We start from the raw sequence: 144,179 nt of genomic DNA on the forward strand, positions 1-144,179 counted from the left end.
GAAAGCCCGAGGAAAGCATTTCAAGAAGTCAGGGAGTAGTTCATCTAGCTCTGGTGGTTTCCGACAGAGCCAAAGCTATACTGGGGTGTATTGCAGAACTTGCGGAGGGAGACATCCGACAGAGCAATGTCAAGGAGTGTCTGGTAGTTGCAACATTTGTAGACAGCAGGGAAATTTTGCAAGAGTATGTCCACAGAGAGGTTCCCAAAGATCCTAGGGAGCAGAATCATTTGGATCAGTGGCTCAGACTGATAGAGGATCATCATCTGTTCATTCCTTTCAGCCACCACCGACGACTCCACAGTCACAGCCGAGGCCAGGAGGAAGGCAGACTGTGGGCCAGTCTCCGAGACAGCAAGCCAGAGTATTTGCTTTGATAGAGGAGCAAGCCTAGGAAGCACCAGATGATGTTGGTGCAGGTAACTGTTTATTATGTGGTTATCCTGCTTATGTATTGATAGATACGGTGCTTCTCATACATTTATATCTGAACGATTTGCATTGAGTCATGCATTTCCTGTTGAGTCGTTATCTGCTGTAGTGTCTGTCTCTTCTCCTTTGGGGACATGTTTGATATCAGTGAATTCTGTTAAACATTGTAAGCTACAGTATGACGGCTATGAGATTGAGTTATATTGTATCGTACTTGGGTTGTCTGATTTTGATTGTATTATCGGTATTGATATGCTGACCAAGTACAGAGCTACTGTTAATTGTTTCCATAAGATTGTGAGATTCAGACCTGAGATGGCTGACTAATGAAAATTTTACGGTAAGGGTTCTAGATATAGAATTCCTTTGATATCTGCTATGTCTATGACTCGATTATTACAGAAAAGAGCAGAGGGTTTCCTTGTGTATTCAGTTGATTTACTGAAATCGAGCCCATCATTGGCTGATTTGCCAGTGGTTTGTGAGTTTGCTGATGTCTTCCTAGATGAGATTCCGGGTTTGCCTCCGATTCGAGAGATGAATTTCACCATTGAATTGGTACCATGTACAGTTCCGATTTCTAGAGCTCCGTACAAAATGGCACCAATCGAATTGAAAGACTTGAAAGAGCAGTTGGAGGTTTTACTGGCCAAGGGTTACATCAGACCGAGTTTTTCACCTTGGGGTGCTCCAGTATTGTTCGTGAGAAAGAAAGACGGTTCAATGAGACTCTGCATTGATTACCGACAACTGAACAAGGCTACGGTAAAGAACAAATACCCTTTGCCTCGTATTGATGATTTATTTGATCAGTTGTGGAGTTTTTCTATTTATTCCAAGATCGATCTGAGATCTGGATATTATCTGCTGAGAGTCAGAGATTCTGATATCTCGAAGACAGCGTTCAGAACCAGGTATGGACATTATGAGTTTATTGTCATGCCGTTCGGTTTGACAAATGATCCAGCTGTATTTATGGGTCTGATGAACCGTATATTCCAGAGATATCTTGATGATTTTGTTATTATATTCATTGATGACATTTTGATATATTCGAAAAATATGATTGATCATGCTGAGCATTTTAGGATTGTGTTGTGAACTCTGAGAGCTGAAAAACTGTATGCTAAACTGTCGAAATGTGAATTCTGGTTGAGACAGGTTGTATTTCTGGGTCATATTATATCCGAAGATGGTATTTCTATTGATCCTAGCAAGGTTGAGGCTGTGATCAGTTGGCTGAGACCGACATCTGTGCCAGAGATACGCAGTTTTATGGGTTTGGCAGGGTATTACAGGCGATTTATTAAAGATTTCTCGAGTATTGCTAAACCTATTACTCAGCTGACTCAGAAAAATGCACCGTTTATTTGATATGAAGACTGTAAGTCCAGTTTTCTTGAGTTAAAGAAGAGACTGACCAGTGCTCCGATCTTGACTATTCCATCAGGTAGTGGTGACTTTGTTGTTTATTGTGATGCGTCTCACAGAGGATTGGGTTGTATTTTGATGCACCGAGGACATGTGATCACTTATGCCTCAAGATAGTTAAAGCCACACGAGACTTGCTACCCAATTCATCATCTTAAATTGGTGGCCATTGTATTTGCACTGAAGATATGGCGACATTACCTATATGCTGAGAAGTTTGAGATTTATTCTGATCATAAAAGCTTGAAATATCTGTTTTCACAGTCAGAGTTGAATATGAGGCAGCGAAGATGGCTTGATTTACGGAAAGATTTTGATTGTGAAATCAAATACTATCCGGAAAAGTCCAATGCTGCAGCTGATGCACTGAGTCGAAAGGTATGTTCCTTATCCTTATCGACGATTGGTGTTTCGAATTTGATAGAAGATTGCTATTTGTCTGGATTAGTATTTGAGGCAGATTGTAAACCATTGAGATTATATGCTGTCCAAGTCGAACCAGAGCTGATTTTGAGACTTAAAGCGGCTCAGAAAGTTGATCATAGTGTGCAGAATTCGATATCGATGGTCAGAGCAGGGCATCGATCAGAATATGAGGTACGTGACAGTGTATTATATGTGAATAATCGTCTTGTTGTGCCAGATGTTTCAAAGTTGAAACGACAGATATTATCAGAAGCGCATAGCAGTCGATTCAGTATTCATCCTGGTGGCAGAAAAATGTATAATGATTTGAAAAGATAGTTTTGGTGGAAACAGATGAAACTGATATTGCTGAATTTGTATCCAAGTGTCTGAATTGCCAACATGTGAAAGCAGAAAGAAAGAAACCAGGAGGACTGTTACAAAGCTTATCTATTCCTGAATGGAAATGGGATCACATTTCCATGGATTTTGTAACGAAGCTACCGAGATCCTCCCGAGGTTGTGATGCGATTTGGGTCGTGATTGACAGATTGACCAAATCCGCATGTTTTATTCCGTACAAGATGACGTACAGACATGACCAGATGGCAGAGATCTATGTCAGAGAGGTGGTCAGATTGCACGGAGTGCCAAAGTCGATTGTTTCAAACCGTGATCCTCGGTTTACTTTGCACTTCTGGCAGAGTTAGCAGCAGGCTCTAGATACGAAGTTACATCTGAGTACCGCATATCATCCACAGACTGACGGAGAGTTAGAGCGGACTATCCAGACCCTGGAGGATATGCTTAGAGCTATAGTGCTTGATTTTAGCACTAATTGGCAGGATACATTGCCACTTTGTGAGTTTTCGTACAACAACAGCTATCAGATGAGTATTGAGATGGCACCGTTTGAAGCGTTGTACGGTAAGAAATGCAGATCCCCGCTTTATTGGGACGATGTCTCTGAGATTCTTGAGATTGGATCTGATATGATTAGAGATATGACTGAAAAAGTGAAGCTGATTCAGAAAAGGATGAAGGCAGCTCAAGACAGACAGGCCAAATATGTCAATATTCGACGTAGACCGTTGGTATTTGAGGCAGGAGAGCGAGTATTCTTGAAGATTTCTCCTTTCAGAGGCGTGGTCAGATTTTGCAAGAAAGGGAAGTTGTCTCCACGTTATATTGGGCCGTATGAGATTCTCGAGAAGATAGGAGATCGTGCCTATCGACTCGCATTACCGCCTTCTTTATCTAGAATACATGATGTTTTTCATGTATCGTTATTGAGGAAATATCTGTCTGATGCTTCACATATTATTCAGCCAGACGAGGCCGAACTGGATGAGACTCTGAGTTACTTTGAAAAGCCGATCCAGATTCTAGATCTTAAAGAAAAGCAGCCCAGAATGAAGACTATTGCGCTTTTGAAAGTTCAGTGGAGTCGTCATGGCATTGAAGAAGCTACCTGGGAGACAGAGTCAGACATGAGACAAAGATTCCCAGAATCATTTCATTGATGTGAGTATTCTTATTTAGCTTCAATTCCACATTCCTTATTGTATCTGATCTGGTATCTGATTTGATTGCCGGTGATTTCGGGGACGAAATAATATCTTAGGGGGGAGAAATGTAATGCCCGAGATTTTGATTATCGTAACCTGAAATGATTTGTTGATAATTGATGTGATTATAGACGGAACGGATCAGACCAGGAAATCCGGAAAGAGGATTGGAATTATGTGCGAGGATGAGCCCTCGCGCATATGCGCGACCCCGTCGGGCACATATGCGCGACCCCGTCGGGCACATATGCGTGAGATAGGTAGAGGACCTCGCGCATATGCGCGACATTGACCAGCGCATATGCGCGAGGGTGGCAGAGAGTTGTAAAGAACCTCGCGCATATGCGCCGAGTGAGGGCGCACATATGCGCGAGTTGCTGTGATGCTACGCGCCGAGACATATTGTCTCGCGCATATGCGCCGAGGTAGGTCGCGCATATGCGCGAGATGTGCAGCACCTAGAGTTAGCCACTTGGTCATGGCATGCAGGATATATATATTACCAAAGTACAATTCCCTCATTTAATTGCTGCAGAAGAAAGAACGAAGCTCCCGAGAGAAATTCAAGTTCTTGACCATAGAATTTGGTTTGCGGGAAATCTGTCCGTCCGATTTTCAATCCGACTTCGATATTGTGATTCTCGCGACGAGAGTTTCAACCGGACATAAGTGTTACTACGTTTTGTTATGTTTTGAAATTATGATATTGAAGGAATCGGATATGATTCATATATGGTGTTTCTGACATGTTAGACATCGTATAATCGAAACAGGACTGAAGAATGGATACCGTATAGAATTGTTATGATTTTCAGAGTTGATTTGATTGAGATTGATATCAGATTTTGTACAGTGATTGATCATGAGTTGTGAGAATTGATATCTGTTGATTTGTATTGCTGGGTATATTGAGATTGTGCAGCTATGCTGTTGAAACAGAATTTGATTGAATTCTGATTATATCCAGTATTGATTTGAGTGGTGTATTGATATTGTATTCCACGTTATTGTCATTGCCAGATTGAGTATTGATAGATTTGGATTCGAGACATCGACTTCGTCAGAACAACAGAAAGAAAGGTATAAATCAATGTTGTTCTGGGATTGCACAACTCGAGTTTGATTTAACTTGAGTTTCCCAAAATCACATACTGAATTGTCATTGCCTCGATATGTTGCAATGTTTGAGATTGATATTCTTATTCTATTGATTTATGGCAAAGCATGAGTTAGAGTCTTGGACAGATGTGCCTAGTCTTTGGCAGAACCGCCAAGTCACTGGACTTTTGGGTATATATCGATGTGCTTAGAAGTAGATCGACTTCTATTGCAGATATTCGATATAGATAGCAAAAGTCTGGGAATAAGAACGTACCACTATCTGGCTGGGGAGAGTAGGTGGGAGAATGTTGCGTTCTTACTCAACCGGGATCCCTAGATTAGAGATGAGTCGAGTCTGAAATGACGAGTCCAGAGTTTTATTTACAGCTTTATATCGATACATGTCTTTCTGATTTGATACATGTTATTGATATCTGTTTCATGCTTTTATATCTGTTTATATGATTGCATGTATACATTGTTTATACTGGGATGTATTTCTCACCGGAGTTATCCGGCTGTTGTCTTGTTTGTATGTGTGCATGACAACATGTGGGACATGATCAGGGTCAAGAAGAGGATAAGAGAGGATAAGTTAGCGTGGAGATCCGGACCAGAAGTAGAATAGGATCAGCACTTGATATTTAGTGATTGAATCCTAGCTTGATAGGAATGTATTTAGTACAAGATCTGTACTTTTACTTTTGATATGTATATCAGATTGATTACAGTACGTTTCCGCATTTGTAATTTAAAAAAAAAAATTAGACCCTGTTTATTTAATTGATCTAATTATTCCCAAAAAATGATTAAGAAATGAATTAGCGTCCGGGTCCCCACATATAATCAGCAGGGATCAATTAGCATCATATCGCGACGGATTGGGGGCCTCAGTCCATCAAGGAAGTGTCATAATTTCTCAGCCGCATCATTCGCAATCAAGGGCACAAAATGACAGCCCCTATCAAACTTCTGAACAAACTCAGCAACAGATAAAACCCCTGACGGAGACTCATAAACTCTCTCTTAAACATAGAATGGACATCAGATGTGAAATACTTGTCGTAGAATACACTCTTGAATTCCTCACGAGTTAATGTCGCTAGATTCACTCCTCGTTCCGCTCCCTCCCACCATAAAGAAGCGTCGCCCTTCAGCAGATAGATGGTACAATGAACTCGGTCAGCGTCCGCCATATTCATATAACGAAAAATAACCCCCAAAGATCGAATTCATCCCTCAGCAACAAATGGATCAGTAGTGCCACGAAAATCCTCAGGGTTCATCCTCATAAATTGCACATAGATAGCTTCCGGTTGTCCCACGGACCAATTCCCATGTGTTGCTCTAGTAGAGGAGCCATACCCGCTAGTACACGGGCACTAGCATCCTGATTAGGTGGAGGCTATGGAATCTCCTCCTCTTGTCTACTCCCATTATCCCTACGTAGAACTCGTCTAGGAGGCATCTGTGTACAATACGTCCCAACCACATGACCAACATGCAATTAATATTTTAAAATAACATGCATCTATCCTCTATATCATGCATCATGAAAGCATTAAAGAATTTTAGCATATAAAATATAAAGCAGTAAAAACTTACATATTTGAGGCATGACTTCTAGAGCTTCTCAGAGTGACAGTACACAACCCTTTGGAGATCTTTCGCTATGATACCAACTCAAACTACCCTTACTTTTTACATTACAATTCTACTAATTTTTTTTTCCATTAATTCAAAAATCACCATTTATAAATAACTTAAAATTTCCATAAATAAAAATAATTTAACAATTTAAATCTCAAGTGCATAAAATCGTCAATTACCGATTTTAAACTTTTAAAATCTCTAATAAAATCCTTAACAAAATCTTTTAAACTTTGCCTATCAATTTAGTGCGGAAATAAATGTCCCTCGAGAATGTACTGCCGTACTCAATCCACTCAAGCGTCAGCGCCTCCCTCAATATCATCACCTGCAGCATTCAAACCTAGTGGGTCTAATGACTCAGCACGTTCTAAACATGAGTAGCAAATATAACATATACAAGCACATGCATTAAAATCATACTTTTGTTTAAAATAACTTTAAAGCATAAATAAATAAATAATGTATCGTAAAATCATAAAATCGTAAAGCTTTGCATCGTTTATCATTTTGGGTGAAGTTTGATCCTTGAAAGTGACTAGTCTTTTATCCTCTGGTCGACCGATCAGTCTTAGCTCACCATAGCGCATGGGGACGGGCACTAGGCACTGTCATAGAAATACGATCGTCGGGCTCCCTCTGGGGCCTTGTCTCGTAAACGGGCTCCCTCTGAGCCTTTTACCTCACGACAGTTTCATAAAATTATCAGTTCACCGTTCCTTGTTAAAACGGATCCCCCACATATCCTATATCATTTTTTCACAATCAATTAACACCCCTCAAAACATTTTTTGTAACGTCCCAAAAATTTGAAGGTCCATGTGAACCACATGCATGCAAGTTATTAAATTTCTTATGTATTTTATTTAAATGATTTTGGACGCATGAATGATATTTTGAGTGACTAAATGAGTAATTATGTAATTTTGCCAGATTCCATAATTTAAATATTTTCAGGTAAATATCGGTGGTTAGCTGGGACGGAGGACTGGAGAAAATTAAGGTGCAAAAGATTTAAAAGATAAAATTTTATTTTTAGTTGAGAAAATAATTATTTTAAATAATTTAAGAATTATGGAATTTTTAAGGTCAAATTTAAATTAATTGATGGGACCAAGGAATTTTATGTATTTTATAAGGGGATTTTTGGAAATATATATTTTAATCTTTTAATTTAAGCCTATTGATTTTATTAATTTTAATGAGCCTAATTTATTAGTTAAAAAAATTAGTGTTGATTAAGCTCATTAATTAAAAATTTAAAAAGCCTTTTTGTTTTTTCTATTTATTTAAAACTAAACCCACACACACCCACCTAAACACCTACACACATAAACATACCGAAACACACACTACGTTACGTAAAAAGTGAATTGAAGAGAGGAGCAGCGGCCGAATCCTTTTCCTTGGCCAAGGGAGTTTTGACATTTTTTTTCTCTATCGTTCTTCGACTTCCTTCCTTGTTCTTCCTTCTATCAACGATCACTCGAATCTCATGCATTCCAAGGTGGGTTTTTGGTGGGGTTTTGACAAGAGAAAATGGTAGGAACAAAATAGAAATCGTCCTCTGTTCTTCGCCGACTATCACCCTTACGATATTTGTATTTTGAGCATTTTAAACACGAAAGCACGCCTTAATATTTATTTTTATAATCTATCACACCATATTATATGTTTGATGTATGTTTGCATGAAAAATATGAAACACTACCTTGTATTTTCGTTTTTATGTCTTATTATGCAAAAAACTAGAGTTTTCTTTTTTTAAAACTCTTCATAATGATGCACAAAGGGGCTTCCATGGTAGGAGTACTTGAAGAGATGTTTTTCCACATGTTTAAGGGTTCCTAGGTGTACGTCTAAAGGTTGGAAAAATTAGGGTAAGAGGATGAACAAAAATTGGGTTTCTATGGGCTAGGGTTTGCGTTTTTCGTCCTGGGCAAGGGATTCTACTAGCTGCTGTTTGGGAGGTGTTCAGGGTTCCTAAGGGAGGCTAGTAATGGACCTAGATGGGCGGTGCAAGGGCTGGACATGGGGCACATAGGTTGCACGTCGTTTTTGGGGCGTATAGTGCATGAAGGGGGGTGGCTTAGGGCTGGAGGTTCTAGGAATTGTAGGCTCGTTCCAGTAGGATTTATATGGTGTGGTCTAGGTCCTTGGATTGTTGGTTAGGGTCTGGATGTTATGGTTATGGCCTAGGCTTGAAGGAAACCATGGTAGGTTAGATTAGGCTTTTCCAAAAATGAGTAGAATTTTCCAGCAAGGTTTTAGGCTTGTTCAATGGTTATGATAGGCTTGATTTTTGCCAAATATGGGTTATTTAGGTGTTATTAAGCTTTGATTCAATTTTAGTTAAGTTTCGAGTTCATACGAGTCAAAACCGAGTTGTACGTCTTAGTTTAAATATGAATCGAGGAACCTATCGAAAAGCTAAGTTTTAAGCCTAAGGAATATTTATGAGAGTGTTTTAACGTTATATGTTAAGTTTGGAATGATTTGGGATGTCGTTTAGAGGTCTAAGGATAAATACAAAAAATTATGCTTATAGGGGTAAAACGATCATTTTATACCTAGATATTAGTAAACGACATGGCAATGTCCTGAATACTGTTTTATATGTTAATGTGATTATTTTAAATGTTTATGAAATTTTATGATGAAACGTTAACGTTAAAAGATATGTTGCATGCTTGGTTTAAAAGAAAAATGATATTTATATGCATGGATTTTATAAAGTGATGAGAAGATGAAATATTGAAGGATGTGAAGTAACTGTGACTAATACGAATACGATGATATGTTAATACGTAAGGCCAAGGCTCGGTTGACGGGTGAGAGTGTCGCTGATGTCCCCGCCGCCTAGTACTGTGTTTACATGTAGATGGATCCATCGCCCCAATACGAATACAAATACAAAAGTCACAATTAACAAACTGAATTCAACAAAAATGAATACGTATATGAATATGATGAAAACGAATATGTTATGATGAATATGAATTAAATTTACGATAATATGAAAATGCTTATGAAAAATGTTTATGTTTAAGATTATGCATCATTATGAAAATGTTTTACGTACAAGTATTTTCACTGTTGCATGTGTTCTGTATATGTAATACTTGTTATCAAGAATATGGTTTTCTGAGTCTTTAGACTCACTAGGTGTGATTGATGCATGTGATTATGATAATAATGATAATGGAGTTCTTGATGGTTGATTTTGCTAGACTGAAGGTGCACATAACCCGATGACCAGCGCTAGTTTTCCGCACTAGTTTATGATTTATGATTTTTAAGATTTTGTTTAAGATATTTTTACTACTTTATGATTTTGTGTGGCTTTTGAGAGGTTGTTAATTTTAGCAATTTTGCTAAGTTAGGATTTGAAAATGATTGACGATTTTATGATTTAAACTATTTCCTTTGATTTTCAAGTTTAGTGGTTGCTTTATTTTTAAAAGGGTGCAGATATTTTACATATATATTTAAGTATTTTGGCCGAATCATTGAGTGTTGTAGAAAAAAATTATAGTACTTTTTAAGAAAACGAGTAGTGGACGTTTCATTTTTCCTTTTTCCTTTTTTTTTTCCTTTTTAAAGCATAAAATATCATGACTTTCCAAATTAGCATTTTAACAGTAAAAATTGCACATTTTTATCATAAATCATAAAATATCATATTTTCGTCAAAATAATCATTTTATATCATTTATCATGCGTTATGATCCTTCGGGACGCTGCCAAGCCTTTTCGTACTACCTAGGTGTAAAATGATTGTTTTGCCCCTAGACGTAGATTTTCTCGATTTTGACTTTTACTTAATTTTATTGACTTTAGACCATCTCAAATAATTATTTGAGCTTAAATTTAATTTTTAATATTTTTGTTAGAAGTAAATTCGGGGATTTCGATTTAATTCTTTAATTACTAATTCATGAAGCATTTATTCTCGAATTAATTCAAACTTTAATATTTTATTTCCAAATTTTAAAATAGACTTTTTATACCTAAATGACCCTCGTGTACCATGAACCGACCCCCGTGGACCATGTTTCAAACCCCTTAACCATTAAACTTTAATTTCGAACCCTAAGCTACTTCCTTGAGCCACGGCTCGAGTTCACCAAGCCATCAGCAAACCACCCTTGACCATACCAGTGAAAGGGGATCGATTAAGGTGCCCGAAAGCGCAACGGAAGTTTCAAAAATTTGTTTTTCAACAAGAAAACCGAGCACCCTAAGCCTATAGTGTGTAGCAAATACGAAAAACACAATATGTCATACATTGGGTGTTTAGAAATTTTTACCTATCAATCTCTTGAGATTGATGATGGCTCCAACTAAGGTGTAAACACCTTAAGATTGACGATGGCTCCAACTAAGGTGTAAACACCTTAGCTCTTGAATGGCAAGAAGATCTACAAGCCTCCTCCTTTCTTCAAAATTAGGCCCACCACCAACTAGCTAGAACCCTTCTTATTTTGCACTAGAAAAATAAGAAGATTTTTCAAGGAGAATTATTTTCTATCCTCAACAATTGAAGAAGAAAAATGAGAGAAAAATGAGGGAGAAGACACTCAAAGTTTCGGCCATTTCATGTCTCATGAAGGGGAGGATGAGTTGCCTTGGTGAGTGAAAAAGTAAAAAGTATTATTTGCATGCCATGCAATTTTTTAATGAAAAGTATTCCCCAACTCTTCACCTCCCAAGCATGCTTTTGACTTGGGCTTGTAAGAATTACAAGGCCCATGGACTTTTATTTAAATGTCCCAAACATATTTGAGTCCATTTAAAGTTTACTTGATTTTACTCAAGCTCACTAGTTTAATAATTATTTCTAATTGGGCTCTACAAGGCCCAATGTTATTTAATTAATCTAACACTCGAATTAATTTAATTATTTAAACTCTACTAGGTCCACTAGTGTTTAATTAATTCAACACATGAATTAATTTAATTTAGTCCATAATAATGTTTATGAAAATCACAATTTTCAAATACATTATTTATTTGGCCAACTTTTAATTTTGGAACACTTCCTCAAATTAAAAGTTACATTCTCCTTATAGGAATTCATACTTCTATTTTATTTATGCTTATAAACTCCTTTATAAGCCGTTCAACACATTGAACTATTTTACTTCTCAACGGGATCTAGAAAGCTAGCACTTGTGTGGCCCTCAATGGTTCAATGATACAACTAGCCGTGGGTTCACATCTCCATGTGATTCGGACTAAACATGTCCTTATACGAGCATACCCCAATTGATCCATTCTTAATTATCAACTCTCTGATAACAAGAACGTCAGAACTCAAGTCTGATAGTACCCAACCAATTATGTTAAACGCTTAGCAGAACCGCTTACATGATTCCCTAGGTATCAAATGATAGTGCCTGCAAGAACAATTCAATTATGGTTAGCGTACAGTACGGTCCCTTCAACTCATATATCCCGACCGATTCGACAACCATTAGTATATCGAGAGTTGTCAATGAATCGATACTATGTGTCATGTCGTAGTTGCATCGATGGTGTAATCTATGAAACCCCTTTCATAATTACCACCATACTCTTATCAGAGATTTCATACTACATATACATGAGATCACATAGGATATCCATACCCGAAGGTAAGCGGTGAATCCCCGACTACAATGCATCAACTCCTATATGTTTCGACAAAACACCCAACCTTGCCACCTGATGAACCCATGAGAGTCGGTAAACAAGTCAAAGTGCAATGCAAGCATATAGAATCTCAATGTTGTCAGAGGTCGTAAGGACTAATGGTGTACGACCATAAACTAGGACATTTCCACTCGATAAGTGAGAACCACTTGGAAAGTCCTTTATGGAGGGTTGTTCAATGCACTCTACAAGGAGCACCTATCTGCATGCTTGGACATCACAATATCCCCTACCAATGAAACTTGGTACTCACATCGCAGATACTAGTCTCAAACTTGAGCAGCCTATATCCTTCTTAGCGGCGGCTGAATCGACTAGGAACTGTTTAGAATATACAGTATTACAAATATGAGTTTCATGATACTCATCATATGAGCATCTTATATTCTTTCTACTGTTTGTATATTCAAGGGCTTTATCTATGCAACTAGCATGGGTATACAGATAAATATGTGCAAAAACAATAATTTCAAATATTATTAAAATAAAGATTATTTATACATAGAGTTTAAACATGAACCCTCGGCCAACACTCGGCTCGACGGGCACCTACTCTAACAACCTGAACCTAGCACTTCTAGACCTTTGTCGCACCCTCCTGGACCAGCACACCAGCCTCAGCTTGCAAGACCAGCCACGAGCAAGCCTCCTAAATCGCGGCCTTCCCTTATCAAGCAACCCCCTTTTTCCTCGAGCCATGGCCCAGCCACCCTGGCCCAACCCCTATCTAGACCCCTAACCATCCTACTTAGACCTTACTGGACCAGTACAGCCAGTCCAACCGAGTCGTGACTTCCCCACGTAGCAGCCAACCGTAGGAGTGCATGGGAAGAGCCCTACCTCGCCTGGACTCTTCCCTAGCCACGAAACATGAGTCCTAGCCATGCTAAGACTCTTCCTAACACCTGACCATGTCCAGCACGGTCCCTACCCGAACGCTGGCTGAGCCACACGTGGCTGTCCCTCCTAGCCGAAGCCTGTGATCCCTTAGCACACGTAGGAACCCTAGTTCTTTTCCATCCTTAGCCAACTCGATTCCAGCCTTGTTTCCTCCTTAAATCGTCCTTGTTCTATTTATAAAACATCCTAGGTTGGCAGCGTAATTCGTTAGAAATCGTGTCACGTTATATATACGTAAAAATCTTCAAAACATTGAAAATAATTATCGAAACGACAGGAAATTCGAACATCAATATTTTTCATGCAAAAATACATAAAATATGCATATAATTGTTTGAATGCTGCGTCAAAGGGTTTAAAAAAATGGTTTTTTTCATTTAAAACGCTCGAATATATGATCGTCGGCGAGGGCACAAAAAGGGACGAGCAGGCGACGAAGAACCCTAGCTTTTCCTTCGTGAGTTTTTTACGAAAATTTAAGTGTGTGTTGTGTGTGCTGGTGTCGGCTGGTTTGATTCAAAAGACCTTCCTTTTTATTTCTTTTATAGATTTAATTTGAATGTTAATGGGCTTAGGTTTTGGGCCTTCAAGTATATGAGCAATTGGGCCTACTCAAATTAGTTAAATTAGGCCCAATAACATTTATTTGATTGAAAAATAAAAGTTCATAAAATTTAGTTTTAAAAAATAATGTATTGGATATTTTAAAAATCAATTGTTGTCCAAAACCGGCTTCCCGGATAAAATCGAGTTTGTCTCGTAAAATAATTTGAACTCTAATATTTTTAGAAAAATTTATTTATTTTTAATCATTTTAAGAAGCCCTGAAAATATTTAATGAAAAATATTTGTTTTTATCTTTGTCGTCCCCGGTCTCTTTTCCATAGCATATTATCGAATATTCGGTTAAAATCCTTCAGTTTCATGAAATCATGTCATCTAATGATTTAATCATGCAATCATACCTTTAATAATATAATATGCATCATGCAAGCCTTTAAAATCAATTAAATAAAATTATTATGTAATTTAATTCATTTGCATGCATGTGGTTTACGTACGTAGGTTGGTTTTTGGATGTTACAGATTAAGAAGATAAATTAGTCGATATGCTTAAAAGACATAAAAAATTATATTGGTTGGACACTGAAAGATATCAAGTGTATTAATCCACAAATTTGCACTCACAGAATTCATTTAGAAGAAAATGCTAAGACATCACAACAAACATTGAAACGTCCACTTTAACAATCAATGTCCTTCAGAGACTGCTCGGCTTGAAAGGCTTTAGCAACATCAGTATAGGCAATAGGATCAGTCAGCATCACATTTCTACAGATCGTCGGCCTCAAACCATCCAAGAAATGTCGTTGCTTCTCCACAGCATCAGTTGCAATCAAGGGTACAAAATGATAGCCCCTATCAAACTTTTGAACAAACTCAGCAACAGACGAATTCCCCTGGCGGAGACTCGTGAACTCTCTCTTCAACCTTGAATGAATGTCGGTAGTGAAATATGTATCATAGAATACCCTCTTGAAGCCTTCCCAACTCAAAGTCGCCAGATTCACCCCTCGCTACGCTCCCTCCAACCATAAGGAAGCGTCTTCGTTCAGCAAATAAATGGTACAACAAACTCGGTCAGCGTCCGCCATATCCATATACATGAAAATCACCTCCAACGACCTAATCCATCCCTCAACCATGGATGGATCAGTAGTACCAGAAAAATCTTCGCATCCATCCTCCAAAATCGCTCATAAATAGCCTCGGGTCGGGCCCTCGCAGCATTCCCAACATGCTGCTTCAGTAATTGAGTCATCCCAGCTAGCATACGAGCACTAACATCCTGATTAGGTGGAGGCGGTAGAACCCCCTCCTCCTGTCTATCCTCACTATCTCTGCGAAGAACTCGTCTAGGAAGCATTCCTGTACAAGTCGTCCAAACCACGTAACCAACATGCATTTAATATTTTTAAAAACATACATCTAACCTCCTAATTCATGCACCATAAAAGCATTTAAAATTCAGCATATATCTAAAGCAGGAAAAACTCACAGACTTGAGGCATGACTTCTTGAGCTTCTCGGAGTGGCAGTAACACAACGCTTTAAGGATCCTTGACTTTGACACCAACTTAAACGTCCACTAATTTTAACTTTAAAATGCTAATTTTTTATAACAATTTAATAAAGTACAAAAAAAATTTGATAAATTGCATGCATGTAGTTCACGTGGACCTTCAAATTTTCATGACGTTACACTTGCAGTTACTATCAGTGATACATAAGGAATCATGGAGCGATGTTACTAGACCTCTAACCATGATTCGATGGGCTTAATCTGAAAATGATTTTTGACATTCTCATGATCAAATGTTGGTGCATGGAATGTGGCAAAATATGAGTAAGCCCGAATAAAGAAAATTGTCCTGAATCACAAATAGTTGTGAACTCACGACTAGCTGTATCCCTGAACCATTGAGGGTCACACAAGTAATGGTTTACTTATTCCCATTGAGATAAAAAAAATTCAATGAGTTGAATTTATGAGAAATAAGTTTGATAGGATCAATCGATAAGCTTACATAAATTTTATAAAATCTTATAGAAATTTTGAGAGCATGACTGCTAAAACAGTCAAAGGGAGTGCACCTGCCTTATTTAAACAATGGTGATCTTGTAATTAAAGTGTGCATAATAATAACAAACAAGTTGAAATTGTCACATGATGATATTGGATCGTCGATCGAGATTATGAAGAGATTAATATAATGAGAGCATGAGCTTGTAAGAGTATAAACACATCATGCTAATTTATTAAAGTTCAAATGGAATTTAATAATTAAATTGTATTTTAATTGAATTAAAATATGGCTTATTAAGTTTTTATGAAATATAGTATTGATTTATATAATATGAAAATATTCATTATACCAAAATTTAAAAACTTGAACACAAAGTAAAATAATATTAATGCGTTATTATGGGTGTGCTAATTTCGATAGTCATAGATTTATTGAAATCTATTAATTTAATTAATGTGTTTAATTAAGGAAATAACAATTTGTTAAAATAATAGAAAAGGATATATGTTACTTTGATGTGGGTGATCGAGATTCCCAAGCCAACAAGAAGGGAAAAAGAAATCTCCATCGTTTTTTGCTCTCAAAAACGTTTTGAACCATTTTGTTTTCTTGATCTCAAACATAAAATATCTTTTACACTTTCTAGTGCAAGTTAGAAGAGGAACAAGTAACCCGGACGTGGTCCTAATTCGGAGATTGAAGAAATAATTTTCAAGAAGAATGTTCGTAGGAAATTACAACAAGAGCTACATTCGCTAATACCGGAGTAGTTGGTGCCAAGTGAAATTTCACTAAAAGAATATTACTAAACATCATATATGTTTATTCAATTTAAGTCATACGAATGTCTAAATATTTTGATTGTCAAAATAAAAGTTTAAAACTTCCACTGCAATTTGGATACAAGAAAACCCATAACCCGACAGTGGTATCAGAATCGGGTTCTCTATATCGTATGTTTTAATTTCATGTTGGATATTTTATTTCTAACCACACAAAAAAATTCTTCAGAAAATTGATGCACCATAAAATTTTGATTTTAAATTTAAAAAAAAAATAGACTGCGTCGAACTGTTCCGGACAATATAGTGTGCGCGCAGCGAGCGCGCGCTATGTGTTGAACGTCCTCACAACGCGCGGTGGCTGCGCACAACTATGCACCCAGGGCGCGCACAGGTTGCTCGCATACGATCGGGTAGCGGGCGGACAGGTGCCCGGGAACATCTCGGGCACCGTGCTGGGTTGTAGGCATGAATTGTTTGGACCTAGGGTGCGATTTTCTGATTTTACAAAATTTTGGATAAAATTGATATTTTATGAAAATGTTCAATTTTTCCTTAAAATAAAATTTTGCTAAATTGATAATTTTCTTATAAGATAAATAATTAGAATGTGATTTTAATTATTGAATAAATTGGAAATTGAATAAAAAGTGTTTATTTATTTTATTAAATTCTTTAATAATTGTGATGGTTAGTAATAATATTATTATATGCATGATTTAATCAATTAATTAAATTTGTTTAATTAATTGATGTTAATATGTGATATTAAATGCATGAAGAATGATCAAGATCCTCGACCAATGTGATAGGTGTATGTTAGGATATTTTACTGTTTTAAGTCATTTTGTTAATATTTGATATTATTAAAGTGGGCATGGTTTATGGCCCGTTCTCACCCCATGAGAAGTATCCTTTATGTGTCATGACTATTTAAATGTAATAATTAGAAATAGTGGGAGATCAAGAATGTAAGATGGTGAGCCCGATGTACAAGATGAAGACATGTAAAATATTGGAAGCTCTTATAATAAGTTACATTTGTATCCCTGCATTCACCTAGGTTATGGGCCTAGATCCATGTCTGGCTCACATGTATCTGGTAGTGTTGGTGATCAATTATCCTTATTTATTGTTGAATGTCATATTATGATATATATATATGCGATATATAGTAGTATGCATGTATGTAAATTATTAAATAATATAGTTGCATGAATCCGGCAAATATACAAACTCATGGCACATGATTTTAAATTAAGATGATGAGTCCCTCTTTTTGAATAAAATTCAAAATTTATATCAAACCACAAAAATAAAAATTAATAGAGTTTAATTTATTCATGCCTTCCATCAATCGTGGATGCATGTTGAATGCTACCCTCAGTCAGTGTCTAGATCATATTATTGGGTAAACCTAGCGTCAGAAAGCTGTGACATCCACCGGACATATGATGTGATTTGAGTGGAACTCCTATGACTTCGACTCATATTATTGGGGGAACTCATGGTGACCGTCCACTACAATTCGATATTGATGGGTTGGTTTGACATGTGAAAATAAAAGACGTCATATTATTAAATGTGAGGCGAAACACGAAGAGGTTGCATGGGGATGTAATTGGATTCATTTTTTAGAAATTATAATTGACTGATATTATTCGATATCATAATTGTCTAATTGGGCTCTACGTGCCCACTAATGAAATGCGATTTTTCCTTTTCATCAGAAGGTGGTGAAAATTTCAGAATAGTGAGAAAGAAATTATTAAATAAAAATCCATATTTTATATCTTAAAATAATCAGTAACCATTATTCAGTTTCCATATCAATATACTTTCAATTTCTTCACGTAATCCATTTCTGTTATTAATAAGATAACCGAATCGAATTTTCAAGACTGACTAGAAACGTTGTTTCGGAGAAAATGACATTCACACTAATGTCAGTCTTGCTGAACTGACAATGCTTGCAAGATGATAGGACCATAGTATGCAAGCTAAAGTGTAATATGCTCGCTTCTAGGTCAAATGAACTGCAGAGACAATTTGAGAAAATTTTGAATGTTGCTGACATTTGAATACGCATGCAAGAGTTGCATGGTGCATGAAACTCGTATAATGAGGCACACTACTTTCAAGGAGCTCATAACTACACTTATGGAAGATGGGGCTCTGGCCCATGAGCGTGGTGTACATGTGATTGGACTTTTTGAGAAAATGGTGGGGCTGAAATAAGTGATTCCTAACGAGTTAATTCATGACATTAATTTGTTGTCATTCTCTTCCTCATTTGATAGGTTTAGGTGAACTTCAATTTGAATAATATTGATGTTATCCTTGACGAGCTAGTCAATATGCTTATGACTTATGAAGCCACCATAAATAAAAAAAATAATGTTTCCTCGTGAGCTTCTTGTAAGGGACGAAAAATGGCCCACAAAGTAAGGGATAGAAATGTTCTGCCTCTCACAAGAAAAACAAGCCCAATGAAAGACAAACTCCGAAGGATACTTAAAGGGCCCACAAATCCTGATAAAATAGAACTTTTTTGTTTCATTGCAAGAAGTCTGGATATAAGTAATTATATGGGCCAGAAATGTTTTGGAAATGATAAGTGAATGTCCAAGTAAACATGAAATAACAACAAACATAAGAAAGTTAGATTATCCAAATCCCGCACAAATATGGCACGCTAGACTAGGTCATATTTCACAAAGAAGGATGCACAATCTAGTGGAAGAAGGCATGTTTGACTTGTCAGACATAAATTCTCTACTTACTTGAGAGTCTTGTCTGAAAAGAAAATGACCAAGACTCTCTTTAAGGGAAATGTGGAACGTGTACATTGTCTACTGGATTTGATCCACATATACATTTATTGTTCGCTAAGTGTTAGCACAAAATATGGGCAATCCTACTTCACTACCTTTATTGATGACTATTTGAGGTATGGGCATGTCTATTTGATGAGACACAAATCTGAAACATTTGAAAATTTCAAAGAATTCAGATTAGAAGAGGAAAAATACTACAAAAAAGTATTAAGACACTTCGATCTGATCGAGGTGGAGAATACTTGAGTACTGAATTCTTGGATTATCTTAAAGAGAATGCGATTCTTTCACAGTGGACTCCAATAGCGACACCACAATTGAATAGTCTTTCTGAAAGTCGTAATCGAACTTTGATGGACATGGTTCGATCTATGATGGGATTAACTAAATTGCCCACATATTTTTGGGGCGTTGCGCTTGAAACTGATACAATGTTGTTGAATAATATCCATACAAAAGTAGTGGATAAAACAACATATGAGATATGGATGGAAAAAACTCCCAAATATTTTTACTTAAGAAAATGAGGATTTCCTGCTTACGTAAAGTAGGCAGTGGAGACAAATTTGATAGTCAATCCATTTTGTGCTACTTTGTAGGATAAACAAAAAATTTTGTTGGATATTATTTCTATCATCAAATGAAGCAAAAATGTTTGTTTCAATAAATGCCACCTTCCTAGAGAAGGAGTTTCTATTAGATAGAAAAGGTGTGATGATAGAACTTGAAGAAATTAAAGATACTCCCTCAACTGTAGAAGTTGAACCTAATCCCCAACAACCAGTAGTTGAAGTACACGCACTTAGAAGGTCTGATAGGATTGTTAGACCACTTGCTAGATATACGTTTCTTCATGAACAAGGCCATGCTGAGCCTTATATTGAATGTGATCCAATGAACTTTAAAGAAGAAATATCTGAGACTGATTCTCCAAATGACTTGAAGCCAAGTAGTCTAAGATGGACTCTATGTATTCAAACCAAGTCTGGACATTAATGGATCCACCTAAGGGAATCGTTCCCATAGAATGCAAATGGATCTACAAAAGAAAGATTGGGACGGATGGGAAGGTATTGATCTTCAAAACAAGACTGGTAGCAAAAGGCTATACTCAAAGGCAAGGAATTTACTATAAGGAAACTTTTTTGAAAGTATCTATGTTTAAGTCAACTAGAATACTATTAGCCATAGCAGCATGATATGACTATGAGATATAAAAAATGGTTATAAAGACGGCATTCCTCAATAGAGACATTAAAGAAAATATGTATATGTTCAATATGAGGGATACACATCAGTAGAAAGTGCGTATAAGGTATGCAAACTTCAGAGACCAATATATGGTCTCAAGCAGGCATCCAGAAGTTGGAACCTCATATTCGACAACACTATCAAGGAATTTGGTTTTGCTAAGAATCCTGAGGAACCATGTGCGTATAAGAAAGTTAGTGGGAGTGCAGTGACATTCCTAGTACTTTATGTTGATAATATCCTGTTCATTTGGACTGATGTATTGGGACCAATGTATGATTACTGCAATCAACTAAAGTATGGTTAGCAAGTAAATTCTCCATGAAAGACATGGGTGAAGCATCCTACGTATTGAGAATACAAATGTATAGAGATAGATCAAAGAGGATGCTGGGGCTCACCCAAACGACTTATATCGATACTATTCTAAAGAGATTCTCTATAGAAGATTCCAAGAGAGGATACTTTCCAATATGTCACAGTGTTACTCTATCTAAAGCAGTGTGCCCCAAGACTGATGAAGAGATAGAGATGATGACACGTATTTCATATGTGTCAGCCATTGTTAGTATCATGTATAGTATGATATCAACACGCCTGATGTTGCTTACGCACTGAGTGTTACAAGCAGATATCAGGCGAACCTTGGTCCAATGCATTGGAAGGCTGTGAAAGATATTCTTAAGTACCTAAGGAGGACTAAGAACTTATTTATGGTCTATGGGGGTGGAGAATTAAAATAGGAAAGCTACATTGTTTCTAGCTTCCAAAGTGACGTAGATGATTCAAAATCGATCTCTGGTTTTATATTCATGCTCAATGGTGCGGCTATCTCTTGTAAGAGTTCCAAGCAAAAAACCATTGCGGATTCCACCACTGAAGCTGAATATATTGCTGCCAAAGAGGTATTTTGGATGAGAAATTTCGTTCAAGAGTTGGGCATCATTCCTAATGGATTTGATCCAGTTCCGGTGTGTTGTAACAACACTGGTGCCGTTGCACAAGAAAAGGAACCAAGGTCTCATAAGCGATCCAAACCAATACTGAGGAAATTCCACATAATCCGAGAAATTGTGGCAAGATGAGATATTTCAGTCGAGAGAGTAGTCTCTGCAGATAATGTTGCTGATCCACTTACAAAGCCCTTTCCAGGACCATTGTTTGAAAAGCATCGCGAGACAATGGGATTAAAATTTATGAATATTTGGCTCTGGGGTATGGAGTTTATTGACTCGAGTGTAATAAACAATCTTTATTTCAATATAATTTAAATATTTATGGTTTCATTTTACTTTATCTGTATACTTAAGCAATCAGCATATATAAAGTCCTTGATTATGCTTTAATACAAATGAATCGTAATCGATCTTGAAACTCGTTTGTAAACACTGTATATTATAAATTCGTTTCTAGTCGATTCAGCCGCCTAAAATAAAGATAAAGGCCGCTTGAGCTTGAGACTAGCATCTGTGATGTTGTGTACCGTGTTTCATGGTAAGGGCATAGATATGTCCAATCATGTAGATGGGTAATCATATGATGATTGTACCGAACAAGCCTCCCTCGTACTTTCCAAGTGGTTACCATTCATCGAGAGAAAAAGTCTATGGTTGTAATTGTACATGATTAGTTCTTACGACCCGGGATAACACTGAGGCTCTACATGCTAGGATTGTTCTTTGACTCGTTTTACGGACTCCGCGAGGGTCACAAAGTGGCGAGGTTGGATGCAATTGCGATATATGCAGGAGCCAGTGTATTGTAGTCGGGGATTCACCGCTACGGGTGTGGATATCCTATGTGATTTAACGAAATAATACTACATGAAATCTCTGGCCAGAGTATGAGATGTACATTCGGAAAGAGTTCTCTAGTTGTACATGCGATGATACAATGAATATTTCATTATTATATCACATAGCTATCGAATTTAATATTCAACCCTTGATGAACCAATGGTTGTAGATTCGAACGGGATATATGAGATGAAGAGACCGTACTGTACGTTAATCATAACCAATTGGTTCTTGTAGTCACTATCAGTGATACCTAAGGAAACACAGGGCGATGCTATTAGACGTTCTTACATGATTCAATGGGATTAATCAGAAAATGATTTATTGCATTCTCGTGATCTAATGTTGGTTCATGGAATGAGAAAAATTATGGTAAGCCCGAATAAAGGAAATTTATCCGAATCACAAAACTTGTGAACCAACGGCTAACTGTATCCCTGAACCATTGAGCGTCACACAAGTACTGGTTTACTTGTTCCCGTTGAGATAAAAATTAAATGAGTTGAATTTATAATAAATAAGTTTGATAGGATCAATCTATAAGTTTATAAATAAATTTTATAAAAACTTATATAAATTTTGAGAGCATGAGTGCTAAAACAGTCAAAGGGAGTACATCTGCCTTATTTAGACATTGATAATCTCGAAATTAAAATATGCATCATAATAACACACAAGTTGAAATTGTCACATCGATGATATTGGATCGTCGATCGGGATTATGATGAAATTAACATAATGGGAGCATGAATCATGAGTTTGTAAGAGTATAAGCCCCTCATGCCAATTTATTAAAGTTCAAATAGACGTTAATAATTAAATTGTATTTTAATTGTATTAAAATATAGCCCATTAAGTTTTTATGAAATATGCTATTGATTTATGTAATATGAAAATATTCATTATACCATAATTTTAAAACTTGCACACAAAATAAAATAATATTAATGCATTATTATTGGTGTGCTAATTTCGAGAGTCCTAGATTTATTGAAATCTATAGCTTAATTAATCTGATTAATTAAGGAAATAACAATTTGTTAAAATAATAAACAGATATATATTACTTTGATGTGGGCGATCGAGATTCCCAATCCAAAAAGAAGGGAAAAAGAAATCTCCATCGTGTTTTGCTCTCAAAAGAGTTTTGAATCATTTTATTTATTTTTTTATCTCAAACACAAAATATTTTTTACACTTTCTAGTGCAAGTTAGAAGAGGAACAAATAATCCGGTCGTAGACTTGATTCGAAGATTGAAGAAAGAATTTTTTAAAAAGATTGTTCGTAGGGAATTACAACAAAAGCTACACCCGCTAATACCGAAGTAATTGGTGCCAAGTGAAATTTCACTCTAAATATATTATGAATGTTTATTCAATTTAAACCGTACGAGTGTTCAAATATTTTAATTGTCAAAATAAAATTTTAAAACATCCGCTGCGATTTTGACACGAAATAACCCATAACCCAACATCATTTAAATGTAGCACTTTTGGGTACTATCTCTCAAACCTAATGAAGCAGCTGTGGGTCTTCAAATTTGCCATTTTATCTATGGGTTTCATCTATTTTGTTTCTTTTTTTTTTTTAATGTAATTTTCGCATTTTTAGATATACAAAGAAATCTCATTGAAACGATCGATTTTAACATTTGGATTAATTTTTTCACTTCAACTCCTTGGGTGTAGGATGACATTCAATAATACAAAGCTTATGCCCCACACATATGCATCATTCATCGGGCATGACCCTCTTAAGAAACATATGTTGTGAAATTTTTTAAAGAAAACATAATGGGTGTGCCATCGTGGGGAACCATATATATATATTTCTGGAATCTTGTCAAATAATAATTCGTGTTTTAAAGAATAATTTATTTATTATGTTGAAAAATATGAGTTCTAATATTTGAATGTTGAAAATAAGAAAGTTGAATATTGAAAATAAGAAAGTTGTAAATATTTAAAATTAATGTGTGATGATGTATGTAATGATTTATTTATTTTTGGATTATTTCAAAAGAAATTCTATAAATAGGTCTCTCAATGTATGAAGAAAATCACAATTGAGTAGAGATAAAATTTTATAAAGTGTGTAGTTTAGTAAATTTTGAGAGTTTGAGATTTTTACTTTTTACCGAAAATTTTTACTTTTAACACGTTATCAGCACAATACTCGAAGTTTCGCTCCATATTTTTCCAAGCTCCAAAACATAAGAAAAAAGTAATATATTTAAAATTAAGACTATTTACTTTACTCTTTATTTATTTTTATTGTGTATATATTTAATATATAATATCATGTTATTATATAAAAGAAGTCATGACATCTCATTATAACAACGTGATGTGATTGTATTATTATATTGCTTATATAATTTTATTGTGTTACTATTTATTTATTGTATATATATATTTGAATAATATCATGTTATTATATAAAAGGAGTCTATGATACCTCATTATAATAACGTGATGTGATTATTTCACTGTTTATATATTTTTATTGTGTTATATAATAATTATATATATATTTGTATAATGTCACAATATTATATAAAAGGAGTCCTTGACACCTATTATAATATTGTGATATGATATACATAATTATTTAAACATGATTAACATTATATAAATCATATTATTACCATAAAATTGACATATACCTAAATTTATTTTTTAAGAGTTTGTAACGGTCATAAATGACTAGTTTTTACCCTATAAATATGACTTCACAAACACATTCAATAACTCCAAACTTATTCTTCCTCATCAAAATTCTCGAAGAAGAAGAAGATGACTCTTTCAAGGTTATTTTGTATAATTATTTTGGTTATTATACTCACTAGTCTTGTATTTATCAGAGAATATCCACCTCGCATTTTTTCTTTATTTTTAAGAATGTTTGTATTTGTAATTTATCTGTTATTTTTTGTTGTCATATTAATAGAACTTAATTAATAACATGCATTGTTATTTTTATAGTATCATCATGTCAAACTTGGCAAAGCTCGAATTTGTTGCGCTCGACATTACAAGAAAAAATTATATGCCATGGACTCTCGATGTAGAAATGTATCTTGAGTCATTGGGTTTAAGCGAGACCATTAAAGAAAATGATATATCTTTATCACAAGAAAAAGCAAAAGCTATAATATTTTTGCGTCGACATCTTGATAAATGTTTAAAATGTGAATATCTTATCGAAAAAGATCTCATGGCTCTGTGGAAAGGATTAAAAGAAAGATTTGAACATATAAGGGAAGTTATACTTCCGACCGCCCGTGATAAATGAAATATGTTGAGATTCCAAGATTTTAAGAAATTAAGTGATTAAAATTTGACGATGTATCGATTAATCTCGCAGCTAAAATTTTGTGGATCTGAAGTTACGGAATCGGAAATGCTTGAAAAAATATTTTCCATGTTTCAGGCATCAAATATAACTCTGCAGTAACAATATAAAGTCCGTGGATTTGCGAGATATTCTGAACTTATCATCTGTCTTCTTGTGGCGGAAACAACGAGCTGGTAATGAGAAATCATCAGTCCCGACCCACTGGATCAACAGCATTTCCAGAAGTAAATGTTGTAAGTAAAAATGAATTTAAACCTGAAAACCAAAATCAAATTCAGAAACAAGGTTTTGGTCAAGGTGGAGGTCGAGGTCGTGGTCGTGGTCGTGGTCGTGGACGTGGACGTGGAAGTAGTCGTGGTCGTGGTCGCAGCCGTGGTTTTGAAAATAATTGAGATAGTTATTTTTATAACTCATCTCAAAAGGGAGTCACGAACCACCCACTGAAAAGGCATCATGAGAACGTGAATGGTAATGAAAATCACTCAAAACGATTTGAAAGTTCTTGTTTTAGATGCGGCACTTCAGGACATTGGTCCCGTATTTGTCGAGCTCCCGAGCACCTTTGCAAGCTCTATAAAGAATCGATAAAGGAAAAAGAAAAAGAGACCAACTTCACTGAGCACAATGGCCGTTTGAGTGATTCAATTCATTTTGATGCTGAAAATTTACTGAATGATTTCTCTGGAAATGATCAATATGCTGGTCGAATAGAAATGAAAAAATATTGATGCTGCAGATTTTCTCAACGATTTATCCGAAAATAAACAATATATTGGTGGAATATAAATGTAAAATAATTTATTTTTCATGCACTCATATGATAATGTTTATTGTACAATTATGAAATGTGTTATATTTTTCAATAAATTACATATGTATTGTCAATAATTTTTTCATTGCATATTTTTTTCGAAGTTCAAATATGGAAAATGCTATGAATAAAGATAAACAAGGAACTAATCTCATGGAAGTTTGCATACCTGATAGCGGTACAACGCACACTATTCTCCGAGATAAAAGATATTTCTTGGAACTAAAACCAACAAAAACAATTGTGAATACAATATCAGGTCTTATAGACTTGATAAAAGGTTGTGGTAAAGCGCATTTTTTTTACCTAATGGTACAATTTATTTGATAAATGATGCTTTGTATTCACTACAATCGAAAAAATATTTGTTGAGTTTTAATGATATATATTCTCAAGGGTATGATAATCAGACAATAAATGAAGAAAATGAGAAATATATGTGTCTTACCACATATAAATCAGGAAAGAAATATGTAGTTGAAAAACTACCAATGCTCCCTACTGGATTGCATTATACATATATAAGTTCAATTGAATCAAACATGGTAGTTGATAATTCTTCAATATTGATAAATGGGCATGATCGATTAGGACATCTTGGTTCAACAATGATACGAAGAATTATAGAAAATACACATGGGTCATCTGCTAAAAGACCAGAAGATTTTTCAAAATAATAAGTTTCAATCCAAAGCATGTTCTCTTGGAAAACTTATTATAAATCATCACCAGCTAAAATCTAAAATGGATCACCTATGTTTCTCGAACGTATTCAGGGTGATATTTGTGAGCCAATTCATCCACCATGTGGACCATTTAGATATTTTATTATATTGATCGATGCCTTCAACTAGATGGTCACATGTATGTTTATTATCAATACGAAATGTGGCATTTGCAAGATTACTTGCTCAAGTAACAAAATTGCAGAATCAATTTCCCGATCATACAATTAAGAAAATTAGACTTGATAATGCTGGTGAATTTACTTACTAGACTTTCGATGATTATTTTATATCAATGGGAATCACTGTTGAGCATCCAGTGGCTCATGTACATACATAAAATGGATTAGCTGAATCATTGATTAAACTTCTACAACTGATTGCTAGACCAATGATTATGAAAACAAAACTCCTTGTTTCTATATGGGGTCATACAATTTTACATGCTGCAGCATTAATTCGCATCAGACCAAGTGCATATCATAAATATTCCCCATCGCAGCTTGCATTTGGTAAATAACCAGATATTACTCAACTGAAATTTTTTGGATGTATGGTATATGTGCATATTGCACCACCTCAACGAACAAAAATGGGACCTCAAAGAAAGATCGGAATTTATGTTGGTTATGATAGCCCATTAATAATTCGATATCTTGAACCTCAGACAGGCGACGTGTTTACAACACGTTTTACTGATTGTCATTTTAATGAGGAAATCTTCCCAATGTTAAGAGGAGAAAAGGAAATATCGAAAAGAAAATTACATGGTATACATCATCATTGTTACATCTGGATCTAAGAACAAAACAATGTGAAAAAGATTGTACAACAAATTGTGCACTTGCAAAGAATAAGAAATCAGATACCAGATGCATTTGCAAACACAAAAGGGGTAACTAAGTCATATATACATGATATAAATGCCCCTGCTCGAATTGAAATTCCAAAGAAACAAATTGAAGACACTCATGATATCATTAAACGCTTGAAGCGTGGAAGACCAATCGGTTCCAATGATAAAAATAGAGAAACACGATGATCACAAAATAGAGAATGATATTCCATCAGAAATACATGATGATAAAAATATTCCGTCAGAACCACAAACTGACGAGAATCGTGAAATCTCTATCAATTATATTAATATTGGAAAAATATGGAACCGAAAAGATATAAAAAAATTGATGAGATATTTTCTTACAATGTGGCATTTGAAATCATAAATGACAATGAAGATCATGAACCAAAATCATTTGGTGAATGTAAAAATCGACAGGACTGGATAAAATAGAAACACACCATCCAAGTTGAATTGGATTCGCTAAATAAATGTAAGGTTTTAGGGCTTATAGTCCTTACACCTGAAGGCTGTAAAACCTGTTGGGTACAAATGGGTCTTTTTTCGAAAGTGAAATGAGAAAAGTGAAATAATAAGATTTAAAGCTTGACTTGTTGCACAAGGTTTTTCTCAAAGTCCTGGAATTGATTATGAAGAAACGTATTCTCCTGTTATGGATGGAATTACGTTTCGGTATTTGATTACTTTGGCGGTATCTGAAAATTTAGAAATGCGTCTCATGGATGTTGTCACAGCGTACTTATATGTATCACTTGATAGTAATATATATATATGAAAATCCCTGAAGCAAAAAGTTCAAAACCCAGAAAATGTTATTTTGTTAAATTGCAAAGATCATTATATGAGTTAAATCAATACGGTCGAATGTGGTATAATCGGCTAAGTGAACACATAATGAAAAACGGATATGTAAACAATTCAATATGCCCTTGTGTTTTCATTAAGAAAACAACATCCGGATGCGTAATTATTGCTGTATATGTTGATGATTTAAATATCATTAGAATGAATAAGGAAATTCAAGAAGATGTGTCGTACTTGAAGGAAGAATTTGAAATGAAGGATCTTGAAAAAACAAAGTATTGTCTGGGTTTGCAAATTGAACATAGAGATTATGTAATATTTATTCACTAGTCAAATTATACAGAACATGTCCTTAAACATTTTAATATGGATAAATCAAATCCTTTAAGTACTCCAATGGTTGTTAGATCATTAAACATAGAAAATGATCCATTCCGTCCATGTGAAGATGATGAAGTTATCCTTGGTCCAGAAATACCATATATAAGTGCTATTGGTGCCCTTATGTATCTTGCAAATTGCACAAGACCTGATATATCTTTTGTTGTAAACTTATTGGCAAAATTTAGCTCATATCCAACAAAAAGACACTGGAACGGAATTAAACATATATTCCGTTAACTACGATGATCGACAGACTTGAGACTTTTGTATTCAAAAGATACCAATCAAAGCATAATTGGTTATGCTGATGCTGGGTATTTATCTTATCCACACAAGGCACGTTCCCAAACAGGATATGTATTTACTCGTGGAGGCACTGCAATTTCTTGGCGTTCACAGAAACAAACACTTCTAACAACTTCATCAAATCACGCCGAGATTATTGTACTACATGAAGCAACCCTTGAATGTATGTGGCTAAAATCAATTATCGAACATATCCAAATCTCATGCGGATTATCATTCGAAAGAAGCCCGTGACACTATATGAAGATAATGCTTCATGTGTTGCTCAAATGAAAGAATGATATATAAAAAGCGACAGAACTAAACATATTTCCCCTAAGTTCTTCGAATTCACACAAGAGCTTGAGAAGAATAAATATATAGATATTCATTACATTCAATCAAGTAAAAACTCATCAGATCTCTTCACAACGACACTTCCTACAACAATATTCAGAAAGCATATATATAACATTGAGATGCACAATCTAAGAAATTTGTGAAGAATCGTTCGTGTTAACACGAGGAAGAGTTTATAATGTGACTGCACACTTTTTTTCTTACTATAGTTTTTATCCCAATGAGTTTTTCCTAGTAAGGTTTTTAACGAGTCAGTATAAAACACGTAATAAAGAAAATCATTGTATCATGATCATCATCACAAGGGGGAGTGTTGAAAAATATGAGTTGTAATATTTGAATGTTGAAAATAAGAAAGTTGAAGGTTGAAAATAAGAGTTGTAAATATTTGAAATTAGTGTGTAATGATGTATGTAAAGAAGTATTTATTTTTGAATTATTTTCAAAGAAATTTTATAAATAGGTCTTTCAATGTGTGAAGAAAAGCACATTTGAGTAGGCAGAAAATTTTATAAAGTGTGTAGTTTGGTAAATTTTGAGAGTTTGAAATTTTTACTTTTTACCGTAAATTTTTACTTTTAACATATTATATATATTATATTATATATATTAAGGTATTTTATTTTATGTCCATCTGAGATTTGGAATCAAAGTGAATCTGATACGTGGCGTTGTTTTACCAAATTTTTCCTTAGTGACTTTCGCACACATGGAGGTTATTGGTTTCCAGCCTATATACCATCTTCAACTCATACTGAGCTAAGAAAAGGAAGAATTTAAATCTCAGAATAATAATGAATATAAGATTTTTATTTGGAACTTTTACAAAACATAAAAGGATTTATTAAAAATATACCAAAGAAATTAAACAACATAGGATTTTACTGAGATCCCTTAGAAATATAAATTCATAAAAATCACCCATAAACGCCTTAAACGCCATTTCTCGGCTAAGCAAGCTGAAGGGCTACAACATGAATTTATTTTTCTGGTTAAACTCGAACCTTGTGTTTACCATTTACTGGTTCATCTTTTTACCTTATGTTCTAACCAAAAATCTTATATTACATTAAAATTTTATTTTATAAAATAAAATTATTAAACCAATATACCTTTTTCTTGAATGTTAGCATTAACTCACCAAGATACACACATGTATACAATAAATATTCTGATATTGAGTTGGTGAAACTTTGGTCAAAGGAACATTTAAATCAAAGAAATAATTAATGCAAACACTGTTTGCATATGGATTATATAGGCCAAATTTATTTTAAAAATTTCCAGCTCTCAAGATATATATACATATATATATATATATATATATATAACATTTAGTTTTGTTTTCATAGATAATAAATCGATCACAAACACACACACGTATATATAATGCCATCTTTAATATAAACTAATATTTTCATGGATAGACTTGGATTTGCATATCTTCTACGTGATAGTTATAATAATAATAAAAAACATGCAACCCTTATTTACTGCACAAAATGTGACAATTTTCAAGACTTCCCATGCCGAAATTCTAATGAAAATATTGCCAAACATATATAATTTTACTTTTTCTTGAATTTTCTTTTAGAATCCATGCACAATTCTTGAGCATGTCTTCTTGAACCAACGCAGTCCCTTCTTCAATGAATTCTTGATCTTGCCTTCAACGGAATACAACTTGTATTTGGCAATCCTTTTCTTTCTCTTCAACTCCCCACCACCGTACCATGGCCGGGGATTTGGCCTCACTTTTGGGTTGAAATCTCTGTAAGTTGCAATATGGGCATCCGAACCATGCACATGTTTTTTCCTAGAATAACTACCATCGGCCAACTCGACCATCTTCCCTGCTGCCCCGAATCCATCCATTTCCCCTCAATTTTTGAAATATTGGAGGGATTTGGAAGGAAAATTTTGAGGGGCTTGTAATTTTTTTCTTTTAGATTTGTTTTGTGTTTGGGAAATGGTCAAAATGGTTTTCTTTGTTGATTTGATCATAGTGGAAGATAATGAGACGTTTAGTTGAAAGGTTGCTTACTTTCAAAGGTTATAAAATACTAATTTTAATTTGTTAGGAGAAAAACAAGGGGAATCACATATATTTGCACGTCGTATATCTAGTTATATGGATGCAATTAAATGGCCCATTTGTATATATTTCACAAGGTGTGTCTAAACATGAAATTAAACTTAATGAAATACAAACAGCGGAACATAACATAACTTAAAAGTATATATATAACCCATAAAATTATTGAATTAATATCAAATTTTATATAACCATATCGAATTATTGAATCCAAAATATAGTTCTGAATGACAGGTAAACCTGATAAACAGATAACATGATCTTGCTAGTCCAACCTTGAGCTCTCCTAGGCACCACCTTATCTGTCTAGTCTGTCCAACCTGAAACTTGCTCCCTGAATGAGGTGTCTAAGATAAAAATAAAGGCGTGAGAGATAAATCACATAATATGTAAGACACTAGTATATAAACCTATATGCAAATTGAAACGACTGCTATTTAAAATGGTACTAGAATTTTTTTTTGGTAAACTAATTCTCGAAAATATGTATTTTTCGAGATTTAGTTTACCAAAAAAAAAATAAAATAAAAATTTCTAGTAACATTTTAAGTAGCAGTCGTTGCAATTGGTATCAGAGCAAGGGTCCTGTATAGGGTTGTTGTGAGGCCCGGGGTCGAAGAGGGCCGGGGGTGATCGTCGGTGCCATGAGGTTGCACGGACAATGAGCAGCTCCTGGCAGGCTTCTAGGCGGAGGAAAACTGGATGAACCGATCTTACCCCGGAAGGAGGGGGATTCCGAAACTGTTCAAGTATGAGATTGTGTAGTTGAAGATGGCTTACAAGATTTGATATTTAAAACTCATATTGTAACGCCTCGAAAATTTAAAGGTCCACGCGAACCACATGCATACAATTATTAAATTCTTTGTGTATTTTAATTAAATATTTTAATTGCATAAATTAATTATGTGGTGCATATTTGCATTTTTAAAATATATTTTTCTACATCGTTGCATTAAAATGTATTTTAAAGGTTATTCGAGTTGCGATCGAGGAACGGAGACCGAGGGCTGAAAAATAGAAAATGTTTTTATTTAATAATTGTTTTTAATTATTTAAAATATGAGTGATGCTTTTTCCTATTTTTGAAAATATGGGGTTTTGAGGTGATTTTATACACTGGGGCGTAATTTTATCGGTGTTGGTTTTTCAACAAAAATACGAACTTTTTGGCAACCCGACTATCAAATTCACAAACTTATTTTTACCAAAACTATTTTAATATTTAATTAAATCCTAATTAAGATTAATGGGCCTAAGTTGTTGGCTTGATAGGCCTAAAGCCTTGTTAGTGTTTAATTAGTATATATTATACTTAAAACCCTCCCCAAACCCCACACTTCTTCACGCCTACTTTCTGAATTCCACACCCCACAATCTCACAAATTCTCTCAACACAATTCACGACACACACACACCAAGTTTTAAGAGGAGAAAGTCGAAGCTTCAAGGAAATTTCAGCCTAGTCTCCGCATCGTCGTTCTTCGCATCGCCATCGAATATTCGTGCATTAATAACGCAAAGACACGTCATATTTTCTTTTTACTCATCATCACACCATATTATGTATTTATGTTTGAATTTGCATGAAAACAAGTTGCAACTTTGAAGATTTTCGGATATGCATATTGAGTGATTTTTAAAACATGTATTTTGATCCAAAAACCATGAATTTCATCTACCTAAGGGGCTGCCATGATTAGGATGTGTTAGGGTCATGTTTTACACAAGTTTAAGAGGTCCTAAAACACCACAAAAGGCTGCAAACGTTAACAGAATCAAGCGGGAAACGAATGGATCAATTTTGGAATCAATTTATTGTCATGTGCTGTAGGGTTCGGTTTCATGGGATTAAAGGCAAGGCTTGGGTTCGGTTGGGACCAGGGCATGGCTAGGGTCTGTTAGGTGTCAAGGGAAGAGTCCTAGACACGCTAGGACTCGAAAACCAGGGGCTGGGAGGAGTCTTTGCCAACAAGGACTCCACCCGAGAGAAAGCTAAGGAAGAGCGCAGGGTTCAGCTTGTGCAGGGAAGAAGAGGCTCGTCCAGGGGGCTCTGGGCGGGGCTAGGTCTAGACAGGGGCTGGTGCGGCCTGGTTGGTTGCTGGTCGAGTAGGAACATGATGAAGCATGAATAGCATGTACGCGCGAGGATGCTGCCACTGGTTCAGTGGTTTGCTGCTCACGTCCAAGGGCTTGGGTTGGTCTAGGTATGGTCTAGGTGTGGTCCAGGGAAGGTTAGGGTCAGGTGGGCTCGGTGGTGGCTCGACTGGGAGAGTCCTAGTTGGGTTAGGAGTCCTAGACATACAAGGAAGCACACACACACACACATGCAGAAACATGGGCCGAGTTCCAACAAGTTTTGAGCGGTCCAAGGCTGGGGTTTCGGGCTGGGCTTGGTCAGTTGGGTCCCTAGGTGGGTTGGCTAGGTTTTGGCTCAAGGTGGCTCGGGCGTGGCTTGTCACGCCCCGAGACCGGGGTTAGTTGACACCGGCGTTGTTTTACAACCACACGATTGAAAACAACAAACCTCGTAGTACAGTATAAACCAAAAACAAGTTTATTACTCATAATCAATCAAAAGATTGTCTTTACAACGTAGATTCTTAAAATGATAAAAATAATAAGCGGAGGCTTTTAAAACTTACTAAGTCAAAACTAAAATAAACTTCTTGAATCATCTTATTATCAGCCCCAAAACTGGTCTTATTCATCTTTCTCGATTTTCTTTTCTGATTTATCTGGGGAGAGTAGAGTAAGGGGTGAGTATTTTGGGAAATACTCAGCAAGTGGGGGCCGTTCGAGCACAATATAACAACATGCATAATTTCGAAAATCACATGACTTGCACTTACATAACATCATTCATATCACATGCATAACATTTACCAGCACCGAGATTCATCCACTTTCTATGGTTTACTGGTATCAGTCCCTAATTTTTACTCCTCTAAGGGGGCGAGGCCTTATAGCGGTTATGTCCCCGACCGCGTAAGGGTACGTCATGGTTGGGATTCCCACTCATATACAGTCTAATCCTTATAGTGCCCAAAACCGTATGACAACCAACACAAGAACGGAGTAGAAGAAGAACGTACTCGACCGTATTTTCAAAAAACGAAATAAATATGCATAAACGAAAGTTTAATCTTTAAAACAAGCCCACTTACGTTAGACTAGAAGAAAACGTGAAGAACTCTGAAACTATAGAAGAATCATGCAACCAACCCCTCGAAAACGCAGCAGCACATCTACCGAAAAATCAGCCATCTTGAAAAATTCACTGCGCCTTATTTCACCGTTGGATCGGACTCAAAATTTTACAGTACGTTACAAGTACGTTAAATATATTATGAACGGTGGAGATCGGGTTTAGAAGTTGTTTAGGCCTGTTCATACAGAAAAACCGTAGGTATGCTGAATTCCCGCCTAAAATCTGATCAGTTTTCTTTCAAAGGCTATAAACGAAAACTAACCGTTGGATTTTGCTGGAATTTGGATATGTTATGCGAAACATACCAATTCATATTCTGAACGGTGAAGATCGGATTCTGAATACTCGAGCAAGAGAAACGAATTTCTGAACTTCTAAAGAATTTTGACGACTCGTGCAGAATTTTTGGGAGGAATTTCGAAAATTGAAGAGCAAAATTTCGAAATTTGCTTGCTAGAATGAGGGGTGAATTTTGAATGCGAGTGTCTTCTTATTTATAGGGGTGAGAGAAAAATCTTACCATAATTCGATTGATACTCTTTCCAAAATTTGGAGATGCTCCTTCCATAAATATTGATATGCTTACCTTGTTGAGAAAAGTTGCCTTGTACGTAATATTTCCTTCCAATTTGATTGATGTCAAGCCTTATTTCGAAATTAATACATGATTTGCACTGGAATTTGAATTTCATGTATTTATTGGCTTGGAATCTCCAATACCTTGTATTATTTAGTATTTTCGAATTTATTATAAATCGAAAACCAGGGGCTGGGAGGAGTCTTTGCCAACAAGGACTCCACCCGAGAGAAAGCTAAGGGAGAGCGCAGGGTTCAGCTTGTGCAGGGAAGAAGAGGCTCGTCCAGGGGGCTCTGGGCGGGGCTAGGTCTAGACAGGGGCTGGTGCGGCCTGGTTGGTTGCTGGTCGAGTAGGAACATGATGAAGCATGAATAGCATGTACGCGCGAGGATGCTGCCACTGGTTCAGTGGTTTGCTGCTCACTTTCAAGGGCTTGGGTTGGTCTAGGTATGGTCTGGGTGTGGTCCAGGGAAGGTTAGGGTCAGGTGGGCTCGGTGGTGGCTCGGCTGGGAGAGTCCTAGTTGGGTTAGGAGTCCTAGACATACAAGGAAGCACACACACACACACACATGCAGAAACATGGGCCGAGTTCCAACAAGTTTTGAGCGGTCCAAGGCTGGGGTTTCGGGCTGGGCTTGGTCAGTTGGGTCCCTAGGTGGGTTGGCTAGGTTTTGGCTCAAGGTGGCTCGGGCGTGGCTCGAGTAACCTGGGAGATGGCTCGGTGGGTTCGTTAGTGTGTCAAAAACGAAAATTAAAAGGCTAAAATTGAATCCATGGATCCACGGGTGTGGCTCATGACTTGAAAGGGTAGAACAAATATTAAAAATGCTATGTTTAAAATTTGTAATCAAAATAATGAGTTTTGGATTTATTCGGGATTTAATCGCCGCACGGAACGCTAATTAACGAGTTAATTGAAACGCCTAGTTTTAAGCTTTATAAAATTAGGGAAAATTATATTTAAGCTTAAATAATTATTAAAAGTCTAAGATTTTAATTTGGGTATTTTATATTAAGGTTTTGTTTAATTCGGGATTAAAAAGCTGTAATACGTCTTATGTAAAGATTAAATTAAAAGTCCTCGATTTATGCTAAATATAATTATGGAAAAATTCGTGTAGGCTTAAATAATTATTTGGGACATGTTAGAGTCAATGAAATTAAGAAAATGTCAAAAACGTGAAATTTTACGTCCAGGGGTAAAACTATCATTTTACACCTAGAAATTAGTAAACGTCATCGGCAGTGTCCTAATGGTAGTTTATATGATAATATGATTATGTTCAATGATTTTGGATGTCTATGGATTTTATATGTTAAATCATGATTTTTAAATGTTCATAAATTATTAAGTTTTAAATTGGATATTTAAAAGATGTTGCTTGATTGGTTTCAACATAAAATGATATTATATGCATGTTCTTATTAAGTGATGAAAATACGAAATGTTGAAGGACATGAAGGGATTGTGACTACTACATGTTGGAGATATCGTGAGGGTTATGGTCCCAGTGGGAGCCCGACAATCGTGTTTTATTGGATACGGATACGAATACGAATACGAATATGTTAATACGTTGGCCAGGGCCCAGTTGACTGGTAAGAGTGTCACTGGTCTCCCTGCGCCACCCAGTACTGTGGTTTTCTCTACATGGATCCATCGCCCAATACGATTAAGAATACGAGTCACAATCACGATCTGAATTCAACAAACACGAAAATGAATATGAATACGAATATGAATATGGATACGAATATGAATACTTTTAAGTTTATATGAAAATGTGTATGAAAATGTTTATGCATAAGATTATGAAAACGTTTTTATTTAAAGTTTTATGCATCATGAAAATGTTTATGAAAATGTTATGTTTTAAGTTTATGCATCTTCATGAAAACGATATTTTAAGTACAAGTATTTTTCACTTTTATATGTTAACTGTATTACGTATTACTTGTTATCAAGGATATGATGTGTTGAGTCTTTAGACTCACTAGGTGTGATTGATGCATGTTATTATGATAATAATGTTAATGAAGGTTTTGATGGTTGATCTGACTGGACTAAAGGTGCACATAACCCGAGGACCGACGCTAGTTTTCCGCACTAGTTATGATTTATGATTTTAAGTTATGTCAAAGATATTTTTACGACAATTTATTTATGAGTGGTTTTTGAGAGGTTATAGTATGAGCTATACTTTTCAAATAATGTTTTTGGGTTGATAAAATAGTTAGTTGTTTTACTTTTAAAATGGTTCCAAAATATTTTATGATTCGGCCGAATGCTATGTGAGGTTTGGAAAAAAAATAAAAAATTTCTAGTACTTTTTAAGAAAACGAATAAGCAGACGTTTAACATATCAAGAAGGTGCATCTTATTTTCGGTAGCTTATCACATAAGAACTTCAAAGTTAAGCGTGCTTGACTTGGGGTAATTTTTGGATGGGTGACCCCCTGGGAAGTTTCTCAAGGTGCGTGTGAGTGAGGACATCACGTTGGAAAGACCTGTCTTGATATAGTGAGGATAGTCGTCGAATCTGGGACGTTACAGTTGTGCCACCGCCAGCTTCTGCAGCTCAGTCTTCAAGCCTCATGTCTGTAAGTTTAAATGGTTTAAAGGTTTTAATGCTATCACCTGCATGATTACCTGATACATTTTTTACAGAGATTTACAGTACATGTTTAGCTGCTTTCATGATTTAAGGATTAAATGTTTTGAAAACTAGATTAAATTGCATGATGGGTTACGTATAGAATTTGGACTGTATTCAGATATCATGCCTTCCAGATGCGCTCTTAGCACTGACCGACATGATGATACTACTGGAGGCGATAAAGGCCTCCCACCACCACCACCACCGCCAGGAGATGCAGCTACTCGGGTCCTTGAGGGTATTGCTAGACTTATGGAGCAGGCACAGCAGGCTCCTCGACCCCAGACAGACATATATGAGCAGTTTCGACGGTTCAACCTGAAGGAGTTCAGGGGTACCACTGACCCTTTCGTGGCGGAGGGTTGAATTCGATCTTTGGAGCTACATTTTTACTACTTGGAGATGACGGATGGCGACCGGGTCAGGTGCGCCACATACATGTTGAGAGATGACGCATCCCTTTGGTGGGAGGGAGCTTCTCATGGGGTTGACTTGACTACCCTGACTTGGAATCAGCTCAAGGAGATCTTCTGCAATAAATATTTGCCATCGGATGTCAGGGGTGGCCTGAAGAGGAAGTTCATGAGTCTCCGACAAGGGGACTCGACTGTGGCCGAATTTATCAGGAAGTTCGAAAGGGGCTGTCCACTTTGTGCCCCTTATTGCGAGAGATGCCGGTCAAAAGTTGAGGCATTTCATAGATGATCTGAGTCCCACTTTGCGCCGGGACGTTACGCTGATGAGATCGACGAGATATGACAAGGCCACCGCTTGTGCTTTTCAGGCGGAGAAGGCCCTTGAGGGACATTGATATAGAGATGCAGCGGAAGAGGCATCAGGCCCAATCTAGCTTACAGCCATAGAAGAAGTAGTTCACAGGGCCACCGAGGCATAAATGGAAGTAGAAGCCCCATGGATAGTTTAAGAGGCCCGGACAGCAGCGGCCACCACCGGCACCAGGGGCTCCTAAGCCGGAGGAGGGTCAGCTGTGAAAGCAATGCAACAAGTTACACTACGGCAAATGGGGCACCTTCAGATGCTTCGTATGCAAAGAAGAGGGACACAAGGCGGCAGAACAAGGGTCCCACTACTGGCATGGCGTATATGATGAATGCGGAGAAGGCTGAGGCGGAGCAAAACTCTACACTGATCACCGATAACCTTTAGGATTAAGAATTTTAATTTACCGCTTGATTGCATGAGTTATATGATTGTTATGGGAATTATTTTGAGATTTAGAACCTATAATAAATCAGGTTGAATGTTCTAAATAGTTGGACTTAAGGATCGAATTGAATTGATCAAGGGTTTAAAGGACCATATTGCAACAACCGAAATTTTAAGGGCTGCTTTCGAACTTTTCGAACTTTTGGGATCAAATTCTTAGTTTTTCGAGAATTTTAAGGTAAAATGGGCTAAATTCGAAAAAATTTGGGGACAAAAATGCAATTTTCGAAAAATTGTATGGCCAAAGTGTATACAATTCGAAACTTCAAGTGCCAAATTGTAATTTCCCAAATTTTGAAGCAAAAAAAACATTTCGAGATATTTGTGTGGTGATAGGAGTAAATCAGTAATTATTCGAGAATTTTGGGATAATTGCTGGTAGAAAATTTTTTAAGTTTCAACGCGATCAGATTTGATGGTAAATTTTGCCGCAGGAAGGATATATATTTCAAGTGTAGCCACATATGCATCGCTAGACTCCGTAGCTACATATTCGTTTATATCTGAATCTTTTGTCAAGCGAATAGGAATCATACCAGAGGCTATGGATTTGGGATTCAGAGTTTCGATTCCGTCAGAAGATCACATGTTACTTCACAGGTTGTGAAGATATTGAAGCTTCGGTTACAAAAAACTGCGATGCAGAGGATTTGATTGTGCTACCGTTGCGGAGTTCGACATCATTCTGGTATGGACTGGCTTTATTCGAACGGAGCTGTCATAGATTTTTGAAGGAGGTCAGTATCTGTCTGACCACCCAGCCGGAAGCCGTTTATATTTGAGGCAACCTTACATCATCAGATGCCCCACATCATTTCTTGCATCTGTGCAATGAAGCTCAAGAGGAAAGGCTGTCTGCCATTTTTGGCCATTATCGTGTCAGTAACCGAGCCAGTCAGTTAGAGGATAGAGGAGGTCTAAGTGGTCAAGGACTTCCCCAGTATTTTCCCAGATGATAATTCAGGAATTCCACCAGGCAGAGAGGTGGACCTTTCTATCGAGATTATTCCAGGTACCGTGTCGATTTCTAAGGCACCCTATTGTCTAGCACCTGCAAAGATGAAGGAACTGAAAGATCAGATACTGAATTTGCTAGATAAGGGTTTCATTCGCCCTATCTTTTCTCCATAGGGCGCACCGGTTTTGTTTGCTAAGAAGAAAGATGGCAGTATGTGGCTATACATTGATTACAAAGAACTGAACATGGTCATGGTCAAGAACAAGTATCCACTACCCAGGATCGAGGATCTATTTGATCAGCTTCAAGGAGCATCAGTATTCTCGAAGATAGTTCTCCGGTCAGGAAACCACCAAGTGAAGCTGAGAGAGTCTGATGTGCAAAAGACGGCCTTTAGAACGCGTTATGGGCACTATGAGTTTATGGTGATGCCCTTCGGATTGACGAACGCTCCAGCGATCTTCATGGATCTCATGAATCGCGTGTTCCAGCGGTATTTGGATCAGTTCGTGATGGTTTTATAGATGACATCCTGATCTATTCGAAGAGTAGAGAGGAGCACAGTCAGCATCTGAGGACCATACTGCAAACTTTACACGGCAAGCGACTGTATGCCAAGTTCAGTAAGTGCGAGTCCTGGCTATATAGGGTGGCATTCTTCGGCCATATTGTATCCCGAGATGGAGTGGTGGTCGATCCCAGCAAGGTTGAGGCCGTCCGAGATTGGCCAGTGCCTAAGAGTGTGACAGAGATCTACAGTTTCTTGGGATTGGCTGGGTACTACTGGAAGTTCATTTAGGGATTCTCTTCTATTGTGGTGCCTATGACCGCCTTGATTAAAAAGAATGCTAAGTTTATTTGGGGACCAGAATGCCAGGAGAGTTTCGACAGGCTGAATCTGGCATTGACTTCAGCGTTAGTTCTAGCTATGCTATCAGGGAAAGGAGAGATTGTGCCTTACATAGATGCTTCGAAGCTCGGTTTGGGCGCAGTTCTGATGCAGCATGACAGGGTTATAGCTTACGCGTCCACACAGTTGAAGGTTCATGAGAAAAACTATCTGACTCATGACCTCGAGCTAGCACCAGTGATTTTCGCCCCGAAAATTTTGAAGCATTATCTTCGCGTAGAAGGAGCTAAACATGAGGCAGCGAAGGTGGCTAGAGCTAGTGAAGGATTATGACAAGTGACATTCGCTAGCTTCTGGGTAAGGCTAATGTGGTTGCGGATGCCCTGAGCAGGAAGAATGCAGTGATCGCTCAGTTGTACAGAGGCCGTTGCTAGCAGAGATTCAGAGGTTTGAGCTTGTAGTTTATGCCAGGGGCGATGCCCCTAATCTTTCTACCCTGACAGTGCAGTCGACACTGAGAGACATAATTCGGGCATGGCTGGCTTCTGACGAGCAGTTACAGAAGTGGATACACAAGGATGAGGCCAAGGGCTGGAGGTTGTATATAGTCGTGGACGACATAGTCAGATATCGTGACCGATTGTGGGTTCTTAGTAGTGATTCCCTGAGAGCAGATATCTTGAGTGAGGCCCACATAACTCTGTAATCCATCCATCTAAGGAGTAAGAAGATGTATAAGGATCTATAGACTTTGTATTGATGGCCGTAGATGAAGAGAGATATTCTGCATTTTGTCTCCGAGTGTTTGACAGGTCATCAGGTCAAGGCAGAGCACCAGAGACCTGCAGGAAAGCTGAGACCCTATTCCTGAGTGAAATGGGAGAACATTACCATGGACTTTGTGATAGGACTACTAAGGACTACTGGGGATATATTGCCATTTGGGTGATCATTGATCGGCTCACTAAACCGACACATTTTTTACCGATCAGGAAGACTTTCACAATGACTCAGTATGCGGAGCTGTATATCAGAGAGATAGTCAGACTGCATGGGATTCTAGCGTCCATTGTGTCAGACAATGATTCGAGTTCAACGTCTACATTTTTGAAGAGTCTGAATCAGGCATTGGGTACTAAGCTGCTATTCAGTACTGCCTTCCATCCTCAGACCAACAGACAATCAGAGAGGGTGATTAAGATTTTGAATGACCTACTCAGAGCTTGCATGATAGACTTCTGGGGCAGCTGGGAGCCGAAGTTATCTCTCGTGGAGTTCACGTACAACAATAGCTATCAGGAATCTATCAGTATGGCTCCATATGAGGCATTGTACGGGAGAAAGTGTAGGTCACCAATGTATTGGGATGAGGTAGGAGAGAGAGCAGAGTTGGGGCCAGATATTGTCAGACAAACTGCAGAGTTAGTGGTCAAAATTCGGGAAGGGATGACGACCGCACAAAGTCAACAGAAGAGTTATGCAGATCAGCGGTGCATGGAACTTGAGTTTGCAGTAGGGGATCATGTAATCGTGAAAGTCGCACCAATGAAGGGTATGATGAGATTCGGGAAGAAGGGCAAGCTCAGTCCTAAATCTATAGGACCGTTCGAGATCCTAGAGATAGTTGGGACACTCGTATACAAAGTTGCATTACCTGCCGAATCTTGCGGGAGTTCATAATGTGTTCCATGTCTCTATGGTGCTGAAGTACATTTCGAATCCTTTGCATGTGTTGAAATATGAGCCACTTCAGCTGACATCGAACATGTCTTTCGAGGAGAGACCCACTCAGATATTGGATAGACAGGAGAGGAGGCTCCGGAACAAGGTGATCCACATCGTCAAAGTCAAGTGGCTGAATCATTCCGAGGAGGAGGCTACTTGGGATACCGAGGTCGAGATGAGGAATCGCTACGCGTAGTTATTCGGTATGTTTTAAATTAAAACGACGAAATTTTGTTTATGGGGGGCGAGAGAATTGTAAGGTCTAGGAAATTCGAACTACGTAACCTGACTGCATGCAATCTAGATTTTTTAATTAAAATATGTGTTTAATGATTTTTATTCATTTAATGCATGATTATTGCATTGGTAGGTGTTTATTTCATTGTTGGTTAAGGCTTCATGCATTAGGGTTTTAAGTTGCATTTCGCACTGGAATTAGTAATGGAGACTGACGATAATATGGAAAAATATTTTTATCCGATATGTAACGTCCGAAAAAACCTACCTACGTAAACCATATAGATGCAAATTATTTGAATTGCTTAATTCTTTTATTTAAGTAATGCTTACTTGATGCATATTATGTGATTAAAGGTATGATTGCATGATTAAATCATTATATCGCATGATTCCATGAAATTGAAGAATTTTATCCGAATATTCGTTAATAGACTGGGAAAGGAGACCAGTGACGACCAAGACAAGAATAAATATTTTTCACTAAATATTTTCAAGGCTTCTTAATATGATTAAAATGATTAAATTCTTCTAAAAATTTTAGAGTTCGAATAATTTTACGAGACAAGCTCGATTTGACCGGAAAGCCGATTTTAGCCAAACGAGGAGTTTTTAAAAGATCAAAAATATTATTTTTGGAAACTAATTTTTATAAAATTTTATTTTACAATTAAATAAGAACCATTGGGCCCAATTTAACTAAATTTAGTAGGCCCAATTGCTCCTATACTTGGAAGGCCCAAACCTAACCACATTATCATGCAAAATTAAATCTATAAAAATGAAATTCTAGGTCTTTTGAAAGCTTGTATCAGCCGAAATTTCACACACTTGCACACAAAAAATTTGAAAATCTTTAAGGAGGAAAAACTAGGGTTCTTCGTCGCCTGTTCGGTATTCATCGCCGACAATCACGTATTCGAGTGTTTTAAATGTAAAGGCACGTTACTAAACTCTTTTGAAGCAAAATTCAAATCATAATATGCATGTATTAATCGTTTACGCATGAAAACATGTGTTCGATTATTTTTACGGTAGAACGTTCATTTTCAAGAAAGATGACGATTTTATGCTTGTTTAAAAAACACTATGATTCCTAAGGACACGCTGCCATTAGGATATGTTTTTAGGGACGGGAAATGAGTCGTTAAGGATCAAATACATTCATGAATCGAAGGAGGGAAGGGATTGAAATCGCCTAGGGTTTCTAAGAATCCACACTCAAGCATGTCTTCAAAAGGGTGCGACTATGAGCGTGGATGTTGAGGGCTCGGCCAGGGCTGGTTGAAGGCTTGCCCAGGGTCATGTACTGGGGATAGGAAGGGTCCTAGGGTGGCTAGGGCTCGAGGTTAGCGGCTGGGGAAAATTCTTAGTGGAGTGAGATACTCCCCATGAACGCATGTGCAATCTGTGGTAGTAAAGAGCTCGCACATGGTTCGGGGGGGGGGGTAGCCAAGAGGGTCTAGTAGGGTCTAGGGATGGCTAGGGTGTGTTGGGCTCTGTGGTTGCTGAGGTGGTAGAGTCCTAGTAAATCTAGGACACTAGAAGCGCATTGGGAGGGGCTTTAGCGATTGTTACTGTTGCAGCGGCTGCGGCGTTGGTTCAAGGGCTTGGGCTGCGTTCGGTTGAGTCTGAGCATGGTTCAGGGTCGGTGAGGGTCAGTTGGGTTTGGTGGTTAAGTTGCGGCAAGCTCCCTAGGATCGTTAGGAGTCCTGGGATCGTTTGGTCAGTAGGGTCCTTAAATGGGTTGGCTAGAGTTCGGGTCAAGGTGCCTCAGGCGTGGCTCGACAAAACTAGGAGTTGGCTTAGTGGGTTCATGCAAGGGTCAAATTTCGAATTTAAGGGGATAAGTTTCGAACCATGGGTCCATGGGGGTGGTTCATGGTTCACAAGGGTAGTTTAGGTAATAAAGAGTCTATGATTAAATTTGGGAAGAAAATAATAAAGTTTGAATTAATTCGTGAATTAAACGCCTCACGAATAATTAAATAGGAAATTAAATCGAAACCTATGAATTTAAGCTAAATAAAATTATGAACAAAATTATATTTAAGCTTAAATAATTATTTGGGATAATACCATGTCAATAAAGGTAAGAAAATGTCAAAATCGAGAAACTATACGTCTAGGGGCAAAACAATCATTTTACACGTGGGTAATACGAAATAGGTTGACAGCATCCCGAAGGGTCATAACGCAGGTTAAATGATTTATTATGATGATTTTTATGAAAATCTAATATTTCATGATTTATGGCAAAGCTATGAAATTTTACTGTTAAAACTGCTATTTTTTGAAAGTCATGATATTTTATGTTTTAAAAAGAAAAGAAAAAATATTTTGAGGGATGTGAATTGACTGTGACAAAGGATAAAGGATATTTGGGGGATCCGTCACGGTGAACTACGGATAAATTGCAATTTTATGGAAATGTCGTGAGGAAAAAGGCCTCAGAGGGAGCCTGTTTACGAGGAAAATGCCCTAGAGGGAGTCTGACGATCGTATTTCCATGGCGGTGCCTAGTGCCCGTCCCCATAGGCCATGTGGAGCTGAAGAATGATCAGTCGACCAGAGGATAAAATTCTAGTCACTTTCAAGGATCAAACTTTACCCAAAATGATAAAGGATTGAAAGTTTTACGATTAAATAATTTTACAATTTACGATTTATTTATGCATATAAGCTATTTTACAAAAAAGTATGATTTTTAATGCTTTTGATTATATATGTATTATTTTCTAATCATGTTTAGAATGTGCTGAGTCATTAGACTCACTAGGTTTGAATGTTGCAGGATTTGATGATACGAAGAGGCGCTGACGCTTAGTGGATCGAGTGCGGTAGTACACACCTGAGGAACAATTATTTTCCGCATTAGCTTGTTAGATAAAAATTTAAAATATTATTGTTAATGATTTTATTAGAGACATTTTATGCTTTATTCTTAGTTGATATTTTTAAAGGTCAACGTATGATTTTTAGTTAGTTGACGATTTAAGGATTTTTATGTCAATAAAGGTAAGAAAATGTCAAAATCGAGAAATTATACGTCTAGGGGCAAAACGACCATTTTACACGTGGGTAATAGGAAATAGGTTGGCAGCGTCCCGAAGGGTCATAACGCATGTTAAATGATTATTATGATGTTTTTTATTAAAATATGTTATTTCATGATTAATGGTAAAGATGTGCAATTTTTACTGTTAAAAATGCTATTTTTTGAAAATCATGATATTTTATGCTTTAAAATAAAAGAAAAAATATTTTGAGGGATGTGAATTGATTGTGACAAAGGATAGAGGATATGTGGGGGATCTGTTTTAAGAATAAACGGTGAACTTACAATTTTATGGGAATGTCGTAAGGAAAAAGGCCTCAGAGGGAGCCCGTTACGGGAAAACGCCCCAGAGAGAGTCCGACGATCGTATTTCCGTGGCGGTGCCTTGTGCCTGTCCCCATGGGTCATGTGGAGCTGAAGACTGATCAGTCGACCAGAGGATAAAATGCTAGTCACTTTCAACGATCAAACTTCACCCAAAATGATAAATGATTTTACGATTTACGATTTATTTATGCATAAAAGCTATTTTAAATAAAATTATGATTTTTAATGCTTGTGATTGTATATGTATTATTTTCTACTCATGTTTGAATGTGCTGAGTCATTAGACTCATTAGGTTTGAATGTTGCAGGATTTGATGATATGAGAAGGCACTAACGCTTGAGTGGATCGAGTGCAGCAGTACACACTCGAGAGACATTTATTTTCTGCATTATCTTGTTAGATAATACATTTAAAAGATTATCGTTAATGATTTTATTAGAGATATTTTATGCTTTATTGTTAGTTGAGTTTTTTAAAGGTCGACGTAGGGTTTTTGGTTAGTTGACGATCTAGATATTTTTATGCTCTTGATATTTCAAATGTTAAATTATTGTGATTTATGAAAATGTTAAGTTATTTTAAATTAGTAATTTTCGAGTTTCTGATTTATTAAAAAAAAAGTAGCATACGTTTCAGAATAGTTAATTTTAATTATTTATATGAGGTGTTTTGAGATTGATTTTCGAAAATGGGCTTTGATTGTGTATTTTTACTCGTCGGGTTATATTTTTCACCGGTACGTAAAATTTAGCGAATCGAGGGACTTTTTGAGAGTTCAGACAATATTTTAAAAAACGTACCAAAATTAAATATTTTTCGAGAGTGTTATTGATGGGTTATTTTAGTGCTTAATGGGCTCAAAACCCTTTTAACCCTTTAAATTTTAAAAGGACCTATTAGTGTATTATATGTTGATTTAAACCCAACTTTAAGCAAACCCTAAACCTAATTATTCCTAGCAGCCATCCCCTCCCCTCCCTACAACAGCCTCCTCTCATTTTTCAGCAGCAAACCATCGGCCCCCTAGCTTTCAAAGAGAGCTCTTTCCCCGCCTCTCTGGTGCAAGTCCTACGAGTATATCTTCGAGTTTTTGAGCACATAGACGTTAAGGCACGCCATATCTATTTTTCTCATCATTTACACGATTTATATGTTGATATATATGTATTTGCATGAGAAATGCTTTGAATTATCTTGTTTTTTCAAGCTTTGACACGATATATGCATACCCTCTTGTACAAACTCATGTTTTTGTTTTCCTTCTGTAAGAGGGCTGCTTGACTTGTGTTGCTAGGGAGCTGATAATGTCGTGAATGATGAGAATTAGGTGCTGGAGTCGAGGCTCTTCGGTTCAGGTGAGGGGCGAACGGTTTGGGTAAAGAAACCTAGCGGCTGCATGACTAGATCAAAGGTTTTTGTTGCGCCGGCTATGCAAGGGTCATCCCTAGCCTTGGACCAGACCCTGGTAAGTGTTATCTGTGGCTTAGGATGGCTCGAACGTGGTTGGAATTAGTGAGGAGGCCGGTCGAGCGTGGGTTGTAGAGGTTGGTCTTGGTTGGGGCGATATTGGTGGCAAGCGAGTGTTTTCATCTCGCAACGTGCATGGGGCTGTGAGCTGGAGTTAGGCTGGTCCAGGAGGGTCCAAAGGTGAGCCAGGAAGGGTTGGTTCAAGGCTGGTTTGGGTTGGTAGGGCCTATAGTCGAAAGTAAGGTTTAATGCATTAAGATTTGTAGGTTGTAACGCGCAGGAAATTTACAGAAACTTTCAAGCTTGGTTCGTAGGTCCTACGAGATCTTAAACTAGTGGTCTAAGGGCTGGTAGTGTAGGTTAAAGTCATGGTTTGAGTTGAAAAATTTTTTGTTAAGTTTCGGGTCGATTCGGGTTAAAATCGAGAATCGACAACAATGCAATAATTCACAATACAAAGAGAAAAGTGAGCAACCAACAACAATGCAATAATTCACACGTAAACCTTCACCGAGGAACACACATGCATTGATCGAAAGTTTTACATGCTTTAACACACACTTTACACATAATATCAGCGTGAATGAGGCAAAAGGAAGAACATGCGTGCCTTGAAGATATGATGCTCGAACACTAGGAGAACCGCACGAAGGGAAGGTACCAGAGGAATTTTTCTTAAAAGAGCAAGCTTGGCCGATGAGTTGCAGCAATGGAGCTGCTGAATTCTCACGTGGAGGCTCCTGATGGGAGAGGGGAGGGGCGGCCGATCCAAATGGGTAGGGTTAGGAGTAGGTTAATGTGTTAATTAAGTAGTAAATAAAATGCCAATGGGCCCTAATTATATTTTAAAGTGTTTAAAAAGGGTCTTGAGCCCACTAAGATTAAAAATAAGCCCATCAATTCCGAACAACCTCTCGAAAAATATATCATTTTGGTAAGTTTTTGAAAATATTAACCGAGCTCTTAAAAGCCCTTCGTTTCGATAAAATTTGAGTAACAGATAAAATAAATTCTTGCGGGTAAAAGTACCCATTAAAGCCCATTTTTTAAAAATACACTTAAAAACACCTCATATTGATTAATAAAAATTAATCCCTACATAAAATAATTTTTCTGATAAATCCCCGGTATCCGCTCTTGCTCGAGCACGAAATGCAACTTAAAAATTCTAATGCATGAACTTTTAAAATAATCGCGAGATGAATCCAATTATGCAATAATTATACATTAAATGCATAAAAATAAATAAGCACATCGTTTAAATTAAATCCTAGATTGCATGCATTCAAGTTAGGTAAATTTAAGTTTCTGGACCTTACAGAGTGACTCAAATTCTGGAGAACCTACTCCGAGCTTGCATGATCGACTTCCAGGGCAGCTGGGATCCGAAGTTACCTCTTGTGGAGTTCACATACAACAATAGCTATAGGCATCGATCGGTATGGCTCCATACAAGGCACTGTACGGGAGGAAGTGTAGGTCGCCAGTGTATTGGAAAGAGTTAGGAAAGAGAGCAAAGTTAGGTCCGGATATTGTCAGGCAGACAGCAATGTTAGTGATCAGTATTTGAGACATGATGAGGACCGCTCAGAGCCGTCTGAAAAGTTATGCAGATCAGAGGCGCAGAGATCTTGAGTTCGCAGTAGGGGATCATGTTTTTGTGAAGGTCGCACCAATGAAGAGTGTGATGAAGTTCGGGAATAAGTGCAAGCTCATCACACCATATATCGGTGCGACCTTCACGAAATCTTGATTCCCTACTGCGAACTCAAGATCTCGCTGCCTCTGATCTGCATAACTCTTCTGATGGCTCTGAGCGGTCTTCATTCTGTCTCGAATCCTAACCACTAACTCTGCTGTCTGCCTGACAATATCCGGACCCAAATCTGCTCTCTCTCCTACCTCATCCCAATAAACTGACGACATACATTTTCTCCCATACAGTGCATTGTATGGAGCCATACCGATCGATGCCTGATAATGTTATTGTATGTGAACTCCACAAGAAGTAACTTCGGCTCCCAGGTGTCCTAGAAGTCGTTCATGCAAGCTCGGAGTAGGTCTTCCAGAATCTGAGTCACCCTCTGTGACTGTCCGTCTGTCTGAGGGTGGAAATCAGTACTGAACAGTAAATTAGTACCCAATGTCTAGTGTAGACTCTTCCAGGATGCACACGTGAACCTCGGATCCCTGTTTGACACAATGTACACTGGAATCCCATGCAAACTGACTATCTCTCTGATGTACAGCTCTGCATATTGAGTCATGGTGAAAGTCTTCCTGATCGGTAGAAAATGAGCTGATTTAGTGACCCGATAAACAATCACCAGATGGCATTAAATCCTCCAATAGTCCTCAGAAGCCCTGTCACAAAGTCCATGATGATCTTCTCCCATTTCCACTCGGGAATAGGGAGTGGTCTCAGCTTCCTTGTAGTTCTTTGATGCTCTACCTTGACCTGCTGACAAGTCAAACACTCAGAAATGAAACGCATAATATCTCGCTTAATGCCCGGCCACCAATATAGAGTATGAAGGTCTTTATACATCTTTGTACATCCTGGATCGATGGTGTACGGAGTGTTGTGGTCCTCGCTCAAGATATCTGCCCTCAGGGAATCACTATCAGGAACCCATAGACGGTCTCTATATTGGACTATGCCGTCCACAATTTCATATAGTCTCTGGCCCTTAGCCTCGTCTCTCTGTGTCCACTTCTTCAACTGCTATCAAAAGTTTACCCTGCCCAAATTCTGTCTCTCAATGTCAGCTGTACTGTTAGAGTAGCGAGATATGGGGCATCGCCCCTGGAAAAAACTGCAATCTCGAATCTTGAATCTCCGCCTGTAGCGGTCTCTATACCGAAAAATGGGCAATCACTGCGTGCTTCCTGCTCAAAGCATCTGCAACCACATTATCCTTACTCGGATGGTAGCTAATGTCCCAGTCATAATCCTTCACTAGCTCTAGCCATCTCCTCTGTCACATGTTCAACTATTTCTGTGTGAAGAAGTACTTCAGGCTCATGTGATTAGTAAAAATCCTGCACTTCTCCCCATACAGGTAGTGTCTCCAAATCTTCAGGGCAAATACCACTGCTCCTAGCTCGAGGTCATGAGTCGGATAATTCTTCTCATGGACCTTCAGCTGTCTGGACGCATATGCTACAACTCTGTCATGCTGCATCAGAACCGCGCCCAAACTGAGCTTCGATGCATCTGTGTAAACCACAAACTCTCCCTGCCCTAATGGCATAGCTAAAACTGGTGTTGTGGTCAATGCTAGTTTCAGCCTGTCAAAGATCTCCTGGCACTCAGATCTCCAAATAAAATTGGCATTCTTCTTCATCAGGGCGGTCATAGGCACCGAAATAGAAGAGAATCCCTGAATGAACTACCTGTAGTATCCATCTAATCCCAAGAAGCTACGGATCTCTGTCACGCTCTTAGGCACTGGCCAATCTCTGACTGCCTCGACCTTACTGGGGTCGACCTCAATGCCGTCCCGAGACACAATGTGGACCAAGAATGCCACTCTATCAAGCTAGAACTCACACTTAGTGAACATGGCATACAACTGTCTGTCCTGTAATGTCTGCAGTACGATCCTCAGATGCTGACTATGCTCCTCTCCGTTCCTCGAATATATGAGGATATCGTCAATGAAAACTATGACTAACTGATCCAAGTAAGGCTGAAACACGTGATTCATGAGATCCATGAAGATCGTTGGTGCGTTCGTCAAACCGAAGGGCATCACCATTAACTCATAGTGCCCATAACGCGTCCGGAAAGCTGTCTGATGCACGTCAGCCTCTCTCACCTTCAGCTTATGGCATCCGGATCGGAGGTCTATTTTAGAGAACACTGATGCTCCCGGAAGCTTGATCCAAAAAGTCCTCGATCCTAGGCAACAGATACTTATTCTTGATTGTGACCCTGTTCAGCTCTCGGTAGTCAATACACAGTCGTATCCTACTATCCTTCTTCTTGACAAACAGAACAGGTGAGCCCACCGGAGAAAAGCTAGGGCAAATGAAACCCTTGTCTAGCAAATCTTGTATCTGATCTTTAAATTCTTTCATCTCGGCAGGTGCTAGATGGTTGGATGCCTTAGAGATCGGAACTGTACCTGGCATAAGCTCAATAGAGAAGTCCGCATCTTTGTCTGGTGGAATGCCTGAGACATCGTCAGGGAAAACACTGGAGAACTCATTGACCACATCAACATCCTCGAGCCTCTGACTGACTGGCTCTGTCACTGATACAATTCTTGCTTAGAATTCCTGGCAGCCTCTCTTGATAAGCTTCGTCGCATACATGCAAGAAATGACGTGTGGCAACTGCTGGTGTCTGGCTGCCTCAAAAACAAATGGCCTACCACTGGGCGGTCGGACAGACACTGACCTCTATTGAAATTCTATGACAGCTCTGTTCAATGAAATCCAATCCATACCCAGAATGATGTCGAACTCTGGCAACAGTAGTATTGTCAAATCTTCCAGCACCGTATATTTCTGTAACCGAAGCTCCAATCTCTTCACTATCTGGGAAGTGAACATCTGATATCCGGATGGGATTGATACTCTGAACCCCGAGTCCATCGCTACTGGTATGATTCCTAGTTGTTCGACGAAAGATTCGGATATAAATGAATGTGTAGCCTCTGAATCCTAGCAAAGCATATGTGGTTATACCTGAAATATATATCATCCATGCGACAAAACATACCATCAAATCTAATAGTGTTGAAGCTTAAGAATTTTCTTATTGGCAATTAACCCAAAATTCTCAAAATTCAACGAATTAAACCAATTATTCCCCAAGAATTTGGAAATTGCAGTTTAGTCCTTAAAGTTACGAAAATTTCCAAAATGACCCCTTAAAATTTCGAATTCTAACCCCAAAACAATCGTAAAATTCCCAAAAAATTTAGAATTAAATCTCCAAAAATCCAAAAGTTTCGAAAAGATTCCCCTGAAATCTTGATTTTAGCAATTAGGTCCTCAAATTTTCGGTTATTGCAATTGGGTCTTTAAAATTTCAAATTAACCAATTACCTTCTTAGTCCAAACTAGGTAGAGCATGCGTCATAATTCCTTCTAAGTTATCCATCCCAATAAATAAATCCCCTTACAAGCAAAAATCCATGCAATCATGCGGCAAATTAAAATCTTAAACAAAAGGGTTACCAGTAATCAGTGTTGAGTCTGCTGCTGCCTCGGCCTCCTCGACATGCATCACATAAGCCCGGCCAGTATTGGGGCCCTTTTTCTTAGGGAGTCCGCTGCTTTGTGACCCTCCTACACGCAAACAAAGAATCTGTAGGTCCCCCACAAACACTTGCCGACATGTAACTTGCTGCACTGCGAGCATGGCCGTCTGTCATCTAGCTTATGCTTCTTGGCGCCTAAGGAGGTCTCTGCTGCTGGTGCCTCCTAACCTGTCCCTGGGGCTTCTACTGCCTCGGAGGCCCTGCGCTATTGTTTCTTTTGAGGCTGGGAGCTGGACTGGGTTTGATGCCGCTCCCTCTGCACCTCAAAGTATATATCCCGCAGAGCCTGCTCCGCCTGAAAACCGCAGGATGTGGCCTCATCAAAACCTACCAGCCTCATCAGCATAACTTCCCGGCGAAGGGTGGGTCTCAGTCCTTCCAATAAATGCCTCAGCTTCTGAGCGGCATCTCTAGATATTATGGGCACAAAATGGCAGCCCCTGTTGAACTTACGGATAAACTCTGCCACAGATGAATCCCCCTAGAAGAGACTCATAAACTCCCTCGTCAGGAGGCCCTTGACGTCAGCTGGAAAGTACTTCTTGTAGAACCCACTCCTTGAACCTGTCCCATGTGAGAGTAGCGAAGTCCACTGCATGACCGGCTCCCTCCCACCAAACGGATGCATCATCTCTCAACATATACATGACGCACCTGGCCTGGTCATCGTCTCTCATCTGAAGGTACTCGAAATGCAGCTCCAGTGATCGAATCCATCCTTCTTCCAAGAATAGTTCAGTAGTGCCTCCGAACTCCTTTGGGTTAAGTCGCCTGAACTGCTCAAAAACATCCACCGGAGGCCTGAGTGCCTGCTGTACCTGCTCCAAGAGCCTAGCCATACCTTTAGAACTCGGGTAGCTGCATCCATAGGCGGTGATGGGGGTGGAGGGCCTCTGCCACATGCGTAAATTTTTCTTAAAACCAAGCAAGAAGCGTATATTTCATAACTTTATAAAAATCATGATCGTGATGCATAAACCTTTAAAACATGATAAATTTATGCTTAGGATGCTGCCAGGACTAAACTCTCACCATGGGTGCAAAATGACCATTTTGCCTCTGGAAACCCAAAATGACCGTTTTACCCCTGGACCTTTAAATTTTGACCCGAAGCTTACCAAACTCCTTAAAATGTCCTAAAAAAAAATTTTAAGCATTCTTAGAACTAAAATCAAGCTCATTACAAAACTTAACCGATTCATTTTAAAACTTAAACCAGTGTCCCGGTTTTAACCCGAATAGACTCGAAACTTAACCAAACTTTTCCCAACTTTTTTCCACACCTTATAAACGTCTAAAACATTCTAAAAACCTCAACACTAGACCCTTAGACATGAAAACAATAGGCCAGCAAGCTACCGAAATTTTCAGCATGTGCTAACTCGAAAACCCTAGTCCACCGATTACGCTAGCTACCAACCCTAGGCTCTACCGGATCGAAACAGCTCCGAACCAAGCAAACTAGGACTAAGGCCAGACCCTACTGGTCCCAAATATCCAAGACCCCACACATGCCCAAACCCCCGAACACCCGAAGGACACCCAACGCACTTAGCTGCGGCCGAGCCTACTCATAGATCGATTGGCTTCAAGACCATCTCCAGCCGTGTCCAGCCATATAGGACCATAACTTCGACCCACAAGGTCTTGTTTATGGCTAGGGATGGATCTTACACAACTGAATTGATCTCTCCCCCAAACCCTATAAAAAACGACCCGCCTAGAGACACACACCTCCCGGGCTTCAACCTACAGCAATCAGCATCCGATTCTAACCCCAACACAACATCTTGTCACCGTTTTCAGTCCCTTAACAACCTAACACCGCAGCCCCTTGAACAACAATACAAAAAGAAACGTGAGCAACCAACAACAATGCAATAATTCACACGTAAACCTTCACCGAGGAACACACATGCATGGATCGTAAGTTTTACATGATTTAACATAGACTTACTCATAATATCAGCGTGAGTGAGGCAGAAAGGAAGAAAATGCATGCCTTGAAGATATGATGCTCGAACACTAGAAGAACCGCGCGATAAGAAGGCACCAGATGAATTTTTCTTAAAAGAGCAAGCTTGGCTGATGAGTAGCAGCAATGGAGCTGCTGAATTCTCACGTGGAGGCTACTGATGGGAGAGGGGAGGGGCGGCTGATGCAAATGGGTAGGGTTAGGGGTAGGTTAGTGTGTTAATTAAGTAGTAAATAAAATGCTAATGGGCCTTAATTATATTTTAAAGTGTTTAAAAAGGGTTTTGAGCCCACTAAGCTTAAAAATAAGCTCATCAATTCTAAACGACCTCTCGAAAAATATATCATTTTTGTATATTTTTTGAAAATATTACCCGAACCCCCAAAAGCCCTTCGTTACGATAAAATTTGCGTACCGGATAAAAATAAAATTCTGCAGGTAAAAATACCCATTGAAGCCCATTTTTGAATAATACACTTAAAAATACTCCATATTGATTAATAAAAATTAATCCCTACATAAAATAATTTTTTTGATAAATCCCCGGTCTCCGCTCCTCGCTCGAGAACGAAATGCAACTTAAAAAATCCTAATGCATGAACTTTTAAAATAATCGCGAGATGAATCTAATTATGCAATAATTATGCATTAAATGCATAAAAATAAATAAGCACATCATTTAAATTAAATCATAGATTTCATACATTCAGGTTACGTAAATTTAAGTTTCTGGACCTTACAGAGTGATTCAGATTCTGGAGGACCTACTCCGAGCTTGCATGATTGACTTCTAGGGCAGCTGGGAGTAGGGATGACAACTTTCCCCACGGGTTTGGGGCCCCACGGGGAAAATCCGAAACGGGGATGGGGATCCCCGATTTTTTCTGATTTGGGTTCGGGTTCGGGGATTTAAATTTTTAAATCCCCGATGTAATTCGGGGCGGGTATGGGATTACTATCCCCCTCCCTGAAATCCCCGAACCCGCCCCAAAAATAATATTAATAATAAAATAATAGTATAATTAATATTAATAATATAATAATATTATTATTTTTTAAAATATTAATAATCTTATTATAATTAATATTGATATTGATATTAATATTAATATTATCTATAATAATAATTGAAAATAATAAGTTTGGTTTGAGAAAATCTCCGAATTCGTCATCGTCTTGCCATATTAATATTTTTGAAACGGGGATGGGGGCGGGGATGGGAAGTTGATCCTCGAAGTTTCAGGATTGGGGCGGGTATGGGGGTGGGGATGGAATTCGGGGATGGGATGGGAGTGGCAAACCCGCCCCTGCCCCGGCCCATTGCCATCCCTAGCTGGGAGCCGAAGTTACCTCTTGTGGAGTTCACTTACAACAATAGCTACAGGCATCGATCGGTATGGCTCCATACAAGGCACTGTACGGGAGGAAGTGTAGTTCGCCAGTGTATTGGGTAGTTAGGAGAGGTAGCAAAGTTAGGTTCTGATATTTTCAGGCAGACAATAGAGTTAGTGGTCAGTAGTCGAGACAGGATGAGGATCGGTCAGTGCCGTCAGAAAAGTTATGCAGATCAGAGGCGCAGATATCTCGAGTTCGCAGTAGGGGATCATGTGTTTGTGAAGGTCGCACCGATGAAGGGTGTGATGAGGTTCGGGAAGAAGGGCAAGCTCAGTCCTAGATTTGTAGGACCATTCGAGATCCTAGAGAGAGTTTGAACACTTTCATATAGAGTTGCATTATCGCCGAATCTGGCGGGAATTCATAATGTGTTCCATGTCTCTATGCTGCGGAAGTACATGTCGAATCCTTCGCACGTGCTGAACTATGAGCCACTTCAGCTGACACCGCACCTGTCATTCGAGGAGAAACCCACTCAGGTACTGGACAGACATGAGAAGAGGCTCCGGAACAAGATGATCCACATGGTCAAATTTAAATGACTGAATCACTCCGAGAATGAAGCCACATGGGAGACGGAGACCGAAATGAGGAATCCCTACCCAGAGTTATTTTGTATGTTTTAATTTCGAGGACGAATTTTGTTTGGGGGGGGGGAGAGTTGTAAGGTTCGGGAAATTTAATTTACGTAACCTTAATGCATGCAATCTAGGATATTATTTAAATTATGTGTTTATTTATTTTTATGCGTTTAATGCATAATTATTGCATGATAGGGTTCATTTCACGAATATTTTAAAAGTTCACGCATTAGGGTTTCTAGATACATTTCACGCTCGATTGAGGAACGGAGACCGGAGAATTATCGGAGAATTATTTTTATTACATGATTAATTTTTATTAATTCAAATAAGGTGTTTTAAGTGTATTTTTCAAGTAATGGGATTTTTTGGGTATTTTTATCCGTCAGAGCATATTTTTAATCGGTACACAAATTTTATCGACATAGGACTTTTTGAGGGTTCGGGCAATATTTCCAAAAATGTATCAAAACGAAATATTTTTTGGGAATGTTTTTGGGTTCGTTGGGTTTGTTTTATTGCTAAATATGCTCAAAATAATTTAATTCTTTTTTAAAATTATAAATATGGCGCATTAGTGGGTTTTTTTTTTTATATTTAATTATCAATTAAACCTACCCTAGAACTAAAACACATTCAGCAGACGCCCCTCCCCTCCATTCAGCAGCCATCCTCGTGCATAATTCCATCAGCAACATTTTCCTCCCTTTTTCCTTCAAGAAAAGTTCATTCCCGCTCCTCTGGTGCCTCTCCGACGCGCATTTTTTCACGTTTTTGTTCTTTAATCTTCAAGGCACGCTATGTATCTTCCTTGCTCATCATTCACGCTATAATATTATGCTTATATGCTTGTCTTGGTCGTTGGTTGCACGGTTTTTGCATGGTATTACATTATTTATTTCGGTTGTCATGAAACCTTCATGTCACGCATGGTACTCACGTTTTCTTGAATATTGTTGCAAGGGGGCTGTCGAGTGGTGTTTTTGAAGGTGTTATGGTCGAGTGTTATGCTTTCCAAGGGCTGGAGTCATGGCTTACTCGAAGGGAATGGGGTAGCTAAGCGAGTGTGTTCGGTTACGGCTTGTATTGGAGAGATCGAGAGTTTTATTGGGTACAGCCGTGCATGGCTCTATTCCAGCCAAAGAGCCAACCCTTTTAGGTTCGTGAGAGGGCTAGAAGAGGGCTGTGAGTGGCTGGCCGTGGTATATAAGCTGCTCGAATGGCTTGGTGCTAAGTTGCTCTCGGGGGTTCGCTCGTAGGTTAGGAGGGATGGTTGCGCACGTCCGCGTGTTTAGTGGCTAAGGACATGGTTTGATTGGTCCAAGGGTGATTTCTTGGGTTGGTCATGGTCCTAGGTTGGTCTCGTTCTAGGCTGGTACAAGTCAGGGAAAGCTAGGATCGAGTGAACTCAAGTTGTGCACTAGGGTATTGAGGTTCCTGCGCAAGGATGGCTTCAAGCAACTTCAGCTAGGTTTTGGGCATCTTAGGAGAGTCTAGAAATATTGGTTTAGGGAATGGATTAGGGGATTTAAGTAATGGTTTAAGTTTGGAGTAATTTGATTAAGTTTCGGGTCGGTTCGGATTAAAACCGGGACTCCGGTCCAAGTTTTAAAACGAATCGAATAAGTTTTGTAACATGCTCAAGTTTATGCCTAAGAAATACATTTTATATGTTTTGGGATATTTTAAGGAGTTTGGTAAGCTTCGGGTCGAAATTTAGAGGTCCAGGGATAAAACGGTCATTTTGGGTTTCCAGGGGCAAAATGGTCATTTTGCATCCGGGGTGAGATTTTTGTCCTTACATCGTCCCGAGCACAAATTTATCCTGATTTTAAATGTTTATGCATCATGACTATGGTTTTTATGAAATTATGTAAAATACGTTGCATGCTTGATTTTTTTAAAAAAAATAAGCATGTGCATAATTTTTATAAGTGATGAGAATGATGATGTTTTGAAGGATGTGAATTAGTTGTGACTAACAATGTATATGTAAATGGTTAAGATGTACATGTAAATGCTGATGATGAGGCCTATGCACAGTTAATGGGTAATACTGTCACTGATGTCCGACAGCCGCCGGGTACCACGGTTCTATGTAGATGGATCCATCGTATAATGATGAATGATGTTACGAAAGTCACAAATAATGAAATGAATTCGTTAAAAGAAATGATGTATAAGTATATGATGATAACGATGTGTTGTTTTGACATGTTATGATTTCATATGACACGTTTACATTTACGTTTTTTTTAAGTTCATGAAAGGTATGTTGATTACAGTATATTTTCACTACTGTGTTCTATGTATATGTACTTGTTATCCCCGATACAGGTGTGTTGAATCTTTAGACTCACTAGGCGTGTGTGATGCAGGTGAGCATGATTATGAGGGGACTAGAGGTGCCGAACTCTGAGTAGGCAGGACTGGATGTGCGCGCATGACCCGATGACCACATTTCTTCCGCACATTATGAATTTCGAGATTTGAGAGGACATGAGTATTTTTATACATTGATGATGATTATTAAGATTTTTACTCATTATGTTTACGCATTTTTCTATTGGTCGAGTTTGACCACTTTAAACTGCACTATTTTATGTTGTTAAATATTTACGATTACCTTTAAGTGGGATATTTTTCCAGTAGAGTTGCATGCATGTAAAACTTTTACATGGGTATCTTCGAAAATGTGAGCTTTAAAAAAAATAAATTCCACATTTTAAATTAGTAGATGTTACAGCTATGTTTAATTCCATTAGGATACTACTAGCCATAGCAGCATGATATGATTATGAGATATGGCAAATGGACATAAAGACGGCATTCCTCAATGGATACATTGAAGATATTTATATGTCTCAACTTGAGGGATACACATCAATAGGAAGTGAACATATGGTATGAAAATTTCAGAGATCAATATATGGTCTATTGGAACATTTCATGTTCGCAAATTTGATTTTGATGTTAACAAAAATTGTTATTGTATTTCTAATATATTTACTCATGTGTGAAGTTGCAAACAAAAGAAGCAAAATGAAACTGAATTTAGCCAAACTGATTTATTAGCGAGCTTCGGAGTTTTAATGATATCTCTCAACCAGAGGATTTAAATGAAATCTGCAAACTTGGCTGATCATAAAACTCAATTTGTAACAAGTTGTATTTCACGTCAGTTGGACAAAATCGGATGTTATCAAGGTCTACCTGATCGCTGAATTGCCGAACTGATTGCACGAAAACATTAATCTGTTGGGTATGAGCAGTTGTCGTATTTAGGTAATCTCTCAACTTGATTATTGAAATGAACCGATTCAGTATGCGTTGGAAAGATAAAACAATGATCTACAAATCATATTCAGAAGTCAAAGTTTGAATCAAATCTTAAGATGCTGATAAATGATGATGTAGCATCTGGTTCTGCACAAACTAAAATCAGCTAGGCTGATTTCAGCACACTAGTGAAACAAGTTGAACTGAACCAGCAGCTGACCAACTGAACTGAAGTGAACCAGCTGCTGAACAACTGAACTGAACAACCAGTTGAACTGAACGACCAGCTGAGTTGACCAGAAAATAAAATATTGAACTGAACGACCAGTTGAACTAAACGAACCATCTTCCAGTTGACCAGTTGACCAGTTTAAGCTCAGAAAAAGTTCAGCAAGGCGAATTTGACCGTTGCAATTTTAGAAACAGTACATAAACTCTCCAAACTGTCATATTCTTGTATATAACATCTATATCATTGTTGGGGCCTATATATACAACATCCTGAAGTTCAAACAAGAGTTTTTGAAGAGGATTCAAAGAATGAGCAGTCAACATGAAGAAATCAGCTAATTGAGAGCACAAGCCCTTGTGTTAGGATACATTTGAGATGTACACTGTATAAGATAAATTCCTCACACACAATCACTCACGCATATACAAGAGAATTTGACTTCAAATATTAGTTGAGTGAGTTTTCATAGAAAGACGTAAAACAATGTGTTTGTAGTCTTTGCATATGAGACATTAAACAATATGTTGATTGTGAGGTGCTGCCTGCAATCTTGAGTGCTAGGAGTTCTAGTTGGGTATTGCCCTTCTGGAATGGGTTTGCACAAGGTGTTGTATAAATCAAATTCTTCTAGTGGATCCTTCTCAAGGGGAAGAATGGATGACGTATGATCATTTGAAGTCTTCGAACATCCATAAACAAATTCGTGTCTATTTGTTTATTGCATTTACTTATCATTTCCATTATTTTAAAGATGCATTCTTGAAGCATTTTATTTTTTCTTCAAATATCAAAATATTGAATACAAAATGTTTGATAAAATGCTTCAACCAAAATATTTTTACTCATTCAACTTACATATATTTTAAATGCTTTACAAAATGTTTAATCGGTTTCTACGAAGGATTATTTCGAGTTTCTTCCGCTTGGTTTGAAAATCAAACTCCATTTAATACATCGGTGTTCAATATTTCAAGAACCGAGCTATTGTAGCTCAACGATTATTCCCCTAACCGATCCCATTAGGGTCTCAAGCAGGTGTCAAGAAGTTGTAACCTTAGATTTGACAACACAATCAATGAATTTTTTTTGCTAAGAATCCTGAGGAACCATGTGTGTACAAGAAAGTTGGGAGTGCAGTGACATTCCTAGTACTTTATGTAGATGATATCCTACTAATTGGGAATGATGTAGGATTACTGCAATCAACTAAAGTATGGTTAGCAAGTAAATTCATCATGAAAGACATGGGTGAAGCATCTTATGTATTAAGAATACAAATATATAGAGATAGATCAAAGAGGATGATGAGGCTCACCAAAGAGACTTGTATCGATACAATTTTGATGCATCCAATTCTCGCACCCAAGGCACAGCGAAAGTTTAAAATTTTATGTTTCGACATTTGAATTCAAAACACGCTTGGGGCGTCGTAATGGTGACCATTCATAGGATGTTATAATTGTTATACATGCACATAAAAATGCTAGACTCCAAACTATTCCAGTTTTTATGCTGAGATAGCCCTTCTTGTATTTCCCTACGAACGGATTTCTCCTATGATCTTGTAATTTGGTTCACAATCAGACACTAGTTTCCTTGATTGGATTGCACTAGTAATCCCAAGAAATTTTGCATTGACACTATAGCCTCCGAATTTCCAAAATCCAGAGACGAAGCAGCGACGGTGGTGATGGAAGCTTGGATGGCCGAAACTTTTCTTCACCAAAATTGTGATATGGCCGTGAATTCATGATTATTTATCAAGAATTTTCACTTATTAATTCTCAATCAATAATTAAACAACTGCTTATTGATTTTCAATCAATAATTAAGCAAATCCAATTTGCTTTTATGGCAAAAAAAATTCCTTCCAACAATTTATCATGAAGTGACTGATAGTTTTCTTAGGAAAGAATGAAGAATTGTGTTGAATTTGTTTTCAAAACTTTCCTTACAATTTATGACCCTCATGGTGTATATATAGAATGAGATTCCTGGTTCAGTTAGGAGTCTCTCTCCCACAATGACTCCTAGTCCTTGTTGTACTAGGACTCTACTATGTTAAATTAATTTTAAACTCCCATATTATTAATAAATAATGTATTTATTAAATTTTAATAATACATGATATATTAATACCTGATGGATCGCGTGCTAGGCACCTTGAGGTGCTTCGAACACAATAAATCAATGAGTTGCAATAGCTTGTGTTCTAAGAATATATACACCGATGAATTAAATCGATTTTGGTTACAAATCAAGCAGAAAACACTCGAAGTAATCATTCATTAAGAAACACTGATATATTTTATATCTTGTATAACTAAATAAATATAGATTAGGGGGATCAGTTCTCGCATGTATCAGTTCAGTTATGGTGAGAATTGAAGTGATAGATACTCGAGCTGATCAAGTCAGTTTAAAGCTAGGGTTTAACAGTTAGAGTACACAAGTTATGTTTATTGATGTTCGGAGACTTCAACTGCTCCTACGTCAGCTCTTTGACCACCTCTGGTAGAATCCACTAGAAGATTTTGATTTATTACAATAATTGTAATAACCCACCCAGCTTAGGACTTACCCACTGCCTAATTGAACTCCTAGACTAGACTGAAGACAGCATCTTCCAGTCAACACTTGTTTAACCTCTGTATGTCAAAGACTACATACACAAGTTTATTGTCTTTGTGCAAGACTATATTTGAGTGGTGGTGTGTGTGTGTGAGAACTGATATCTGAAAACTACCCGAAAGTGTTCTCACACACTGAGAGAAATATGCTTCTAATCTAAGCTGATAGCACGATGTAGTATTCTCTCTAAGCTGATTGCTTCTTGTAGGCTGATACACAATAAGCATGCCCTTTCTCTGTATCTTCACACACTTGTTGTATTGTATAGCTTATGTGTATGTCTTCACTGATCTTCAGCTTCTATTTATAGGCAGTTTGGCTGAACGCACAGTGAGACTCAATTATTGTATTTGTTGCAGCTTGAATGCGTTCCTTGAGATTCGCGTCTCGACCTTTCCGACATCTATGCTGGAAATTTTTGTCTTTAAGCTTTGCTGCAACGTCCAATATTGTATCATTGATAGTACAGTTTTTTTTACTTTTATGCGTAGCTGGATTCCATTGAATAAGCTTTTCAAGTTCTGCAACTGATTGGTTCCTTACTGATGCTCTGTACTGGTCAGTTAAACTGGTCTTGAACTAGTTTGGTGAAATCAGTTAGCTCGTCAGTTGAACTGGTTTCACTGATTCAGTTAAATTGATCAGTTGGGCTTATCATCAGTTGAGCTCTTTATCAGCTGCCTGGGCTTCTGAAGGTCTTCTGCTGAATCACCTATCAACTGAACAATCAGTGGAACTGCTCTTGATGCATCAGTTGGACTGATTCAGTTTGTTCAGTCAGTTGACACTTTCAGTTTGCTTCTCGATAGCTTCAATTTTGGCTTGATAACTTATCAGTTCGAATCCTGATCAATTCCACTATCTGCGCACTTAGGTAAAATCATTAAAAATAAAATAATAAGTTTTGTTATCATCAAAATCAAGATTGCGAACATGAAATGTTCTAACAATCTCCCCCTTTTTTATGATCACAAAACTTGAACATTTAAAGCAAATTTTTTTAAAAAAACTGATTCTCCCCCTTTGTGAGAATCAAAAAGTTTTAAACTCTTTTAAAAGAAGTTAGTTTTAAACTCTTTTAAAATGAGTTTTTCATGTTCGAGGGATAACAGAAAGAAAAGCTTCCCATGAACAACTAACTAAAGTATTTGAAAACAATTTTTTTTAGTTCGAAGGATAGCAAATTTAAAATTACTTTTAAAGAATAGCTTCCCCACAAGAATTGAATTTAAAAAACTCCCCCACAAAAATATAATCGTTTACGCGATTAATGAAGTTTTAGCATTATTCAAGTAGTTTGGGCAACAAATTTTAAGATAGCAGTTCAATTACATGAAAAACTAACTGGATAAACATTATGTTTATTTAATCAAATAAGCATCCCTTTTATACATTTAAGCGCACCAACATGTGTAAGAGAAATTGCTACTATAATAGCAAATATTAAATAACATCAAATATCAATCAGTTTGTACATAATAGAACTGGATATACTAACAATTGGTCGTCTTGAATGCTTTGAATGCTGCATCGATCTTGAGTCACTTTTTCCAGAAGCGCAGTTAATTGCTTTGAACTTGACTTCTGTAGCTAACTAGTCTAGCTGATGCAGACTGGACTCAACTGATTGCTGAACCGCATTTATCATCTCTTCTGATCAGATATGGCAATGAAGCGGCGGAATTTTTTATGATTAATCTCAATTTGTCTCATCAGTTTCAGCTGGTAGTTGGGTTTCATCTGTTGATCAGTCGAACTTTTAGATTGCAACTGAACTCTTGTCCACCTAGCAGTTTAGCTGATCTGCTATCAGTTGAACTCAGAATCCTGCAAGCTGCTAAAATATCAAAGTTACGAAGTCGAGAGAAGTGTCTACAATGTTAGTTGCTGAGCCAAAAACCTTCTATCTTCCCACGACAAACACATATAAATTTTTAAAGAGATTTTTGAAATACATTTTAAATATCATTTTGAAACAAATTTTAAAAGTATCATTTCTCAAATGTCTTTCTTAGAAAAGCTAGCTCTGATACCAATTGTTAGATCGCATGTTGGGCAGCTTGAGGTGCTTCGAACACAATAAATCAACAAGCTGCAATAGCTCGTGTTCTAAGAGCTTATACACTGGTGAATTAAATCGAGTTTGTTTACAAACCAAGCGGAGAACACTCGACGTAATCATTCGTTAAGAAACACTGATATATTTTATATCATGTGTAACTGAATAACTAAAGATTAGGGGGATCAGTTTTGAATGTATAAGTTCAGTTATGCTTAGAACAGAACTGATAGATACTCAAACTGATCAAGATCAGCTTAAAGGTAGGGGTTAACAGTTAGAGTACACAAGATATGTTTATGCATGTTTGGAGACTTCAACTGCTCCAACGTCACCCCTTCTACGACCTCGGGTAGGATACACTAGAAGACTTTGATTAATTACAACAAGTGTAATAACCCACCCAGCTTAGGACTTACCCACTGCCTAACTGACCTCCTAGACTAGACTGAAGGCAGCACTATCCAGTCAACACTTGTTTAACGTCTGTGTGTCAAAGACTATATACACAAGTTTATTTTCTTTGTGCAAGACTATATTTGAGTGGTGGTGGTGTGTGTGTTAGAACTGATCTCTTAAAACTACCCGAAATTGTTCTCACACACTGAGGGAAATATGCTTCTAATCTATGTTGATAACACGATGTAGTGTTCTCTCTAGGCTGATTGCTTCTTGTAAGCTGATATGCAATAAGCATGCCATTTCTCTGTATCTTCACACACTTGTTGTATTGTATATCTTATGTGTATGTCTTCACTAATCTTCAGCTTCTATTTATAGGCGTTTGGCTGAATGTACAATGAGATTCAATTATTTATCTGTTGCAGCTTGAATGCATTCCTTGAGATTCGTGTCTCGCCTTTTCCGACATCTATGTTGAAACTTTTTGTCTTTAAGCTTTGCTGCAATGTCCAATATTGTACTATTGATAGTACAGTTGCTTTTGTACCTTTGTTCTTAGCTGGATTCCATTGAATAAGCTTGTTGAGTTCTTAAACGGATTGGTACCTAACTGATGTTCTGAACTGGCCAGTTAAACTGGTCTTGAACTGGTTTGGCGAAATCAGTTGGCTCGTCAGCTGAACTGGTTTCACTTATTAGTTGGGCTTATCATCAGTTGAGCTCTTCATCAGATGGCCGGGCTTCTGAAGGTCTTCTGCTGAATCACCTATCAACTAAACAATCAGTTGAACTTCTCTTGAAGCATCAGTTGGACTGATTCCGTTTGATCAATTAGTTGGCATTTTTAGTTTGCTTCTCGATAGCTTCAGTTTTGACTTGATAACTGATCAGTTCGAATCCTGATAAGTTCCAGCATCTGCACACTTAGGTATAATCATTAGAATCAAAATAACAAGTTTTGTTATCATCAAAATCAAGATTGCGAACATGAAATGTTCCAACAATATCATATATATACATATATTTTATATCACCATATAAAATACACACATATATATGTACATTGATTAAATTAAATAACCATTATTTAATTTATAAAATTAACTCATTGGTTAATTCAATTCTAGACTCCTCTAGAACACCGTTGAGAATTTAAGCATGTTAGTAGTCACCATTACTAGCACAATCATTTAATAAATAAATTCTCAATTCACTAAAAAAAATGATTCCAAACTCATTATAACCTCAATCGACGACCCCACAGCGCCGATGTATCAAGGATACATGTCTCGTTCATATAATGAAAATTGAAAATTTCGAAGATCAAAATTTTCATTTACCATATTTAGCGACTACTAATTTAGTGAACTCTTTCATAAAACAGGCAGTTCCATTATCCTTCCTTATTTAGCAATTAAGCTAACTTCCATTTTTTTCATCTTATGGAATCAACTTATAAACTATTTTATAAGCTTCATGTTTGATCTTTATCAAGCTATAGTCGAAACATTCCAATTCTTTGAACTTTGACTTTCTCAACGGGAACACATAATCAGATACTTGTGTGACCCTCAATGGCTCAGGGATACAGCTAGCCGTTGATTCACATCTCCATGCGATTCAAAATAACATTTTTTTTATTAAGAATTACCCTAGTTAACCCCATTTTTTTCATGAACTCTTTGATAAAAAAAATGTCAGAACTCATTTCTGATTGCACTCATCGGATCATTGTAAGAGCGCCTAGTAGCATCGCACCACGATCCCATAGATATCTTTAACAGTTACTGCAAGAACCTTAAGTCATGGTTAGCTTACAGTACGATCCCTTCAGCACATATATCCCGATCAAATCTGCAACCATTTCTTTATCGAGAGTTGCATATAAATTCGATAGCGATGCGATTTATCTTTGAGTACTAATAGTAACATGCTATGTGAAACTAGGAAAACACATTTCTCAAAAGTACATTTCTTGCTCTGGCCTGAGGCTTCTTGTACTGTTAACTCATCAGATCACATAGGATATCTTCACCCTGAGCAAACAGTTTATCCCCAACTACAATTCATTTACTCCTACATTGTCCCGGATGACGCTCAATGGAGTCGGTAAACGGATCAAAGTGTATGCTAGTACATATAGCCCCTACATTGTCCCGGATCAAAGGACTATTGACGTACAACCATAACTGTGAACTATTACACTCGATAAGTGAGAATTACTTGGACAGTCCGAGGAAAGTTTGTTCAGTGCATCATCATATGATCACCCATCTGTGTGAATGGACATCTCCATGCCCTTGCCAATGAAAGATGGTGTTTATCTTACATATGCTAGTCTCGAGCTCGTGCGACCTTTATCCTTGTTTTAGGCGGTTGATTTGACTAGGAACTTGTTTAGAGTATACGGTACACGTCCTAATGAGTTTCATGATCCTACGTTACGAGGCAGATCTCATGGTACCTATTATATATTCAAGGACTTTATCTATGCAGCTTGCATTGGCATACAGATAAATTATAATGCCATAATCGAATAAAATCGTATATTATTATTAAAATAAATATTTTTTACATTAAAGTCAATAAAAACCCAAGCCGAAAGTTTGTTTGCCAGGCATCTACTCTAACATACCATTCTGAAAAGATTCTCTATGGAAAAGTCCAAGAGAGGATACTTACCAACGTGTCACGGTGTTGCTCTATCTAAAGAAATGTGCCCCAAAACTGATGAAGAGTTAGAGATGATGACCCATATGCATCAGCTATTAGTAGTATCATGTATGGTATGATATCAACGTGCCCTAATGTTGCTTACGCTCTTAGTGTTACAAGCAGATATTAGGAAAACCCTTGTTCAGGAAGGTTGTAAAAGATATTCTTAAGTAACTAAAGAGGACTAAGAAATTTTTCATGGTCTATGGGGGTGGTGAATTAAAATTGGAAGGCTACACTGATTCTTACTTCCAAACTGATGTAGATGATTCGAAATCGACCTCTGGTTTTGTATTCATTATCAATGGTGCGGTTGTATCTTGGAAGAGTTACAAGAAAGACACTGTTGCGGATTCCACCACTGAAGCTGAATACATTGATGCATCTGCTACAGCAAAAGACGCAGTTTCAATGAGAAATTTCATCCAAGAGTTGGGTGTTACTCCTAGTGGAGTTAATCTTGTCTCGGTGTACTGCGACAAAAATGGTGTTGTTGCACAAGCAAAGGAACCAAGGTCTCATCAGCGATCCAAACATATACTGAGAAAATTCCACATCATCCAGGAGATTGTGGGAAAATGAGATATTTCAGTCAAGATAGTATCCTATGAAGATAATGTTGTTGATCTACTTAAAATGCCCTTGCCAGGACCATTGTTTGAGAAGCATCGCGAAACAATGAGATTAAATTTTATGAGTAGTTGATTCTAGGGCATGTGGGAAATTGTTAGACTAGATGTCATGTAAGTCAACGGTTGGCAAGAAATTTATCGACTCAGTTGTAACAAACAATTTTTATTTTAATATAAATTTACATTTCATAGTTTCTTTTTTCTTTATTTGTATACTCTTGCAAAAAAATAGATGAAGATCTTGATTATACTTTAATACAAATAAATCGTAATTCGATCTTGAAACTCCTTTGTAAACAGTGTGAGAGAATCGATTAGCGGGATCATCGTTGAGCTACAATAACTCGGTTCTTGAAATATTGAATACTGATGAATTAAATCGTGTATGATTTTTAACTAAGCGGAAGATACTCAAAATAATCATTCGTAGAAACCGATTAAACATTTTGTAAAGTATTTAAAATATATGCAAATTGAATGAGTAAAAATATTTTGGTTGAAGTATTTTATCAAACACTTGGTATGAAATATTTTGGTATTAGAAGAACACATAAAATACTTCAACAATGCATTAGTAAATGCAATAAATAAATAGATACGAATTTGTTTATGGATGTTCGGAGATTAACAACTGTTATGCCATCCCTTCTTCCCCTTGGGATGGATCCACTAGAAGACTTTGATTTATACACACCTTGTACATACCCATTTCAACTTAGGCCTTATATCTAGCCTAATTGAAACTCTTAACACAATCTCGATTGTATGCCGGAATCTTAAAATCCGCATAATGTTTAACGTCTCTTATGCCAAGACTACAAACACAATCTTTTATGTCTTTGTGTGAAGACTCACTCAACTAAACTTTGAAGTTCACCTCTCCTGTATGTGTAAGTGATTGTGTGTGAGGAATTTATAATTTACAGTGTACATCTCAAAATGTATCATCACACAAGGGCTTGTGCTATCAACTAGTAGATTTCTTCATGCTAATTGTCCATGCTTTGAATCCCCTTTAAAAGCTCTTGTTTGATCTTCAAGATATTGTATTTATAGGTCCCAACAATGATATATAGATTAGATACAAAATATAACCGTTTGGAATGTTTCTGAAATTACAACGATCAAATTCGCCTTACTGGACATTTTTTTAGCCTAAACTAGTCAACTGATCAACTAGTCAGCAGCTCAATTGGTTCAGTTCAGCTAGTCAGCTGCTCAACTGGTTCAGTTCAACTGGTGAGCATATCAACTGGTTCAGTTTCAGCTGGTGTGTTGAAATCATCCTTGCTGATTTCGGTTTGTGTAGAACCAGTAGTTCATCGTCATTTATCAACATTTCAAGCTTTGATTTTGTAACGTCCAAAAACCAACCCACGTAAACCGCATGCATGGAAATGATTTAAATTGCATATTTATTTTACTTAAATGATTTTAAATACTTAATTGATACATTTTACATGCTTAAATGTTTAAAGTGCATGATTTCATGAAATGGAATGATTTTACCCGAATATCTGATAATAGGCTGAGGAAAGGAGATCGTGGACGACCAAGACAAATAAATATTTTTCAATAATATTTTCAAGGCTTATTAATGTGATTAAATATGATTAATTTTTTTTTAAAAATGATAGAGGTTCAAATTATTTTACGAGGCGAGTTCGATTTTATCCAGGAAGCCGGTTTTGGACAAATGAGTGACTTTTAAAATATCAAATGCATTATTTTCGAAAACTAATTTTTATAAACTTTTATTTTTCAATTAAATAGTTTTTATTGGGCCTAATTTACCTAGGATGAGTAAGCTCAATTGCTCCTAAACTTGAAAGCCCAAAACCCAAGCCTATTATCATGCAAATTAAAATCTATAAAATAGAATCCTAGGTCTTTTTGGAGAACCATCAGCCGAACACAACACACACTGAAATTTTCAAAACCTTGAGGGAAGAAAACAAGGATTCCTTGTCACCTGTTCGTTCTTTTTCAACGCCCCACATCGACGATTGTATTTTCGAGCTTTCTAAAACGCAAATGTGCGTTTCTCAATTCCTTTGATGCATCATTCAAACTACATTATGCAAGTTTTTTTTATTTTGCATGGAAAATATTGGAGTTTAATTTGCTTAACATTTTGACGATTATTTCTGAAGTTTTGAAAGTTTTTACGCAAAAATGAACGAGTTCTGATTTCCAACGAGTACGCTGCCAACATAGGAAGTTTAAGGGACGAAACAAGGGTGGTTCAAGGAGGAAACGATGGCTGGATAGTAAGCTAGAGGGCTGCACGTGGGATAGCTAGGAGTCCTAGGGTTTCCTAGTAAAAACGATGGGAAGATGGCTCGGCCAAGGGCTTGGCTCAGTGCATGGCTTGGTTAGGGCTGAGCTATATACTGAGATGGACGTGTTTAGATGTTAGGAAGAGTCCTATCATGTCTAGGACTCCTTGACAGCAGCCTAGGAGGAGTCCACTAGTGTAAGGACTCCTCCGCATATGCGTGCAGGCGCACGAAGGACTCGACGCTTGCTTAGGCTGGCGAGCAGGGGCTGGCACATTGTGCAGTATTGTCTAGTGAGGATGGTCAAGGGTTCAGGTCAAGGGCTTTGAAGAGTGGCTCGATCATAACGTGAGGGAACTTGCACGGCTTGGTGCAAGTGCACAGGGGCTAGTCTTGTGGCTAGGATCTGGTACGCTAGGTTAGGCTAGGTCAGAGAGGGTCTAGGAGGCTTGAGTGAGGGTTTGGCCCATGATGGTCTGGGGGTGGCTCGAGGGAGTTAGGCGAGGGTTCGAGCATAGGTTTTTGGAAAGAAGGTTTTGAACCATGGTCCACGGGGATCGATTAATGGTTCACGAGGGGAATTCAGGTATGAAAAGTTCACAATAAAAGTTTGGGATTAAAATATTGAAGTGTGAATTAAATCTGGAATTAAACGCCTCACGAATTAGTAAAGAGGAAATTAAATCGAAAGCCTCAAATTTAAGCTAATAAAATAAAATTAATTTAAGCTTAAATAATTATTTGGTATGGTCTAGAGTCAATAAAAATAAGAAAAAAATTCAAAATCGAGAAATTTTACGTCTAGGGGCAAAACAGTCATTTTACACCTAGGTAGTACAAAAAGGGTTGGCAGTGTCTCGAAGGGTCATAACGCATGTTATATGATATATTATGATGATTTTGATGAAAATATGATATTTTATGATTTATGGTAAAGCTGTACAATATTTACTATAAAAATGTATTTTTGGGAAGTCGTGATATTTTATGATTTAAAAAGAAAAAGAAAAATATTTTGAAGGATGTGAATTAACTGTGACAAAGAGGATATATGATTTTTGGAAATGTCGTGAGGGAGAAGTCTCAGATTGAGCCCGTTTACAAGAAAAGGCCCAGAGGGAACCTAACGATCGTATTTCCATTTTTACGTCGTTGCCTAATACCCATCCGCATGCGCAATGGTGAGGTAAGACTGATCAGTTGACCAAAGGATAAAAGGCTAGTCACTTTGAAGGATCAAACATCACCCAAAATGATAAAGGATTGAAAGCTTTACGATTTTATGATTTTACGATTTATGATTTATTTATGCTTAAAGGTATTTTGAATAAAAATATGATTTTAATGCATGTACTTGTATATATATTATTTGTTACTCCTGTTTAGAACGTGGTGAGTTATTAGACTCACTAGGTTTGAATGCTGCAGGCGATGTTTTTGAGGGAGGCGCTGACTCTACAGTGAATCGAGGTAGACAATACGCTCCCGAGGGACATTTATTTTTCCGCATTAGCTTGATAATTAAAAGATCTAAATTATTTTTGTTATGATTTTATTAGAGATTATTATGTTTTATTTTTTAGTAGGATTTTAAAGTCAAAAGGCGAGGGACGTTTCAGTTGGTATCAGAGCGAATGTTTTTCCTCAAAGGGTTGTGTACTGTCACTCCGAGAAGCTCAAGAAGTCTCGCCTCAAATATGTTATTTTACTGCTTTATATTCTATATGCTAAAGTTCGTTAATGCTTTTATGATGCATGATATAGAGGTTAGGTGTATGATATTTTCAATATTAAGTGCACTGTTGGTTACATGGTATGGATAAATTGTACAGAGATTCCTCCTAGATGAGTTATTCGTAGTGGTAGTGAGGGTAGACATGAGGAGGAGATTCCACAGCCTCCTCCTAATCAGGACTCTAGAGCTCATGTATTAGCAGGCATGGCACAGTTACTAGAGCAGCATGTTTGAAATGCTTCTAGGATTCGACCGGAGGCAGTCTATGAGCGTTTTAGGAGGATGAACCCTGAGGATTTCTCTGGAACTACGGATCCTTTCGTTGCTGAGGAATGGATTCGAGCTTTGGAAGTTATTTTTTGTTACATGGATATGGCGGATGCTGACCGAGTTCGTTGTACCATCTATCTGATGAAGGGCGACGCTTCCTTATGGTGGGAGGGAGCGGAGCGAGGGGTGAATTTGGCGACCTTGACTTGGAAGGACTTCAGGAGAGTATTCTACGATAAATATTTCAATTCTGACATCCGTTCTAGGCTTAAGAGGAAAGTTCATGAGTCTCCGCTAGGGGGATTCATCTGTGGGTGAGTTTGTCCAGAAGTTTGATAGGGGCTGTCATTTTGTGCCCTTGATTGCTAATGATGCTGCGGAGAAGTTACGATACTTCTTGTATGGATTGAGGCTGACGATCCATCGCGGTGTCATGCTCACTGATCCTACTGATTATATTACTGTAGTTGCTAAAGCTTTTTGAGCCGAGCCGTCACTGAAGGACATTGATTGGGAGATTCAGCGCTAGAGGAATCGTGCCCAACAAGCTAGTCAGCATAATAAGAAGCCTTATGCGAGACCACCATAGCGACCGGGACAGAAAAAACACAAGGACATCCATCTAAATAAAATGTCCCTAAGACACTTAGAAGCCATGATGCAAGGAGTGAAATCGTCATCATTACGGAAAGTGCATGTGGGGCACGTACACATGCTTCAAGTGCGGAGAGATGGGACACAAGGCTGGCGATTGCCCAAAGCTCAAGCTACCTATGACTTGAAGGGCATATGTGATGCAGGCCGAGCAAGCGGAGCGAGACACTATGATTATTACAAGGTACCCCGACTATTTGAGCATTTTAATTTTCCTTATTCCTTGAGATAATAAGTATGATTGCTAGAATTGAATTGAGGTGCATGGAACTTGACGAAGTAGAATTGCATGTTACAAAATCATAGTGTTTAAGGAATTGAATTCTTGCAAACACTAATTATTTGGATCAAATTGTAGAAGATTGAAAATTAAGGGGACTAAGCAACAATTTTCGAAAATTATTGAGGAAAATTTAGGTAAATTCGAAACTCCTTAAGTGTTAAATGACAAAATCCGAAATTTCTAGGGGCTAGATGCAAAATTCAAAAACATAAGGGTTAATTGGCAATTTCAAAATCTTTTAAGACTAAAATGGCAATTTTCGAATTTCAAAGGGGTCTAATTGGTAAATTTCAAAAATTAAGGAATTTAAATGTTAATATGGGAAATTAGAACTACCTAGATGATATAAATTTCTAAACTTTATGGCTGCAATCAATAATAATACAAATTTTACCATGATGAATATTGCTAGCGAGAATTGCTACCTACGCTTTACTAGATTTTGGAGCTATGCATTCTTTAATATTGAGTACTTCGGGAATAAATTGGGAATCTTACCAGTAGACGTAGAGTCGGGATTCAGAGTTACAGTGCCTTCTGGCAAACATATGGTTTCTAGTAGCATGGTTAAAGACGTAGAACGTAAATTGAAAAAAAATTTTATATGACCGGACCTTATAGTACTGCATATGCTCGAGTTCGATATTATTTTGGGCATGGATTGGCCCACACTAAATGGGGCTACTATCGATTTTCGGCGGAGGACAGTATCTATTAGACCACCAAATGGGAAAGCATTTATCTTTGAGGCTGCACAAAACAAACAAATTCCGCATATTATTTCATGCATGCATGCGAAGAAGCTTATTAAGAAGGGGTGCCAAAGTTTCCTTGTTAGTATTATATTTGCACCCGACACTGATATTTGATCTATCGAGGATGTGGAGGTTGTGAATGACTTTCCGGACATGTTCCCTGACGATGTTTCGGGTATCCCACCCGAGCAGGAGGTGGAATTATCTATCGAGTTGATGCCTGGTATAGTGTCGATCTCTAAGGCACCATATCGATTAGCACCTGCTGAAATGATGGAATTAAAGAATCAAATTCAAGAGCTACTAGACAAGAGATTTATTAGCCCTAACTTTTCTCCATGGGGCGCGCCAGTGTTATTTGTGAAAAAGAAGGATGGAACTATGAAGTTATGCATCGACTATAGGGAGCTAAATAGAGTGACAGTGAAGAATAAATATTCATTGCCAGAATCGAGGATTTGTTTGATCAATTGCAAGGAGCTTCTGTATTTTCAAAGATAGATCTTAGGTCTGGATATGATCAAATGAGGGTAAAGGAACCGGATGTACACAAGACAGTGTTCAGAATGAGATATGGGCATTATGAGTTCCTAGTGATGTCTTTCGGATTGACTAATGCTCCAGCGATCTTCATGGACCTCATGAATCACGTTTTTCAGTCGTATCTCGATCGGTTCATCATTGTTTTATTGATGATATCTTGATTTATTCCAAGAGCCATGAGGAGCATGATCAGCTCTTGAGAACGACCTTGCAAGTTTTACGTGATCAGAAATTATATGTAAAGTTCAACAAGTGCGAGTTTTGGCTATAGAGGGTGGCATTTTTAGGCCACATGGTGTCAATGAATGGAGTATAGGTCGACCCATCTAAGGTTGAGTTAGTCAAGCAGTGGCCTGCACCTAAAAGTGTGACAGAAATACGCAGTTTTTTGGGTTTAATCGGCTAGTATCGCAAGTTCATCAAGGGTTTTTCATCCAATGAAGTACCCTTGACATCGTGACGAAGAAAAATGTGAAAATAGTATGGGGTCCAGAATGTCAAAAGATTTTCGATCAGTTAAAGCAAGCACTCACTACAATGCCAGTCTTCGCTATGCCGACAGCGCAAGGGGAAAATATGTGGTATTTACTGACGCCTCAAAACTTGGATTGGGTATCGTTCCCATGCAAAATGATCGAGTTATAGCATATGCATCAAGAAATTGAAAATACATGAAAAGAATTATTCGATGCATTATCTAGATCTCGCAGCAGTCGTATTTGCGTTGAAAATTTGGAGGCATTACTTGTATGGTGAGAAATTCAAGATATTTACGGATCATAAAAGTCTTAAATATTTCTTCACCCAAAAGGATTTGAATATGAGACAAAGATGGTGGCTAGATCTTGTTAAATACTACTACTATGACATTAGCTACCATCCCGACAAAGCTAATGTAGTTGCGGATGCTTTGAGTCGAAATTGGACAGCCTTGGCACATTTATCAGTACAAAAGACTTTACAAGTAGAAATTCAGCGCTTCGATCTTGAAGTTTATGCTAGGGTAGATGCCCCTAATCTCGCCAGGTTGACAGTGCATTCCACTCTACGAGATAGAATTCGATCTAGACAGTCTAATGATGAGCAATTGCAGAAGTAGAGAAAACGAGATGAAGCAAAGGGCAACATGTTATTTTTAGTAGAGGATGGCATTGTTAAGTATCGAGGTCGACTATGAGTTCCTAGTGGTGATTCACTTAGATTTGAAATTATGACTGATGCTGCCAGTACTCCTTATTCTGTTCATCCCGGAAGTACTAAGATGTACAAGGACTTGCAACTTTTATATTGGGGGCCGAGAATGAAACTAGACAGTATGTGCTTTGTATCTAAATGCTTAACATGTCAAAAAGTGAAGGCAGAGCACCAAAGACCAGCGGGAATGCTTCGAACACTCCCCATTCCTGAGTGGAAGTTGTAGAATATTAATATGGATTTCATGGTAGGATTGCCCAAGACGGGGAAGGAACTCAATGCCATTCGGTTGATTGTGGACCTTCTTACTAAATCAGCACAATTCCTACCAGTGAAGACGACTTTTTCCATGACACAGTATGTGGAGCTATATATTCAAGAGATTTTTAGATTGCATGGTATTCCAGTGTCTAAGTGTCAGACCGAGACACACGTTTCACTTCTTCATTTTGGAAGAGTTTTATAAAGTCCAGGAAATTCGAACTACGTAACCTGAATGCATGCAGTCTAGGGTTTTATTTAAAATATGTGGGTAATGATTTTTATGAATTTTATTTCACGATTTATGCATGGTTAGGGGTTGTTTCATGATTATTTTTAAGTTTCATGCATTAGGATTTAGAGTTGCATTTCGCACTCGAACGAGTAACGGAAACTAGGGATAATCAGAAAAATATTTTTATTGAATAATTATTTTTAATTATTTAATGCGCAATTTTTTTAAGTATGATTTTTAAAAATGGGCCTTGGTTGGCTATTTTTATCCGCCAAGTTATATTTTTAGCCGGTACGCAAATTTTATCGAATTGAGGGACTTTATGAATGCTCGGGCAATATTTTCTGAAATGCACCTAAACAGAATATTTTTTGAGGGTGTTTTTGGGCTTGTTGAGTTTGTTTTAATGTTTAATGGGCTCAAAACCTTTTAATCCTTTTAAAATATTATCAAGGATTCATTAGTAGGTTAATATATTAACCTAAAGTTAGTTTTATTAAACCTAATCACCCCTTAACCTTCAGCAGCCGTCCAACCCATCTCCTTCGACATTTACACAAAAAATAGCAGCCCCATCGGTTTTCCTCCATAGCTTTCAAGCAAGCTCCCTCCCCGCTCCTCCGGCGCTTGTCTGACGCGCAAATCTTCGAGTTTGCGAGAATATTCACGTTAAGGCACACATGTATCTTTGTTTTCTCCTGATTCATGCTGAAATATATGTAAATGCATGAAAATTGATAAGCACGAATTATATAGCACGTTAGGGACTTATTTTGTCGTATTCGTGCTTATCTAGCATTTTTTATTCCGAGTTTCGCTCTTTATTAGTGTTATTAGTGTTATTAGTGCTATTTGCAGGTTTGATCAAAAGATGATAAAAGCCAAAGAAAAGAAGGAAAAATCAAGCTTCGCAATGCCATGTAAGAAACAACCGAAAAAATAGGAAAATAGCAAAAAGAAGAATCCGGACCCCTACACGGACCCCGTGTAAGGGTCCGTGCCTTAGAAGCCGCGGGAAGATTTTGACAGAGTCTACACTGGACCCCATGACGGACCGGTACACGGGATCCATGTCCATCAGCATCCGAGAATGAATATCATAGAGTCTACACGGACCCCGAGACGGACCTCTACACGGGGTCCGTGTCCAGCGTTTTCAGAAAGAAATTTTTGACAGAGTCTACACGGACCCCTCCCTGATGTATGCACGGGGTCCGTGCCCTTGAGATCAAACTCAGCTTTGGAAAGATTTTGGAGAGATTTTTGAGAGATATAAAAAGGGAAAACCTAAGTCATTGTGGGGACTTTTTTTGGGCTGAACATCATTTTCATTGAGAAAAGAAATAACAAAAGGCGGCGGCTAGAGCTTGGAGAAACGAGAGGAAAAACGTGCTTTACATGCAAAATTCGCGCACCATTGCTGAGATTTTCTCCTCTTCTATTTTCTTATTTTTAGTCATGAATTCGAATATTAGTTTTTCTTCTAGTTTCGAATTTATGGAGTAGTTTTTCTTGTGATCGGGACCACGATAGGGACAAATATTTAATCTTGTTCATTCAACGGATTATTTGATTTACGAATTAATTCTATGTTATTGATTAATGTTTGCGTAATTTTCGTGCTTTCAATTTGGCCAATTATTTGCATTCTGTTGTTTCATCCTGACTCGAAAGAGAATAGGTTGAATTTAGCTTAAAAAATATTAATCAACACATGTTTAAATCGACTAGAAATAGTATTCGGTTTCAATGTGCGATTTTAGGCGACAGCTGTGATTCTATCTTTGAATAATGCGTTTTTGTTTAATTAAATTCAATTAGACATAATTGGACTATTAAATGAAAATAGGATTATAAATTCTAGAAATATATTTATAGTTCAATTAGAGAATTTCATCGTGATATCAATAATACGTGGTTATTTAACTCCAATGTGTGACAAAAATCAAGGTTTGGTACCGTTGTGTGTTCCGGTCATTTTATTTAAATTTGAAAATCTCCAAGTTCTTTGTTGTTCTGCAAATTCGATCTTAATCATTAATTTAGCATAAATTAGTTTAATTGAATTAAGTTAAATTATCACAAAATCACTTGTTATTGTTTGTCTAGATTAAATCGAATAATTTAAAATCTTAGTACTTTAATAATAGTGTCTGTTGGATTGATACTTGGACTTGTCGTCCATTTACTATAACTTGACCTAGTCCGCTTGCTAGAATTATTTCCAACCGAAATCGTCGGTCAAGTTTTTGGCGCCGTTGCCGGGGACTATTTGTTTAATATTAGGATAAAATTATTTATTTGAGACTAGGCATTTATTCTTAGTTCTTATTTTCATTTTAAATTTTATTTATCATTTTTATTAATTTTTGCTTCAGACTTTTGCATTCTTTTGGAGCTTGAATTGTGCACTTAAATTTTTGATTTCAGGAGTCTAGCTCGTGTTATATGAGCCATGCTCAAGGCTTCGAAAATCTAGTGCCACTTGATCTAGAGATTGAAATCACTCTCCGCCGCATCCGTAGAGCTCGAAGGAACAACAACTTGGCTCTTGAATTCGAATCTGAAGAGAATCTAAATTAGACGTTAAACCAAAATCTGAAGATATGGTCGGGGAAGAGGATAATCGTACTTTAATGGAGCTTCATCGCCCGGTGTTTGGAGGTTATGGTTCTAGCTTTGTCCGCCCTACAATTCAAGCGAATACATTCGAACTAAAGCCGGCCGTCATCCAGATGATTCAACTCCAAGTCAAATTTGGAGGATCACCTTCTGGAGATCCCAATGCACATCTAGAGAATTTTCTGTCGATCTGTGATACAATCAAGTGCAATGTGGTGAGTACTGATGCCATTCGTCTCAGACTATTTCCTTTATCCCTGCAAGGAGAAGCTATGGAGTGGCTTCGAGATCTTCCAGCTGGTTCTATTACTACATGGGATGAGTTAATCGAGGTCTTCATGCACAGGTATTTTCCCCCAACCAAGATTACACAGTTGAGAAATGAAATTAGATCATTTAGACAGAGAGATGGGGAATCATTGAATTCAGCATGGGCAAAGTTTAAGAAGATGTTGAGAATGTGCCCGAGACATGGTTTTTCGATAGGACAACAGGTTGAGACGTTCTACTACAGGGTGGATCCATCTGTGCGATCTATGCTTGATGCAGCAGCAAACGGTAGCTTATACAGGAAAACTGCCAACCGCAGCGCTTGAAATCATATCTAATATGGCCTGAGAGCAATGTAGGCTGGCAAGACAATCGAAGGGAGAAGAAAGTCGGATTCCTTGAGATGGATGCTTTGACCGCGACCACAGCAAAGCTTGATGGATTGACACATCAGATGGCACAATTACAAACGAATAAATCATTACTAGTCAAGCCAGTAAATCAAATTCAAGGAAATGCTGAGATAGTTGGTGGATCATCTAGTGACATGCAGTTCATGCCAGATATGTCTTGTGAGGGAATACAATGTTTTGGGGAGACTCAGTGAATTATGTGGGAAACTAGGGTCGACAACAATATAATCCATACAGTTTCTAATATAATTCGGGCTTGAGGAATCATCCGAATTTTAGGTGGAGGCAGTCAGAAAATACTGTTGAGCAACCATATTTCAATCCTCCACAACATCCTGCACAACAAAAACCTACTCAGCAATCACCTAAACCTCCGCAAGGTATTGGACCTTATATGCCACCCAGTTTCATGCCACATGATAGCAAGTCGAATCTTGAGCATATGCTAGCCAAGTACATAGCCGGGAATGAGATGAGATGGCAAAATCATGATGCAATGATGCAAAGGGTAGAGACTCAACTAGGGCAGTTGGCTACACGAGCTCCGCATTCACTACCTATTGACACGGAAAAGAATCCAAAGGGTGTCAATGCAGTCACGGTAACATCTCCCATAATGCAAGAGGTAGTCGATATTGAAGATGATGTGAAAGAAAAGGGGTCATCCAAGCAAGGGCCCGAGGACGCAAGGAAAGCAGGTAAGTCTCTAAACTCGAATCACAGTGTTGATATTAATTCACTCCCGTTTCCCCAAAGAGCAAAGCAACTGCAACAGGATACTCAATTTTCAAAATTCCTTGAAATTTTCAAAAAACTGCACATAAATATCCCGTTTGTAGAGGCTTTAGCTCAAATGCCCTCCTATGCAAAATTTCTTAAAGAAATTCTATCAAACAAGAGGAAACTAGTGAATTTTGAGACAGTGAAACTTTCGGAGGAATGTTCTGAAATCTTACAAAATAAGTTGCCTCCAAAAGCTAAGGACCCACGTAGCTTCTCTATTCCTTGTACCATAGGAACTTTATTTTTTGGTAAAGCTTTATGTGATTTAGGTGCAAGTATTAATTTAATGCCTTATTCATGTCTTGAGAAGCTAGGAGTTGGTGAAGTTAAACCTACTACAATTTCCCTACAATTAGCTGATTAATCTATCAAATACCCTCGGGAAGTAGTAGAGGATGTTTTGGTGAAGGTTGACAAGTTTATTTTCCCAGTGGACTTCGTTGTGTTAGATATGGAAGAGGATCGTGAGATTCCCATTATTTTAGGAAGACCATTTTTAGCCACTGGAAAAGCTCAAATAGATGTACACAAGGTTGAGTTGGTGTTGAGATTGAATGATGAAAGTGTGGTGTTTAATGTTTTTCAGTCCATAAAATACCCCAATGATACATCTGATTGTTTTAGAATTGATGCTACTGATGAATTTGTTGAGTATGGTTTGCAGGAATTACTTGGTGAGGATCCTTTGGCGGTCTGTTTGACCCATTCATGCCCACGAGAATTGGGAAATCAAGAGCTGGACGAATGCATTCATTATCTGGAAGCAGGCAGACCGATCTCAAAAACTGTAAACTCTAGGATTGGGGAGCTTGGGCATGTCCCAAGACCTTTGAAGTCATCCATCGAAGAATCCCCAATCCTAGAGATGAAACCTCTTACTTCGCACTTAAAATATCTATTTTTACTTGATAATGATAAATTTCCAGTGATAGTGTCCTCTACTTTGACTTGTACGGAAGAAGAAAAGCTGTTGCGAGTTCTGAGAGATAATATCAAAGCCATATGTTGGAGTATTGCAGACATAAAGGGGATCAGTTCATCCATGTGCATGCACAAAATTCTGATGAAGGCCGACCACAAGACGTCTACCCAACCTCAAAAGCGTCTGAACCCAGCTATGCAAGAGGTGGTAAAGAAAGAGGTGATAAAGCTACTGGACGTAGGTATTATTTAACCGATTTCTTATAGTAGGTGGGTAAGTCCAGTACAAGTTGTTCCGAAAATGGTGGGATCACTGTAGTAAAGAATGAAAACAATGAGTTAATTCCTACTAGAACTGTTACAGGGTGGCGTGTTTGCATCGATTATAGAAAACTTAATGACGCCACCCGTAAAGACCATTTCCCCCTCCTTTTTATTGATCAAATGTTGGAAAGGTTAGCTGGACATCCTTTCTACTGTTTCCTGGATGGTTATTCGGGTTATATGCAAATTCCCATTGACCCTGAAGATCCGGAGAAAACCACTTTTACATGTCCTTACGGGACATTTGCATATAAACGAATGTCATTCGGTCTATGTAAAGCACCAGCAACTTTCCAACGCTGCATGATGGCAATCTTTCCCGACATGATTGAAGAGTTTATCAAAATATTCATAGATGATTTTTCTGTCTTTGGCTCTTCATTTGATACTTGTTTGATTAATTTTTCTAAAGTCTTGGAGAGATGTGAGGAGTCAAATCTGGTCTTAAATTGGGAAAAATGTCATTTCATGGTGAGAGAGGGAATAGTGTTAGGGCACAAAATTTCTGAAACTGGGATTGAAGTTGATAAGGCTAAAATTGAAGTAATAGAAAAACTCCCAGCCCAACAAACATCAGAGGATTGCGTAGTTTTCTAGGACATGCAGGGTCTATAGGCACTTTATAAAAGACTTTTCTTGCATTGCTAAGCCAATGACAAATTTCTTGATAAAGGATGTGCGCTTTGATTTTTCTGATGAGTGTGTGCAGGCATTTCAAGTTTTGAAGGAGAAATTAATCACCGCATCTGTGATGATAGCGCCTGACTGGGGGTCGCCATTTGAGGTGATGTGTGATGCAAGCGACACAGCTCTAGGGGCAGTGTTGGGGCAAAATAGGGAAAAAGTGCATCCATGTCATCTACTATGCTAGTATGACACTGTCAGCGGCCCAACTGAACTATGCTGCTACAGAAAAGGATCTTCTTGCTGTGGTTTTTGCTCTGGATAAGTTTAGATCATATCTGATAGGGAGCAAAGTTGTAGTGCACACCGATCATTCAGCCTTGAAATATTTGATGGCCAAAAAGGATGCAAAACCAAGGCTAATTCGCTGGATTCTTCTGTTGCAGGAATTTGACTTGGAAATAATCGATAGGAAGGGAACAGAGAACCAAGTTGCTGACCATCTCTCGCGTTTGGAGAATCCAAGTTCAGGTAAGGATATTATTCGCGATGATTTCCCGGATGAACAACTTTTTGAGATCAACTGTTTACCCTGGTATGCCGATTTCGTTAATTATCTATCTAGTAAGTTCATTCCTCCCCATTTTACTTATCAGCAAAAGAAAAAAATTTTCTCAAATTTGAAATATTATTTGTAGGAGGATCCTTATTTGTTTAGAATCTGTGCAGATGGCATAGTTCGTAGATGTATTCCCCAGGAAGAGGTAAGTGAAATTTTGTTTCATTGTCATGCTGGTCCGGTTGGAGGCCATTTTGGGGCAACTAGAACCGCGTCAAAAGTCCTCCAATCTTGTTTTTATTGGCCTACTCTGTTTAAGGACGCGCATGACTATGTTACAAAATATTCAAATTGTCAGCGCACAGGTAATATCTCTAGGAGACATGAATTGCCTCTCAATAATATTTTAGTGTGTGAGCTATTTGATGTATGGGGTATAGATTTCATGGGCCCATTCCCAGTTTCTTTTGGGAACAAGTACATTTTGGTGGTTGTAGATTACGTGTCTAAGTGGGTGGAGGCACTTGCATGCAAAACTAATGATTCTAGGGTTGTCATTCAATTTCTCATGAAAAATATTTTTCACGTTTTGGCACACCTAGAGCCATTATTAGCGATGGGGTTACCCATTTTTGTAATCAGTCAATTTGACAGTATGTTGGCTAAGTATGGGGTCCGACATAAGGTGGCCACACCTTATCATCCTCAAAGTAGTGGCCAAGTCGAGGTATCAAACAGAGAACTTAAGCGCATTCTTGAGAAGACTGTTGGTGCTTCAAGGAAAGAATGGTCTAGAAAACTCGACGATGCACTTTTGGCATACCGTACTGCTTTTAAAACCCCCATTGGCATGTCTCCGTTTCGATTATTGAATGGGAAGTCATGTCACCTACTCGTAGAACTTGAACATAAGGCTTATTGGGCTACTAAATTTTTAAATTTTGATGCTAAAGCCATAGGAGAAGAGAGAGTGCTGCAACTGAATGAACTGGATGGGTTTAGGTTGGATGCTTATGAGAATGCCAAGCTTTACAATGAGAAAACTAAACATTGGCATGATCAGAACATCGTCCATCGAGAATTTGTAGAAGGACAACTGGTGCTGCTATACAATTCTCGATTGAAGTTGATGCCAGGTAAGTTGCGTTCACCTTGGTCAGGACCATACACCATCACGCAAGTTTTCCCTTATGGGACAGTGGAGATAACTAGTGAAGCAACCGAAGCGTTCAAGGTGAATGGGCATATGCTGAAGGTCTACCATAATGGTATCGTGCCCGATGAGCCAACCACCGTGGATGTGCAGGATCCGAACTAAATACAGAGAGTAAAGTCAAGCTATCGACTATAAATTTAGCGCTCGCTGGGAGGCAACCCAGTGTTTAGTTTTATTTTTCTTTTATTTTAGTTTTCTTTCTTTTTGTTTTATGCATATCTTCTGAGCCAATCTCAGTGAATGGTGGTGCAGGTAATTTATTCACTGGCAGTGGGATTTCTCAAGTGAGGGGAGTCTATTAGGACGAGCGGATTCAGAATATCAAATAGACCAGGGAAGTTTCCGTACAATTCTTACATCTTGTGTGCTTGATTGAATTTCAATTTCATGTGTAGATTTATAGAATTGTACATTCCTGGCTTTGCAAATGTGTTCGTAGTATGTGTAGGGTATTTTATATTAAAAAAAAATTTTCAATTTCGATTTCCCGAGTCGACACAGACCCTCTCCCGGATCCCTGCACGGGGGTCCGTGTCTCATTTCTTTCAAATTGCCAGTTTCCCGAGCCTACACGGACCTTGCCCTGGACCCCTACACGGGGTCTGTGTGTATCCCTTTCAAAAAAATGCCAGCTTCCCGAGCCTACACGGATCCCTACACGGGGTCCATGCCTTCTAATTCTTGGCAGATTCAGAATAAAATCGCGACCCTCCACATCCAAATCCTTAAATCCCCAAACTCAGCCACCTGCGCTCCTCTCCGCCGCCTCTCGTACCGCCGCATCCCACACCGCCGACTCCCATGCCATCACAACCCTGCCCACACACCATCACCACCAAACACCACCACTTCTCACCTTCTCCCACAACCCCAATATCATCACAGCCTACTACCGTCGCCGGCCGCCTTCACCCTTTGCGAAATAACTCCTCATTTTTATCCGGTAAGCATGGCTATACCTTGTTTCCAGTCTCCGAGTATTGTGTATTACTTCAGATTAGGTGTTGGGTATAGTTCTTAGAGTGTTGGATTGTTGGGCATTGTTTGTTCTTGGATTACCTTGTTAATACTTTTGGTGATTGCTTCGGGTTTTTGTTGAGGATATTGTTGTGGATTGCTTAGCGGTGCGTTGGAATAGACTTGAATTGGTTCGGATTGTTTGTGATAAATTGTTTGATTATTGTGATTTCATTTTTGGGGTGATTTGCTTAAATTGCCATGCCTCCTCGTCGAAATACTGGTAAGTGTGCTCGGGCCGGTGCATCCTCATCTTCTGGGTCCGCCAGATTAGAAATTGATTCCTACAGGTTCACCAGCAGAGAAAATTTTGAATGGTACTCGGCACTTCATGAAAATTCAGTCATTGTGGAACGTTCTATTCATCCACGGATTGACCACGAGGTGCCACTCCGGGCTGAGTTTGAGAAATTTGGTCTGGGACCTATTCTGGACATCTCCGGGCCTTATTACCCTGACTTGGTATGGCAATTCTACGCCAACTTTGAGGAAAAGGACAAAACCAGGATGTAACACCTCCGTACGTACGTCAAGGGGACTACTATTGAGTTGACTAGCGATTATTTGGCCGCTATATTGAACGTCCCCAATGACGGGCCTCTAGTAGTTTTCAACCAGTTGGACCTTTTCTTGTCAGACATCACATTCCGAATCCCTCATGCGCAAAACCGTCTGCAATACTTCACATCCCAAATCGGTTCTCGCACCAGCGTCCTTCCAACATCCCTCCCGCTGATTGATCGCCTCATCTTCTACTTCACGGGAGCAAATATCATTCCGAGAAAGGCAAGAACAATGAGGTCCTGCCACTATGGATCTTTATGTAATTGATAAGATGTTGAATGGTTTGGGGGCCATTCCTGCTATTCCGGATGGCGTCGATCATACTTTCTCATATGCGCTCAGTCACCCACATCGACCCCTCGAAGAATAGGACGCCATATGCCCCTTTTCCTATCATCATCTCCCGGATTTTGGCAGCACATGGTGTCTATCTCACTGGGGAGACTTATTTCCTGCCTACCTCTACACAGATGCTCACCTGCTCAGGCCATGCAGGGCATGTACTTCATCTTCCGGTAGGGCACTTGGTACCGCAATCCTAGGAGTCGACATATCTGTCCCCACCCCCGTGACCCACCAGTTCCTCCCCCTACAGTTAATGACCAGGCCTGGGAAGATCAAGCAGAGGAAGAAGCGGCATTGGATGCCCGAGCTGGACCTGAAGCTGGTTTGGCCCCTCGCCCGCGCGCCCCCGAGAGGTACACATCAGGTTCTGACGTCCTTATTTGATTGCATGGATGACATACGCACTCGATTGGCTCAAATCGAGCACCATTCCAGGACGCAGTCACATTCAGACGATGTCTATGCACCACCTTGGGACAGATCCGCACTCGATGGCATGGAGGACTCAGAACTGGGATCAGACGACGAGTAGTTAGCTTCATTTTGTTAGGACTTGTGGAGGATATTTCATTTTTCCCGTTGTGCTTTTCATTCATATATTGTTATTGATGTTATGGGACATGTTATTTATATTTATTATCCTTTAGCCTTATTCGTGTGCTTGAATGTTTTTTTTCCTATTCATTTTTACGTTTCTCTGTGCATTCAATGTCGTGCTTTTCAGGAGTTGATGAGTTCTACCCCATTTTCACCACGTACTCGACATTTTTCCAGGGAAGTGTTTTGCTTTAACTATTTTGCTAGTTCATTTTGCCTCGCTTACACTGAGGACAATGTCGATTTCAAAGTGTGGGGGTAGGTCAGTTTTGTTACACATCGTTGCACAACACTTTTCACGTAGGATGTGACTATATCTAGAGAAAGAACTTTTGTTTTACTTGATAATCTGATTAATTTGTTAGATTTTGGATAACCCGGGAAATCAGTTTCATGACTAGTATTGAATGAGAGGAGTCGTAGTTTCAAGGAGAGAGTCAGACATGAACCAGTTTTGTATCGACATTTCATTCCATGCATGCGGTCAAACTTTTACTCATCAATGGTGAATTGGTGCAGAAAAAAAAAAGATCGAACAACGATCCCTAGAACTCGTCTGATTAGCCCTTGAAACTGAAAATACATACGATGGTGACTTAGGGATGATTTAGGCGATCTTTGGACCGTTTGAGCCTTTCAAGCCTACTCGATACATCATCTGCTGTCTCTAGTAACCCTTTTTGAGCCTGTTAAAAAAATCGAATGGCGTGTGTCAATGACACACAATTAGACCCCATTCGTAATTTGTTCAATGTCTCACATCAACTACCTGAAGTCTAGCCTATACACTTTTATCGTACCCGAACTGTGAGAGAAATAATCCCTTCGAGCGCTTTGAAATGTTCCAAAACTCCCATGTGGGGAAAAGACATATTTAAAGGAGTTGTTGAATTACCTTTAAATGAAAAGAAGTGGATTAGTTGAAAGAAAAAAAAAGAAAAAAAGTGTTTGGTGTTGAAGACACCCGAAAAATCTGTGGGTTAAAGTTGAAGGACAATGAGAAAGGAAGGAGATAAATAGAGCTCTAAAGCTGATAAAAGTACAATGATTGGTGACAAGTTAAAAGTTGAATGAATGCGCTGCAGGAATATTTTTATTGTCTCTCACTTTTGACTTCCCATGCATTTTATTGTAGCCGTGAACCTTGGCCTTACGTTATAAGCTTGAAAAGACCTATTAACCAAGTCATCGTCAGTTCAACATTTAGTAGAGAGGGATATGAAAGTCAAGCATATGGGGCATTTCGAAAATAAATGAAAATAAGTGATCCTGAAACCAAGTAGCTGGCGATAAGTATGAGTTCTGACCTGCACACTACACACATCTCGTTCGGTTGATCTTTACTGGGAAATGTTTGAATCTTAAATTGCGACGAAAACGAATCTTGTGATATACGAAGCATGATCTTTTATCTGGGGTTGAAGGAGTTTGACAAATTGAGAAGTTTTGATTGTGGTACTTGAGTTCTAAATCTAATATATGTCTCATCTTTATTTCATATATGATTTGTTTGAGGACGAACAAAGGTTAAGTGTGGGGGAGTTGATAAGTGCGAATTATATAGCGCGTTAGGGACTTTATTTTGTCGTATTCGTGCTTATCTAGCATTTTTTATTCCGAGTTTCGTGCTTTATTAGTGTTATTATTGCTATTTGCAGGTTTGACCAAAAGATGATAAAAGCCTAAGAATTGAAAGAAAAGTCAAGCTTCGCAATGCCATGTCAGAAACAACTGGAAAAATAAGAAAATAGCAAAAAAGAAGAATCCGGACCCCTACACGGACCCCGTGTAAGGGTCCGTGCCTTAGAAGCCGAGGGAAGATTTTGACAGAGTCTACACGGACCCCATGACGGACCGGTACACGGGGTCCGTGTCCATCAGCATCCGAGAATGAATATCATAGAGTCTACACGGACCCCGAGACGACCTCTACACGGGGTCCGTGTCCAGCATTTCCGGAAAGAAATTTTTGACAGAGTCTACACGGACCCCTCCCCTGATGTATGCACGGGGTCCGTGCCCTTGAGATCAGACTCAGATTTGGGAAGATTTTGGAGAGATTTTGGAGAGATATAAAAAGGGAAAACCTAGATCATTGTGGGGACTTTTTTTGGCTGAACAACGTTTCATTGAGAAAAGAAAGAACAAAAGGCGGCGGCTAGAGCTTGGAGAAACAGGAGGAAAAACGTGCTTTACACGCAAGATTCACGCACCATTGCTGAGATTTTCTCCTCTTCTATTTTCTTATTTTTAGTCATGAATTCGAATATTAGTTTTTCTTCTAGTTTCGAATTTATTGAGTAGTTTTTCTTGTGATCGTGACCACGATAGGGACAAATTTTTGATCTTGTTCATTCAACGGATTAATTGATTTACGAATTAATTCTATATTATTGATTAATGTTTGCGTAATTTTCGTGCTTTTAATTTGGCCAATTATTTGCATGTCTGTTGTTCCATCTTGACTCGAAAGAGAAGAGAATAGGTTTAATTCAGATTCAAAAATATTAATCAACACATGGTTAAATCGACTAAAAATAGTATTTGATTTCAATGTGCGATTTTAGGCGACAGCTGTGATTCTATCTTTGAATAATGCGTTTTTGTTTAATTAAATTCAATTAGACATAATTGGACTATTAAATGAAAATAAGATTATAAATTTTAGAAATAGATTTATAGTTAAATTAGAGAATTTAATCGTGATATCAATAATACGTGGTTATTTAACTCCAATGTGTGACAAAAATTAAGGTTTGGTACCGTTGTGTGCTCCCGGTCATTTTATTTAAATTTTAAAATCTCCAAGTTCCTCGCTGTTCTGCAAATTCGATCTTAATCATTAATTTAGCATAAATTTATTTAATTGAATTAAGTTAAATTATCATAAAATCACTTGCTATTGTTTGCCTAGATTAAATCGAATAATTTAAAATCTTAGTACTTAAATAATAGTCTCTGTGGGATTGATACTTTGACCTATTCGTCCATTTACAATAACTTGACCTAGTCCGCTTGCTAGAATTATTCTTAACCGAAATCGTCGGTCAACAATCCTTTGATCTACCTTGTGTTCATGTTTTTGAATAAGTTTTACATGAAACTTTGCATTTTTATGACTCATGCTCACATTTTTATGTGTTGTTGCAAGGGGCTGCTGATTTTTATGGTTTCTAAGGGGCATGTAGGCCGTAAAATAAGGAGACATGATGCTGTAGTCGAGGGGGTGTGAAGGATCGTTTGCTTGGCACCTTGAGGTGCTTTAAACAAAATATTCTCCAAGAGGTGCAATAGCTCGTATTCTAAGAATGTAGACACCGATGAATTAGATCGAGTTTTGTATTAAACCAAGCGGAAAACACTCGAAATAATCATTCGTTAAGAAACACTGATATATTTTATATCTTGTGTAACTAAATAACTAAAAATAACAGGAATCAGTTTGAAGATTTATCAGTTCAGTTATGCTGAAAAACTGAACCGACTGATGTTCTTACTGATCAAATCAGTTTGAAAACATTAGTTAAACAATTAAATACACAAGATATGTTTATGAATGTTCGGAGACTTGAAATACTCCTACGTCACCCCTTCTACTACCTCGGTAGGGTCCACTAAAAGACATTGATCTATACAACACCTTGTACAAACCCACTCAGCTTAGGACTTACACTACTGCCTAATCTGAACTCCTAGTCTAGACTGAAAGCAGCACCTTTCAGCCAACACTTCTTTAACATTGTTTGTCAAAGATTAAATACACAAGTTTATTTTCTTTGTGCAAGACTATATTTAAGTGGTGGTGGTGTGTGTGTGTGTGAGAACTGAACAAGGAATGCACCACGAAGGTGTTCTCACACACTGAGGGAAGTATGCTTCTAAACTAAGCTGATATGACTTGAGTATTCTCTCTTGGTTGATTGCTTTTTGAAAGCTGATAAGAAAATAAGCGTGACTTTTTTCTTTGTATCTTCACACATTCTTGTATGTTCGTGATGTGTGTTTGCTGATGGTCTTGAGCTTGTATTTATAGAGGCATTGAGACCGTACTCCAAGATATTTACGGATCATAAAAGTCTTAAATATTTCTTCACCAAAAAGGAATTGAATATGAGAAAAAGATGGTGGCTAGAGCTTGTTAAATACTACTACTATGACATTAGCTACCATCCCGGCAAAGCTAATGTAGTTGCGGATGCTTTGAGTAGAAATGGGACAGACTTGGCACATTTATCAGTGCAAAAGACTTTACAAGTGGAAATTCAGCGCTTCAATCTTGAAGTTTATGCTAGGGGAGATATCCCTAATCTCGCCAGATTGAGAGTGCATTCCACTCTACGAGATAAAATTCGATCCAGACAGACTAATGATGAGCAATTGCAGAAGAAGAGAAAACGAGATGAAGCAAAGGGCAACATGTTATTTTTAGTAGAGGATGGCATTGTTAAGTATCGAGGTCGACTATGAGTTTCTATTGGTGATTCACTTAGAGTTGACATTATGACTGAAGCTCACAATACTCCTTATTCTGTTCATCCCAGAATTACCAAGATGTACAAGGACTTGCAACTTTTATATTGGTGGCCGGGAATGAAACTACACAATATGCATTTTGTATCTAAATGCTTAACATGTCAAAAAGTGAAGGCAGAGCACCAAAGACCAGCGGGAATGCTTCGACCACTCCCCATTCCCAAGTGGAAGTGGAAGAATATTACTATGGATTTCGTGGTAGGATTGCCCAAGACGGGGAAAGGACTCAATGCCATTCGGGTGATTGTGGAACGTCTTACTAAATCAGCAAAATTCCTACCAGTGAAGACGACTTTTTCCATGACGCAGTATGTGCAGCTATATATTCGAGAGATTCTTAGACTACATGGTATTCCAGTGTCTAAGTATCGGACCGAGACACACGTTTCACTTTTTCATTTTGGAAGAGTTTTATAAAGTCCAGAAAATTCGAACTACGTAACCTGAATGCATGCAGTCTAGGGTTTTATTTAAAATATGCGGGTAATGATTTTTATGAATTTTATTTCACGATTTATGCATGGTTAGGGGTTGTTTCATGATTATTTTTAAGTTTCATGCATTAGGTTTTGAGTTTCATTTCGCGCTCGAACGAGTAACGGAAACTAGGGATAATTAAAAAATATTTTTATTGAATAATTATTTTTAATTATTTAATACGCGGTTTTTTTAAGTATGATTTTCGAAAATGGTCCTTGGTTGGGTATTTTAATCCGCCAAGTTATATTTTTAGCCGGTACACAAATTTTATCGAATTGAGGGACTTTATGAGGGCTCGGGCAATATTTTCTAAAACGCACCTGAACAGAATATTTTTTGGGGGTGTTTTTTAACTTGTTGAGTTTGTTTTAATGTTTAATGGGCTCAAAACCTTTTAATCATTTTAAAATATTATCAAGGACTCATTAGTAGGTTAATATATTAACCTAAAGCTAGTTTTATTAAACCTAATCACCCCTTAACCTTCAGCAGCCGCCCAACCCATTTCTAGAAACCCTCCCCTTTGATTTTTACACAAAAAATAGCAGCCCCATCGGTTTTCCTCCATAGCTTTCAAGCAAGCTCCCTCCCCGCTCCTCCGGCGCTTGTCTGACGCGCATATCTTCGACTTTGCGAGAATATTCACGTTAAGGCACGCATGTATCTTTGTTTTCTCCTGATCCATGCCAATATTATGATGAAATATATGTAAATGCATGAAAATTGATAAGAACTAATTATATAGCGCGTTAGGGACTTTATTTTGTCTTATTCGTGCTTATCTAGCATTTTTTATTCCGAGTTTCTCGCTTTATTAGTGTTATTAGTGCTATTTGAAGGTTTGACCAAAAGATGATAAAAGCCAAAGAAAAGAAAGAAAAGTCAAGCTTCGTAATGCCATGTCAGAAACAACCGGAAAAATAGGAAAATAGCAAAAAAAAGAATCCGGACCCCTACATGGACCCCGTGTAAGGGTCCGTGCCTTATAAGCCGAGGGAAGATTTTGACAGAGTCTACAAGGACCCCATGACGGACCGGTACACGGGGTCCATGTCCATCAGCATCCGAGAATGAATATCATAGAGTCTACACGGACCCCGAGACGGACCTCTACACGGAGTCCGTGTCCAGCGTTTCCAGAAAGAAATTTTTGACAGAGTCTACACGGACCCCTCCCCTGATGTATGCACGGGGTCCGTGCCCTTGAGATTAGACTCAGATTTGGGAAGATTTTGGAGAGATTTTTGAGAGATATAAAAAGGGAAAACCTAGATCATTGTGGGGACTTTTTTTGGCTGAACAACGTTTTCATTGAGAAAAGAAAGAACAAAAGGCGGCGGCTAGAGCTTGGAGAAACGGGAGGAAAAACGTGCTTTACACGCAAGATTCACGCACCATTGCTGAGATTTTCTCCTCTTCTATTTTCTTATTTTTAGTCATGAATTCGAATATTAGTTTTTCTTCTAGTTTCGAATTTATGGAGTAGTTTTTCTTGTGATCGTGACCACGATAGGGACAAATTTTTGATCTTGTTCATTCACGGATTATTTGATTTACGAATTAATTCTATATTATTGATTAATGTTTGCGTAATTTTCGTGCTTTTAATTTGGCCAATTATTTGCATGTCTGTTGTTCCATCTTGACTCGAAAGAGAAGAGAATAGGTTTAATTTAGCTTCAAAAATATTAATCAACACATGGTTAAATCGACTAAAAATAGTATTTGATTTCAATGTGCGATTTTAGGCGACAGCTGTGATTCTATCTTTGAATAATGCGTTTTTGTTTAATTAAATTCAATTAGACATAATTGGACTATTAAATGAAAATAAGATTATAAATTTTAGAAATAGATTTATAGTTAAATTAGAGAATTTCATCATGATATCAATAATACGTGGTTATTTAACTCCAATGTGTGACAAAAATCAAGGTTTGGTACCGTTGTCTGTTCCCGGTCATTTTATTTAAATTTGAAAATCGACAAGTTCCTCGATGTTCTACAAATTCGATCTTAATCATTAATTTAGCATAAATTAGTTTAATTGAATTAAGTTAAATTATCATAAAATCACTTGCTATTGTTTGCCTAGATTAAATCGAATAATTTAAAATCTTAGTACTTAAATAATAGTCTCTGTGGGATTGATACTTTGACATTTCGTCCATTTACAATAACTTGACCTAGTCCGCTTGCTAGAATTATTCTTAACCGAAATCGTCGGTCAACAATCCTTTGATCTACCTTGTGTTCATGTTTTTGAATAAGTTTTACATGAAACTTTGCATTTTTATGAATCATGCTCACGTTTTTATGAGTTGTTGCAAGGGGCTGCTAATTTTTATGGTTTCTAAGGGGCATGTAGGCCGTAAACTAAGGAGACATGATGCTGTAGTCGAGGGTGTGTGAAGGATCGTTTGCTGGGCACCTTGAGGTGCTTCAAGCAAAATATTCTCCAAGAGTTGCAATAGCTCGTGTTCTAAGAATGTAGACACCGATGAATTAGATCGAATTTGGTACTTGATCGATCAAAACTTGCACTGTGAAATCCTTAATAAAAATATGATTTTATATACTCAAAATTAATCGCAAGTGCACGATGTCAAGAAATAGTATAATGTACGTGACTACGAGTATCGTTCCACTGAAGACTGTATTTGACAATTATTATTTTCAGTTATTCAATCTTTAGCAACGAAAAATTGGTTGATTGATTATTACTACTATGATCAAATAAACATGCAAATAAGATTATTCAAGAATTGATTAATGGAATATAATATCTAAAATGGTTGATTAAAAATTCAATTAGAAATGAATTTGTTGGGAATATCGGTTCACCTACCCCTCGTTAACTAATTAATTCGTTCGATAATGATTATATGCTTCCGACAGGATTTCCTATTCCATTGAACACACTCTCTCGAGCTATGCCAAACTAATTCTACACAATGAAGTAATTAAATGTCTTTAATTATTTATCAAGAGCGAATTGCATGTCGATCTATGAAATCCCCTAGTTTTTGACCCTTAGGACTATAACTATCGGCGCGTATCCAATTTCATATATCTATGTAAATTGTAGATCCACGGATTAGACAACTCGTTCCTATCACAAGTTATTCCCTCGAACTCACTAGCAATATAAAAACGTTGTTAAAGTTAGCTACGCTCTAACAACACGATAAAACAATAATATAATCAAGAATAAATCAGAAATCGATATGTAAATTAATTTAAATCAAAGTTCGGTGTAGGATCCCCTTAAATCCACACAAATAATAAAGGTTTAGCTACTCGAATTCATATTTGAAATAAACAAGACAAGGTTTAAAAGATGAAAACTAAATTAGAAATACTAGAATTGACGAAAAACACGAAGAACGATGCCCGGAAATCTTCGAATCTTCAATCCAAGCGCGAATTCCTCTCCAAAGCTTGTGGCGGCTGCTTCAATATGTCTGAATCATCCCAAAAAAAGTCCAATGATCCTTACCATATTGCCCATATCCAGAAACTAAGGAAAGGAATCATCCAAAATTTTTTCCACAAATACAGGCGCGCCCGGACGGACATGATTTTCCGCCTGGGCGGATGTCTTTCGCAGATTTTCTTTTTCACATTTCCTTTGATGCGCCCGGGCGGACATAAGTTTCCGCTCGGGCGGATAGCTTTCGCACCAACCTCTTTTTCTCACGCCTTGGATGCGCCCGGGCGGACGTAAATGCGCGCCCGGTCGGATGACTTCCGAATTTCTCGCTTTTATTTTCAGTTTCTTCACAAATCTCCTGCATTTTCACCAATTAACCACATGAGCAACAAGAAAACATAAATTATGCTAAAACAACACAAAATCCATGCAATCTAAATGATAAATGCAACACAATGCGACATAATAAGATAAGAAAAAAAAGAAGTAAAATCCCCCTATATCAACCCCTCAATACTAACCTTTTGCTCGTACTCGAGCAAAACAGGTGACAAGACAAAATGAAATATGACATAAAGTAGCTCGACAGTGAATTCATAGTCATCAACTAGCCTCAGCGAAACTCAACATATTCCCTTGTCGATCAATGCAAAAGCACAATTCTTCGCACTTCCCTTGGTATAGACATCGTTTCAAATAAAGCCTGAACGTGTGTGTGTGTTGTTAATCCTAGCATCGAAAATGAAAGAGGGATCTTTTTTCAACCATTGTCAGAGATTTAAATCAGCATGTTAGTGTAAATCTTACTCTCCTCTATTCCTCTGCACTCAGTATCCATCAACAACTATTTTTCTCTTCTTTTTTTCTTTTTTTTTCTGAATAGGAATACAGTAATGAAAAGACTATATTAGAACTTTTCATTTCAGATTCAAATCCATGTTTTACATTTTTAGCGAGGAATAGGATTTCATTTCTTTATTCGGCTCCCCAACACATTATATCTCCAACTTTAGCCAGGAATATGATTTCATTCCTTTATTCGGCTGCCCCACACCTTACATGTCCAACTTTCTCTTTTTTTTTTACGATGCTGATAGATACCTCGATTCAAGAGAATATCGTCAAGTTCAATTTACGCCTTCAAACATCTTCGTTCCCTACTTTAGTTTTAAATAATCACCATCTTATCATGCATGCTTCTAGTTCTAACATTTGTGCAAAGAAAGTTCAACGTTTTAAATAAAACTTCCTGTCTTTACCACAGTAGGTGCTAAAGAAGTGCAAGTACACTACAGACAGGGCATGTCTCATCACTTCCTAATCATCCTTGGCTAACAAGTCAACTTCAAACACTGTCGGCTGACACACCAATGCAAAAATGACGAACACTAAATGCCAACAAATAAAACTAACAAAGAAAAAAATGACACATAACACAACACCCATCCACCCCCCATTACTAAAGTCGAGCAGTGTCCCCAATGCAACAGACGATAGAAAAGAGACAGATAGGGCAAAACAAAATGGACACAATATACCCTAAGCATGTAACAGAAAAGGAAATAAATAAATATGAACCAAACGAAATGCAATAAATAAAAGAAGGGATAGAAGTGACTCCCCTCTCACTGATCCTCCTCCTCGTGCTCCTCCGGGGGGATGATGCTTAAACGAACATTAAAATAAGAAGAATGACTAACTCTAAAAAAAACGAAAATAATAAATCGAATTAAATGCAAGATGAGGGAGAGAGGGGTAGTTCACAATTTATAGTCGAGAGCTTGACTGTCGGTTTCTCTCAGCTCTGACTTCTGAGGGGTCAAATCTCTTCGATACCCCATGTCCTCCAATTTCATCCTTTCTGGCTTTTTCCATGGATGGTTGGCATCACAGTACGCCACTCTTACAGATTTTTCTTCATCAAGTTCATCCTCCTTCAATTCAGTGGTGAGAGTTGCTTCCAATGGATCCTTCATGGTATCCTGCTCAAATTGACACACAAGTGAATCCGATGAATCAAATATAAAACAATCATTAGTGTGTAGTGGGTGCTTAAGAGCGTTAAAAACATTAAAAGTGATTTCTTCCTTTCCCACTCTCAATCTCAACTTCCCTTCTTGCACTTCAATCATGGCCTTGCCAGTTGCAAGGAACGGTCTTCCCTAAAATCAAAGGCATCTCCCTATCCTCTTCCATGTCAAGCACCACAAAATCTGTAGGAAATGTAAACTTTCCCACTTTTACCAACACATCTTCTTTGACTCCTCGTGGATGTTTGACAGGATCCGTTAGCTAGTTGCAAGGACATCTGTGTCGGTTTAGGCTCGCCTAATCCAAGTTTCCTGAATACAGATAAATGCATAAGATTAATGCTCGCACCAAGATCACATAAAGCTTTAGGAAAACAACATCACCAATCATGCAAGGGATAGAAAAACTCCCTGGATCCTTTAGCTTTGGTGGGGTCTGGTTTTGTACCAATGCACAGCAATTCTCAGTCAATTTTACCGCCATGTGATCCTCCAACTTCCTCTTATTAGCTAAGATGTCTTTCCGAAATTTAGCATAGCTCGGCATTTGCATTAAAGCATCAGCAAAAGGAATATTGATGTGTAATTTTTTAAATACCTCAAGAAACTTACCGAATTGCGCATCAAGTTTTGCTTTTTTCAATGCTGCAGGAAAAGAATGAGGTATAATAATTTCGGATTGTGCAGTGGGTGCTGGTGTAGAGTTAGAAAACTTACCTGTGCGCGTATCAACCGCTTCTTTTCCATGATCCTCTTTTTCTTTATCCTCTTGTTCAAGCACTTTTCCACTCCTCAATGCTATGGCTTTCACTTGCTCTTTCGGGTTAGTCTCAGTGTTGCTTGGCAAGGTGCCTGGCTCTCTACTTGCTATCATCTTCGCTAACTGCCCAATCTGATTCTCAGCCCCTTTATCGATGCATCCTAGTTTTGCAGTCTAGTCTCGGTGGCTGAAATGAACTTAGACATCATCTGCTCTAAGTTGGACTTTTCTTCTCGAGGTTCATGTCGATACATCGGTTTCTTACTGTACTGCTGTCCTCTTTGTGGTCGAGTTTGACTGCCTTGACAACCCCATGAGAAGTTGGGGTGTTTTCGTTTTGAATCCCCACTTGATTCACTGGTGCCTCCGCATTCACATAGAAAGGAACACTGTCTTGGCAGTCCTTAACATAGTGTTCTCCTCCACATTTTTCACAAAATATCTCTTGCAGACGCATCGCTGTTCCGTTTACGTTCATGCTGTCTATTTTCCTATTAAGTGCTTCTAATTGTGCAGTGACAGCTGTAAGATCAGTTACCTGGTGTACTCCTGCATTCCTTCGCTGAGTGTTCCTCTCAGATTGATGGTGATAGCTGCTAGTAACCATCTCCACTAGTAACTCATACCCCTCTTCGGCTGTTTTCCTTAACAGATTTCCGCAGGCTGCATCATCTATCATGGTTCGGTTAGATGAAATTAAACCATAGTAAAAAGTTTGGACAACTAACCCAAGAGGCAACTCATGATTTGGGCATCTTCGCAATAAGTCTTTGTAGCGCTCCCAAGCCTCGTAGAGTGACTCCTGCTCAAATTGAGAGAAGGTGGTTATGTCCGCTCGCAGCTTCATGGTTTTCGAGGAAGGAAAGTATTTCAAGAGGAATGCCTTAGCCATGTCTTCCCAAGTTGTGATTGACCCTACAGGTAAACAATTCAACCAAGATTTAGCTTTATCACGCAAAGAGAACGGAAATAAACGTAGTCTAACAGCATCATCTGAAACTCCATTAAATTTAAGAGTATCGCAAATTTCTAAGAAGTCAGCGATGTGAGTGTGCTGATCATCCAGCGCATTCCCCCGAATTGGACAGTGTTCTGAATCATTTGAATTATGGATGGCTTGATCTCAAACTGATTTTCCACTACAGTTGGTCGCACTATGCTTGGACATGCTCCATCAAGTGACGGTTGCGCATACTCAAGCATGGGTATGCGTCTTGTCTCTTCGACCCTTAGACCTTCGTGATGCTCCTCCTCATGTTCGTTCCTGTTCATTATGTCTTTAAGCCTCTGCTGTTGTCGTCTCCTGCGTAAGGTTCTTTCAATCTCGGGATCGAATATCTCTAGTTAAGAATCTAGAGACCTTGGCATGCACAAGAGAGATACCTGCAAAGAAATCGAAGGTGCCAAACAAAGTAAAATGGAGGACGCTAAAGTAAATAATTAAAAATAAAATTGTAAATTAACAGTCCCCGGCAACGGCGCCAAAAACTTGATCGAGCAAAACTTGCACTGTGAAATCCTTAATAAAAATATGGTTTTATATGCTCAAAATTAATCGCAAGTGCACGATATCAAGTAATAGTATAATGTACGTGAGTACGAGTATCGTTCCACTGAAGACTGTATTTGACAATTATTATTTTCAGTTATTCAATCTTTAGCAACGAAAAATTGGTTGATTGATTACTACTACTATGATCAAATAAACATGCAAATAAGATTTTTCAAGAATTGATTAATGGAATATAATATCTAAAATGTTTGATTAAAAATTCAATGAGAAATGAATTTGTTGGGCATGTCGGTTCACCTACCCCTCGTTAATTAATTAATTCGTTCAATAATGATTATATGCTTCCGACAGGATTTCCTATTCAATTGAACACACTCTCTCGAGCTATACCAAACTAATTCTACTCAATAAGTAATTAAATGTCTTTAATTATTTATCAAGAGCGAATTGCATGTCGATCTATGAAATCCCCTAGTTTTCGACTCTTAGGACTATAACTATCGGCGCGTATCCAATTTCATATATCTATGTAAATTGTAGATCCACGGATTATACTACTCGTTCCTATCACAAGTTATTCTCTCGAACTCACTCGCAATATAAAAACGTTGTTAAAGTTAGCTACGCTCTAACAGCACGATAAAACAATAGTATAATCCAGAATAAATCAGAAATCGACAATGTGAATTAATTTAAATCAAAGTTCGGGGTAGGATCTCCTTAAATCCCAAAAAATAATAAAGGTTTAGCTACTCGAATTCAAATTAGAAATAAACAAAACAAAGTTTAAAAGATGAAAACTAAATTAGAAATACTAGAATTGACGAAAAACACAAAGAACGATGCCCGGATGTGAGAACCCGATATTTTACGATCCGAAGCAAATCAAGTAAGTAATACGAACTTGAAACTTTACTCAAACTAAGCTCAAAAATGTTTGTTCCAACTAAATAACTTGAATATTAACTTGGAGTTTCATTAAATTTAAATCGAGGAAGTAACTTCAAAGCTCGGGAATGAGCTCAACAGGAGGGCCAAGCTACAAATAACCGCATCCATCGAAGTATTGTCACGGGAGAAGTAAAACCCCAGCTCAAGGACTCGATCCTTCAGCTCGAAGAAGCTCAATCAAGCTTGTCCTAACAAGACCAAAAAGGGAGCTATAAGTTGAGCCAGGGGTTTGGACAAATTAAGTGTGTAAGAAATAACCTTTGAGTAAACCCATGAAGGAAGCTAAGGGGGGGAGCTAAAGGACTAAGACATATTGATGATGCAAGAAATGACCCTATAGAAAACCAAGGTGACTCTTGAGGCATGCATGGGATTTTGAACCACCATTATGGCTAATCTTGAACTTGAGGAAAACATGAAATATTGGTCCACCATCATGACTACAATTAATCACATTCTTGGGCTCCAAGGGGACGGCTATTGGGTAGGGGAGGAGACAAATTTCTTCTATAAATATGAGTCTCTCATGCATGCAAAACCATACAAAAAACTACCCTAAAGTTTCGGCCAAAGGAAGTGAAAAAGGGGAGGGAAAATCTTGCAGTGCAGGCGATCAAACATTTGCGTCGAAGTGCTGCTAAATTCGTGTTTCATTCTACCAAAAGAATAATCGAAGTGCTGGTCGATTTCAGATCGCAATTATTAAAGTCACGACGAAGTGCTGCTCAAACTTTCGAGTGGAAACTTTGTGCAAAGTTTGCAAATACTGTAAGTGGGCTTTTGTTATGTACTTCGTTTGTATTTTTAAACCTTGATATCAATAACATGACATACATGTTGGTGTGTCCTTATTTTCGAAAAATCAGCATGTTGTATTTTAAAATTTCGATCGATTATTGTTCTCGTCTGTGCTCGAATTTCTTGATTCTGCTGTGTCAGTATGAAAACTCTGAAATCTGAATATCTGAAAAGTTCTGTCTGTTACTTCTGAATTCTGTTTGCACTGTTACGAATTGATTTGAAATGGGACGAGAATTGTAATTCTGTCTGGCCCCCATTGGTGGGTATAAAACCATGTTCTAGCCTCACCCCTTAGAGGACTAACATATTGGGGACAATTTGACCATGGAAATGAGATGAGTAACAGTGTTCTGTCAGTTCTGATTTGTTCTGTTCTGAATTGAGTTAATCGGTTTCTAAATTGTTCTGAATTATCAGATGAATTCTGTCATTTATTCGATTTGTCTCTGTCCTGATAAGTTAAGAATATTAAGTTTTGAAAGTCTGTTAAAAGAACGTTTTAAGAAAACTAAGTTCTATATGTATCTTTTGAATCGATCAACCCCCACTTGCTGAGTATTTTCCAAAACACTCACCCCTTACAAATTTCAGATAAAAATGAGGAGCAACTGGATGAGGAAGAGCAAGATGCCTTCTGGGGTTGGTGAACTGGAGATCAAGATCAGAACTCAAGATTTTGCTTTTCTTTCGTTTCCGCTATTTGAAACTCTGATGTATTTTATTCCATTGTCATTGTAAGACAATACTTTATTGATGAAAAAGACTGGTTTGATTTGATACGAGGCTTTATTGTTTTCAATTTAATTGTTAAACAATGCCGGATGTCACCGATGCTTCGGACTCGGGGCGTGACATTTAAGTGGTATCAGAGCCGCCAGGTTCATAACCCCGCTGGGATTTTGACAGACAAAATTTGGCGAAGTCAAATTTTGGCAAAAGCCTAGTGTATCCCAATTTGAGACCAACTTTCACCCGTTCTTGAAGTCTAACTTTCATCTGTTTCCTAAATTTCGAATAGACTTCAAAGATCTATCCCTTCGATCATTCCACAAACTCTGAGTATCGAAAATTTTCCACGACAACTTTGTTTCTACTATTTGTGCCTTTCTATCCTTAATACAATTCTGATGCTTTACTTTCGATTTTTATCCTAGGGAATGGCTGCTCCACGTACTCGCGCTCAGGCTGCCCTTCGCATGCGTCAGCTCACGATTGATAATTAGACTAGGGAAATCGCGACTTTGAAAGCGCAACTAGCCAAGGAAATATTGGAGAAACAAGAGCTTAGTGAGGTTAGACACATACTTGAGACTGATGTACAGCGATTGACTCATCATCTGGACTTGGCGGAGAGCCAGTTGTTGCAGATACCGACCGATTCCGTTCGCATCACACGCTTAGTTGCACTTAACAAGGATTTACTGGAGAGAGTAGAGATAGAACGAGGACGTGCTACGCAGGCCTGTCAGCGCCAAGAGGAGTTCAACGCCAAACAGGACCGGTATATTTCGAAGCTTCACGGCGCTATGGACAGACTTCAGGATCAGAATAACTACTTACATTTGGTGATAAAGAACATGGAGGAAGAGGAGGTAGCACCGATGGAGGTGGCCGGAGATGACAGTGCCAGCGACAGCGACGGCGGAGAGATGTTCGATTAGATTAGCATTATCTTAAAGTATCTGGATTGTAATAAACTTGTGACTAAGAAAATAATATGTGTATCAAACTATTTTTAAACTTTCTATTATTGCATATTTAAGAATGGATGAGTAACTTATTTAAATGTTTTTATAGGAAACCAACATGGACTTACAAAGCATTATAAATGAACTTCAGAAACAACTTCAGGAAAGGAGTCAGAAATTAAAACACTGAAAGAAAAGAATGATAAACTTGAGAGAGATAACTATCAGTTGGACGGAAATAACGTGTGCATGATGGAGGATCTTCGTGAGGCCAGAGTGGAAGAGAAGAAACTACGCGAAGACGTTCGACGTTACGCTGCTTATCATCTGGAGTCAGAGCGTCAGCACGAGATCACCTAAGCAAGAGTTGAAGAAAGCGCAAGATAGAATTTTTATACTCGAAATTCGTGAAAATAGTCTTCTCAAAACCCAACGTCTTCTTCAGGAGCGGAGTGAAGAGCAAGAAATCGATGAAAAAGTGAGCCAATCAACAATACAAGAACTACAGGATCAATTAAACAATCTTGATCACCACAACACACAACTGCAGAATTACATTGAGCACCTACAAAATGAGATGGTCAATATGAAAGAACTCATGGAACAACTGGAAGAGAACCCTATGGAGGAAGAAATTAATGAAGCAGTAGGGGACGGAGAAGTTATAGACGAATAGGGAGAGAGAGTTCTAGAATAGGCTTCGATTGTATCTGGAAATATTTGATTAATCATTTGTTTTGAAAAATATTTGGCTGTATGAAAATTTTTACAATTTAATGAAATTATTCCTTTGACTAAATATTGTGGCAAACAAACTAATAAAATACATGTTTATAGGAAATGGCAGGCAGACCACCCCGAAACAACCGTAACTCCCGTGGTGCCAACCAAAACGAAAATCCACCACCACCCAGAGTGAATCTCAGTCAAGAGGATATGATGGCAATAGCTACTATCGTAGCTGCAACGTTACAAGGATTCGTCAACCCATTGGCTAATGCCATCCAACCACCACCTGAGCCGCAGCCGCGTGGGATTAAGTACCATTACGAATCTCTTAGAAGGAATCGAGTTCCAACTTTCGATGGGAACCCAGACCCAGAAGTCAGCCACAACTCGCTTAAGAACGTCGAAACACAACTACATTTACTGAAGATACCTGAAGAACTGAGAGTAGGAGGTTGTAACACCGTTTGTGGAAGACCGAGCTAGGAAATGGTGGGAAACTGTGTCGCCATCTTTGGCAGAAGTGGAAGAGATCACATAGCAGATTTTTAAGAGAGAATTTTTGAAACTATACTATCCCGCTGAATTTCGACTACAGAAGTTGGGTGAATTCGAAAACTTCAAACAGGCTCCGGACATGTCAGTGATGGAATACACTTCACGGTTCAACGATCTGGGAACCTATGTCCCAACGATCATGTCAGATGAAACGTTAAAAATGCATAGATTCAAGAAGGAACTCAACAGTCGAATTCAGTCGGCATTGGCAGTATTCAAGCCAAACAACTTTGCGGATTTGATGGGCGCTGCAATGAGCGCAGAAACTGATATCATGCGACATGAGGATGAAAACAAGAACAAAAGACCGATGAGCAGTCAATCTACTCAGAACGGTCCCAAGTTTAAGAAACCAAATTATTCAGGTGGATCTTTCAAAGGAAATTCTGGCAGTGCTGGTAACACCGAAGGAAAGTGGTGTGATACATGTCGACAGAAACATGTTGGAGAATGTTATCGGAAGACGGGCACTTGTTTTAAGTGCGGAAAGGTGGGTCATAGAATTAAAGATTGTCCTGACAACAAGGACAAAGGGACAGGGTCCAACAAGAAAAATGAAAACAAGACCAATGCACGGGTATATGCAATCACCCAAGAGGAAGCTGATGATACCAATGAAGTGGTGGCAGGTACTATCTTACTCAATGAAATGTCTGCTTATACCTTATTTGATTGTGGTGCTACACACTCATTCATGTCTAGAAGGTTTGCTGAGAAGCTTAAACTCGAACATGATACTCTTAGTGAATCATTAAGAGTAGCAACACCGGAAAGTAAAATAATTGAGACCCAAAAAGTGTATCGAAACTGTAAAATTTGTATCAGCAAACAAATTTTTGAGGCAGAATTGATTCAACTCAATATGGTTGAGTTTGACATCATTCTTGGAATGGACTGGTTAGCTAAATACCTTGCCATTGTGGACTGCCAAAAGAAAAATGTTAGACTCCAAACTCCTCATGAAGAAGAGATTTTATTCCATGGAAAATCAAAAGAAAGAAAATCTCTGTTATCTGCCTCACAAGCCTGGAAAGCCATAAGAGGAGGAGAAGAAATTTATCTGGCAGTGATCAATGAAATCAAAGAAGAAGAAGTCCCAAGGTTGGAGGATATTCCAATTGTTCAAGAATTTCCAGATGTTTTCCCCGAGGAACTACCGGGAGAGATACCAGATAGGGAAGTAGAATTTGAAATCAATTTGGTCCCCGGTGCTGCGCCAATATCAAAGGCACCATACTGAATGGCTCCAGCCGAATTAAAAGAGCTAAAGGAGCAACTGCAGGAATTACTAGACAAGAAGCAGATTCGCCCCAGTGCATGCCCGTGGGGAGCCCCAGTGCCTTTTGTAAAGAAAAAGGACGGAAGCATGAGGCTATGTATTGACTACCGGGAGTTGAACAAGATCACCATAAAGAATAAGTACCCACTCCCAAGAATAGATGATCTTTTCGATCAGTTAAAGGGAGCCAAGGTTTTCTCAAAACTAGATCTGAGATCTGATTACCATCAGTTGAAGGTCAAAGCGGAAGACATCCCTAAAACTGCTTTTAGGACAAGATATGGACATTACGAATTCACGGTAATGCCTTTTGGTCTAACAAATGCTCCTGCACCATTCATGGACCTTATGAATCGGGTATTCAAACCATATCTCGATAAGTTTGTAGTTGTCTTCATAGATGATATCCTTGTGTACTCACCAAGTGAAGAAGAACACAAAGAGCATATGCGTCTCACTTTGCAGACACTTCGAGAAAAGGAACTATACGCCAAATTCAAGAAATGTGAATTTTGATTAAAAAGTGTGGCGTTCTTAGGGCATATAATTTCTGAATTAGGAGTGTCAGTAGATCCTAAGAAGGTAGAGGCAATCAAGGATTGGCCACAACCAAAGACAGTGACTGAAGTAAAAAGTTTTCTGGGATTAGCAGGCTACTATAGAAAATTTGTGGAAGGATTTTCTTCAATAGCCATTCCACTCACCAAACTTACTCAGAAAAATTCGAAATTCATTTGGAATGAAGCTTGTGAAAAGAGTTTCGAAACCGTGAAGACAAAACTCGCATCCAAACCAGTACTCATTCTTCCCGAGGATGGTAAGAATTTCACTGTATACAGTGACGCATCAAAACAAGGATTGGGGTGTGTGCTTATGCAAGAGGGTCAGGTAATCGCTTATGCCTCACGGCAATTGAAACCATATGAGCAGAATTACCCCACTCAAGACTTGGAGTTAACCGCAGTAGTATTTGCGCTTAAAATCTGGAGGCACTACCTTTATGGAGTAAAATTCGAAGTTTTTACTGATCACCAGAGCCTCAAGTACATTTTCACTCAAAAGGAATTAAACATGAGACAAAGAAGATGGATGGAACTTCTCAAGGACTATGACCTATCAATCAATTACAATCCGGGTCAGGCCAATAAGGTGGCAGATGCGTTGAGTCGAAGGAACCCTGGGAAGGTGAACTTAAATTCCCTATTAGTGCAACCAAACCTCCGAGAGACCATCAAGTTGAAGCAGATTCAAGACACCTCCATCCTTAAAATTCAAGAACAAATCCAAGAAGGAAAAGTTCCAGAATTTTAAATTGATGAAAATGGAATACTCTGGATGAAAGGACGACTGTATGTGCGAAACTTCGATGGAATTCGAGAAGAAGTAATGGCCGAGGCACATAAATCGAGATTTACAGTACATCCAGGGAGTACCAAAATGTACAGAGACTTAAAAAATAATTACTTGTGGAAAGATATGAAGAAAGGCGTATCTGTCTTTGTTGCAAAGTGTTTGGTCTGTCAACAAGTCAAGGCGGAACATCAAAGGCCTGGAGGACTTTTACAACCATTGGAAATACCAGAGTGGAAGTGGGATAACATCTCCATGGATTTCGTAGTAGGACTACCACGATCAAGGCAGGGTCACGATGGGATCTGGGTGATCATTGACAGATTGACCAAGTCTGCCCATTTCTTGCCAGTGCGGATGAATTATAATTTGGATATATTAGCCACTTTGAATATGGACAACATAGTGAGGCTACATGGAGTTCCGGCAAGTATATTGTCTGATAGAGACCAAAGATTTGTATCAAGATTTTGGAAAAGTTTCCAAAAGGCTATGGGAACCAAGGTCACTCTCAGCACAGCCTATCATCCTCAGACTGATGGTCAAACCGAAAGGACAATTCAAACCCTCGAAGATATGCTGAGGGCATGTGCACTAGACTTTTCTGGAAATTGGAGTGAACAGTTACCCCTGATAGAATTCGCCTATAACAACAGCTATCACAGTAGCATCGAGATGGCTCCATATGAGGCATTGTATGGAAGGAAGTGTAGGTCGCCTCTATATTGGGATGAGGTCGGAGAAAGAGCTATTATTGGACCAGAACTTATTCAGTTAACCGTTGATAAAGTAGTCATAATCAAGGAGAGACTCAAGGCAGCCCAAGATAGGCAGAAGAGCTGGGCCGATCTGAAGAGAAGACCCTTACAGTTGGAAATTGGTGAGAAAGCTTACATTAAGGTCTCTCCCATGAAAGGAGTAGTTCGGTTCAGTAAATCCGGAAAGTTGAATCCGAGATATGTGGAACCGTTTGAAATACTGGAGAAGGAAGGAACCTTAGCTTATCGTCTAGCTTTACCGCCTGATATGTCCAGGATACATAATGTCTTCCACATCTCACAGCTGAGGAAGTATGTCCCAGATCCGAGTCATGTACTTAAGGTTACACCACTGATGATTGAAGGAAACCTGAATGAAGAACTCAAATATGAAGAAGTCCCTGCCCGAATAGTGGACTCGAAAGACCAAGTGTTGAGGAATCGGACAATACCTTATGTCAAAGTACAGTGGTCAAATCATACCGAAAGGGAGGCAACTTGAGAACTCGAAAAGAAAATGCGATCACAATACCCTCATCTGTTCGAAAGATTCAAAGCTAATGCAAGTTTCGGGGACGAAACTTTTAATAAGGAGGGAGGGATGTGAGAACCCGAGATTTTACGATCCGAAGCAAATCAAGTAAGTAATACGAACTTGAAACTTTACTCAAACTAAGCTCAAAAATGTTTGTTCCAACTAAATAACTTGAATATTAACTTGGAGTTTCATTAAATTTAAATCGAGAAAGTAACTTCAAAGCTCGGGAATGAGCTCAACAGGAGGCCAAGCTACAAGTAACCGCATCCATCAAAGTATTGTCACGGGAGAAGTAAAACCCCAGCTCAAGGACTCGATCCTTCAGCTCGAAGAAGCTCAATCAAGCTTGTCCTAACAATACCAAAAAGGGAGCTATAAGTTGAGCCAGGGTTTGGACAAATTAAGTGTGTAAGAAATAACCTTTGAGTAAACCCATGAAGGAGCTAAGGGGGGGAGCTAAAGGACTAAGACATATTGATGATGCAAGAAATGACCCTATAGAAAACCAAGGTGACTCTTGAAGCATGCATGGGATTTCGAACCACCATTATGGCTAATCTTGAACTTGAGGAAAACATGGAATATTGGTCCACCATCATGACTACAATTAATCACATTCTTGGGCTCCAAGGGGACGGCTATTGGGTAGGGGAGGAGACAAATTTCTTCTATAAATATGAGTCTCTCATGCATGCAAAACCATACCAAAAACTACCCTAAAGTTTCGGCCAAAGGAAGAGAAAAAGGGGAGGGAAAATCTTGCAGTGCTGGCGATCAAACATTTGTGTCAAAGTTCTGCTACATTCGTGTTTCATTCTACCAAAAGAATAATCGAAGTGCTGCTCGATTTCAGATCGCAATTATTAAAGTCACGACGAAGTGCTGCTCAAACTTTCGAGAGGAAACTTTGTGCAAAGTTTGCAAATACTATAAGTGGGCTTTTGTTATGTACTTCGTTTGTATTTTTAAACCTTGATATCAATAACATGACATACATGTTGGTGTGTCCTTATTTTCGAAAAATCAGCATGTTGTATTTTAAAATTTCGATCGATTATCGTTCTCGTCTGTGCTCGAATTTCTTGATTCTGCTGTGTCAGTATGAAAACTCTGAAATCTGAATATCTGAAAAGTTCTGTCTGTTACTTCTGAATTCTGTTTGCACTGTTACGAATTGATTTGAAATGGGATGAGAATTGTAATTCTGTCTGGCCCCCATTGGTGGGTATAAAACCATGTTCTGGCCTCACCCTTTAGAGGACTAACATATTGGGGACAATTTGACCATGGAAATGAGATGAGTAACAGTGTTTTGTCTGTTCTGATATGTTCTGTTCTGAATTGAGTTAATCGGTTTCTGAATTGTTCTGAATCATCTTATGAATTATGTCATTTATTCGATTTGTCTCTGTCTTGATAAGTTAAGAATATTAACTTTTGAAAGTCTGTTAAAAGAACGTTTTAAGAAAACTAAGTTCTATATGTATCTTTGGAATCGATCGACCCCCACTTGCTGAGTGTTTTCCAAAACACTCAACTCTTACAAATTTCAGATAAAAATGAGGAGCAACTGGATGAGGAAAAGCAAGATGCCTTCTGGGGTTGGTGAACTGGAGATCAAGTTCAGAACTCAAGATTTTGCTTTTCTTTCGTTTCCGTTATTTGAAACTCTGATGTATTTTATTCCATTGGCATTGTAAGGCAATACTTTATTTATGAAAAAGACTGGTTTGATTTGATACGAGGCTTTATTGTTTTCAATTTAATTGTTAAACAATGCTGGATGTCACCGATGCTTCGGACTCGGGGCGTGACACCGGAAATCTTCGAATCTTCAATCCAAGCGCGAATTCCTCTCCAAAGCTTGTGGCGGCTGCTCCAATATGTCTGAATCATCTCAAAAAACGTCCAAGGATCCTTACCATATTGCCCATATCCAGAAACTAAGGAAAGGAATCATCCAAAATTTTTTCCAAAAATACAGGCGCGCTCGGGCAGACATAAGTTTCTGCCCAGGCAGATGTCTTTCCAAAATTTTCTTTTTCCAATTTCCTTTGATGCTCCCGGGCGGACTTAAGTTTCCGCTCGGGCGGATAGCTTACGTACCAACCTCTTTTTCTCACGCCTTGGATGCGCCCGGGCGGACGTAAATGCGCGCCCGGGCGGATAACTTCCGAATTTCTCGATTTTATTTTCAGTTTCTTCACAAATCTCCTGCATTTTCACCAATTAACCACATGCGCAACAAGAAAACATAAATTATGCTAAAACAACACAAAATTCATGCAATCTAAATGATAAATACAACACAATGCGACATAATAAGATAAGAAAAAAACAAGTAAAATCCACCTATATCAGTATTAAACCAAGCGGAAAACAATCTAAATAATCCTTCGTTAAGAAACGCTATATATTTTGTAGAACCCAGTAAATCAGACTACATATAAGCCATGCATAATTTCTTGTATTTAAATTAAAAATGATTTCCTTATTATTTAAAGCATTTTAAAGTTGTTAGTCATGATTGTTTATTTTAAATCGCATAAGTTTAGTTTATCTTTTCAGTTAATTAAGTGAGGCCGGACTGGAGATGGAGTATTGAGATAAGTTAATAAAGACTTATTTTAGAAATGGTAATTTAGCATGTTAGTAAATATATTTTAAAAAGTTTGCATGCATGCAAGTTATTAAACTTCTTTGGTATTTTATTTAATTGTTTTTAAAGCATTAAATGAATGTTTATGTAAGGCCCGGGGCCGAAGAGGACGGGGGGTGATCGCCGGTGCTATCAGTTGCACGGACAATGAAGCGCCTCCTGGCAAGGCTTTTAGGTGGAGGGAACATGAATGAACCGACCCACACGAGAATGAGAGGGATTCCGAGACTGTTCAATGTAATGGACTGTACAGTTGAAGAGGGATTAAAAGATTTGATTTGTACTACTCATATCACGAAGGTGCATCTTCTTTTCGGTAGCTCATCACATAAGAATTCCAAAGTTAAGCGTGCTTGACTTGGGGCAATTTTGGGATAGGTGACCTCCTGGAAAGTTTCCCAGAGTGCGTGTGAGTGAGGACATAAGCACGCTGGAAAGACTCGTCTTGGTACAGTGAGGACAGTCGTCAAATCTGGGGCGTTACAGTTGGAATCAGAGCCGACCTCTCTTAGTACGGTGTGGTTCGGGGACGAACCAAGCGGAAGCTGGTGGGCATAGTAAGGTCCGGGGCCGAAGAGGGCGGGGGGTGATCGCCGGTGCCATCAGTTGCACGGACAATGAGCGGCTCCTGGCAGGCTTCTAGGTGGCAGGGAACATAAATGAACCGACCCACACGGGAATGAGAGGGATTCCGAGACTGTTCAATGTAATGGACTGTACAGTTGAAAAGAGCTTAAAAGATTTGATTTGTACTACTCATATCACGAAGGTGCATCTTCTTTTCGGTAGCTCATCACATAAGAACTTCAAAATTAAGCGTGCTTGACTTGGGGCAATTTTGGGATGGGTGACCTCCTGGAAAGTTTCTCAAGGTGCGTGTGAGTGAGGACATAAGCACGCTGGAAAGACTCGTCTTGGTACAGTGAGGACAGTCGTCAAATCTGGGGCGTTACAGTTTATTTCATTAATTATGTGCTTAATTATTTTATGCATTTTATGCATAATTCATGCATGATAAAATTTAATTCGTGAAATTTTAAAAGCTCAGACATTAGAGTTTTAGATGCATTTCACGTTCGTACGAGAATCGGAGACCGGAGAATTTTCAAGAAAATTATTTTATTACACGATTCATTTTTATAAATTTATTTAAAGCATTTTTAAGTGTATTTTAAAAAAATTGGAATTTTTGGGTGTTTTTACCCACATCAATTTTATTTTTAATAGGTACGCAAATTTTATCGAATCGGGGGACTTTTTAATGGTTCGGCTATTATTTTCAAAATCTTTCCAACTCGAAATATTTTCGGGAGTGTGTTTGGGCTTAATGGGCCTACTTTGAGTTTATAGGGCTTAATTATCTTTTTAACTTTTAAATTAAACAATATTGGCCCATAAATTAATTTGTTATCTATATAATTAACCTTAAGCACCATTAACCCTAAACCTAATTCTACCCCACCAACCAGCCGACACCCATTCAGACTCATCACCCCTCGGTTTCAGAAGATAGCAGCTGTAGGCCACATTCTTTTGGCTTCTTGTGGCAAAGAAAGAAAAACTACCCGGTCCCTCCATTTCATCCTTGCACTCCAATCTTCTTAAGGCACGCTTTTACTCTTTTTCTGCATCATTCACGTTATACTACTGATGTACATGTATTTATGCATTTAAACTTTCGATCCAGCACTGTATATGATTTATGCATTCGGTTTTTGAGGGTTCATGATACCCTTAGTTGAATGCTCACGTTTTCATGTATTTCTATGCAAGGGGCTGTGAGTTCGATTTGTTAGGAGGCTGAAAACACTTCTGAGGTGTAGTCTTGGGGGTTCGATATGGTTGATTTTGCTGTAGGTTGTTGGATCGAAAGTATGATGCAATGGGTGGCTTGGTTCTTAAGATAGCAGCGTGCGAGTGTCTTCCAGCAACGCAGGGACCTCTACGAGCCTTAGACCTGACTTTGGTGGGTCTAATCCACAGTCTAAGAAGGCTCGAGTGCTGCTGGAACAAGCCCCTTAGCCGATCGAGTGTGGGTTAATAAGAATCGGCCACGGTAGTTTCCTTCGGGTTCTAGCGTTCAGTTTCGTTGTGTAATTTGCATGGGGGCGGTTGTTTGGTTCTGATAGGTGGATTGGGGGCTGGTCTATGTCCTTGTTAGGTTGTCTCATGAGTGGTGCGACGGGTCAGCTGGAGACGTGAATTTTGGGAAGAAATCATGCATGAAGTGGTGGATTAGGATAGGACCGAAAGTTGAGCATATTCTGGAAATTTAGCCGTGTGTTTGGGGGCCTATTGTCATTGTTTTAGGACCTCTTACGTGTTTTAAATTATGATAAAAAGTTGGGAATGTTTTGGATATGTTTCGGTTCAATTCGGGTAGAAACCGGGACCCGATCCAAGTTTTAAAACGAATCGGTTCAGTTGTATTTTTGGCTCGAAATTACAACTAGGAATATTTTTAAAAATGTTTTGGGACATTTTAAGGAGTTTGATAAGTTCCGGTCAATTTTAGAGGTCCAGGGTTGAAACGATAATTTTTGGGTTTCCAGGGACAAAATGGTCATTTTGCACCCGGGGTGAGATTTTGGTCTTAGCAGCGCCCTGAGCACAAATCATGATATTTTTAAATGTTCATGCATCACGTTTATGATTTTTATGCTATTATAATAATTATGGTGCATGCTTGGTTTAAAGGAATTAAGAGAGAAAAAGTGAGAAAGTGAGAGCACTCCGTCTCCGCCGCGCCGCGTCGTTATTTCGTTTGTTTTCTGTCAAAACAAACCAAGGCATGTTTATATCTTCTTTCACTCTTCAATCAAGCCATATAGGTATTTTTAAATATCGCAAGTACATGATTTTAATGCAAGAAGATCGAAATTGTTCATATTTAATGATGTTATCTAATTATATTACGTGCAAAAATATTCATTTTGAGATTTATGCGATATTGTTTGTGGTCACTTTACTATCATGATTAAATCCGGTCGCCAGTTACCGGTCCGGTCGTCAGTTACCGGTTATGAGAGCATTACTAAGTCCGGTCGCCAGTTACCGGTCAGTTCAGTTGTTTCACCCAGTATTGTTGCAGTGGTCTGATCAGACGTACATTACTAAGTCCTGTCGCCAGTTACAGGCCCGGTCGCCAGTTACCGGTCAGTTCAGTTCAGGGGCCACTTGCGTAGACCATATTCTCACCAGAAAATTATTACATGCTATTTTATTACAGGGCTCCAAGGAGCAAACATTTTCACTATGATTTTCAGTTCAGTTATGCACGTATTATAATTGCTCATGACAAGTTATTTTCACATTATGCCTCATGACATGATATTTTTATCCCATGCAAATTTTTACTATATTTACTCGCTATTTACGATATATGCATGTTGAGTCTTTAGACTCACTAGACTTGATTGTTGTAGGTGCTGATGATGTCGGGACCGAGGGCGGGGACCAGTGAGCAGGCTCGAGTCGGCAGTAGCAGGATCCGAGGACCTCATTTACAGCACTTGCCATTTTTATGCTCAAACATTTTTTATCAGTTGTTGGATATTTTAACTTGTTATTTTGACGAGTAATAATTTCTTCCGCTGCTATTTTTAAACATTAAACTTGATTTATCAGTTTATTTTGTGAATGAGGCACCTTAATTATTTTAAAAAAGAAAATTTTAAATTTTTCCGCAATTTTTCAAACACGAATTTTCGGGTCGTTTCAGCTGGTATCTAAGCAATGATTCTGTAAATGGTTGCATTACTACTGACCTCGAGAAGCTCATGAAGTCACGCCTTCGGTCTGTAAGTTTTACATTTTCGCATTTTATTTAAAGCATGAAATATTTTAACAGCATGTTTCATGAAATATTTTACGTTCAGATTTTGATTGTGCAGTATTTATTTGAATTTAAAATAAATAATGGAATTATGCATGTTGGGTACGTTTGGAATTGGACATGTCTAAGAATTTGAATATTGAGCTTTAGGAGAGGTTGAAAATGATTTGACTATATTAATTTTTAGGTCAGTAGTGTTGATGTCCTCCTTATGGGTTATAAGTTAATCTTGAAAATTATGTATGCTTTTGAGACTTGTAGAATTTCTAAGAAATTATTGATGGTTCTTGGTTGCTAGTCGAGTAAATTTTTGAGGATTTCATATAAGCAATAGCGATTTGAAGAATACGACAATCTTTAGGATTATAAATATACAATTTGAAGATTTTAATTATCTATGGAAATGTAAGATTAATTATGAGAATTTAATTAGGACACATGCTCTACATAGTTGGATTTAAGGATTGAATTCCAGGAATTGAAAATTTTAAGGACCTAATTGTAATAACCAATGATTTGAGGACCTAGGTTCAAAAATAAAATTCTAAGGGACTATTTCGAATTTACCGAATTTTGGGATTTAATTCTGAGTTTCGAGAATTTTAAGATATAATAAGGCTAAGTCAAAAAAAAAAACTTTATGGGGACAATGATGCAAATTTCGAAGAGTTGTAGGGCCAAAATGTAAATTTGGAGAACTGTAAGGGTCAGATTGTAATTTTCAAAATTGTAAGGACGTAATTGCGAACTTTTGAGGAACACTTGGGATTTTAAGTATTTATAGAAATGTAAGACGTGTTATGGGAATTAATTTTGGGTTTAATAAACTTAAGGCTATTGAAACTTATGATGCGGGAAATCTATAAAAATGAAATTGGGAATACTGAGGACTAATGGGTAATTGTGGAATTTCGAGATTTAGGAAAACAAAAATTGGATGATATTCGAAGAAAGTAAGAATTAATTTTACAATTTTAAGAAATTTGAGAATTATTTAGTAGTAGATGAGAATTGAATGGTTTAAATGATAGGAATTTTCGGTTATTTAGGCTCGAAGGAAATATAGAATATTCAGATATTTGGGTTATAATGTTATAATGAATGGTAACCAAGGACATTGTAGGATGAATCAATCTTAGGCGTGAAAATTTAAGCGTTAGTGAAATAATGTTGTGGCAAATTAAGAATTTAAAGTGATGACGATTTAAGGTAAATTTGATCGGTTAGTTAAGTTATAAGGATAAACATTGAGTTAGTAAATTTTTGGGAACATAAGTTCGATGTGTCACAAGTTGTAGTCATGATCTTAACAGTTAAGATTATACCTTGTGAGAATTTAAAATTTTTAGGAAAAGTTGGGTACGATGATGGTTAGTTTAATTGGTAGACGCACGTAAGAGGTGAGGTAGACACCTTGTCTTGAGAAATTTTGGAAGTCATTAACAAACTTGGGACTAAACGGATATGTGTATTGGAATTATTTTATTCAAAGCTATTTGGATTAGGTAAGTTTGAATTTCAAATTTATGGGATATATGTTCATACGGAAATTTTGGGTGGAATAAAAACAAAAGAGAATTAGTTGTGTTCAATATAAGTTATCAAATGATGAATATTAAGATTTTTTTATCAAGTAAGAAATCTAAAAGCTTGATATGAGGATTCTAGAATTCTATGGGTTATAAGTGAAATTGATTTATTAAAGTTAGTCTAAGACTACCATGGGATGACTTAATATGTTTTTACGCTGATACGTAAGAAGGTGACACTTGTTTCAATAAGGAGAGTTCATGGATTTTAGGCTAATACTACTATGAGGCTGAAATAAGGTGTAATCTTTAAGCGTTCTACTGAGAATAATAAGTCGATGAATATTACGAGTATAGTATAAGAAAAGTAAGGTGCGATAAGTTTGGACATCCATCTCTAGTATGAGAAACTGCGGGATAAGTCATGTGCGCACTAGGTCGCGCATGTGCGCGAATGGCACCTCCCTCGCACATACTTCGCGTCTTTCCCGGTCTAATCCATTCCGTCTATATTTATCTTATTTAATCCATAAATCATTTCAGATTAATCTCAGATTACAGTAAATAAAATCTCGGGCATTACAATCCTAGCTCATTAAAAACCGACCACACCTGACCCTCACCAACCTTGGACCACGCTAAGACACAACCAAACCTATTCCGAGCCCCTGAACCAACGGTGCGAGCCCTGCATCAGAATACAAGAGCTGTGCGCACACCCCATTTTTTTCACGCTGTGGGTGCACTTGCCACGAGCCACCGCGAGCCATCCCCAGCCACTCCCCTCCAGCCATAGCCACCCTAGGACCCTTAATAGCCCTAGCACGACCCTGGCCAGGCCCCAACCATCCCTGGCCGAGCTCCAAGCGACCACACCCAAGCCGCACCCCTTTCAAGCTATGCATGTGAGTTGCTTCCTAGAAAACCCTTCGTCCATCATCCCTTGATTAGGCGTGATTCCAGCCTCGTTTCCCCTTAAGATTCTTCATTTTCTAACCATAATTCATCCTATATTGGCAGCTTAACCCTTAGAAATCATAACGTTAAGGAAACAAGCGTAAAATCGTCAAAACTTTTGAAATATTCGTTCTACCGTAAAAATAATCAAACACCTATATTTTTCCTGCATAAACAATTAAAACATGAATATTATGATTTGAATGTTGCTTCAAAAGAGTTTAGTAACGTGTCTTTGCGTTTAAAATGCTCAAATATTCAATCATCGGCGAGCGTGCGAAGATGGACGAATGGGCGACGATGAACCTTAGCTTTTCTTCTTCTCCTTATTTTCAAATTTAGTGTGTGTAAAGTGTGTGATTTTCGGCTGCTGAATGTGTTTATAAGCCTAGGTTTACTTATTTATAATTTTTAATTAACATTTTAATGGGCTTAGGCTTTGGGCTTCAAGTGTAGGAGGAAGAAAAATCTTGCCCACATCTGCAAAGGATATAGACGCACAGGCAGAAGTAATGGCTTAAAATAATTAAATTGGGCCCAATAATACTCATTTAATTTTAAAATAAAAGTTTATAAAATTTAATTTTCAAAAATAATACATTTGATCTTTTAAAAACTCCTTGTTTGCCTAAAACCGGCTTCGCGGGTAAAATTGAGCTCGTCTCGTAAAATAATTCGAACTCTACCATTTTTAGAAAAATTAAATCATTTTTAATCATATTAAGAAACCTTAAAATACTTAGTGACAAATATTTATTTTTGTCTTGGCCGTCCCCGGTTTCCTTTTCCCCGCCTATTATCGAATATTCGGGTAAAATCCTTCAATTTTCATGAAATCATGTCATATAATCATTTATCATGCAACCATACCATATAATCATATACTATATATGCATCAAGTAAGCATTTAAAATCAATTAAATAAAACAATTATGCAATTTATTGTGTTTGCATGCATCTGGGTTACATAGGTTGGTTTTTCGGACGTTACAGTATATGTATTATTTGTTATCATGGTTGATGTTTGCTGAGTCAATAGACTCATTAAGTGTGATGGATGCAGGTGAGCATAAGCATGATGTAGATGTTAGTGGAGGACTTGATGGTTGATCTGGACGGACTGAAGGTGCACATAATCCGAGGACCGTCGTCAGTTTTCCGCATATTAAGTCTATGGATAAGATTATGAATTAATGAGTACTTTGAGATTTTATTTATGATTTATATGATGATTTTTAGAGGTTTGGGAGAGGACTGTGAGTTAAGTTATTTTGAACTATTGCTAGTTTAAGTTTGGAGACGATTTACGATTTTACGTTGGATTTATGTTTGAGGAGACGTAAGGACAGCTTAATATTTATCTTATCAGAGTAGCGCATCGGAAACGTGGATTATTAGGATTCTAGAATAAAGAGTCTAAACATTCTGTTTATCAAGGATAAGCGAATTTCGAGAACGAAATTTCTTTTAAGGGGGGAAGGATTGTAGAACCCGTAAAACAGACTGCATATAAGCCATGCATAATTTCTAGTATTTAAATTAAAAATGATTTCCTTATTATTTAAAGCATTTTAAAGTTGTTAGTCATGATTGTTTATTTTAAATCGCATAAGTTTAGTTTATCTTTTCAGTTAATTAAGTGAGGCCGGACTGGAGATGGGGTATTGAGATAAGTTAATAAAGACTTATTTAAGAAGTGGTAATTTAGCATGTTAGTAAATATATTTTAAAAAGTTGGCATGCATGCAAGTTATTAAACTTTTTTGGTATTTTATTTAATTGTTTTTAAAGCATTAAATGAATGTTTATTTCATTAATTATGTGCTTAATTATTTTATGCATTTTATGCATAATTCATGCATGATAGGATTTAATTAATGAAATTTTAAAAGCTCACGCATTAGAGTTTTAGGTGCATTTCACGTTCGGACGAGGATCAAAGACCGGAGAATTTTCAGGAAAATTATTTTATTACACGATTCATTTTTATAAATTTATTTAAAGCATTTTTAAGTGTATTTTAAAAAAATGGAAATTTTTGGGTATTTTTACCCACATCAATTTTATTTTTAATCGGTACGCAAATTTTATCGAATCGGGGGACTTTTTAATGGTTCGGCTATTATTTTCAAAATCTTTCCAACTCGAAATATTTTCGGGAGTGGGTTTGGGCTTAATGGGCCTACTTTGAGTTTATAGGGCTTAATTATCTTTTTAACTTTTAAATTAAACAATATAGGCCCATAAATTAATTTGTTATCTATATAATTAACCTTAAGCACCATTAACCCTAAACCTAATTCTACCCCACCAACCAGCCGACACCCATTCAGACTCATCACCCCTCGGTTTCAGAAGATAGCAGCTGTAGGCCACATTCTTTTGGCTTCTTGTGGCAAAGAAAGAAAAACTACCCGGTCCCTCCATTTCATCCTTGCACTCCAATCTTCTTAAGGCACGCTTTTACTCTTTTTCTGCATCATTCACGTTATACTACTGATGTACATGTATTTATGCATTTAAACTTTCGATTCAGCACTCTATATGATTTATGCATTCGGTTTTTGAGGGTTCATGATACCCTTAGTTGGATGCTGTGTAGTCTTGGGGGTTCGATATGGTTGATTTTGCTGTAGGTTGTTGGATCGAAAGTATGATGCAATGGGTGGCTTGGTTCTTAAGATAGCAGCGTGCGAGTGTCTTCCAGCAACGCAGGGACCTCTACGAGCCTTAGACCTGACTTTGGTGGGTCTGATCCACGGTCTAAGAAGGCTCGAGTGCTGCTGGAACAAGCCCCTTAGCCGATCGAGTGTGGGTTAATAAGAATCGGCCACGGTAGTTTCCTTCGGGTTCTAGCGTTCAGTTTCGTTGTGTAGTTTGCATGGGGGCGGTTGTTTAGTTCTGATAGGTGGATTGGGGGCTGGTCTATGTCCTTGTTAGGTTGTCTCATGAGTGGTGCGACGGGTCAGCTGGAGGCGTGAATTTTGGGAAGAAATCATGCATGAAGTGGTGGATTAGGATAGGACCGATAGTTGAGCATATTCTGGAAATTTAGCCGTGTGTTTGGGGGCCTATTGTCATTGTTTTAGGACCTCTTAAGTGTTTTAAATTATGATAAAAAGTTGGGAAAGTTTTGGATAAGTTTCGGTTCAATTCGGGTAGAAACCGGGACCCGATCCAAGTTTTAAAACCAATCGGTTCAGTTGTATTTTTGGCTCAAAATTACAACTAGGAATATTTTTAAAAATGTTTTGGGACATTTTAAGGAGTTTGATAAGTTTCGGGTCAATTTTAGAGGTCCAGGGTTGAAACGATAATTTTTGAGTTTCCAGGGGCAAAATGGTCATTTTGCACCCGGGGTGAGATTTTGGTCTTAGCAGCGCCCTGAGCACAAATCATGATATTTTTAATTGTTCATGCATCACGTTTATGATTTTTACGCTATTATAATAATTATGGTGCATGCTTGGTTTAAAGGAAATAAGAGAGAAAAAGTGAGAAAGTGAAGAGCACTCCGTCTCCGCCGCGCCGCGTCGTTATTTCGTTTGTTTTCTGTCAAAACAAACCAAGGCATGTTTATATCTTCTTTCACTCTTCAATCAAGCCATAAAGGTATTTTAATAATCGCAAGTACATGATTTTAATGCAAGAAGATCGAAATTGTTCATATTTAATGATGTTATCTAATTATATTACGTGCAAAAATATTCATTTTGAGATTTATGCGATATTGCTTGTGGTCACTTTACTATCATGATTAAATCCGGTCGCCAGTTACCGGTCCGGTCGTCAGTTACCGGTTATGAGAGCATTACTAAGTCCTGTCGCCAGTTACAGGCCCGGTCGCCAGTTACCGGTCAGTTCAGTTGTTTCACCCAGTATTGTTGCAGTGGTCTGATCAGACGTACATTACTAAGTCCTGTCGCCAGTTACAGGCCCGGTCGCCAGTTACCGGTCAGTTCAGTTCAGGGGCCACTTGCGTAGACCATAATCTCACCAGAAAATTATTACATGCTATTTTATTACAGTGCTCCAAGGAGCAAACATTTTCACTATGATTTTCAGTTCAGTTATGCACGTATTATAATTGCTCATGACAAGTTATTTTCACATTATGCCTCATGCCATGATATTTTTATCCCATGCAAATTTTTACTATATTTACTCGCTATTTACGATATATGCATGTTGAGTCTTTAGACTCACTAGACTTGATTGTTGTAGGTGCTGATGATGTCGGGACCGAGGTCGGGGACCAGTGAGCAGGCTCGAGTCGGCAGTAGTAGGATCCGAGGACCTCATTTACAGCACTTGCCATTTTTATGCTCAAACATTTTTTATCAGTTGTTGGATACTTAAACTTTTTATTTTGGCGAGTAATAATTTCTTCCGCTACTATTTTTAAACATTAAACTTGATTTATTAGTTTATCTTGTGAATGAGGCACCTTATTATTTAAAAAAAGAAAATTTTAAATTTTTCCGCAATTTTTCAAATACGAATTTTCGGGTCGTTTCATATTTTATATCTTGGGTAACTAAATAACTAAATATAACAGGAATCAGTTTGAAGATTTATTAGTTCAGTTATGCTGAAAAACTGAACCGACTGATGTTTTTACTGATCAAATCAGTTTTAAAACATTAGTTAAACAATTAAATACACAATATATGTTTATGGATGTTCGGAGACTTGAAATGCTCCCACGTCACCCGTTCTACCACCTTGGGTAGGATCCACTAGAAGACTTTGATCTATACAACACCTTGTACAAACCCACTCAACTTAGGACTTACACTACTACCTAATCTGAACTCCTAGTGTAGACTGAAGGCAGCACCTATCAGCCAACACTTCTTTAACATCTGTTTGTCAAAGATTAAATACACAAGTTTATTTTCTTTGTGCAAGACTTAATTTGAGTGGTGGTGTGTGTGTGTGTGTGAGAACTGAACAAGGAATGCACCACGAAGGTGTTATCACACACTGAGGGAAGTAAGCTTCTAAACTAAGCTGATATGACTTGAGTATTCTCTCTTGGTTGATTGCTTCTTGAAAGATGATAAGCAAATAAGCGTGACATTTTTCTTTGTATCTGCACACACTCTTGTATGTTGGTGATGTGTGTTTGCTGATGGTCTTGAACTTGTATTTATAGAGGCATTGAGACCGTACTACAAGATATTTAAGGATCATAAAAGTCTTAAATATTTCTTCACCAGAAAGGATTTGAATATGAGAAAAAAATGGTGGCTAGAGATTGTTAAATACTACTACTATGACATTAGCTACCATCCCGGCAAAGCTAATGTAGTTGCGGATGCTTTGAGTAGAAATGGGACAGCCTTGGCACATTTATCAGTACAAAAGACTTTACAAGTGGAAATTCAGCGCTTCGATCTTGAAGTTTATGCTAGGGGAGATGCCCCTAATCTCGCTCGATTGACAGTGCATTCCACTCTACGAGATAGAATTCGATCCAGACAGTCTAATGATGAGCAATTGCAAAAGAAGAGAAAACGAGATGAAGCAAAGGGCAACATGTTATTTTTATTAGAGGATGGCATTGTTAAGTATCGAGGTCGACTATGAGTTCCTAGTGGTGATTCACTTGGAGTTGACATTATGATTGAAGCTCACAATACTCCTTATTCTGTTCATCCCGGAAGTATCAAGATGTACAAGGACTTGCAACTTTTATATTGGTGGCCGGGAATGAAACTAGACAGTATGCGCTTTGTATCTAAATGCTTATCATGTCAAAAAGTGAAGGCACAGCACCAAAGACCAGCGGGAATGCTTCGACCACTCCCCATTCCCGAGTGGAAGTGGAAGAATATTACTATGGATTTCGTGGTAGGATTGCCCAAGACAGGGAAAGGACTCAATGCCATTCGGGTGATGGTGGACCGTCTTACTAAATCAGCACAATTCCTACCAGTGAAGACGACTTTTTCCATGACGCAGTATGTGCAGCTATATATTCGAGAGATTCTTAGACTACATGGTATTCCAGTGGCTAAGTGTCGGACCGAGACACACGTTTCACTTCTTCATTTTGGAAGAGTTTTATAAAGTAGAGGAAATTCGAACTACTTAACCCGAATGCATGCAGTCTAGGGTTTTATTTAAAATATGCGGGTAATGATTTTTATGAATTTTATTTCACGATTTATGCATTGTTAGGGGTTGTTTCATGATTATTTTTAAGTTTCATGCATTAGGGTTTTGATTTTCATTTCGCGCTCGAACGAGTAATGGAGACTAGGGATAATCAGAAAAATATTTTTATTGAATAATTATTTTTAATTATTTAATACATGGTTTTTTTAATTATGATTTTTGAAAATGGACCTTGGTTGGGTATGTTTATCAGCCAAGTTATAATTTTAGCCGGTACGCAAATTTTAATGAATTGAGGGACTTTATGAGGGCTCGGGCAATATTTTCTAAAACGCACCTAACAAAATATTTTTTGGGGGTGTTTTTGGGCTTGTTGAGTTTGTTTTAATGTTTAATGGGCTCAAAATCTTTTAATCCTTTTAAAATATTATCAAGGACACATTAGTAGGCTAATATTAAACTAAAGCTAGTTTTATTAAAACTAATCACCCCTTAACTTTCAGCAGCCGCCCACCCCATTTCTAGCAACCCTCCCCTTCGACATTTACACAAAAAATAGCATCCCCATCGGTTTTCCTCTAAAGCTTTCAAGCAAGCTCCCTCCCCGCTCCTCCGGCGCTTGTCCGACGCGCATATCTTCGAGTTTGCGAGAATATTCACGTTAAGGCACGCATGTATCTTTGTTTTCTCCTGATTCATGCCAATATTATGCTGAAATATATGTAAATGCATGACAATACTTTGATCTACCTTGTGTTCATGTTTTTGATTAAGTTTTACATGAAACTTTGCATTTTTATGACTCATGCTCACGTTTTTATGTATTGTTGCAAGGGGCTGCTGATTTTTATGGTTTCTAAGGAGCATGTAGGCCGTAAACTAAGGAGACATGATGCTGTAGTTGAGGTTGTGTGAAGGATCGTTTGCTGGGCAACTTGAGGTGCTTCAAACAAAATATTCTCCAAGAGCTGCAATAGCTCGTGTTCTAAGAATGTAGACACCGATGAATTAGATTAAGTTTGGTATTAAACAAAGCGGAAAATACTCGAAATAATCCTTCGTTAACAAACACTGATATATTTTATATCTTGTGTAACTAAATAACTAAAAATAACAGGATTCAGTTTGAAGATTTATCAGTTCAGTTATGCTGAAAAACTGAACCGACTGATGTTCTTACTGATCAAATAAGTTTGAAAACATTAGTTAAACAATTAAATACACAAGATATATTTATGGATGTTCGGAGACTTGAAATGCTCCTACGTCACCCCTTCTGCCACCTCGGGTAGGATCCACTAGAAGACTTTGATCTATACAACACCTTGTACAAACCCACTCAGCTTAGGACTTACACTACTGCCTAATCTGAACTCCTAGTGTAGACTGAAGGCAGCACATTTCAGCCAACACTTCTTTAACATCTGTTTGTCAAATATTAAATACAAAAGTTTATTTTCTTTGTGCAAGACTGTATTTGAGTGGTGGTGGTGTGTGTGTGAGAGAACTGAACAAGGAATGCACCACGAAGGTGTTCTCACACACTGAGGGAAGTAAGCTTCTAAAATAAGCTGATATGACTTGAGTATTCTCTCTTGGCTGATTGCTTCTTGAAAGCTGATAAACAAATAAGCGTGACCTTTTTCTTTGTATCTTCACACACTCTTGTATGTTCGTGATGTGTGTTTGCTGATGGTCTTGAGCTTGTATTTATAGAGGCATTGAGACCATACTCCAAGAATCATCACATGTGATCGTTGCAGCTTGAATGCATTCCTTGATATATGTGTCTTGACTTTTCTGACATGCTTCCAGGAATCTCTCGGCTTTAATCTTTGCTGCAATGTCCATTATTGTACCTTTTATCGTACATATGCTTTTGTATCTTTGTGGGTAGCTGGAATCCACTTAGGTAAGCTAGTCTTGAATTACAACTGATTGAATCCTAACTATGCACCTAACTGATCATCTGAACTGATCTTCAGTTGGGCTGGTGAAATCAGTTGACTCGTCAGTTGAACTGATTTCACTCTTTTAGTTAAACTGGTCAGCTGGGTTCTTCATCAGTTGAACTCTTCATGAGCTGGCCAGGCTTCTGAAGGTCTTTCGTTGAACCACCTATCAGCTGGGCAAATCAGTTGAACTGTTATTTGATATGTCAGTTGAACTGATTCAGTTTGGTCGATCAGTTGGTGTTTTCAGTTTACGTCACGATAACTTCAGTTTTTGCTCGTTTAATTGATCAGTTCGAAGCCTGATCAGTTCCAACTTCCTACACACTTAGGTAATCATTAGAAAAAAATAACAATTTTGTTAACATCAAAATAAAGATTGCGAACATGACATGTTCAACCAATCTTCGCCATTTTGATGATCACAAAACTTGAGCAGTTAAAGCGATTAAAAAAATATGATTCTCCCCCTTTGTGAGAATCAAAATGATTTTTATAAATAACTTTTAAAAGAATCTTTTAGTTCGAGGGATAGCAGAAAGAAAATCTCCCCCTCAACAACTGAATAAAACAATTTGAAAACAAGTTTCTAGTTCGAGGGATAATTCTAAACAAAACTCCCCCTCAAAAACTGAATTAAAAACTCCCTTCAAAAATATAATCATTTACGCGATTAATGAAGTTTTAGCATCAATCAAGCACTTTAGGCAACAAATCTTAAGATAGCAGTTCAGTTATATGAAGGCTAACTGGATGAACATGATGTATATTTAATCAAATAAGCGTCCCTTGTATTATACATTTACGTACACCAGCAAGTGTAACGGAAATTGCTACTACATTAGCAGACTTTAAATAACATCAAACATCAGTTTGTTTACACATAATAGAACTGAATATACTAACAACTGGTCGCCTTGAAATTCTTTGAGCGCTGCATAGATTTTGAGTCTCTTTTGCCAGAAGATCAGCTAATTTGCCTTTGTTAATATCATTAGAAACAAAATAACAAGTTTTGTTAATATCAACCGATGGGTTCTTTGCTAGGGAAGGTTTGATATGGCTAGATCGAGAGAAAGGGGTGGGAACAGCAAGCATGGGCTCGGTCCAGGCCATGGCTCAAGGAAAGATAGGCTCATTTCATGTTAACAGCTCGTCCCCAGGTGGGTCTGTGTCAAGGCCGGGAAGGGTTCTTAGGCTGCTGGTCCTGAGTCTAGGGGCGATGCAAAGAATATGTCGATGATTAGGGTTAAAAGTTGGTGATCTTGGGAAAAGATTGCGTAATAGCATGCATGGGGACTAGGGTGTCACGGCCCGAGACTGAGGCGTCAGTGACATCCGGCATTGTTTAACAATTACAGTGAGAACAATTAATCCTCGTAGCAAATGGCCAAAAACCAGTCTTTTTCATAAATCAAAACATTGTCTTTACAATTACAACAGAATAAAAATTACATCCGAATTGCGGAAGCGAATATAAAAGGAAAATGTATATTCTTGATTCTTGTTCTTTTCATTCGATCACCATCCCCAGAATACCTCCTATTCCTCCTCATTCATTTGCTCCTCATTCTTATCTGGTGAGAGATGTAAGGGGTGAGTGTTTTGGGAAACACTAAGCAAGTGGGGGCTGATCGATTTCTACAAATACATATAGACAAAATTTTAAATCATCTTTTAACAAACTTTCAAAACATATTTCGTTGACTTATCATAACAGAACCGAATCAAATTCGAATTATGAGACAAAGATTGTAAGGCCCAAGAATTTGATTATTTTAATCTGATATGAATTATGGATAGATTGAGGTGATTATAGACGAAACGGATCAGACCGGAAAAACCGGGAAGAAGAATTAAGATATGCGTGAGGATGAGCCTCGCGCACATGCGCGACCCAGCCAGGCGCATATGCGCGAGGAAGGCAGTGAACCTCGCGCATATGCGCGACATGAATCCGCGCATGTGCCCAAGGGTACCCGAGAGTTGTGAAGAATTGTGAAGGACCTCGCACATATGCGCCGAAAGAGGGCGCGCATATGCGCGACCTACCGTGAGACAGACGCGCCGAGACAGAATGTCTCGCGCATATGCGCGAAGGAAGAGCGCGCATATGCGCGAGAAGTCCAGCATGCATACGAAGTTGACACATGTCTTGGGCACCATTTAATATGTATCTTGATTCATTCTTTCAGACTTCAGCAGCCAAGAAACCTCCCGAGAATCCATGAAAGAATAATTCCTCAAGCTTCAAGTTATACTAGAAAAGTAATTATACAAAATCCAACCGCCCGATTTTCGATTTGAATTTATATTCGTGTTCCTCTTGTTACAAGCTACCAAAGGATGTAAGTATTACTACATTTCAGCATGTTTTGAAGTTGAGATGATTGGGGAAATCTGATTTTGATTGCTATTATTTGTTATTGTGATGTCGGTGATAGTATATTCGAAACCGGATCGAAGTAATGATACCGTATGCGATTATTGCGATTTTCCAGCATATATGTGTATGAGATTATGCAGATTTTGAGTCTTATGGTTGATGGTTATTAAGAATTGTGACTTGTTGATATCACATATGCTATTTGAGTTGCCGGTATACCGATAAGATACCGTTATTCCGCTAAAATGTACCGAGATGGAATATTGATACGTACATGTATTGGTTGAGTTATTGATTGATATGGTGCTATTCGTCATTGCCATTTCAGATTGATATCGACAAGCTTCAACAGCTAGACTTCGACCTCGATAAAGACTGAACAACGAAAGGTATAATTCAATGTTGATTCGGGAAGACACAACTCGAATTAGATCCGATTTGAGTTTCCCAAAATCACATACTAGATTGTTTAATATTTGATATGGTTATGCCTTCTTGATAATGGTTATGCCTTCTTGATATGGTTATGCCTTGTCTATTGAGTTATAGCAACGCACATGAGATAGGTGATTGGCAGATATGCCAAGATACCGGATGTTCGGTGGTGTCAATGTACATAGGAGAAGATCGACTCTTATTGTAGATATTCGATACAGAGAGGGCCGAAGTCCGGGAATAAGACGTACCGCCACCACGATTGGGAGAGTAGGTGGGAGATTGTTACGTCTTATTCACACCGGGATCCCTAGACTTAGATTGGAGTCGAGTCAAAGATTTGAAGTTCAAGATTTGATGTATAGCATTCTTTTGAGCTATGTTCTAGATTAGATACATGTTCTTGATTTATGCTTTATATCTTACATATGCTTGCCTGATATGCATGATACATTGTGTTATACTGGGATTTGTTCTCACCGTAGTATCCGGCTGTTGTTGTGTCTGTATGTGTGCATGACAACAGTTGGAACAGGATCAGGATCAGGGTCAAGGAGAGCGTGACTGAGATTGGATAGCGTGGTGATTTCGGGCGTAGAAGATAAACTAGATGTTCTGCATGTGATATGTAGTTTGTTACCAACACTAGTTTGTATAAATGAAATGGAACAAGACCTGTACTTACTTTTAATGACCTAAGTAAAGTTATTACAGGTGTATGATTATATACAATAGTTTCTAATCTTTAAAAGAAATTTTTTTATGACCCATTTTCTAGCAAAGATCCACTTAATCCCAAAGATAATTGAATTAGAGCCCGGGTCCTCACAGCAGGTGGTATCAGAGCATTAGATCCTTTAGACTGAACTAGAAGCGAATGAGCGGGGTAGATCGAGTCGTCTTCCTTGCTTTGACGATGCTAGCATGCTATTAATTGTATGTTGATTTACATATGTTATATATGAAAGCATGTTTCTTGTGTTAATACATGTTTACCTGCCTATCTGATTGATTGCGACATGTATTAAGAATAAAATGAATCAGACCCGATTCTGGATCAGAGGTATATGATCAGAGGAGGACTGAGACAGATTGTATAGGTTATGTACTAATCCGTTTGATAATCAGATATGCCTCCTCGAAGAGCAGCAGTGCCTGTGCGTCCGGTACCAGAACAGGGCAGTACTTCCAACGATCCGATGGATGTTACTGCAACACCGATGGAGACACTACTGAAACGATTTCAATCCTTCAAACCGCCAATCCTGAGAGGTACTGAGAGTGCTATTGATTGCGAGAGCTGGTTAGATGACATCGAGATGTTATTTGAGTCCCTTGACTATACCGATGAGCATCGAGTGAAGTTAATTGGGCATCAACTGCATGAAGTGGCAAAGAATTGGTGGTTTACCACAAAGAGAGCGTTGGAGCATCGTGGCACAGAGATCACTTGGAAAGTCTTTAAAGCAGAGTTCTATCAACGCTTCTTTCCCGTGTCATACAGAAAAGATAAAGGTGCCGAGTTTGCTAATCTGAAACAAGGACCGCTGAACATCGAAGAGTATGTTGCTAAGTTCTCGACATTGCTCGGATTTGCTCCTCACGTTGCAGGGAATGACGAGGCCGTTGCAGATCAGTTTATCAATGGCTTGAATCCTGATATCTTTACCTTGGTGAATATCGGCAGACCGAACAACTTTGCAGATGCCTTGAACCGAGCCAAGGGAGCGGAAGCGGGCCTGATTAAGCAACGAGGACTTTCGTATGCTGCTCCGATTCCGAGACCACCACAGCCCTCTTTTCAACCACCTCCCTGATTCGAGGGTGGTGGTAGTAGCAGTGGCAAGAAAGATCAACTGAAAGCCCGAGGAAGACAGTTTAAGAAGTCGGGTAGCAGTTCATCGAGCTCTAGTGGGTCACGACAGAGGGGTCCTGGCCAGAGTTCAGATTTTGCGGGAGTGTATTGCAGTACTTTTGGAGGCAAACATTCTACAGATCAGTGTCAGGGAGTGGTTGGGAGATGCAATATCTGCAGACAGCAGGGACATTTCGCAAGAGTCTGTCCACAGAGAGGGTCACATCGATCTCAAGGTGCAGGATCATCTGCATCAGTACCTCAGCCTAAGAGATAAGCGTCATCTGTCCATTCCTTCCAGCCACCACCTGCATAGTCCCAGTCGAGGCCAGGAGGGAGCCAGACTGTGAGCCAACCTCCCAGACAGCAGGCTCGAGTATTTGCACTGACAGGAGAGCAGGCCCACGATGCACCAGACGAGGTGATAGCAGGTAACTGTTTTCTTTGCGGTTATCCTGCTTATGTATTTATAGATACGGGTGCATCTCATACCTTCATTTCTGAACGCTTTGCATTGATGCATGCTTTATATGTCGAGTCATTATCTGCTGTAGTGTCTGTTTCTTCTCCGTTGGCAAGTGGTCTTATATCCGTGACTTCGGTTAGACATTGTTTATTACAATTCGAGGGTCATGAGATTGACTTAGAGTGCATTGTGCTTGGGTTGCCTGATTTTGACTGTATTGTTGGGATCGATATGTTAACCAAGTACAGAGCCACTGTAGATTGTTTCTAGAAGATTGTCAGATTCAGACCAGAGATGGCTGATGAGTGGAGATCTACGGTAAGGGTTCCAGAGCTCGGATTCCCTTGATATCTGTGTTGTCTATGAGTCGATTGTTGCAGAAAAGAGCAGAGGGGTTCCTTGTATATTCAGTAGATCTACTGAAATCAAGCCCGTCATTGGCAGATCTGCCAGTAGTATGTGAGTTTGCCGATGTATTCCCAGACAAGATTCCAGGTTTACCTCCAGCCCGAGAGGTAGATTTCAATATTGATCTCATACCAAGTACTGTTCCTATATCCAGAGCTCCGTACAGAATGGCGCCGATTGAGCTGAAAGAATTGAAAATTCAACTAGAAGATCTTCTGGCCAAGGGATACATCAGATCGAGTGTTTCTCCTTGGAGCGCTCCAGTACTGTTTGTTAGGAAGAAATATGGTTCGATGAGACTTTGCATCGATTATCGACAACTGAATAAGGCAACGGTAAAGAACAAATATCCATTGCCTCGTATCGACGATTTATTTGATCAGTTACAGGGTTCTTCTGTATATTCCAAGATCGATATGAGATCTGGATATCACCAGCTGATGGTCAGAGATTCTGATATACCAAAGACAGCATTTAGAACCAGGTATGGACATTATGAATTTATTATCATGCCATTTGGTTTAACAAATGCTCCAGCTGTATTTATGGGTCTAATGAACCGTATCTTCCATAAGTACCTTGACGATTTTGTGATTATATTCATTGATGATATTCTGATAGATTCAAAGAATAGGACTGATCATGCTAATCATTTGAGGACTGTGTTGAGAACTTTGAGAGCAGAAAAATTGTATGCCAAACTGTCGAAGTGTGAGTTCTGGTTGAAGCAAGTTGTGTTTCTGGGGCATATTGTATCGGGAGAGGGTATTTCTGTTGACCCTAGCAAAGTCGAGGCTGTGATCAGTTGGCCCAGACCAACATCAATGCCAGAGATACGCAGTTTCATGGGTCTAGCAGGCTATTACCGGCGATTTATCAAAGATTTTTCCAGTATCGCAAAGCCGATTACGCAACTAACTAAGAAGAATGCTCCGTTTATTTGGTCAGAGGCTTGTGAGTCCAGTTTCCTGGAGTTAAAAAAAAGGTTAACCAGTGCTCCAGTGTTGACTATCCCTTCAGGTACTGGTGATTTCGTTGTATACTATGATGCATCTTACAGAGGAATAGGATGTGTTGTGATGCAGCGAGGACATGTAATTGCATATGCCTCGAGACAGTTGAAGCCACACGAGACTCGTTACCCAATTCATGATCTTGAATTGGCGGCCATTGTATTTGCACTGAAGATCTGGCGACACTATCTTTATGGCGAGAAATTTGAAATCTATTCTGATCACAAGAGCTTGAAATACCTTTTTTCACAGTCAGAGTTGAATATGAGACAACGTAGATGGCTCGATTTATTGAAGTATTTCGATTGTGAAATCAAGTACTATCCAGGGAAGTCTAATGCAGCAGCAGATGCCTTGAGTCGAAAGGTATGTGCTCTATCCGTATCGACGATAGGTGTTTCGAATTTAATTGAAGATTGCTGCTTGTCTGGATTAGCATTTGATACAGATAGTAGACTATTGCGACTTGCTACGATTCAAATGGAGTCAGATTTGATTGTTCGCATTAAAGAAGCACAGAAAAATGATCAAAATGTTCAGAAGTCGATTGAGATGGTCAGATCCGGACATTATTCAGATTATCAGGTACATGATCATGTTTTGAATGTGAATAACCGTCTTGTAGTGCCAGATGTTTTAGATTTGAAACAACAGATTTTATCAGAAGCGCACTGTAGTCGGTTCAGTATTCATCCTGGTGGCAGAAAGATGTACAACAATCTAAAGATACAATTTTGGTGGAAACAAATGAAATTTGACATTGCAGAGTTTGTATCTAAGTGTTTGAATTGCCAACAGGTGAAAGCTGAGAGGAAGAAACCCGGAGGTTTACTTCAGAGCTTATCTATTCCTGAATGGAAATGGGATCACATGTCCATGGATTTTATTACGAAGTTACCACGATCATCCCGGGGTTGTGATGCGATTTGGGTCGTGATTGACAGATTGACTAAATCAGCATGCTTTATTCCGTACAGAATGACGTACCGACATGATCAGATGGCAGAGATATATGTCAGAGAGGTGGTCAGATTGCATGGTGTGCCGTAATCTATCGTATCAGATCGTGATCCCCGATTCACTTCACATTTCTGGCACAGTTTGCAGCAGACTTTAGGTACGACATTGCACCTGAGTACTGCATATCATCCTCAGACCGATGGACAGTCAGAGCGGACTATCCAGACATTAGAGGATATGCTGAGAGCTGTAATGCTAGATTTTGGCACTAGTTGGCAAGATTCACTACATTTTTGTGAATTCTCATACAACAACAGCTATCAGACAAGAATCGAGATGGCACCGTTTGAAGCATTATATGGCAAAAAGTGCAGATCTCCTCTGTATTGGGAAGATTTATCTGAGGTACCAGAACTTGGGCCCGATATGATTCGTGAAATGACTGAGAAAGTAAAACTGATCCAGAAAAGAATGAAGACGGCGCAGGATAGACAAGCCAAGTATGTGAATGTACGTCGTCGACCGTTAGTATTTGAACAGGGAGACAGAGTATTTTTGAAGATTTCTCCTTTCAGAGGCATTGTCAGGTTTGGCAAAAGTGGGAAATTGTCTCCTAGATACATCGGTCCGTACGAGATTCTTGAGAAGATTGGTGATCGTGCATATCAACTTGCTCTTCCTCCTTCTCTATCCGGGATACATGACGTTTTTCATGTGTCGATGCTAAGGAAATATCTGCCAGATACTTCTCATATTCTTCAGCCTGATGAGGCCGAACTCGATGAGACCTTGAGTTATTTTGAACAGCCGATTCAGATTATTCATCGGAAGGACAAACAACTCAGGACAAAGACTATTCCGCTGGTAAAAGTCCAGTGGAGTCGTCATGGCATCAAAGAAGCTACCTGGGAGACGGAGTCAGATATGAGACAAAGATTCCTAGAGTTATTTCACTGATGTAAGTCTTCTATACAGCCTTTTCTGTTAGAGCTTCTTATTGATATGATTTAATTGCCTGTGATTTCGAGGACGAAATCATATCTTGGGGGGGAGAAATGTAAGGCCCAAGAATTTGATTATTGTAATCTGATATGAATTATGGATAGATTGAGGTGATTATAGACGAAACGGATCAGACCGGGAAAGCCGGGAAGAAGAATTAAGATATGCGTGAGGATGAGCCTCGCGCATATGCGCGACCCAGCCGGGCGCATATGCGCGAGGAAGGCAGTGAACCTCGCGCATATGCGCGACATGAATTCATGCATGTGCGCGAGGGTACCCGAGAGTTGTGAAGGACCTCGCGCATATGCGCCGAAAGAGGGCGCGCATATGCGCGACCTACCGTGAGACAGACACGCCGAGACAGAATGTCTCGCGCATATGCGCGAAGGAAGGGCGCGCATATGCGCGAGAAGTCCAACATGCATACGAAGTTGACACATGTCTTGGGCACCATTTAATATGTATCTTGATTCATTCTTTCAGACTTTAGCATCCAAGAAACCTCCCGAGAATCCATGAAAGAATAATTCCTCAAGCTTCAAGTTATACTAGAAAAGTAATTATGCAAAATCTAACCGCCCGGTTTTCGATCCGAATTTATATTCGTGTTTCTCTTGTTACAAGCTACCAAAGGATGTAATTATTACTACATTTCAGCGTGTTTTGAAGTTGAGATGATTGGGGAAATCTGATTTTGATTGCTATTATTTGTTATTGTGATGTCGGTGATAGTATATTCGAAACCGGATCGAAGTAATGATACCGTATGCGATTATTGCGATTTTCCAGCATATATGTGTATGAGATTATGCAGATTTTGAGTCTTATGGTTGATGGTTATTAAGAATTGTGACTTGTTGATATCACATATGCTATTTGAGTTGCCGGTATACCGATAAGATACCGTTATGCCGCTAAAATGTACCGAGATGGAATATTGATACGTACATGTATTGGTTGAGTTATTGATTGATATGGTGCTATTCAACATTGCCATTTCAGATTGATATCGACAAGCTTCAACAGCTAGACTTTGACCTCGATAAAGACTGAACAACGAAAGGTATAATTCAATGTTGATTCGGGAAGACACAACTCGAATTAGATCCGATTTGAGTTTCCCAAAATCACATACTAGATTGTTTAATATTTGATATGGTTATGCCTTCTTGATAATGGTTATGCCTTCTTGATATGGTTATGCCTTGTCTATTGAGTTATAGCAATGCACATGAGATAGGTGATTGGCAGTTATGCCAAGATACCGGATGTTCGGTGGTGTCAATGTACGTAGGAGAAGATCGACTCCTATTGTAGATATTCGATACAGAGAGGGCCGAAGTCCGGGAATAAGACGTACCGCCACCACGATTGGGAGAGTAGGTGGGATATTGTTACGTCTTATTCACACCGGGATCCCTAGACTTAGATTGGAGTCGAGTCAAAGATTTGAAGTTCAAGATTTGATGTATAGCATTCTTTTGAGCTATGTTCTAGATTAGATACATGTTCTTGATTTATGCTTTATATCTTACATATGCTTGCATGATATGCATGATACATTGTGTTATACTGGGATTTGTTCTCACCGGAGTATCCGGCTGTTGTTGTGTCTTTATGTGTGCATGACAACAGGTGAAACAGGATCAGGATCAGGGTCAAGGAGAGCGTGACTGAGATTGGATAGCGTGGTGATTTCGGGCGTAGAAGATAAACTAGATGTTCTACATGTGATATGTAGTTTGTTACCAACACTAGTTTGTATAAATGAAATGGAACAAGACCTGTACTTACTTTTAATGACCTAAGTAAAGTTATTACAGGTGTATGATTATATACAATAGTTTCTAATCTTTAAAAGAAATTTTTTTATGACCCATTTTCTAGCAAAGATCTACTTAATCCCAAAGATAATTGAATTAGATCCCGGGTCCCCACAAAGATTATCAGACAATTCAGAGCAGATCAGAACAAACACAACACTGTTACTCATCTCATTTTCTATGGTCAAATTGTCCCCAATATGTTTGTCCTCTAAGGGGCGAGGCCAGAACACAGTTTTACACCCACTGATGGGGGCCAGACAGAACATTGTTTTACACCCACTTATGGGGGCCATAACACAATTTTATACCCACTGATGGGGGCCAGACAGAATTACAATTATCGTCCCACATCAAAATCGAATTGTAACTGTGTATCACAGAATTCAGATTTATCGGACAGAAATTATCAAAATTTTGAAAGGAATTCAGCGGAATCAAAGAATATCAAAACCAGAAATAACATAACATTCATAGATCGAAATTTTAAAAATAGAAATGGCATTTTTCAAAAATAAGGACACGCATACAAGCATGGCATGCTATATTTATGTAAAGTTTAAATTACAAAAAAAATACGTAACAAAAACCCACTTTCAGAAATTCGAAGGCATGGTCCGTAACTTTTCTTGATATTTGAACGAAGTTTCACCCGAAAAATTGGGCAGCACTTCGCCTATTACTTGACAAATTATTCTGCCAATCCAGCAGCACTTCGACGTAATTGCTGAGCACACGAACTGCACGAAGCTTCCTCGTTATTCTTTCCTTGCCTTGCCTTAATTTTTGAGAGGTTGTCGGGGGTTTATGAAGTGCATTTTGAGTGAGGTTTTGGGAGGTATTTATAGGTGCACACATGACTTTTCTTTCCCCCCCCGGCTGTCCACTGGGTGCCCAAGAAAGGCATTCAATATGGTCAAATTGTCATCCAATTCAAGGGTCATCTTGGTTAGTTCATGAGTTACTTCTTTCATATTAAATGTGTCTTAGTCTTTTAGCTTCTTTCCTTGATTAACTCAATGATCATCTTTTTCACATTAAGTTTGTCCAAACCTTTAGCTCCTTCCTTGGTTGGCTCAATGGTCATCTCTTGCGCAATAAGTTTGTCCAAACCTTTAGCTCCTTTAGCTCCTCTTCTTGGTCAACTCAATGGTCATAAATATGTCCAATCCTTTAGCTCTTCTCCTAGCTCCATTTTTTGATCTTTTAGGACATAAGAAAATGAGTTTCCTAAAGCTGAAATCTAGAGTTCATGAGCTGGGGTTTTACTCCTCTGAAGATGACTCTTCTATTGTTGCGTTTTTTTAGTATAGATCCTTTACTTAGCTAGTCTTTGAGCTTTAAAGTTACTTCCTCGAGCAGTGTTAGCTTAAATTTCACATTTTTTGTTTAGTTTTATTACAAAGCTTAAAGTTTTGAACTTCATTTTAAGTTTTATTACTTAGATGTTTTGCTTCGAAATTCCGGATCTTCACATCCCACCCTCTTTATTATAAGTTTCTTCCTCGAAACATGGATCAGCTCAATCTTTTAAAGAGATGAGAATATTGAGTGGGCATCCTTTCTTCTAGTTCCCAAGTTTCTACTCATTCTGTATGATTTGACCACTGTACTTTGGCATATGGGATTGTTCGGTGTCTCAGCACTTGTTCTTTGGTGTCTACTATTCGAATAGGGACCTCTTCATATTTCAGCTCGTCGTTCAAGTGTCTTTTGATCAACAGCGGTACAACTTTAAGGATGTGACTTGGGTCTGGGATATATTTCCTCAGTTGTGATATGTGGAAAACCTTGTGAATTCTGGACATATCTGGTGGCAAAGCCAGTCGGTAAGCTAGGGTTCCAACTTTCTCCAGTATATCGAATGGTCCTACATATCTTGGATTTAGCTTTCCGGACTTGCTGAACAGAACCACTCCTTTCATAGGGGAGACTTTAACATACGCCTTTTCAACGATCTCTAATACCAAGGGTCTTGTCTTTAAATCAGCCCAACACTTTTGTCTATCTTGAGCTGTCTTAAGTCTCTATCTGATTATGGCTACTTTGTCCATGGTTACTTGGACAAGCTCAGGTCCAATGATAGCCTTTTATAATCAAATTCTATCAGGGGTAACTGTTCACTCCAATTTCCATGAAAATCCAGATCACATGCCCTCAACATGTCCTCGAGGGTTTGAATTGTTCTTTCAGTTTAGCCATCAGTCTGTGGATGATAGGTCGTGCGGAGAGTGACTTTTGTCCCCATAGCCTTTTGAAAACTTTTCCAAATTCTTGATACGAATCTTGGATCTCTGTCAGATAATATACTTGTCGGAACTCCGTGTAATCTCACTATGTTATCCATGTACAGGGTGGCTAATTTATCCAGGTTGTAATTCATTCGAACTGGTAAGAAAATGGAAGATTTGGTCAATCTGTCAATAATTACCCAAATCCTATCATTACCTTGCCTTGATTTTGGTAGCCATACTACGAAGTCCATGGAGATTTTATCTCACTTCCACTTTGGTAGTCAAGGCGGAAACAAAGACAGCTGCATCTTTCTTCATTCCATTCCACCAGTAATTATTTTTCAGATCTCGGTACATCTTGGTGCTTCCGGGATGGACTGAAAGTTTCGATTTATGTGCTTCGACCATCACTTCTTCCCGAATCCCATCGACGTCTGGCACACACAACCATCCCTTTATCCAGAGAACACCATTTTCATTAGTCTGGAATTCTTGGGTTTTTCCTTCTTGGATTTGTTCCTTAATCTTGGTGATAGAGAGATCCTAACTTTGTTTTAATTTGATTGATTCTCTAAGGCATAGTTGCGTTGATAGAGAAGATAAGCTTACTTTCCCAATGTTCATCTGTCTCAAAGCATCTGCTACTTTATTTGCCTTACACGGATGGTAATTGTTTAATAAATCATAATCTTTCAGAAGTTCTATCTACCTTCTTTGCCTCATGTTTAGTTCTTTTTGGGTGAATATGTATTTGAGGCTCTGGTGATCAGTAAATACTTCGAATTTTACCCTATAAAGATAATGTCTCCAGATCTTTAGCGCAAATACGATTGTTGCTAACTCAAGATCATGAGTTGGGTAATTTTTCCCATAAGGTTTTATTTGCCTTGATGCATAGGCAATTACATGACCTTCCTGCATAAGCACACACCCTAATCCTCCCTTTGAAGCGTCACTATATTGAAAGGGGATTGGTTACGGTGCCCGGTTGCTCAACGGAAGTTTTGAAAATTGTTTTTCAACAAGTGAAAAAACCGAGCACCCACTAGTAGTGTAGCAAATAACATAACACAAAAATATTTCATACATAGTGTGTTTAGAGAATTACCTATCAATCACACGGATTGATGTTGTGGCTCCAACCAAGTTGTAAACAACTTGGCACTTGAATGGCAAGACAAATCTTCAAGCCTCCTTGTTCTTGAACTCCTTCCTTCAAAATTAGGTCCACCACTAACAAAGTAGAATCACTCTAATTTTGCACTAGAAAAATTAGAGCATTTTTCATTGAGAAGAATAAGCATTCCTCAACCAAAATGAACAAAAATATTTAGGAGAAAAAGACATCAAAATTTCGGCCATAGCAAGACTAGGAGGGAAAAGGAGCCTTTCTTGATTTTGTGAAAAGTTGTTGTGTTCCAAAAGCATGCCATGCCTTGGACATTCAAAAAGTTGTCTCCCAACCTTTCACCTCCCATGCATGCAATTCTATTTGCGCTTGTAACAATTACAAGGCCCATGGACTTTAATTTAATTGCCTCAAACAAATTTGAGACCAATTAAACATTACTTGATTTTACTCAAGCCAACTAGTTTAATAATTATTTCTAATTGGACTCTACAAGACCCAATGTTGTTTAATTAATTCAACACTTGAACTAATTTAATTATTTGGACTCTACTAGGCCCACTAGTGTTTAATTAATTCAATACTTGAATTAATTTAATTTAGTCAATAATAATGTTAATGAAAATCACAATTTTCAAATACATTATTTGTTTGGCCCACTTTTAATTTAGGAACACTTCCGTAAATTAAAAATTTTATTCTCCTTATAGAAGTCATACTTCTATTTTTATTTGCGCTTATAAAGTCCGTTATAAGCCGTTCAACACATTGAACTATTTTACTTCTCAACGGGATCTAAAAGGTTGGCACTTGTGTGACCCTCAATGGTTCAATGATTCAACTAGCCGTGGGTTCACATCTCATTGTGATTCGAGACTAAACATGTCCTTATATGAGCATACCCCAATTGCTCCATTCTTAATTATCAACGCCTTGATAGTAAGAACGTCAGAACTCAAGTCTGATAGTACCCAACCAATCATGTTAAACGCCTAGCAGCATCGCTTACATGATTTCCTAGGTATCAAATTATAGTGCCTGCAAGAACCAATCTATTATGGTTAGCGTACAGTACAGTCCCTTCATCTCATATATCCCGACCGATTCGACAACTATTGGTATATCGAGAGCCGTCAAAGAATCGGTGCTATCTGTCATGTCGTAGTTGAATCGATGGTGTAATCTATGAAACCCATTTCAAAATTACCAGCATACTCTGATCAGAGATTTCATACTACATATACCTGTGATCACATAGGATATCCATACCCGAAGGTAAGCGGTGAATCCCTGACTACAATGCATTGACTCCTATATGTTTCGGCAAAACACCCAACTTTGCCACCTGATGACCCATGAGATTCGGTAAACAAGTCAAAGTGCAATGCTAGCACATAGAGTCTCAATGTTGTCCCGGGTCATAAGTCCTTGAACATCTCATATTCTTTCTACTATTTGTATAGTCAAGGACTTTATCTATGCAACTAGCATAGGTATACAGATAAAGATGTGCCAAAACAATAATTTCAAATATTATTAAAATAAAGATTGTTTATACACAGAGTTTCATTGTGAACACTCGACCAACACTTGGCTCGACGGACACCTTCTCTAACAATCTATCACTTGCACTAGAGCCAACTACCCATATGCTTCAAACCCATCGATTCGTGATGCTTCTCGAATAATGGTCCAGGTAAAGGCTTAGTTGGTGGATCAGCAACATTATCTGCGGAGCCGGCTTTGTCAATTGACACTTCTCCTCTTTCCACAATCTCTCGGAGGATGTGGTACTTTCTCAATACGTGTTTGGATTTCTGATGAGAAATTGGCTTCTTTGCTTGAGCTATAGCTCCCATGTTGTCACAAAACACCTGGACATGAGCAACTCCATTAGTAATAACGCCCAACTCTTAGACGAAATTCCTTATTCAAACAGCCTCCTTTGCTGCAGCTGATGCAGCAATGTATTCTGCCTTAGTGGTGGAATCCGCTGAACTGTCTTGCTTGGAACTTTTCCAAGAGACAGCAGCACCATTGTGCATGAATACAAACCTAGAGGTTGACTTCGAGTCATCGATATCGCTTTGGAAGCTAGAGTCGGTATAGCCTTCTAATTTCAGTTCTCCACCCCCATAGACCAAGATAAACTTATTGGTCCTTCTCAAATACTTGAGGATGTCTTTCACAGCTTTCTAGTGTGGAAGACAAGGGTTCGATTGATATCTACTCAATACACTTAGTGCAAAAGCCACGTCAGGACGTGTAGATATCATCCCATACATGATGCTACCAATCGCATACGCATAAGGAATGCTTGTCATCGCCGCTATCTCTGCATCAATCTTGGGAGACATAGACTTGGATAGGGACACGCCATGACACATTGGTAAATGTCCTCTCTTGGACTCATCCATCGAGAACCGCTTCACGATGGTATCAATGTATGTGGACTGGGTGAGACCAAGCAATCTTCTTGATCTATCTCTATAGATTTGTATTCCCAATACAAAAGATGCTTCACCCAAGTCCTGCATCGAGAACTTACTCGCTAAACATATTTTGGTTGATTGCAACATTCCTACATCATTCTCAATGAGTAGAATGTCATCAACATAAAGCACCAGGAATGTCACAGCACTCCCACTGACTTTCTTATACACAAAGGGTTCCTCATGATTCTTAGTAAAACAAAAATCTTTGATTGTACTATTGAATCTGAGCTTCCAACTCCTAGATACCTGCTTTAGACCATAAATAGATCTCTGAGGTTTGCATACCATATGCTCACTTCCGATAGATGTAAACCCTTCAGGTTGAGACATGTAAATCTCTTCCTTAATATCCCCATTAAGAAAGGCTGTCTTGACATCCATCTGCCATATCTCATAGTCATACCATGCAGCTATGGCCAGCAATACCCTTATAGACTTGAAAATTGCAACTGAAGAAAAGGTTTCCTCAAAGTCAACTCGTTGTCTTTGAGTATATCCTTTTGCCACCAATCACGCCTTGAAGGTCAATACCTTCCAATCCACCCCAATTTTTCTCTTGTAAATCCATTTACACCCTATGGGAACAGTTCCCTCAGGTGGATCCACAAGATTCAACACTTGGTTCGAATGCATGGAATTCATCTCAGATTCCATTGCTTCAAGCCATTTGGATGAATCGGCATCAGATAACACTTCATTGAAGGTCCTTGTATCACATCCATGGTTAGGCTCATCATGGCCCTCTTCAAGAAGCAGACCATACCTCATAGGTGGTCTCGAGACTCTCTCGGATCTTCTAGGAGCTTGTATCTTCTCTCTTGGCTCTTCGGGTGTGGGTTCTTCAATTGTGGGTGTCTCTCGAACCTCTTCGAGTTTTATCATCTCCTTTTTTCTATCCTATAGAAGTTTCTTTTCCAAAAAGGTTCCATTCCTAGAAACAGACACATTAGTTTCTTGGGGATGATAGAAATAGTATCCAACTGAATTCCTTGGATATCGCACAAAGTAACATAAAATGAATCGACTATCCAATTTATCTCCCACTGCCTGCTTCACATAAGCAGGGCATCCCCATATTCTAAGATAAAAATATTTGGGAGGCTTACCCATCCATATCTCATATGGTGTCTTATCAACTGCCATTGAATGGACATTTTTCAACAACAGTGCCGCTGTCTCAATCGCATATCCCCAAAAGGATGGCGACAACTCCGTGAACCCCATCATAGACCGAACCATGTCCATCAAAGTTAGGTTACGACGCTCCTAAACACCATTCAACTGTGATGTAGCTGGCGGAGTCCACTGCGAGAGAATCTCATTCTCCCTAAGATACTCTTGGAAATCGGCACTCAAGTACTCACCACCTCGATCCGATCGAAGTGTCTTGATGCTTCGTCCCAACTGTTTCTCTCCTTCACTTCTGAATTCTTTGAACCTTTCAAAGGCTTCAAGCTTGTATTT

Source organism: Primulina tabacum, chromosome 1 (assembly GCF_025594145.1).
Source record: "Primulina tabacum isolate GXHZ01 chromosome 1, ASM2559414v2, whole genome shotgun sequence".
Lineage (NCBI taxonomy): Eukaryota > Viridiplantae > Streptophyta > Magnoliopsida > Lamiales > Gesneriaceae > Primulina > Primulina tabacum.